The sequence below is a fragment of the Nomascus leucogenys genome, chromosome 10 (genome assembly GCF_006542625.1).
Source record: "Nomascus leucogenys isolate Asia chromosome 10, Asia_NLE_v1, whole genome shotgun sequence".
NCBI classification, from domain to species: Eukaryota; Metazoa; Chordata; class Mammalia; order Primates; family Hylobatidae; genus Nomascus; species Nomascus leucogenys.
In genome coordinates this window covers 14,605,417-14,749,595 of record NC_044390.1, presented here as the reverse complement: position 1 = coordinate 14,749,595, position 144,179 = coordinate 14,605,417, and the positions used below count along the sequence as shown (strand labels likewise).

Below are 144,179 nucleotides of genomic sequence, written 5' to 3'. Positions count from 1 at the left end.
AGATGGTAGATTGAAATGGCCCAAAATGTTGAAAGAATACTTTTGCCCAGATAACCAGATACCACAGTAAATTGAAGTAATTACAGCTCAGTAACAAAGCTGATTGGATAAAATTAGGCCATCTGCCTTCTAAATATAGAGAGGCAAGTTGTTATATTTATTTTATCTTATGTGGATGACTTTTGGCTGTATGGTTGAATAGGAGTTAAGTTTCTCTACTTTATTACCTAGGTTCCCAAATAACAACATTACTATATGTGGCATTTTAAGGACTATCTCTGGATAGAGTCTCTCAAAGCCTTTGAGCTGTAAGCTCTTAATCTAATTGTTTCAACTATCATAATTATTAATTGCAGGAAGTTTTGCATGAGGAACCCTTATCAGCAAGTGTATACTCAGAGGACTGTCTCCAATTTAGTGTTTCTCAAAATACTGAATTTTTATAATTATGATACGTGAAACAATGAGATTAAAATTAGTCTCTCTATATATATGTGTATATATATATATACACACACATACATATATATATAGACTTGAGATATATATATATATATATATCAAGACTTATGATTTATTGGCATATGTCCTGAATCTCCAACACAAATTCAATATTTCCAACACACAAAAAAATCACTTTCTCCAAAAACAACTTCCTTTCTGGACTTAATTCTGAGAGGCACCCTTAACTTATTCCATATCCTTAACCACTCACATTCATTTTTTAAACTAAGTTATATAAATCCTTGCTTCCTAATATTTTTCTCATTTCTAGCATCATGACACTGGTCTAGCATCATGACACTGGACCAAGTCTTAGCTTCTCCATGATCTTCCACACATATCTCCTACTGGTCTCTTATCTCCAGTGTCTTCCCTATTCAGCAAATTCTGCCTTTTGCAACCAGATTAATCTTTTTAAACCATAGTCCTCTTCTTGTCACTCAAATTTTCAGTGGTTTACCAATGTCTATGAAATGAATTATTAAGTTTGTCCTTAGGTATTGAAAGCTACTTTTTGTATTCTAATTATATTCCAAAGTTTCTCTTTATGTACTTTTTAATTCCAAAAATAAAAGTGCTATTTTGAATATGGCTTCCTAAAAGGTATGCCAACCTGGAACCTATTAATATGAAGTTATTTGGAAATGGGGTCTTCGCATATGTAATTAAGTTAAAGATCTTGAGATGAGGATATTCTGATTTATGGTGAACTCTAAATCCAATGACCAGTGTTCTTACAAGTGAAGAAAGGGGGAAAAGACACAGAGGAGACAGCCAGGTGAAGATAGAGAAAGAGATTGGAGTTACCCAAACCAAGGAATGCCAGGAGTCACCAGAAGCTGGAAGAGTCAAAGAAGGATCCTCCACTAAAGCCTTTGGAGGTAGTGTGGTCCTTCTGATGCCTTGATTTAGGACATCTAGTCTTCAGAAATGTGAGGGAATAAATGTCTCTTGTTTTAAATCATCCAATTTGTGGTAATGAGTTGTGACATTCCTAAGAAACCAATACAATAAGTCAACTTAGCCTTCATGAAGATATGTGTTCTTGCAGATATCCTTTGCTTGAGAGGGTTTCTTTTGCTGGAATTCTCACCATATCTTTACACCTACTGAAATGATAGTTAACATTTTGAAGCACATACAATATAAAAGACACTGTTCTGAGCTTTCCCATATATTAACTTTTTAAAGTATTTAATGAGATCTATAAAGTACATATTATTGTGTCTAAAGATACATAAGCACATTTTCCAAATAAGCTGACGTTTGGACAGAAGCAATATTATTCTAGAATTCATGCTCTTATTGACTTCAAAAGTATCAAGATCAAAGCTCAAAACACATCCACTCCATGAAGTCTTTCCTGATCACCTGATGGGAAGGGATCTTTATGATTTCCTACAGTTATTCTGGTAACTACCACTCACAAAAGAGAGAAACAGAGCATAGAATTCCTTGCATAGACTTTATTCACTCTTGAGATTGTAAAATGCCTAAAAGAAGTGACTATGCCATATATGTGTATACACACACACACACACACACACATATATACACACATACACATATATTTTAAATTTCTTCCACAGAAGTTGGCATAGCATTTTTCTAGGTTTGTAATAAATAAATCATTAAATGAGTACATCTGGTAGAAGACAAATCAAAATGGCCATGTTTAACAACAAGTTGAATGGAGGGTGAAACTATTTGTCTGAAGTTATTTTAAGAAAAAAAAAGAAAAAAGTTTGACCTTAGACCACAGACTCACCAATGTATCTATTCTCTCACCCTTGAGTTTCCTCCTACTTTAACAAACTTAAATATAGAAACGTGTTTGAAACTTTTGGTTTTAGTACCTTTGTTAACAATAGTCTCTCTGGGCCGGGCGCGGTGGCTCACGCTTCTAATCCCAGCACTTTGGGAGGCTGAGGCGGGCGGATCATGAGGTCAGGAGATCGAGACCACGGTGAAACCCCGTCTCTACTAAAAATACAAAAAAATTAGCCGGGCGTGGTGGCTGGCGCCTGTAGTCCCAGCTACTCGGAGAGGCTGAGGCAGGAGAATGGCATGAACCCGGGAGGCGGAGCTTGCAGTGAGCCGAGATCGTGCCACTGCACTCCAGCCTGGGCGACAGAGCCAGACTCTGTCTCAAAAAAAAAAAAAAAAAAAAATAGTCTCTCTGAAGAAGAAATATAAAATAGTTAAATCTGACAAAACTGGGAATATTTTAGGTTTTTTCCCAAATAATATAACAGATGAAGTGGATGTATTTTTATTGTAATTTGTTATTTAATTTTATTTCCAAATGTAAATATAAAAAAAAAACAAGAAAGTCAATGCTTTGGGAACGCCAAATCAAAGTGCTAAATTCAATTACTTATTTACTCTGTGTAGGGATGGAAAGGATGACTCATCTCCCTCTTTTCTTTCGAGACTCAGTCATCCTTCCTGAACAACAATTTGTAGGAAAATAGAATCATTTCAACAAAGATGGGAAACCCAATCGAAGGCATTATTTTGTGAATTCTAGAGAAAGGCTTTTCCAAACTCCAATTTTGAAAGATTATAAAGTTGTATGTATGAGTTCTAAAAGTTAGTCAATACTACACCTATAAAAAATAAAATAAGCTTGATGCTTATTATTTTCTTTGTAGAAATAACACAAAGGAACATTTTAACAAATACAATTTTAGAAACCATTCATAAAAAAAGCAGCACTAACAAATCTGAGCATGTAAGAGAAGCATAAAGTTAATTATTTTCCCCTAAAATTTAGTTCCTTGTCACTGAAGAATAAATTATTTGATTGAAGATAGGGTGTAACCAAGGAGGAATGAATAGAAGTCATAAGAAAATGTGTGCATGTCTGAATGCAGCCCATGCTTGTATCAATTAGAAATGTTCTCAGTTGCAAGCAATAGAACACTCAGGTAATAATAGTGTAAATACATTTTTATACATAATATGAAATCTGAAGGTCATCAACTACTGATGCTGGTTCTTCAACCCAGCAATACCCAGAATCAGTAGGATTCTCTTAGTTTTTTCCAATGCTTCTTGGAGCTTTAGTCATCTACCTAAAATAGAGCACAGTGCAAAGGAGAAAAAGCTCCTTAATCAAAAAAGCAAAAGGCTTCCAGGAAGCCATATCCAGTTTGCTTTTGTTAACATTTTATTGGTCAGAGCTGTGTCACATGGACAACTCTGAAAAAGAGACCATAGAGGGTAGAGGTTTGATCATCATCAAAATATCCAAAATAGTGTCTACTACAAAAGAACAATAGGAAATGAGAGCAACAGGTTTCACTGAGAATTTTGTAATCATATTCTAAGGATGAACTTTCTTGAAAAACACAATTAGGGGTAAATTTGACAGTATATTTACTTAATGTGAAAGTACTCTTGCAGTTAAAGTTTCCTCAAAGTGATGATATCTGTAAATGAATTCTGTATTTTTTGAAATCACTCTAAGATATTCATGTCACTGAATTATTTTCAACGAATAGACCCAAGTTCAAATATCACCTTCTTATACTAATTCTCTGACCACATTAACTAAAGTAGCACCCCTACCAATTCATTAATCTCCTAAACTGCTTGTTTATATATTTATTGTCTTTCATCCTGAATAGAGTAAAAGCTTTATGAAGGAATGGACTTTGTCTTGTTTACCACCGTACCCCTTTTACTTGGAGCAGCACCTGCTTATAGTCTAAGTACTCAATGAATCTTGATATAATGCACAAATACATATGTGTGTATATCTATGTAGATCACTTATATTTCTATCTGTATCAAGATGCATCTGTCAATCATCTATGTTCAGTTTGGGGAGTTTTGCTAAAAAGTTAATAACAACCAGCTACAGAATTTATATCTCATTTCAATAAGCTTGTTTGCAACAACTTCAAACTAGCATAATATATCTGATGATAAAACTAGTTTGTGCCGAGTGACTTTAATATGGAGTTGTATCCACTACTCCTGTATCTGGATAAGGTAGCACATATAAGCTTGACTTTATGTAAATAAAATTTAAAATAACATTACGATAAATTTTCCTCATACCTGCAACTTCTTTCAAAAATAATGTCATACAACTTCTTCAAAACATGTTTTGTCTTCTTGATAAGCTTACCAGTTAGTTATTCGATGACATATACTATGAATTAGTGAAAAAAACAAAAAAGTTTACTTTTTATAATATGTCTCTATTATATATCTATATATTATATGTATATCTCAATATATTATATATTTGTATGGTATATATCTCTCTCAAATGTGTGTGTATATATATGTATATATGCAAACACACATTTGAATATAGGACAGAGACTTTGATATGTTTTGTTTACTAACACGTGGACAGAGCCTGGCAACAAATAATAAATATTGTTGAATAAAGCATAAATGAATTAATAAAGGTAGGAATGGGAGAAAATCACTGTATTGTGAAGCCTGAGTTAATAGGAGCCAGGAGGAAAAGAAGCAATGAGTTGTAGGACTGCAGCAGAAAGGTTGATTGTAATGAAGAAGCAATGTGCCGGGAAGGCATGACGCAGAGGACTTTGGAGTTGGGCCACATAAAAGGAATATTAGGACTGAATAGAATGTTACATGTGTAGAAGCAAGAGTTTGAGAGAATACCTGAACAAAAGCACAGATGGACAGTTGAGTGGACATTTGGAGTTTTAATGTGTTTAAAGAGTGAGATGGAATTGTGCAGTAGGAAGGGCTAGAAAAGGTTCATGCATCCATCAGACTACTTTTGGCTGTGAGAAATGAAACCGTAAATGAAATGATATCCCAAAGAACACTGACCTAAGCAATTAGATATTTACTCTGTGTTACACTTATATACCCACAGTAGGGATGAGTACAGATCAGTCAGCAGCTCAGTGATATAATCAAGGATCCAAGCTCTTTCCACCTCTCCACTTTCTTTGGTCTTTGCATAGGTATCCTCCTAGGCCTGGTTCAGTCATGACTGCTGAAATCCTAGGTCTCATAATTTTAACATAACTGCATCTAGAGGAAAAAGGGATTTTTGTTTCGTCCCATGGGTCTACCTTAGGTATGGTGAAGCTTGTTCAGAAAAATCTTAAAACACTTCCTCCCACATATCATAGACCAGAGCTGTACCATGATTCCCGAGTGGCTTATCAATTTAACAAACATTGAGTGAGCCCATACAATGTGCAAAGCATAGCTCTGGGCACTTTTAATACTACAGCATAAAACTAAATAAAACCCTTGCAGTCATGCAGCTTATACTCCAATTGGATAAACTGAAAATACATAAATGAATAAAAACGTATAATGTCATATTATGACATGTTCTATTAACAAAATCAAAGTAGAGTACAAGATAAAAGAGAATAAATGTAACACCTGGAAGGGATTTTAAGTTGGGTGGATAGATACAGAAGTCAGAGAAGGACTCTTTGAGAGAGGGACTTTTAAGTAAAGACCTTAGTGAAATGAGGGAGGGAGCCATGTGAATATTTGAAGAAAGCTGTTTTTATACAAGGAGAATGACAAGTCCAAAGCCTTAGGACAGGAATGAGCTTGGTATGTCCCAGAAACATTGTGGAAGGCCAAGTGACTAAAAAATAATGAAAAAATAGAGTCTGTAAGGAGCTGAGGTCAGAAAGTCAGCAAGAAGAGATGGTGAAGGGTCTTACAGGTCTTGGTAAGGACGCTTTATTTTATTCTAAAGGAGATAGGAGGGCATTGCAGAGTAGATAGGCATGATCTGATTTACATTTTGAAAAAAAAATTCATTCTACCTGCCGAGAATAGACTGTAGGAGGAAAGTGCAGAAGCAAAGATAAGAGGCTACAGTAGAAGCACAGGTAAAAGAATACTGTGATCGAAGTAAGATGATACTGATGGAGGTCAGAAGTTCAGGACAGATCTATGGGTGGCCTTGGACCAATATAGTTCTTATCCCTTTCTCCCTGGTAGTTGTCAAGAAAAACTGTAGAATGTTCTGGAAATGCAATATCCTGAGGTAAGGGGGAACTAGCAGAATAGCCTAGGCTCTGTTCCGGTCCCTGAAATCCTTTATTATAATGTATCATGCTGCTCCAGTGTATAAAACCAAGAGCAGGATGTTTTCCCAAGTCTCTTAGCTGCATTGCAAGTGGAGCCCATGCAGATGAGATTCCATCTTTTCTATGCAGCTTTCCTGAACTTTGGGGAACCAGCTTCTAATGTAACTTGCTGGGTTTTTTTTTGTAATTAATAAACTTGTTTCACTTAACTTGCTGTATATGAGTGTTCTGTCTCATAAGACTCATGCAAGTGATAGAAATTGGTACAACTCAACGTGTACTGGATGAGGTGTTTACAATCCCTTTCCCCCTTAGCCCCCAGGATTTATGCCAGTGCGCAGTGAACTGCTTCACAGGAAGTTGTTGGGGCTGGGAATACATTGTGAGTAGTGAAAGGACTGACTCCAGCCAAGGGAGTGGACTAACTCTGATGGTCTAAATGAATCATTGGTATGGGAGGGATACAGAGTGGACTAACTCTGATGGTCTAACTGGATCATTGGTATGGGAGGGATGCATACTGGGAAGTCAGGCATAATGTTTGCTACAGAGTGTATTAGTATCAGATTATGAGAGAACTTTAGCTATGTGCGTTTCAACAAACATTGGTTGAGCAGCTAGTATTCGTGTTGTGGGTTGGTGTGTCGAAGAGGCACTGAAATGATGTTTAAGGTTCAGGATGATGATTAAGGCATCCCGTGGAATGTATACCTATGATAGCTGGACCTTCAGCTGTCCCTTTAATAGGAATTTCCAGTGTTCTATCAGGCTGCAGTATCTGGGTGGTTTGATATGTGATACGACTATAGTAGTTCTCATAGTAATGAGCCTACTCCTTCTTCTTCTTTGATGTAAAATCCACTGCCCTGATCTCCTAAAATGATACGTGGGAACTTGTGCTTGTACATCAAACACTCTATGAGCCTTAAACTGAGGCTCTGCAGGTGAGAAAGGAAAATCCGTATCCCAAATTAGTGCCCATTTCTGTTAGAATAAATTGCTGGGCCTTTCAGAGTAAAGGAGCAAAATGTTATTGATTTGCCACCATGTGGATAGTTGGTCTCCCTGAGAGATGGTTTTACATAAGAGATTTAGCATTAGTCTGTGTTGCTGGCAGGTTGGCATTTGGTGGCAGCATTTGCTAGATTGGAATCAGTGAATGGAAGCCCACGCTACTGGGCCCAGACATAGCTTCCATCACTAACACTACGGCCAGAAGTGGTTGATGGATGGTGTCAAAACTGGGCTGCTTAATGACCAAATCTGAGTAGCATCAGCTGGTTAGTTTATTTTATCTACTTTTTTTATTGTGCCATTTCAATGGAAGATACTGCTCTTACACTCTTTGGAAGGCATCAGCATGTAATAGAAAGACTTGAAAGACTTTTAAACATTTTGTTCACTATCATATATCCATCCACTCACCTTTAATCCTAGTCCACTTGTTTCTAATATTGCAGTCTTTCATCTTTCAGTTATGTCCAGCCAGCCGAGCCATTCACCATTGCTCATGGGTGTGACTATAACCTCAGTCGGTTCTCTTTCCACACAAAGTAGAGGGCCAGGTGCACCATTCAAAATTTTGCCAATTGGAATGTTTTTCTCTTGCTTTTTTCTATCAAAGCCACCCCTGAGTGCCAAACATTTTTAACTTGTAAACACATACTTGAACTATCAATCCATAATCCAAGCTAGATATTTTTCTTTCACCTTCATCTGATAATAAAAGATCCCTCATAAGGCCATATGGGTCACCTAGGGAAGTTCATTATTTCAACAGTAGTGAATAAAATGGTAGTCTGGGCTACCTGCTCATGCAGTTTGCTTATAATCTTTTCTTACTTATACTTTATCTTGGGTGTGTCACTTCCATTCTTCCAAAGTATGGACTATTTCTGGGTCTGCTAAATCTTATGACCTGGTAGATCTGACAAAATGCAGCTCATAATCACTTGTTATCCTATGGTAAGATTTTCCAGCTTTACTAGGGCTCAGTAGCACTTCAGGAATTGATTTTCAAATAGTATTTAATTGTCCACTATAGAAGGCATCGCCTTACCCCAGAATCCTAAAGGTCCATCTTGTGATTTTGTTGTTAGGACTTGCCATAAACTCTACTGAGTATTTTTTCCCATGTATAATACTATAAATACTCTGCTGGGTCAGGGTCGTGTGTCAATTCAAAACTGGTGGCCTACCAGACATTGTGCTTTCTTCTTTGTGAAATGCTTCAAACCACTGTACTCCTTAAAAATTTGACTTATTCGGCAGACCTCTGAATTTTCATACATTTTATCTTCCCTTCTCTGGAGTGGGTTTGTCTTATCAAGGCTCCTAATGAACTAGTCACTTTTTGCTCCATAGGTCTAGTTAACATGATGTCTGTCATCAATAAAATAAGTTTGATTTTCAGGATAACCAGATGTCAAGTTACCTTCATATCATATTATGACAGAGGATAGGGAGTTAACATAGCCCTGGGGCAGGACTCTAAATGTATCTTATTCTCTGTTTCATGCAAATGCCAACTTTTACTTCTTTACTTTTAGAGTCAGAAATCAATGTATTCACTAAATCAATAGTCTCACAGGATGTACCTAATATTCTTCTAATGTGCTCTAACAAAGATTCTTTAAGCACAGTACTATATGCAAATGGGACTACTTTTAGTTATGTTTGATAAATTAAATGGAGATATGACTGACAACCAATTTTGCATCTTTTAAATTTTTAAGACTAGTATTTATTTCCACCATCTGCCTGGAGACATAGTAATTTTTTATTTGCTATTTTGGAGGAAGAAAATTTTAGAGGCTTCTACTTGGCCTTCCCTGTTATGATAGCTCTTATCCCAATTATAGGAACCTGTAAATGAAGGTTATCCCAATTACCAAATATATCTATATCAATTATACATTGGGAGAGTTGCTAAATAACCACCATTCATACACTTGGACTCAATGAATCCACTGGATATGTTTATTGGCCAGAACTGCATTTAGTACTTGGCCGACCCTGTATGTGCATACTCTAACAGTAGGGCCATGATTGGTATGTTTAATAGTTCTTTGAAAGTATTAATATTGCATTTTTTGCAGTGCACATTTATCTGAGTAAATGATTATAGTTACCTTTGGAAACAGTTGGAGAAATTACTACTGTGTTTATTTGTCAAAGCAGTGCAAGATCTTTCCTCTTGGCAATCCTACCTCTTCTTCAGACAATAAGGTTTGGTTTGAAATCTGGCTCAGGTACAGAAAGTGGGCAATTGCTGTAGGCCACTGTCACACCTGATCTTAAAGAATTGTCACTGAACTTCTGAGAAACGCTGGTGACTTGTTCCTCAGAGGATTCCTTATGATCATCTTAAATTTTAAGTCCCCTGACCACTCATAATCATCTGGAGGGTCTTTTAGCTGGATATAGTATATATATATATACTATATATGCATATATATAGTATATATATATACTATATATGCATATATATAGTATATATATATATATGCATATATAGTATATATATATACTATATATGAATATATATAGTGTATATATATATTCATTCTTGCATGCCCACTTCCTCCAGCATTTTAATCCCATCTCCTATCACCTGCTGTAGCAATTCTAGCATTCAGCTTCACTTAATGTACTCCATCATTTTTTTGTCTAGGAGCCATTCTATTAATGAGTTTGCACCATCTCCTGGGATTCTCTCCAAAATAGTAAATCCTGTATCTTGGGCAAATATTCCCAAATCACAAACTCTCTCTTATCAAACTATGTTCCAGCCCCTTTGATTAAACACCTGGAAAATCTAGTCCCACATATACTCTCTGGCTCTTGCTAGGTCCTTAACCTTCTTTAGGATACAGTCTTCTTTATGCCTTATCAGCCCAAATAGGTCCTTGCTTGGTTATTCTGTGACTTAACACTAACAATAGACTTAGCGGCTAAGAAAGGATGTGGAGCCATATGGTGGTTGGTTGGGGGGACAGTGCAAATGTCTTCTGCGGAAGAGGATCTGTATTGCCTCCAGGGGAAGGGAGAGGCCTAGACTTTGATAAGGAGAGGTAACCGTTCCTGAGGCTCAGATACTTTTGGGGAAACTATGGATTCAAAATTCAGGCAGAGTGTCAACCCAAGTGTCCCTATGCCATATGTTAGAGCATGCGTTATGGCATCATTCCTCCCCAGCATGGGCCCTGACCTTTATAGCAGGCCTTTTCTGTTAGGGCACTTAAACTTTTTTCTAGCTCAGTTATTCTTAAGATTAAGTCTCTAATCCTTAGTTTCTGGTCCTCAGTATTGCTTACCCTCCTTCTACAGGAGATGAGAACTTCCCTGTATGCTACCAAAGAGGCCCTCCAATATTTATGTTAGCTTTCAGTTGGTGAATAATTGTTTTCCACTTGTTATTTTCTAAAGTGTCAATTTAGCCTAGCAAGAACCACTCAATTCCATTGACCTTATAATTAACTGTTTTTTTTCATGTTTATCAAACCATTGACATAACGCACCAGCCGTTGCATTCTTTTCCACTACTATGCACCATTCCAATACACACTAGTGGAAGTTTTAACAACTAGACTACCATTTTGTACCAGAGTCTCTCTGTACCCATCAAATTAAATATTAAGATCCTATTGCTAGCCGGATGGTGAATAAGCATATTTTCCAAATCCCTATGAATCTCCTGCTTCTTTGGATTGCTCCTAGTACCAGTTGTTACTTGTTGAGTCCTTCTGAGATGGAGTGTCTCATGCAGATCAGTAGGCAGTGTTTTGTTATCAACACCTGTACAAGAAAGAGTAAGGAAAAAAGATTAGTCACAGGGAAAATTAAAAAGCATTGCACACCCAGTGACAGCTTCAGATAATACCACAGGAAGCTCTAAAGCTAAGCCTGCCCTTAGAGTTCCCTCAAGTTGAAGCAAAATGATTAGGGATTTATACCCTTTTATTGAATATTCACTGGATGAGGAACCCATGAAAGGGACATGATCTTGGCCAAGGTGGCTTTCTACACCCAAGTCCATTCCTGAAAGTGCTGACAGCTGAACACTGTCTTTTCCTCTTTCATCAGAACAAGTCCTTCAGTGAGTCACAGTGTTCAGAATAATGTGCAAGGTACTCAACTGGAGATACAAAGATAAATAGGAAATGTTGGGCCCTTTGGGAGGAAGACATATATCATTTTGTGTCATAGTGATGAATAAAGAAAACACACATTGAAAGTAATGGCAAAAACTGCAATTACGTTTGCAGCAGCCTATACAGTGAAGATTTCTAGATGGCCCAGAGATATTTGCTTCTCTAAATTTAATTTCTTTCAAATTACTGGTCTCCTTTTAATTCATCTCTGACTTGAGATTTTACTTATCATGTGAGCTCTTCTTTATCTCGATACACGATACATTTTAGCATGGCACACTCTAGCAGTTAGTTACTCTACATCTCATACCACCGATGCTACACTGTAAAACTGAAAGAAATAAAAGAAGCCAAATACATAAAATATGGCTATATCCTAGTGTTCAGTGAAAAGAACTCTACAAAGCAAACATAATGTAATCGTGGGTCAATAAGCATAAAATTAAATGGTGAACTGCAATAGTATTTTAGTATAAGGCTTCTATGTGAATGAAGAATTGAACTTTATGCACTTGACCTCTAGGACAAAGGATATGGAGGACTCATGACCCATGTCTGGGTACCCTCTGTCTGTAATTTCTCTGTAGTGGACCACAAAGTGGTTTGAAATGCACAAGTGAAAAGTAAAGAGAACGCCTTAGATATTATTAATCCTGGGTTTACACCCTACTCCTGCAAGAATGGCCATAAACAAAAAATAAAAAATAAAAATAAGAGATGCTGGCATGGATGCAGTGAAAAGGGAACACTTTTATACTGCTGGTGGGAATGTAAACTAGCATAAACAGTATGGTGATTCCTTAACTAAAAGTAGTTCTACCATTTGATCCAGCAATCCCACTACTAGGTATCTACCCAGAGGAAAAGAAGTCATTCTATGAAAAAGACGTTTGCACATGCATGTTTTTAGCAGAACAATTTGCAATTACAAAAATATGGAACTAGCCTAAATGCTCATCAACCAACAAGCGGATAAAGAAAATGTGGTGTGTGTGAGTGTGTGTGTGTGTGTGTGTGTATGTATATATATAGTGTGTGTATATATGTATATATACACTATATATATAGACACACACTATACATATACACACACACACACACATACAAACACAAACACCATGGAATACTACTCAGCCATAAAATGGAATGAAATAATGGCATTTGCAGCAACCTGATTGGAGTTGGACACCATTATTCTAAGTGAAGTAAATTAGGAATGGAAAACTAAACATCGTATGTTCTCACTTATAAGTGGGAGCTAAGCTATAAGGATGCAAAGGCATAACAATGATATAATGTACTCTGGGGACTTGGGGGTAAAGGTGGGAGGACAGTGAGGGATAAAGGATGACATATTGGGTGCAGTGTACACTACTCAGTTAATGGATGCACCAAAATCTCAGAAATCACACCTGAAGAATGTATCCATGTAACCAAACACCACCTGTTCCCCAAAAACTATTGAAATATTAATAGTAATAATAACAAAAATCCTGGGTTTAGCTAACGTATTCAAAGTTAAGGATGTAGGGATGTGGTGTTAATCTTGAGCCTGCAGGAACCAGTGGCTAATTTCTCTTCCTGTGGAAAGAAGTGAAGTAAAATGTCTATAGTTCTTGGCAAGCTAATGAAAGACCTGCGAAGCAAGCATTAGATTGCTGATGAACTCCTCAGAGCAAACCAACCTTAAAGAGAAGACCATTGTAGGAGCCAGGAGCAGAGAACTCAGAAATTCCCAGCTAGGGAATAACCAGTTCAAGAGATCCTCTTAGGATAGGCCAATCTAATCCTTTAATTTCTGTGGTGTAAAGAAGTCATTCTAACTTCTGCAAAGAGGCCATTTGACAAAGGCCATCAGCAGAGTGTTGGGAAGGTGGTGCCATCACCAGCAATACAAGAAAGGTGTCTTCAAAATACGTTAATTCTAATCATTGAGGAAAAGCATTCGGCAGAATAAGAACATTGATAAATCTCCAAACACTGGAAGGAAAAAGAGGAAAGAGAAAACTTGTAGAGGATGTTTCAAGAAGGATTAAATAGTTCTTTAAAATATATTTTTTAAAACTTGAGGGTTTTTAAAAATCAAAATTGATTGAGAATGCATATGCTGCTGCATAAAGATCTGTACGTATTATAAGTGAAAAATTATAAATAGCTCATGGGGATCACTTGTTCTCCCTCAGGTCATGCCTGCTTTTCTCTGCACATCAGCTTTCTCATTATTTTCTCCTCTGTCATAATTTCAGTTTTTCTATGGCTTCTTTAGGCCTTTTCTCTAAGTCGTATCTTTTCACTGTAAACTCCTGATGTTAAGTAGAAGACATTTAATGTTTTTCTTATTCCAAATGCAATCTCATAGAAGCAAGAATCTGACAGGCCTGAGTCATTTTTTCAAGTCAGTTCACAGAGGTCACTGTTGCCTGGTCAGCCCATAGTGAAGGAACCATTTGTTACATAATTACAGTTTAGGCAGCCAGGGCTGTCACAGACTCACTTACTTTTAGAAGTGAGTGTGGTCAGAGATGGTGTTTCAGCCCATATCTATGTAGCACACTGGCCAAAATTTTATATAATGTTCTCAGAACCCTTTGATAGTATATATACACAGATAGTTAGATAGATACATATATACACTATCTATATGATATATAGTTTATTATATATATAATCTATATATAGAATATATATTTATATAATATATATAATATAAATATATATATATACACACACACACACACTCAGGCCTTCCATACCTTTATTTATTCATACACAGGACATTGCAGGTAGAAAAATCCATCGACTGTATTTTACAAATAAATTATTTCCCCAAATTGAGGAAGATTTATACTGCATCTGCTCCCTACTCCCTACCAGCCTCCACACCTTTTCTGAACCCCTTTCTAGATTAAGCCTCTGATTAAAGCGGCCTCAACGTTCCATGGCTATCCACATGGATACCAAGCAATTTTCTTTAGGAAGATTCAGGTTTCACTGCCCTCTAGTGGGAGTGGAAGATGCAGCAGTTTTGCTGCTAATAATTGGGGTTGAAGTTTGGATAAATGGGATCTACTTTATTGCTCACAAAGAACCACGTGAGAAAAAAGAAGAGGGCTTTCATATGGAAGCATAAAAAGGCAATGTGTATACAAAATCCACAACACTCTGGGAAGAAAGGAAGAACAAGGAGAAAAGCCCACACTCCAGGAGCCACAAGCTTAGAGAACAAACTTGAGTGAAGATGAGGTACAGAAGGTATCAGACAATGAAGAGTTATCTGGATGCCCAGGAGCTGTGTGGGAGCAAAGTTCTCATTAGATGACTGCCTTATCGTCACGTGAATAGGGATATCAAACTCAGCAGTCACTCATTTTCAGTATTTTCAGACTTCAAACCACCTGCATTCGGTTATGAGTCAGATATAATGTCAAATCCATGCCACCTTTGATTTTCCCTTGGGATACTTCCCTGCAGTATCGCCTCAGGTCTACCAATACCTGGGACATAATTAAATGCTTCTCAAAACCTGGCTTCATGAGCTGTAAGATCAACAGGGACCTCTAGACCTTAAGTAGATGGTTAAAAGGAACTTCCATACCAGTATTTAAGGGATGAAATAAAAGTACTATAACGTCTTACCTAAGACAATTGAAAATGGATACTTAGACTTAACAACAAACATTTTTCTTTGAGTAACTCAACTAAGTATTATTTGTAGCCTGATATGGTTTGGCTGTGTCCCCACCCAAATCTCACCTTGAATTGGAATAAACTCCGTGTGTCAAGGGTGGGGCGAAGTGGAGATAATTGAATCATGGGGGTGGATTCCCCATACTTTTCTTGTGGTAGTGAATAAATCTCATGAGACCTGATGGTTTTATAAATGGGAGTTCCCCTGTACAAATTACTTGCCTGCCACCATGTAAGACATGACTTTGCCCCTCATTCACCTTCCACCATGATTGTGAGACCTCCCCAGCCATGTGGAACTGTGAGTCAATTAAACCTCTTTCCTGTATAAATTACTCAGGCTCAGGTATGTCTTTATTAACAGTGTGAAAACAGACTAACACGCAGCCCAGACAGCTGAATGTAGGTAGATCTACAGGGACCCGACACAAACTTTAGGCTTATGCCTGTCATTTACACCAGAAATGTATAGAATGTTGAACAGCTTACAAGAGTAAATGCATGGTGAGGCATCACTTCAACTGTTATAAACAAGCTAACCCTACCTAAATAAAGCCTATCTGCCTACCACGGGGCTTTGTGATATATTGATTCTAAGCAGAACAAATTGTGTCAGTGGAAGAGTGTAAGCATATTATTATGGGTGATGATCCGGCTGGTTGGTGCAAACATATGACAGACCACATTATATCATCTACTAGGACATTTCTAGCCTGGGAGTTAATCAAACATTTATGAATAATATGCTGGAAACAGATTGTCAGAGAAAAGTGATAAGTAGTATCTTCATAGAGCATTCCTAAGAGTTTCCCTGAGGATTCAACAAAAATGATTCTTAATAATACATTTCAATATTTTGGTGTTCATATTTCACGTGAGTAGTAGGAGGAGGGACTGTGGGAGCTTCACCCAGTGAGAAATCAAACTGTAAAAAGAATCCTAGTGAATTTACAGACAAGCCACTGAAGCAGACCACAGTATTCCCCAAAGGGATGAACACCTTATACCATGAACAAAACATGGGGGAAATATCACTGATGTCAAATTAGAATGTCATTGGAAAAGACAAAATAGCTAAGTCATGAAATACTTTTCCATCTCTTTGTTGAAGACTCGGGGATACATTCTATGTTTAGGAAGAGAATCATATGGGATTGATTATGTTAAATAACTCCCATAAATTTCTGTCTAGAAACTAATTAGTAAAAAATGCAATCCTTTATTTTCTAGGCCATGTTAGGAGGTCCTACAAAAGATAGTGAGAAAGTCGTTATGCCAGTGGTTTTTAATGTCAGCGTGCATCAGCATCATGAGGAGGGCTTGTTAAAACACAGATGGCTGGACCCCACCTCTCATGTTTCAGATTCAGTAAGTCTGAGTTTGAGATCCAGAATTTGCATTTCCAAATTCACAGGTAATGCTGATGATGCTGATTTGGGAAAACACATTTTGCTAACCACTGCCTTATACATCATACACCATGTTGGACTTACTATTTTTTTAAACTTATGAGAATGAGGAAGTGATGTTCATATATATCAAGTTGGAAAATGAATAGAAAAGAAATGCTGATGTTGATACTTTAAAAAAAATTTTTTTTTGACATGGAGTTTCTCTTTTTCACCCAGGCTGGAGTGAAGTGGCCCAATCTTGGCTCACTGCAATCTCCAACCCATGGGTTCAAGTGATTCTCCTGCCTCAGCCTCCTGAGTAGCTGGGATTATAGGCGCCCGCCACGACGCCCAGCTAAATTTTGTATTTTTAGTAGAGATGGGGTTTATAGCCATCTCTAATCTTATAGAAAAGGAAAAGGACCCATATTGATTATGTTCTCGATTCTTTGCATACATTATCTCATTTAATAGCCATACGATTTCTGAGCAAACATAATTTAGTAAACTGTATGGTATATCAATAATATGTATAAAGCCAAACTGTTTTGTGGTCCTGTCTTTTTTATCAATTCTCATCTAAAGAAACATTTGTTTTAGAGAAAAAAATGTAACTCGTTACTAGATTTTTTTTTCAAAACACCAAAAGGTGAAAATACTTCATAAGACCTACTAATAATCTTTCTTTCCCATCTCTCTCCCCTTCAATATCTTTAAGGGCATGAACATCCTACTAAGATTTTTCCTTGAGATTTGAAAGATTGGAGGCCATAAGAACTTCTGGAACCAGACCTAAAGAGTTTGTGTCAGCTCAGTTAACTGAGAACCTAAGGGGCCTGGCTAAGTTTTCCTTCAGTTCTCAGATTTTGGGTTTGAATTACATTTATCAAGAAAAAAAATAAAAAGCCTAGTGACCTGGGCTTAGTTTGTTTCTCAAAGGCCTCAATTCTCATTTAGCCCAATCCAGATTATACTTCAAAGATTGCTATATTTAAAATTTGGCAATATCCTAATATTGATCATAAAATAGTTTTAGTGGGATCAATCATGGCTAAAGAGTTGCCACATCACTGAAACCCAGCCAATCACAATATCACTTTTTCCTTGACCACAGTAACCAAGCTGTACTGACTATATTCCCTCCTGAACCTCTTCACTGGGAGGTGAGAGGAAAGTCTGTCTTTCTGTGGGAATGCTGGTGGTTATCTTGTTAAAGTGAGGAGAGAGATAGTGTGTGAATCAAATGAAGAAGGGATACGCCAACCTGTGAGATGGGTAGAGGTTGAAGATTCTGATGAAAGGTGGAAGAAAGCAATGTTAAAAGCTAAAACATGGGCCGCACTGCTCAGATTCAAATGCCAAATTTTCTGCAAACCTTGGGCAATTTACTTAACCTCTGTGAGCCTCAAGTTATTCATTTCTAATATAGGTGTCTCATAGGGTTGTTGTGAAGATCAAATACATTGATTTATATTAAGTGATTTGGACAGTGTCTGACATACAATAAGTGCTATATACATGTTGGGTATTTTTATGACATTTTTTGGTCCCCTGTTCTACCTAGGAAAGTGATAAATAAGTTAAAATAGTTTATACCTGCTACCATAATATCCACGATATGCATCCATATTTCTCAGCTTAAACTTCAATATAACAATTAATAGTGTATTAAATGTCAGGTATATTGAACAAAAATAAAATATTGATAGAATGGTATTACACTATATATACTTACCCAACTATACTTAATTTTCTTGATAGTATCAGGTAATGATCCCTATTTGGTAATATACCTATTATATATTAATGTTATGGTTTGGAAAATTATAAATAACTGAGAAAAAACTATATTATTGCAGCACATAATAATATTTAAACATTAAATAAATATTTAAACAATAATTAATTTATTCTTTGTAAAATGGAGTTTAACCAAGCTATTATCGCTTATGTAATTTTCAGTTCTGAAAATTACCTACAATTATAACTCTGCAAAAAGTTTTATTTTAGAATTATAGAAATGTATTATAAGGTAGAACTTAGAGATTGTTAGCATAACTTTTTTATATTAAAAAGGGAGGACCAAATGTCATTATGCCTTCTTCAGGGTCATTCTGATGATGGCAGGTACTTGACTTAAAAACTACTAGGGAAACTCAAAGAAAGTAAAAAGGGAAACAGAGTCAAGTAAAAAAAATCGTTTAATTTTATAGAATGACAGAGAAAGAGGCAATTGAAGGCAGAAGAACAGAAACCCATTTGAGACTGCTCTAAAGATCACTGTGAGACCAAGGTTCTAGAAGAGAGTGTAAAGATGTTGCCTGTGGGTTTGTTGTATATTGCCTTTATTATATTGAGGTATTTTCCTTTTATGCCTACTTAGTTAAGGGTTTTTTATCATAAAGAGATGCTGGATTTTTATCAAATGCTTTTCTTGCATCATTTGAGATGATCATTGCCTTTTGTTCTTCATTCTGTGTATGTGATGAATCACGTTTATTGATGTGAATATGTTGAACCATTCTTGCATCCCTAGGATAAATCTCCTTTGCTCATGAAGTATTGTCTTTCTGATGTGTTGTTGGATTTGGTTTGCTAGTATTTTGTTGAGGATTTTTGTGCTACAGCCAATATCCTGAACAGGTAAAGGTTGAAACCATTTCCTCTATGAACTAGAATAAGACAAGGATACCTACATTCACCATTCCTATTCAACATGATACTGGAAGTCCTAGCCACAGCAATCAACCAAGAAAAAACATTAAAGACATACAAATTGGAAAACAGGAAGTCCAATCATCTCTTTTTGTTGATTATATGATCTTAAATCTAGAAAACCCTAAAGACTCCACCAAAAAACTCTTAGATTTGATAAATTAATAAAGTTTAAAGATACAAAATCATTGTATTAAAATCAATATATTGGTGTTCCTATAAACCAATAATGATTAAGCTGAGAACTGAATCAAGAAGGTCACCCCATTTACAACAGCTATGAAAAAAAAATACCTAGGGACATATCTAAGCAAGAACGGGAAAGATCTCTACAAGGAAAACTACTAAACACTAATGAAATAATTGTGGATGACATAAACACTTGAAGAAATATCCTATGCTAATGAATTAGAAGAATTCATGTCAGTAAGATGGCCGGGCACAATGGCTCATGCCTGTAATCCTATCACTTTGGGAGGCTGAGACAGGCAGATCACTTGAGGTCAGGGGCTCGTGACCAGCCTAGCTAACATGGTGAAACCCCGTCTCTACTAAAAGTACAAAAACTAACCAGGCATGGTGGCACATACGCCTGTAATCCCAGCTATTTGGGAGGCTGAGACAAGAGAATCGCTTGAACCCAGGAGGCAGAGGTTGCAGTGAGCCACGATCGTGCTGCTGCACTCCAGCCTGGGTGACAGAGACTCCATCTCAAAAAAAATTAAAAAGAAGAAAAAATAACATATATATACATATATATACACATATATATATATATTTAAGATGACCATACTGCCCAAAGCAATCTATAAATTCAATACAATCATTATCAAAGTACCAATTTTATTTATCACAGAACTAGAAAAAGCTATTTTCAAATTAACATGGAACCAAAAAAGAGCCCAAATAGCCAAAGCAATTCTTAGGAAAAAGAACAAAGCTGGAGACATCACATTATCTGAATTCAAATTATGCCACAAAGTTCTAGTAATCAAAACAACATAGTACTGATATAAAAATAGACACATAGATCAGTGGAACAGAATAGAGAACCCAGAAATAAAACCACATATGTGTTACCCACTGATCTTTGACAGAGTTGACAAAAACATGCACTGAAGAATGAACACCCTATTCAATTGGGAAAATTGGATTGACATATGCAGAGGAATAAAACTGGGCTTCTCTCACACACACCATATACAAAAATTAACCCAAGATGGATTAAAAACTTAAATGTAAGACTAAAACCTGTATAAGTACTAGAAGAAACTCTAGTTTCTATGAGAAACTCTTCTGCACATTGGTCTAGGCAAATAATTCACGACTAAGACCTCAAAAACACAAGCAACAAAAATAGACAAAAGGGACTTAATTAAACTAAAAAGCTTCTGCACAGCAAACAAAATAACAGAGGGAACAAACAACCTTCAGAAAGGGAGAAAATATTTGCAAACTATGCATTCAACAGAACACGAATATCCATAATTTATAAGGCAATCTACCCAATGACAACAAAAAACAACCGATAAAAAGCAGGCAAAGAACACGAGCAGACATTCAAAAGAAAACATACAAAGGTCCAACAAGCATATACAAAAAAATTCTCAACATTATTAATCATCAGATAAATGCAAATTAAAACCATAAGGAGATATCACATTATGGCAGTCAAAATGAAAAAAAATATATACTGGCGAGGATGCAGAGAAAAAGAAAATTGACTTACTGTTCATGAGAATGTAATTACTACAGCCTCCATGGAAAACAGTATGGAGATTTCACAAATGACTAAAAATAGAACTATCATTGGATCCAGCAATCTCACTACTCGATATCTTCCAGAGGAAAAAAACAAGTCAGCATATGAAAAAGATGTGTGTATGTTTATCATTTATTGTGGCACTATTCACAATCTGGCACTATTCACAATAGCAAAGATATGTAATCAACAAATCTAAGTGTCCATCGATAGATTAGATAAAGATTAGATAAAGAAAATGTGGCCTATGTACACAATAGAATACTACTCAACCACAAGAAAGAATGAAATCATGTCTTTTGAGCAACATGGATGGAACCAGAGGCCATTATCTTAGTGGAACAACTCAGAAACAGATAAAGACTGCATGTTTCACCTATGACTGGGAGCTAAATAATGTGTACACCAGACAGAGTGTGTAATAATAGACACTGGAGACTTGGAAGATTGTGGGAGTGAGAGGGGAGTGGATGATGAGAAACTTCTTAATGGATACAATATACATTATCTGAGTGGCTGATACACTAAAAGCTTAGACTTCACCACTATTCGGTATATCCATGTAACAAAGCTGCATGTGTACCCCTAAAATGTAGATAAATTTTTTAAAAAGTTTAAAGAAGTTTGTTTGGTTCACAATCTGGGTGGAATGGCTATCTATATTTTTCTTAATAGAATATTGTGGGTCATACAAATGAGGTTACTTATGTACTAGATGTTAAGCCTCAGTTGCTAGAGATGAAACATCACCTTACAATTTTGATCTTATTTTACTATTAATTATTTTCCAAAAAGCCTCTTAATTTCCTAAGTGGTTTTGAAATTCTAACCCAAGTGAATGGTGTGCAATATTGAAAATGAAACAAAACATGAAGATTATATAAAATCGCAGCAGTTCTCAGGATAAAAGCTATTAATGAATCTAAATTGAGACCATCCTCACTCATCCTAAGTCACTAACAACGACGATTTTATGAAGGCATGTTCTGCAAAATTGTGGTGGTCTTCTTCTTTGGAATCTGACACTTAAAATACCATATGTGGATAATTGAGATCATAATGAGTTTGTGCCAGTGTAAGACACAGCTCTTAAGCAGAGAAAATAAAAAATTTTTAAAAAACCTCCATGGACTCTTGAAGATCAAAGTTTGTGCTTGTATATAAAAGATAACATTAAACTGTTATCTCTAGAGAATATTTCTCTTGAGAATCTGAAGAAAATTTTGAAGAAGATACAAATATATGTTGGTGTGAAGACAAGCGGAAAAGAGGATAAAAGAATCCATGCCCAGATGCCATTTGGCTTCATATTCTTTATTGCTCCACTCTTACCATCTCTCCTACTAGCTCCCATCACAGGATTATTTCTATTCTTATAGTGGATCTAATTTGCTCCCTATCTCCTGGACTGGTTTAGCGCCAAGATTGTGTTCCCAAAAAACTTTATTTGGCATCAAGACTATTCTTGCTTCTGAGCCTTATATTTTGTTCAGTCTGTGCTTAATAATGCAGTCACTTTCTCCGGATATCAGTAATGAAACTTCCTTTCCTTGGTCCCCATCCCATGTTGTCAAGTCCCCATGCTATGGCTTTTAAGATTCTCATCAAGTCCCTGAAGGTGGATCTATTTTACCCTCCAAACCCATTTCACTGAACTGATGGCCTAGAATACTTTTACTGTCTTGGAGCCTGAGCTGAAAGCTCTCAAGGCCTTTATGAACTGCACTGGAGTCATGATCCTTGTTTCCCACACTATGATCACCAGTTAGAATCTTGTAGTGAGACATGCATTCTAGTCCCACAATCCTTTATTTTATAAAGTACCATCAAAAGTCTCAGTGTTGACTGCATGTGCCAAATAACCCCATCTCTATAAAACAGATCTAAATGTCAACTCTAAAGATCCAAGGAGTCATGAAAATGAGAACTTCCAATGGTGCTTTTGAAGACATGGAATGGAACGTATGGAAAATTCACTGGGGAATGAAGAAAACATGAATAGAAGAGAATCAGGCAGTGGCAATGACCAGTTGAAAATAGAGGGCACAAATATCTGATTGTTTAGATCTTCATTATTTTTTATTTTCCCTAAGGATTAGTGTGTGGGCTTGTATTGTGGTCTGTATGTGTCTCTCCAAAATTCATATGTTGAAACCGTGTATTAGTCTATTTTTATACTGCTATAAAGAACTACCTGAGACTGGCTAATTTATAAAGGAAAGAGGTAATTGATTCACAGGTCAGCATGGCTTGGGAGCCCTCGGGAAACTTATGATCATGGTGGAAGGTGAAAAGGAAGCAAGGCAATTTCTTCACAAGGTGGCAGGAAGGAGAAGTGCTGAGTGAAGGGGGGAGAACCCCTTATAAAACCATCAGATCTTATAATAACTCACTCACCATTATGAAAACATCATGGGGTAAACAGCCCCCATGATTCAAGTACCTCCAACTGGTCTCTCACTTGACATGTGGAGATTTTGGGGGTTACAATTCAAGATGAGATTTAGGTTGGGACACAAAATATAACCATATCATTCTATCCCTGGATCCTCCTAAATTTCATGTCCCTTTCACATTTCAAAACTAATCATGCTTTGCCAGCAGTTCCTCAAAGTATTAATTCATTCCAGCATTAACCCAAAAGTCTAAATCCATAGTTTTATCTGAAAAACAGGCAAGCTTCTTCTGTCTATGAGCCCATAAAATCAAAAGCAAGTTAGTTACTTCCTAGATACAATGGGGGTTTAGGCAATGGGCAAATACACCTGTTCCAAATGGGAGAAATTGGACAAAACCAAGGGATTACAGGCCCCATGCAAGTCCAAAATTTTAAAGTTCTAAAATGATCTCCTTGATTCCATGTCTCACATCCAGGACACGCTGATGCTAGAGATGGGTTCCCATGGTCTTGGGCAGCTCTGCTGCTGTGACTTTGAAGGGTACAGCCACCCCTCCTGGCTTCTTTCATTGGCTGGCATTGAGTTTCTGCAGCTTTTCCAGGTGCATGGTGCAAGCTGTCACTAAATCTACCATTCAGAGGTCTGGAGGATGGTGGCCTTTTTCCCACAGCTCCACTAGTCAGTGCTCCAGTGTGGATTCTGTGTGAAGGCTCCACTCTAATTGTACATTTCCCTTCCACATTGCCCTAGCAGAAGTTCTTGATGAGGACTCCACCCCTGCAGCAAACTTCTTCTTGACATCAAGGTGTTTCCACACATCCTCTGAAATCTAGGAGGAGATTCCCAAACTTCAATTCTTGACTTCTGGGTACCACAGTCCCAACACCACATGGAGGCCACCAAGGCTTGGGGATTGCACCCTCTGAAGCAATATCTTGTGCTGTACCTTGGCCCCTCAGGACCAGAGTTGGAGCAGCTGGGACACACAGCACCAAATCCTGAGACCACATAAAGCAACAAAGCCCTGGGCCACGTCCATGAAACCATTTTTTCCTCTAGGTCTCTGGGCCTGTGATGGGAGAGGCTGCCATGAAGACCTCTGACATGCCCTGAAGACATTTTCCCCGTTGTCTTGGTGATTAACATTTGGCTGCTTGTTATTTATGCAAATTTCTGCAGTTGGCTTGAATTTCTCCTCAGAAAATGGATTTTGTTTTTCTATCACATTGTCAGCCTGCAAATTTTCCAAACTTTTATGCTCAGCTTCATTTTTAAACCTGTTTCAACTCCAAACCATCTCTTTGTGAATGCATAAAACTGAATGCTTTTAAGAGCACGCAAGTCACCTCTTAAATGCTTTGCTGCTTAGAAATTTATTCTGCCAGATACCCTACATCATTTCTCTCAAGTTCAAAGTTCTGCAGATTTCTAAGGCAGGGGCAAAATGCCACCAGTCTCTTTGCTAAAGCATAGCAAGAGTCACTTTTATTCCAGTTCCCAATGAGTTCCTCATCTCCATCTGAGACCATCTCAGCCTGGACTTCGTTGTCCATATCACTGTCAGCATTATAGTCAAACTCATTCAACAAGTCTCTAGGAAGTTCCAAACTTTCCCACATTTTCCTGTCTTCTTCTGAGCCCTCCAAACTGTTCCACCTCTGCCTGTTACCCAGTTCCAAAGTTGCTTCCGCATTTTTGGGTATCTTTATAGCAGCACTCCTCTCTATGTGGTACCAATTTACTGTATTAGTTCACTTTCATACTGCTATTAAGAACTTCCTGAGACTGGGTAATTTCTAAAGGAAAGAGATTTAATTGACTCACAGTTCAGCATGGCTGGGGAGGCTTCAGGAAACTTACAATCATGGCAGAAGGTAAAGCAGAAGCAAGGCACCTTCTTTACAAGGCAGAAGGAAGGAGAAGTGCTAAGCGAAATGGGGAAGAGCCCCTTATAAAACTATTAAATCTCATGAGAACTCACTTGCTATCATGATAACAGCATGGGGGAAACTGTCCCCATGATTCAATTACCTCCAGCAGGTCTCTCCTTTGACATGTGGGAACTGTGGGGATTACAATTCAAGATGAGATTTTGGTGGGGGACACAAAGCCTAACCATATCATACCCCAGCTCCAAATGGCATGATATTAAGTGGTGGCATCGTTGAGAGGTAATTTGCTTATGGGAGTGGAAACTTCATGATGCAATAAGTGCCCTTATAAGAAGAGACAGGACATAATTTGCTTTCTGTCTTGGTTCTCTTTCATGTGAAAATAAAGCAAGAAGACAGCTATCTCCAAACCAGAAAGAGGAACCTCAGCAGACAAAGAATCTTTTGGCACCTTGCTGTTCGACCTCCTGGCCTCCAGAACTGAGTAACAAATGTTTTTTGTTTAAGCCACCAAGTCTATGATAATTTGCTACAGCTACCCTGACTAAGATAGCTTGTTAGGAGAGCTGAGGCAGTGGTTAGAAGGAAGGAATTCTGGTTTGAAATTGAAATAGATGGCTTAGAAAGGTTCAGGAAGGTAAGGATATTGACTGTGCAAGTCCTGAAGTAACTGAGCCAAAAGGTAGAAAAGTTAAGAGGTTACTGCTGCAGAGATCTCTAACTGCTATCTATGATTCAATATGTTTTCATTATATATTTTTTCTTATTTAATTATAAAACAGCTGAGTGGGAGTATTAAATTGAAAGTAATCTGTGGTTGAACAGACAAGATGCTGAGCTGGAGATCTCAGAGAAGACACAACACCTCGATTGGCTACTTCTAGCATCATGTGCCATGAGAACGAAGTCCTGTGAGGGTTAAGCAGGCTTATCAAAATTGGAGGCTAGAATATATAAAACTGATGCAATGAACAGGCTGAGGAGAAACATGTGAGGAGGTAGTGCCAATAGTGGTTCTAAAAGAATGATCCAAAAGAAAACATAGGCTTTATCATATATAGACAAACATATATCTATATATGGCATTTCTAATGTCCTGAAAAACAGTAATAGGAATTGAAGAGAAAGTTGAGAATAGATTTGAGAGGTTTTTTTTTTCAACCTGCAATGGAACAGAGACAGTAGAAATAAGGTGAGGTGAATCAATGCAGATGTTATTTAAGTAGCAAAGTTATAATTGGGGTTGCTTATTTTCATAATAGAAATGACAAAAGAATTGAGGTGGACAAGCAATGTGAGACAAAAGCAATAGTTATTTTGGGGCTTACTGGAAATGCTTTTTATACAGAGCCAACGGGCGGGGATGTTTGAATATTGGAAGAACAAAAGATAGAGTAGATTCTATTAATGTCTGAAGTTGTGACCTTTTTCTAATGCAGAACTTGTGCTTATAAAAATTTCTTCAGTGTTCACCAATGTTTTAATTGTTTCTGGAAAGTGTATTTCCCCAAATCATCAATTCTATTTAATTTTGCCCAGTTCTGTAACAACAACAACAACAACAATCTACTTCATCTTTTGTTCTTGCCTATCTTGGAAAAATTCCTAGAAAGTGCAACATACAAATTGTCTTCAGTAGTTTAACTATTTTTATACAATTTTGCATTAGAATCTGTCTATATCATAAAATTATTGCTTTGTAGGAGAGCCTGGAAAGTCATTTTTACTCTGATTGAGATAGTATATGCTGGATCTCATATAAATATTTTAAAAGGACAAAAATTAAATGCAATTGAACAGCTGGTAACTCTAACAATTTTTGTGGCACGTATTGTGTTTTCATTAATATAGAATTCTTTTCATCAATTTAGATAATTCAATTGGTCGGCAGTTAACCAACTTGCTCAGGGTTCATACTTATTGAGTAATAATAAAAAGTTCAATCAATGAAACTGAAATTGCATATTAAGTCTTGTCACAAAAGAATCAAACAACACTACTATTATTCTAAAACATAATATTGATACAGTTGCTTCAATTAAGAAATAACCTTATGGACTGTATTCGTAATCTGACTGTGTGAATAAGCAACAAAGAGGATCTAATTAAATGACCATACTTTACAATCTTTTCCATAATAAATTGAGATTAAAGCAGACTTTTGTTTGCAGGAAATTTGTGCTGATGCTAACATTCTTCATGATTTTCTTCATGTCTGAACAGGTTTATGTTGTGCAGAATGCAAAAATAGTGGTTGCATTTTGATAGGTTTCATACATATCCGAGCAATTTTCAATAAAATCTACTCTGATGGTATTAACATAGACACGACTTCAAATTTCAAATATCCTAATGTTACTGGGAAGTATGGAAATCCTGGGTCCTTTGTCTTTCTTGGGAGAAAGAATTTGGCCAAGAGACAATTTAGCCATTAAAGAGAATTTATTGAAGGAAAATAGAGAGCAGAGTTTATTTAAAGATACAGTACACTTTGAAGGATGAGGCACAGCTGGCTGCTGAAAGAGAGTGAGCCAGCAGCCCTCCAGAGAGTTCTGCATTGGGGTTTTTATGACGTCAGAATCTTTTTTTAAGTTCCTACCCCTGTCTGGCCTTCTTTTGTCTAGTATTTTTCCATTTCTGCCTTTCTCCACATAGTTCCCATCCCAGGTTTGTGGGACTCTCCCTTACTGTTGGTTAATGAGCATGCTTCAGCTTGTGTTGACTACAAATTTTAGGTAATGATTGCCTTGCTAATTACTGCTACCCAAGGAAGGTTATATAGCTGTTAAATCTATACTTGCTGCACATGTGCATTTCTTAGGAAATTCTCCTTTGCCCTTTCTCCTCCATATCAGTATGTAGCTAGCTACAGTGTGACGGTTTGACTGCAGAGTGAGCTGTTACTGGGCATCTTAACAGGCGTTCCTTTTTGCATAGGTTTTTCTCTTTTCCTTGCTTACACTTGACTAATTGCCCGCCCACTTCATCATTAGAGATACTATCAACATGTAGATTTTGGGTGGTCCCTGGGCGTGAGTGAGGCTTCCCAGACCTTCTTTTCTCAGGGCTTCCTCTCCTGCCCATTTATATCTATCCGCCTACTCTAACAATAATACTTTAGCTAAAAACAAACAAATTGAAACAGTTATTTCATTCATGTTATGCAATATCCTCAAAAGAATCACACTTGATAGGCTCCCATGAACACCAATATTCAACTACATTTTTAATCCAACATCTTCCTGGGCTGGCTACTTGGGCAACACAGGACTGAACATCTACTTAGAGGATGGAGATGAGCAAAGGGTCTCAGGGAGTAGCATTTGATCTGGAAGTTGTAGATTTCAGTAAGATTTTGTTAGGAGTGTTTGGTAGGAGGTAGGCTCTTGGACAGACAGCAGAAAATTTCCACAGGTCTAAACATACTTTGGTAAGCATGGGAAATGCCAAGTGCTCTGAAGTGAGTTTGGAGTCCAAGTTGGTGAGAATGAAATTAGATGAGAATTTAAATATTTTTATAAGAAAGGATGGACCAACAGAGGTGTTTAAACAGAAGGGAAAAAGGTTATATCTAAAGTTATAAAAGATCAGACTGGCCTCTGAATGGAGCATCAGTGAGCTGGAAAACAGGAAAGCCAGTTAGAATCCTATACTATCAATCCAGGTAAAAATTAATAGACACCTGAATTTAGGCAAAAGTCAGGAAAATATTCTTTCGAATTTAATAGCCATTTCCACCACCCTCCAGGCCCATTTTCATCCTTCACACTCATATATTTTAGAGGGAGAGTATATACTTCATTATTATTCTTTCCTTTCCAACTTCTAAGTAAAATAGTTATGGTCTTCTTTTAAATTCTATGGCTCCTGACCCACAGTATCGCACTGAGAATCCAATGAAAGAGCACATTTGAACATATATACTAACATGTATAAACTCTCTATTTTATATATGTATAGCTACATATATAACATACAGTTCAGTTGCTTTCTTTTTTAGGATTTAGTATTATTTTTAAGAAGATGTCTTCAAAATAATCCCATTCCAACCACTCTCATGATACATATTTACCAACTGTCCATTTAAATGTTTTCACTTTAATGTCTCTTGGCCCTTGAAACTTAAGTTGTATAACATGAAACTCAGTCAGTTGCTTCTGAATTTCCTATGACCATGAATGGTGCATCCATCCTTCTAGTAACTCAGACTGGAAGGTCTAGCTGACTATGTATGCAACCTCTGCAAAGCTTCATGCCTGTCCTCTTTTTCATTTTTAAATCCACCACAATTACATAGGCCACAAAATCTCTCTTAGGAACTACATCCAGAACCATTTACCTGTTCAATATGCTTCCTCCTGCACTCTATCTAATAAGACGAAACTTCCTAAAGTAAAGTTCTCCTCATAATTAGTCCCCTGCTCAAGAACCTCCAATTGCATTTAAAAGTGCAACCTGCTTTTCTAGTCACAATTCCTGCTTCTTGCCTTTAAAAAGTTTATAATAAAGCCAAACTGGGTGCTTTCTTCACTGAATTTAATGCGTTGGGTTTTCCTGACTTTGGATATGTTCTTTCTAAAGTATGGTGGAATATTATCTCCATATGAAGATTTTTTTGCGATATTCTTCTTCCCACTACCAAATAGGGTTTCAGTCACCATTAAAAGTTCATAGAACTTTAATTCATTCTCTTTAAGTTTTCTACTTCAATTTACATCTTTATAAGTAATTGTCTTAACATAAAAAATTCACTATATTGTAAACTCTGTGTGGGAAGAGATTGTTGTCCATAATTAATACTAGCACAGAGACATGCATGCAGAAGCAGTTCAATAAACATCATATTTATATTTACTTAATTTTACTGGACATGCCCTCAAAGCACATATTTTCCCAGCCTAGCTGCATTTGCTCTATTTCGGTTGAACATGCAACATTCGCTCATGCACCTTTTTGTCTTTCATTGTCAACATCACCACCATTATGTTCATCATCAATAAAAATTCATTGAATTAATACAAATGCAAGACATTCCTATTTTAGTAGAGTTGTATGTAATCAGCAGAGATTCAATGCAAATAATAACTTGCACTCCAGAACTTCATTGATTGTGATGGTCAAAGTTAAGTATGGTTTGGTAATACTGGCAATGCATTTAAATCATGAAATATCTTCAGGTACCCCTCATATTGATGGAATTTAGAAGTTTAGGCGCTGCAATGCTTTTGTTTGGAGATGCAGCTCAGTTCTTGTTAGTTTAGCCTTTCTACTTGTTTTGTTGTTGTTGTTGTTGTTACCAGCTGGTATATTGCACAATATGCAGTTGATTCTCCTTATTCGTGATAGTTATATTCTATCACATTGCTGAAAACACTGAATTAGCAAATGCTGAACTATTGCTCCTAGGGGAAATATAAAATTATGTTCTGCAAACTCTGGTCACAATATTTTTGGCAACTGATCAGTACGTAACTTTGTTTTACATATGTTTCTGTTCAAAGGCAACTAAATTTAATGTATATTGTTGATTTATTAAAATTAAAGTCACACCCAACAGTGTTTTAACTCAGGCCCAAAGGAAGCTTGTCTAACATACACATTTTCTCCATAAAGCACATTGCTACCTTCTTGTGCTTATGAATGCTAAACAGCACTTCCACACTATACTTTGGGGTGATTTTGAGCAAATAAATACATACATAAATAAATAACCAAAAAAAGTACAAAAATGCAAAATGTATGGCACAAAAAAGGCCTTGAAAAGGATACTTGTTTACAGTCTGAGAGCTGGAATAAGAAGATGGAGCATTGCCTTGTCTAACGTCCAATGGGAACGTGTAAGTTGGGCAATAAGATTTTTCACCACTATGCGCCATGTACACTAATTCCCACAGAAGTGCCGGCAGTATTGATTGGGGAATTACAAATAAATTTTAGTATGTAGGTGAACTTACAAATACGGAATGTAAGATAATGAGGATTGACTGCACTAAAGACAATTCAACCATGAGACACCAAAGATTACATGTTATTAGGTTGGTGCAAAAGTAATTGTAGTCTCTGCTAGCACTGGTTTTTGTTTTCTTCTGTTGTTTTTATGCATATCCTCTGAGGCCTCTCTCCTTTGCTTGTATGTATTTATTTAGAGACAGTCTCACTCTATCACCCAGGCTGGGGTACAGTGGCATGATCTCAGTTCACTGCAACCTTGCATCCCAGGTTCAAGCAATTATCGTGCCTCAGCCTCCCGGTAGCTGGGACTACAGTCACACAGTCACGTGCCACCACTCCCAACTAATTTTTGTATCTTTTTTTAGTAGAAATGGGTTTTTCCCATGTTGACCAGGCTGGTACTGAACTCTTGACCTCAAGTAATCTGCCTGCCTCCACCTCCCAAAGTGCTGGGATTACAGGCATGAGCCACCGTGCCCAGCCCTGCCATTACTTTGAATGGCAAAAATTGCAATTACTTTGGCACCAACCTAATATTAGTTCTTTAGTGAGGTTGAAATAATGTTTTTAACTTTTTCACCATTTTTCAGCTTGCATTTAACACTAGTGGTAAGAAGCTGTTTACAGTTTCCAGATACATTTATTCTTACAAGCCTCTAAATTTTTGATGGCATGGCTCCCTCTGCCTGGAAAGCTGCAGTCCTATTTTCTTTCAATACTTAATTTTCATGCAATCTTTAAAGCTCAATTCAGCATAATCTCCTCCAGGAAGCCTACTTCCAAGCTGACCAAGGGAACTCTGAATTTTTGCATTCATCTATTTTCACATTTGGAATTTAACAGATTTTCTGTCACCTCTATATTGAGAACTTCTTAATAAGGCCTGTATTTACCACTTTGTAGCCTTAATATCTAGCACAATGCCTGGCTGATAATAGGTAACAAATATTGACTTGAACTGAGCTGAATGAGGAAAAGCTTTGGAAAAAAACTGCTAATTTAAAAAAGGATGATAATTCAACTTAAATATGTTTGAAAAAAACCTACGACTGAATTAAATAAATTTAAATTAAAGATTACAGTGAGGAGCAAAGTATAAATTTGATTGATTTAAGAAAGGAAAGATTTTGTGTGCTCAAGTACAGAAGAAAAAAATGACTTACACTCATCGTATAATACAAATCAGATGAGTCAGCTGCATAAAGCAATTATTTATAAAGGAAACATTATGCTGGAATATATTAATAGCAGTATGACTAGCTTATCATGAGTGAGTAGTAATCTTTCTTCCATATTTGGCAATAATCAAGCCTTTCCTAAAGTATTTATGAAAGTTGTAGAGAAATTGGAGCACATTCAAAGAAGATCAACAAAAATGAAAATAAGACTATTAGAAAAGATGAAAGGGACTCCAGGACTCCAAGCAGGGCAGAGTACAGCAAGAAAGATCATGAATTAAAACTTGTCATCAAGCCCAGCCCAATACTTGGCACAAAGCTCAATAAGAAACTATTTGATTAGTTAAAGTACTTAAATTGAGGCTCAAAGGACAAAGATCAGTAGTCCTACATTAGCATAGTGGCCAAAACTGTATGAAATATATTAAAATTCAAGAAATAGATTAAAAGTTATTTGAAGGATGGTACCTGATGGTACCAAGTAATTAAACACTGGAACAAAAACTTCAGTGGGAATCATGAAATATTTCTGCATCCATATCAATTAGAATCATTTAGATGATAAACTGCTTTGAATGGTGTAAGTTTAGCCTAGAAACAGAGAGCTGGGCTAGTTGCCCTTTTAACCACTCTCTCAGAATGATAAGGTTGATTGGTATACCTAAAAATCTGTTACTATAGTTTTATTTAATCAATTTAACCTGTATGTTAAAGAAAGAAACAAACAAGAAAGAAAGAAATCTTGATTGGGAGAGTAGACTGTATCTCTTGTATAAATAGAAAAAATAATTATTTTTATAGTGTCTATTAAGAACATAATTTCTAGGCCCTATGATTCTGGCTTTATATGCTTCATCTCCTTTAATCCTAAAATAATCTGAGAAAGGTACTATTGTAATCTCTTCCATGGATAATTTTAAGTAAATTAGTCTAAGTCGCAGGAATTAAGAGAAAGAGTGAAGATTGCAATATAGATTTTTTTGACTCCAGAACACAAATTCTTAACATTTTCTATTCTAGGCCATTCTTTCTATTCTATTTTATTCTCTATTCACCCATTTATTCAAAAAGTATTTATTGAAGCATCAACTGCACATCATGCTTTTTACAGGTGCAAGGGTATAGATTGGGTTCCCCAGGAAACAAAGTCTGAGATGGTTTGCCTGCAGGAAGTTTATTGCGGAATTCTCTCAGGAACAACATTTGGAGGGAAATGAAAGAAGCAGATGTTGGCAGAGGGAGAGTTGAATCATAGCACAGTTGGAAAAAAGACCTCCACCTTTGAGCTGAGCTCATGAGCTCAAGCTCCATGCACCTTGAACGTTGTCCTTAAATGTGGCAAGGAGCCTTGGCCTTCATACTCTCATCTACCAGTCATGGAATGGTGGCTTCTCCCAGGGGAAGCACTTACCTTGCTGAGGTATATCCTATTTGGCCAAGGGCATTTACAGGGAAGAGATTCAACTGTGGGCCCACTCCCAAGTGGACACCACAATGCACCAAAACAGAAGAGTACCTACCCTCATGATGCTTACTTACCAGTGGGGAATGGGATAAACTATCAATTAATCAGTGTGTTGTTTTGTATTTTTCCTATGGCAGATTATGATATGTTGTAAGGAGAAAAAGATGAGAAGAGGTAGTTTAAAGGGAGAGGGCTGAGTGTGATAATATTTAAGTAAAGTTTCATTGAAAAGGTGACATTTGAGCAGATTTGAAAGAGATGAAGAGGAGATACATGAGTACATATTGGGGAAGATCATCGTTGGTGGGGAGAAGAGCTCCATGCACACACTCCAAGAGGAAGCATGCCTAGAATGGTTGAAGCACTGCAAGGAGGTCAGCTGGCCATTGTGGATAACAGCCTGTAAATAACAGAATTATAAGAGATAAAAGTCAAAGAAATAATAAGAGACAGAAGCCTAAATAATTCAGGGACTCTATGACACATTAAGGACTTTGCTATTTATTCTGAATGAAGGAAGTCCTTTGAGAGTTTTGAGGAGGGGTGTGAATGATCTGACAAATTTTAGAGGGCTCCCTCTTATGTGTTAAGAACAGACTCCAGGGAGATGGCAAAAATAAAGTATGAGTTGAACTGCTGCAATAGTTGAGGCAATAATTGGTGGTAGCTTATGCCAAAGTGGTAATCGTGAAGATGGTGAGAAGTAGTTAGATTCTGGACACATTTAGAAGTTGGAATCAGCAGAATTTGATAATCACAGCTCCACAATTTACTGTTTAGCCTTAAGCAAACTAGTTAATTTCTTAGAGCCTTAAAATCTTCTCCTTTAAATAGGGATAATATGTCCATACTACAGAGCAGATTGTGAGGCTTAAATGGAAACTATATGTGATGTGCTTGGCATTGTGCCTGAAATACAGCAGATGTCCAATAAGCACAACTTTCTCTCCTATCTTGTGGCTCCTATATTTTTCACTGTGCTTTTTCTTTCATCACTACATGTGGTCTTAAAAAAATACTCTAAGGTACCAGAGTATCTCAATAATACCTTAAAAATAAAATACTCTAAAGTGCAATACTCTAAAATACCAAATCAACCTTGATTTATAAATAAGGCAATCAATACAATTAATTTAAATGATTTATATAAAATTGCATCAAAAGTTAATGAAAACATCTCTGGACTTAACTCCCCATGCAGTGTACATTCGAGTGTGGAGTGAGATTTCTTACATGTTGATGTTTGAATCTTTTCAGATATCTCAGAAGAAATTAAACTCACCCTGGTGGATTTTAAAAGAGTGCTCTCCAAATTTTAAATTTTAAAGGTTTCTTTTAAAGAAACATATGCTATCCCAGCTGTCTACATCTAATAAAGCAACCACTGACATAAGGGGGAGAAAAATGGAATATAACATTTCAGAGGTTTTTCAGATACACTGGGGACTTTTGAATAATATGAATGCCATTAAATCAAGTTAAAATGTATGTATAGGAATTATGGAAGGGTGAAATTCTCTGCAAGGCAAGTAGTATCTAAGACTTTCAAAGGCAATACTGTCTACAGTGCATATATTATTAATGAACTAGAAATATCACAGGTTATTAAAAACAAAATCTCAGTTGTTTCAGCTATTGACATATTTAAAATAATGTGTTTTTTAAAAAGATTCTTATATAAGATTTTATTATAACAAGATTTATAATCTTGTTCATCTAACTTTTATTCACTATGTGAATAATTATGCAGAGTACCAGTGCATATCTCTGTGTGTTATACTTGCTCCTGGTTAGAACTAGAAGTATTGCAGCATTCTGTTGGTAATATTGCTCACCAAAAAAAAATTTATTGAAGGTCACAATAGTCAAAATCTGTGGTAGCACTCCTCACACCAGGCACCAGCTGTGGTAGCACTCTTACGTAGGCCTAAGACTAACCTTTTTCCTACCACAGATGCTTAACTGCCCCCTACTGGGGGGGTCGGCAGAAGTTTATTACCCACAAATGGTGTTTGCTTTAGGCCTTGGGACCTGGCCTTTAATCTTTACCCTCTAGTGGTGTTTACTCACGACCTTTTAATCTTTACTAAATAAACGCAAGTCTCACCAATGGAGGCTGAGTCGCAACTGTTTACAGGACTCTGCTGGAGTCTGTAAGTGGCTCGGACACACTCAGTTGGACTGGTAAAGCAGAATATCTGTGTGTCTGTGTACTTGATTCATCGGTCTCTGGGTCAAGAGTCTGCAAGGGACAGAAACCCCGCAGCTGTTGCCCCCGTGAGAGGAGCGCTACCAGAAAAGTCAGTTAAAAAAAAAAATTAACAGTATTATTAGACTTGCTAATAACTAATGCTATGCTTTCAAGTTGAGTCAATAACTTAAGTAAAACAATTTTTCATATAACTGATTGATCATGAGAGCTAATATTTTCTGTTATTCATTGTATGACTTAGTTTTCAAAGTCAACTTAGTTTCGGGCACAAATAATTCTAATCTTAATTTGCTCATAAAGGGCAAAATTAATGAGCCAGGGCCAAAAAGAAAGAACAAGGGCTCCCCAAGCTGTCTACACCCTCTTGATAGTCTTTCTTCTGCTGGGCAAGTCCAAATAAAGACCTAATAAAAGGAGAGTTATGAAAGGCCCAAGTGAGCCTCACTATCAGAATCATCTAGAGGTTTATTAAACATACAAATTCTTATACCACACCCACCCCTCCAAAATCAGAATCTCTAGGGTGGGACCTAGAAATCTTACTTAAGATTTTAGATGGTATTGGCCTACAGAACTCTCCACCCCAAATCAACAGAATATACATTCTTCTCAGCACCACATTGCACTTATTATAAAATTGACCACATAATTGGAAGTAAAACACTCCTCAGCAAATGAAAGAGAACAGAAATCATAACAGTCTCTCAGACCACAGTGCAATCAAGTTAGAACTCGGGATTAAGAACTCACTCAAAGGTGCACAACTACATGGAAACTGAACAACCTGCTCCTGAATGACTACTGGGTAAATAACGAAATTAAGGCAGAAATAAAGAAGTTCTTTGAAACCAATGAGAACAAAGTCGCAATGTACCAGAATCTCTGGGACACAGATATAATAGTGTTTAGAGGAAAATTTATAGCACTAAATGCCCACAGGAGAAAGTAGAAAAGCTCTAAAATCGACACCCTAACATCACAATTTAAATAACTAGAGAAGGAAGTGTAAACAAATTCAAGAGCTAGCAGAACACAAAAAATAACTAAGATTAGAGCAGAAGTGAAGGAGATAGAGACACGAAAAGGCCGTCAAAAAATCAATGAACCCAGGAGCTGTTTTTCTGAAAAGATTAACAAAATAGATAGACTGCTAGCCAGACTAATAAAGAAGAGAGAAGAATCAAATAGATACAATAAAAAATGATAAAGGGAAAATAACCACTTATTCCACAGAAATACAAACCATCATCAGAGAATACTTCTATGCAAATAAACTAGAAAATCTAGAAGAAGTGGATAAATTCCTGGACAGATACACCCTCCCAAGACCAAACCAGGAAGAAGTTGAATCCCTGAATAAACGAATAATAAGTTCTGAAACTGAGGCAGTAATTAGTAGCCTCCCAACCAAAAAAGGCCCAGGACCAGACAGATTCATGGCCCAATTCTACCAGAATTACAAGAAGGAGCTAATAACATTCCTTCTGTAACTATTCCAAACAACAGAAAAAGATGGAATCCTCCCTAACTCATTTTATGAGGCCAGCATCATCCTGATACCAAAACCTGGCAGAGACACAGGAACAACAACAAAAATTTCAGGCCAATATCCCTGATGAACATCGATGCGAAAATCCTCAATAAATACTGGCAAACTGAATCTAGCAACACATCAAAAAGCTTATCCACACAGCCAAGTTGGCTTCATCCCTGGGATGGAAGGCTGGTTCAACATATGCAAATCAATAAACATAATCCATCACATAATCAGAACCAATCACAAAAACTACATTATTATCTCAATAGATGCATAAAAGGCCTTCCAACATCCCTTCATGCTAAAAACTCTCAATAAACTAGGTATTGATGGAACGTATCTCAAAACATTAAGAGCTATTTATGACAAACTCACAGCCAATATCATACTGTATGGGCAAAAGCTGGAAGCATTCTGTTTGAAAACTGTCACAAGACAAGGATGCCCTTTCTCACCACTCCTATTCAACATAGTATTGGAAGTTCTGGCCAGGGCAATCAGGCCAGAAATAAAGGGTATTCAAATAGGAAGAGAGAAAGTTAAATTGTCTCTGTTTGCAGATGACATGATTGTATAATTAGAAAACCCCATTGTCTCAGCACAAAATCTCCTTAAGGTGATAAGCAACTTCAGCAATGTCTCAGCATACAAAATGGATGTGCAAAAATCACAAGCATTCCTATACACCAATAACAGACAAACAAAGAGCCAAATCATGAGTGAACTCTCATTCACAATTGTTGCAAAGAGAATAAAATACCTAGGAATACAACTTACAAGGGAAGTGTAGGACCTCTTCAAGGAGAACTGCATACCACTCCTCAAGGAAATAAGAGAGGACACATACAAATGGACAAACATTCTGTGCTCATGGATAGGAAGAATCAATATGTGAAAATGGGCATACTGCCTTAAGTAATTTATAGATTCAGTGCTACCCCCATCAAGCTACCATTGACTTTCTTCACAGAATTAGAAAAAACTACTTTAAATTTCATATGGTACCAAAAAAATCACATGCATATCCAAGACAATCCTAAGCAAAAAAACAAAGCAGGAGGCATCACACTACCTGATTTCAAGCTATACTGCAAGGCTACAGTAACAAAAACAACATGGTACTGGTACCAAAATAGATATATAGACCAATGGAGCAGAACAGAGGCTTCATCCCTGGGATGCAAGGCTCGTTCAACATATGCAAATCAATAAATATAATCCATCACATAAAGAGAACCAATCACAAAAAACACATGATTATCTCAATAGATGCATAAAAGGCCTTCAAACGGAATGCTTCCAGCTTTTGCCGTTCATATTGGCCGTGAGTTTGTCATAAATAGCTCTTACTGTTTTGAGATACATTCCATCAATACCTAGTTTATTGAGAGTTTTATCACATGAAGGGATGTTGAATTAACACCACACATTACAACCATCTGATCTTTGACAAAGCTGACAAAAACAAGCAATGGAGAAAGGATTCCCTATTTAATAAATGGTGTTGGGAAAAATGGGTAGCAATATGCAGAAAACTAAAACTGGACCCCTTCCTTACACCTTATACAAAAATTAACTCAGGATGGATTAAAGATTTAAACATAAGACCTAAAACCATAAAAGCCCTAGAAGAAAACCTAGGCAATAATACCATTTAGGACATGGGCATAGTCAAAGACTACATGACTAAAACACCAAAAGCAATGGCAACAAAAGCCAAAATTGACAAATGGGATCTAATTAAACTAAAGAGCTTGTGCACAGCAAAACAAACTATCATCAGAGTGGATATCCAGAATCTACAAGGAACTTAAACAAATTTACAAGAAAAAACAAATGACCCCATCAAAAAGTGGGTGAAGGATATTATTGGAGGAACCTGCCCCCGATATTTCAATGTAAGTTCTTTCTATTTTCCATAAGTGTTGGCCAGCTGAGAAATAAAGAGAGACAGTACAAAGAGAGGAATTTTACAGCTGGGCAGCCAGGGGTGACATCACATATCGATAGGACCGTGATGCCCACCTGAGTCTCAGACCGGCAAGTTTTTATTAAAGGTTTCAAAAGGGGAGGGGGTGTAAGAACAGAGAGTAGGTACAAAGATCACATGCTTCAAAGAGCAAAAAGCAGAACCACTAATAAGGGTCTAACAAAGATCACATGCTTCTGAGGGAACAGGACAAAGGGCAAAAGCAGAACCACTGATAAGGGTCTATGTTCAGTGGTGCACGTATTGCCTTGATAAACATCTGAGACAACAGAAAGCAGAGTTTGAGAGCAGAGAACCAGTCTTGACCACAAATTTACCAGGGCAGAGTTTTTCCCCACCCTAGTAAGCCTAAGGGTTAGGCAGGAGACCAGGGCATATCTCAGTCCTTATCTCAACTGCATAAGACAGACATTACCAGAGTGGCCGTTTATAGACCTCCCCCTAGGAATGCATTCCTTTCCCAGCATATTAATCTTAATATTTCTTGCTAGGAAAAGAATTTAGTGATATCTTTCCTACTTGCACGTCCATTTATAAGCTCTCTGCAAGAATAAAAATATGGCTCTTTTTGCCCAACTCCGCAGGCAAACAGACGTTATGGTTGTCTTCCCTTGTTCCATAAAAATCGCTATTATTCTGTTCTTTTTCAAGGTGCACTGATTTCACATTGTTCAAACACACATCTTTTACAATCAATTTGTACAATTAACACAATTATCACAGTGGTCCTGAGGTGACGTACATCCTCAGCTTATGAAGATAACAGGATTAAGAGATTAAAGACAGGCATAAGTAATTATAAAAGTATTATTTGGGGACTGATAAATATCCATATTAATATGGAATCTTCACAATTTATGTCCTTTGCTTTGCCGTGGCTCCAGCTGGTCCCTCCGTTCAGGGTCCCTGACTTCCCACAACAGGATATGAACAGACACTTCTCAAAAGAAGACATTTATGCAACCAACAAACATATGAAAAAAGACACATTATCACTGGTCATTAGAGAAAGGCAAACCAAAACCGCAATGAGATTCCATCTCACGCCAGTTAGAATGGCGATCATTAAAAAGTTAGGAAACAACAGATGCTGGAGAGGATGTGGAGAAATAGAAAACTTTTACACTGCTGGTGGGAGGATAAATTAATTCAACCATTGTGGAAGACAGTGTGGCGATTCCTCAAGGATCTAGAACCAGAAATACCATTTAACCCAGCAATCCAACTACTGGGTATATATCCAAAGGATTATAAATCATTCTACTATAAAGACACATGCACACGTATGTTTATTGCAGCACTATCCACAATAGCAAAGACTTGGAACCAACCCAAATGCCCATCAATGATAGACTGGATAAAGAAAATGTGGCCCGTATACACCATGGAATACTATGCAGCCATAAAGAAGGGTGAATTCCTGTCCTTTGCAGGGACATGGATGAGGCCGGAAACCATCATTCTCAGCAAACTAACATAGGAACAGAAAACCAAACATCACATGTTCTCACTCATAAGTAGGAGTTGAACAATTAGAATGCATGGACCCAGGGAGGGGAACATCACACACTGGGGCCTGTTGGTGGGTATGGGGCTAGGAGAGGGATAGCATTAGGAGAAATACTTAATGTAGATGATGGGTTGATGGGTGCAGCAAACCACCATGGCACTTGTATACCTATGTAACAAACCTGCATGTTTTGCACATGTATCCCAGAACTTAAGTATTAAAAAAAAATTCAGATGGTATTTTCTTTTTATAATATAATATAATATATTTATTATTTTTCCATAAGTTATTGGGGTACAGGTGGTATTTAGTTACATGAGTAAGTTATTTAATGGTTATTTGTGAGGTTTTGGTGCACTCATTACCAGAGCAGTATACAATGAACCATATTTGTAGTGTCTTATCCCTGAATTGTGCCCCTATAAACATGCATGTCCAAGCATTCTTTTTGAATAATGACTTATTTTCCTCTGGGTAGATACACAGTAGTGGGGTTGCTGGATCAAATGGTAGTTCTAATTTTAGTTCTTTAAGGAATCTCCACTGTTTTACACAGTGGCTGTACTAGTTTACATTCCCATCAGCAGTGTAGAAGTGTTCCCTGTTCACTGCATCCATGCCAACATCTACTGTTTTTTTATTTTTTTTATTATGTCCATTCTTGCAGGGGTAAGATGGTATCTCATTATGATTTTGATTTGAATTTCCCTCATCATTAGTGATGTTGAGCATTTTTTCATATGTTTGCCATTTGTATATCTTCTTTTGAGAATTGTCTGTTCATGTCTTTAGACCGCTTTTTGATGCGATTGTTTGTTTTTTTCTTACTGATTTGTCTGAGTTCACTGTAGATTCTGGACATTAGTCCTTTGTCAGATGTATAGATTGTGAAGATTTTCTCCCTCTCTGTGGGTTGTCTGTTTACTCTGCTGACTGTTCATTTTGCCATGCAAAAGCTCTTTAGTTTAATTAGGTCCCAGCTACTTATCTTTGTTTTTATTGCATTTGCTTTTGGGTTCTTGGTCATGAATTCCTTGCCTAAGTCAATGTCTAAAAGGTTTTTTCCAATGTTATCTTTCAGAATTTTATAGTTTCAGGTCTTAGGTATAACATCTTAATCCATCTTGAGTTGATTTTTGTATAAGGTGAGAGATGAGGATCCAGTTTAATTCTCCTACATGTGGCTAGCGTACTATCCCAGCACCATTTGTTGAAAAGGGTGTCCTTTCCCCACTCTATGTTTTTGTTTGCTTTGTCGAAGATCAGTTGGCTGTAAGTATGTGGGTTTATTTCTGGGTTCTCTATTCTGTTCCATTGGTTTATATGCCTATTTTTATACCAGTACCATGCTGATTTGATTACTATGGCCTTACAGTATATTTTGAAATCAAGTAGTGTGATGCCTCCAGATTTGTTCTGTTTCCTTACTCTTACTTTGGCTATATAGGTTCTTTTTTGGTTCCATATGAATTTTAGAATTGTTTTTTTCTAGTTCTATGAAGAATAATGGTGATATTTTGATGGGGATTGCATTGAATTTGTAGATTGCTTTTGGCAGTATGGTCATTTTCACAGTATTGATTCTATCCATCCATGAGCATGGGATGTGTTTACATTTGTTTGTGTTGTCTATGATTTCTTTCAGCAGTGTTTTGTAGTTTTCCTTGTAGAGGTCTTTCGACTCCTTCATTAGGCATATTCCTAAATATTTTATTTTTTCTGCAGCTATTGTAAAAAGGGTTGGGTTCTTGATTTGATTCTCTTTTTGGTCACTGTTGGTGTATAGAAGAGCTACTGGTTTCTTTACACTAATCTTGTATCCAGAAATTTTGCTGAATTCTTTTTTCAGTTCTAGGAGATTTCTGGAGAAGTCCTTAGGGTTTTCAAGGTAAATGATCATATCATCAGCAAACAATGATAGTTTGACTTCCTCCTTGCTGATTTGGATGCCCTTTATTTCTTTCTCTTGTCTGATTGCTCTGGCTAGGACTTCCAGTAGTATGTTGAAGAGGACTAGTGAGAGTGGGCACCCTTGACTTGTTCCAGTTCTCAGAGGGAATGCTTTCAAGTTTTCCCCATTCAGTATTATGTTGACTGTGGGTTTGTCATAGATGGTTTTTATTACAATAAGGTATGTCCCTTGTTTGTTGATTTTGCTAAGAGTTTTAATCATAAAGGGATGCTGGGCTTTTAGAATGCTTTTTCTGCATCTATTGAGATGATTATGTGATTTTTGTTTTTAATTCTCTTTACATGGTATATCACATTTATTGACTTGCATATGTTAAACCATCCCTGCATCACTGGTATGAAACCCATTTGATTATGGTAGATTACATTTTTGACATATTGTTGGATTTGGTTAGCTAGTATTTTGTTAAGGATTTTAGCATCAATGTTCATCAAGGATATCGGTCTGTAGTTTTATTTTTTAGTTATGTCCTTTCCTGGTTTTTGTATTAGGGTGATGCTGGCTTCATACAATGAATTAAGGCAGGTTCCTTCTTTCTCTATCCTGTGGAATACTGTCAAAAGGATTGGTACAAATTCTTCTTTGAATGTCTGCTAGAATTCTGCTGTGAGTCCATCTGGTCCTGGACTTTATTTTGTTGGTAATTTTAAAAATTACCATTTCAATCTCGCTGCTTATTATTGATGTCTTGAGGGTATCTAATTCTTTCTGATTTAAGCTAGGAGGGTTATATTTTTCCAGGAATCTATTCATCCCTTCTAGATTTTCTAGTTTATGTGCATAAAGATGTTTATGGTAACACTGAGTGATCTTTTATATTTCAGTGGTGTCAGTTGCAATATCTCCTGTTTTGTTTCTTAGTGAGGTTATTTGGATTTTCTCTCCTCTTTTGTCAGTTAATCTTACAATGGTCTATCAATTTTATTTATCTTTTCATTTATATTTTTGTATTTTCATTGTCGTTGCTGTTTCAGTTTCATTGAATTCTGCTCTGATCTTGGTAATTTCCTTTCTTCTGCTGGGTTTGAGATTGGTTTGTTCTTGTTTCTCTAATTCCTTGAGGTGTGACCTTAGAATGTCAGTTTACGCCCTTTAAGTCTTTTTGATGTGGGCACTTAGGACTATGAAACTTTCCTCTTAGCAGTGCCTTTGCTGTATCCCAGAGGTTTTGATAGGTTGTGTCATTATTGTCATTCAGTTCGAAGAATTTTTTAATTGTTATCTTGATTTCGTTTTTGACCTAATGCTCATTTGGGAACAGGTTATTTAATTTCCATGTGTTTGTGTGTTTCCGAAGGTTCCTTTTTGAGTTGATTTCCAGCTTTATTCCACTGTGGTATGAGAGAGTGCTTGATATAATTTCAATTTTATTAAATTTATTGAGGCTCGTTTTATGGCCTATCATATGGGCTATCTTGGAGAAAGTTCCATGTGCTGTTGAACAGAATGTGTACTCTGCAGTTGTTGGGTGAAATGTTCTGTATATATCTGTTAAGTCCATTTCTTTCAAGGTATAGTTTAAATCCATTGTTTCTTTGTTGACTTTCTGTCTTGATGACCTGTCTAGTGTTGTCATTGGAGTACTGAAGTCCCCCACTATTATTGTGTTGCTGCCTATCTCATTTCTTAGGTTTACTAGTAATTGTTTTATAAATTTGGGAACTCCAGTGTTAGGTGTGCATATGTTTAGGATTGTGATATTTTTCTATTGGACAAGGGCTTTTACCATTATATACTGTCCCTCTGTCTCTTTTAATTGTTGTTGCTTTAAAATTTGTTTTGTCTGATATAAGAATAGCTACCCCTGCTAACTTTTGGCACCCATTTGCATGAAATGCCTTTTTCCTCCCATTTACTTTATGTGAGTCCTTATGTGTTAGGTGAGTATCCTGAAGGCAACAGATAGTGGGTGGGTGAGTTCCTATCCATTCTGCAGTTCTGCGTCTTTTAACTGAAGCATTTAGACCATTTACATTCAATATTAATATTGAAACATGAGGTACCATTGCATTCATTGTGCTTTTTGTTTCCTGTGTACTTTGGGATTTTCGTTTTATGTTTTTGCTTTTTAATATTTATTTTTGTTTTATATGTCCTGTGTAATTTATGCTTTAAAGAGGTTCTGTTTTGATGTGTTTCCAGGATTTGTTGCAAGATTTAGAGCTCCTTTTGGCAGTTCTCGTAGTAGTGGCTTGGTAACGGCAAATTCTCTCAGCATTTGTTTGTCTGAAAGCAACTGCATGTTTCTTTCTTATATGATGCTTAGTTTTGCAGGATACAAAATTCTTGGCTAATTGTTTGGAGGCTGAAGATAGGGCTCCAAATCTCTTCTAGCTTGTAGAGTTTCTCCTGAGAAATCTGCTATTAATCTAATAGGTTTTTTTTTTATAAGTTACCTGGTGCTTCCGTCTGACAGTTCTTAAGATTCTTTCCTTCGTTTTAACTTTGGATAATCTGATGACAATGTGCCTAGGCAAAGATCTTTCTGCAATGAATTTTTCAGGTCTTCTTTGTGCTTCTTGTATTTGGATGTCTAGGCCTCTAGCAAGGCCATGGAAGTTTTCCTCGATTATTCCCCTGAATATGTTTCCCAAGCTTTTAGAATTATCTTCTTCCTCAGGAACACTGATTATTCTTAAGCTGTTTGTTTAACATAATCCGAGACTTATTGGAGACTTTGTTCATATTTTCTCATTATTTTTTCTTTTTCTTTGTTGGATTGGGTTGATTTGAAGACTTTGTCTTTGAGCTCTAAATTTCTTTCTTCTACTTGTTCAATTCTATTGCTGAGACTTTCCAGAGCATTTCACATTTCTAAGAGTGTGTCCAAAGTTTCCTGAGTTTTTAATTGTTTTTTCTTTAAGCTATCTATTTCCTTGAATATCTCTCCCTTCACTTCTTGTATCATTTTTTTTTTATTTCCTTGCATTGGGCTGTATCTTTCTCTCATCCCTCCCTGATGAGGTTAATAACTAACCTCCTAAATTCTTTTTCAGGTAAATCAGGGATTTCTTCTTGGTTTGGATCCATTGCTGGTGAACTAGTGTGATTTTTGGGGGTTATTAAGAAGCTTTGTTTTGTCATATTACCAGGGTTGGTTTTCTGGTTCCTTTTCATTTGGGTAGGCTCTGTTGGAGGGAAGGTCTAGGGCTGAAGGCTGTTGTTCAGATCCTTTTGTCCCATGGGGTGTTCCCTTGATGTAGTACTCTCCCCTTTATCCTGTGGATGTGGCCTCCTGTGAGCCAAACTGCAGTGATTGTTGTGTCTTTTCTGGGTCTAGCCACCCAGAGAGTCCTGGCTCTGGGCTGGTACTGGGGGCCGTCTGCACAGAGTCCTGTGATGTGAACCATCTATGGGTCTCTCAGCTGTGGATACCAGTGCCGGCTCCAGTGGAGGTGGCGGTGGGGTGCAATGAACTCTGAGTGTTCTTAGCTTTGGTGGTTGAATTCTGTTTTTTTGTGTTGGTTGGCCTCCTGCCAGGGGGTGGCGCTTTCCAGAAAGCATCAGCTGTAGTAGTGTGCAGAGGTACCAGCAGTGGGTGGGTCCCTATAACTCCTGAGATTATATACTCTTTTTCTTCTGCTACCAAGATGGATAGGGAAGGACCATCAGGTGGGGGCAGGGCTAGGTGTGTCTGAGCTCAGACTCTCCTTGGGCAGGTCTTGCTGCAGCTGCTGTTGGGGAAGGGGGTGAGATTCCCAGGTCACTGAAGTTGTGTACCTAGAAGGATTATGGCAGCCTCTGCTGAGTCATGCAGGTTGTCAGGGAAGTGGGGAAAAGCCAGCAGTTGCAGGCCTCACCCAGCTCCCACACAAACCAAAGGGCCTGTCTCACTCCCATTGTGCCCCCACGCAACGGCCCCAAGTCTGTTTCCAGGCGGAGAGCAAGTTGGGCTTGAAAACTTGCCTGATGCTACCTGCCTCCCAGCTGGGAAAGAAAAGGGCTTGGTTCTTCCCATGTCTGTGGAGTCTGCACACCACATATGTGCCCTCCTCCAAGTTCTGGCCAGGAGGCTTCTCACTCTGTTCAAATTGTTACAAATTTCAGCTAGAGAATTCTTTCTCTCTGTGGAGTTTTACCCCCTGCTCCTCTGGTCACCCTCCCTATGGATCCCTGTGGTGCCAGGCAGGAATGGCCTGCTAGGGGATGCAGCAAGCTCCCAGGGCCTTTCTGCTGCTTCCTGTACCCCTGTATTTCACTCAGCTCTCTAAATTGACTCAGCTGCAGGTAAGGTCAGAAACTTGTCCTGCAAATAGACCTTCAGCTTCTCCAGTGGGAGTGTGTGTTTGGGAGAGAAGGGTCTCCCTTTCTCACTTCTGCAGTTGAGGCCCTCACAATATTTGGGGTGTTTCACAGGTCCTGCAGTAGCAGTCTGCTTCATTCAGAGGGTCTGTGGGTCCTCTCGGGATTGCTGGTTTGTTCTCGCAGTCGATCTGGAGCCAAAATTCATAAAGTGAGTTTCCACAAGCTGCTCTGTACTGAGCTATAATCTAGTCCTTCCTCCTGTCTGCCATGATCACTTCTCGATCACTTTTAATTTCTTAGATGGTATTTTCACATACTAAAGTTTGAGAGTCACAAATCCTAACTTCAAAAATAACACAAACAAGTCACTGAAATTTGTTAATGCACAATTCTCTTATATATAAATTGGGGATAATTGTATTCACCTCATAAGATCACTGTGAAGATTAAATCAGATAAAACCAAGTTAAAACATATGAAACATGCAATGTTTGGTACTATTTTTTGTCATTTTTATTGACTTCAAGTTTATGGTTTCCTGGGCCAGTTCAATGGAAAGAGAAGAGATAAGATATTTTGAAAGACAAGAGATAGTATATTTTTAAGAAAGCAATTCAAGTAAGATTGTGAAATGTATACATTACTGATTACAGTGAAGCCAGAAAAATTTGGCAGAGTGAAATAAAAATGAGTTCTGGAGGGTCTGAGACTCTTAACAATTTCAAAGAAAATTTGTAATGAACTTATCTGGAGAGTTAGCAGGATGGAGAATGGAAAGAAAGCCTGTGCTCCTTCACCTTAAATTTCCAGAATCGAAGTGCGTGTGCAAGTGTGTGTGTGAGTAGTATGCATATAAAATTGTTGGAAATGTGATAATACTATCAAACATACATGAAATCTACTACAAAGATACAAAACATATGACATTGGGCATTTGATATGTGATGATTTAAAATCTTTGAGAGAAAATAAAATCCTATCTCTATTGCATCCAAATAATCTTTTTCTCTCCCCTAAAAAGTTGGGTCAGTCTTTACAAGAGTAAAGGGTTAGAGAACACAACAGTGGAAAATTGTCAAAGAACAGGAGGTTAAAATGTAAGATTTCCTAGTTCTAGTGCCTCTTGGCTATGTCAAGGTGCAAGATATAACCTCAAAATTATTAAAGTGGAGTTGAAGAGCAATGGGGCTGAGGTCAAATGCCTGTGACAGAGATTGTTGCATGGATTTTCAACATAGCTGGAGGATGGCAAGGTTTGAGGGTGAGAAGAAGATTGTACTCTAGAGGCAAAGAAATAATCAGTGAAAGAGGGAATAGAATACAGGAGGCTGACTGATGAAAAGTTGTAGAGTGTAGTGGAACCACAGTCAGGATATGCACCTCGTTGACATTAGGTTGAAAGAGTAATCCTTTATAAGTGAGTCAGCATTGTGAAGTTGAAAATTCTTCCTGCTTCCCTTTCCTCCAGGTCCCATAAGCATGAGAGAATAAGCAATGCATGCTCAGGCAGATTCCAAGGAACCAAATACCTCTGAGGAGCACCAGATTTCAGTAAGACAGAGATCTGATCTGTAAAAAGGTTGAGAATGTGGGGAAAGCCATTTATTTTGGAGGGGGCAGGCACAATTTCGTGACTGCTCTCAGTGCCCTCAAATAGAGCCTCACTCTAAAAAAAGAACCCTGCTCTTTGGGCTTAATGCTCTGTGGACATATCTTGAAATTCTTAACAAGATTATCTTGGAATTTGTGTTCTGTAAATGGAATCTGATGGAATATTAGTAGATGTGCCAGAGCTTGGAATCTTGTCCCACCTGTGATACTGCCTTTCCACTGCTTTCCCGCCTCCTCACCTTCTCAGGACAGAATCACAGCTATCTGCTCCCCCTGACCTGCCCAGTGACCACTGCTACCCATAGTGGAGGCCTAAGCATGGGTCTGGGAAGGGACAAGGTCAGGTGTATGAGCCCCACAGTTTGAGTTGTGGGCAGGACCCAGGTACCTGTGAGGGTTTGCACTTGCCTCGCATGTATTTCCATGCCCCAAAGAGCATCAGATTAAATAACAAAACAAAAGAACAAAAATGCCACATAACTGGTTTAGAGATAAATCACAGGAGGAATGTGATTTTTTTTTTTTTTGCCTACTTTTTGTACAAAGAGCCTTGCATTGACATTTTGCGCTGGGCTCCACAAATTTTACAGCTGGTTCTGATTGGAGGTTTCCAAAGGTCACAGTGGAAAGAGTAGAGAAGGAAGGCAATGGTGAGGAGTTGGGAAAAAGGAACATCAACAAGACTTTATGGGAGGATGGATTCATACATTGAGATAATGGAGCTGATGAACTTAACATTTTGAAAAGTGGCCAAGGGTAAGTTTGCAAGATACAGAAAGTTAGTCTGTCAAAGATCCAAATGGAACTCGGGCCAAAATTTTAGTAAGTACACGGAACTCCAGTGCTTAATTTTATTGCCCATGGCCTCTGCTCAGGGTACCAAACATAGAGTTGAGAGGTTCTTATAAGTTACTTCAATAAATCCTTTCCCAGGGGCTATTTAGACACTTCACTTTAAATTTGAAACCACTCTTCATAGTGAATACAGGAGTAAACTCATGTTATTTGTGAGCAGGACGAAGCCAAGGGAAGGCAGTGGAGACATAGTATGAGTCTCATTATGAAGAGCTGGTTACAGCCAAAACATTAGTGAACTTACAAAGGAATCAGAAAATTCTTTGAATCTTGGGTTTCCGGTGGCGAACTTTTTAACTCTAATGAAAGACCTTAATTCTTCTCAGGTTTATCTGTAAAATGGGGATGATGATGATTCCTGCTTTTTGACTGCTCAGGGCTGTTGCAAATGTCAAAGTACATAATTAATACAAAGTTTCTTTGCAAATAGCAAATACCGTTATTTTAATTCTATACCCCCCCCTTTTTTTTTTTTGAAGGCTTATGGGATGCTTTGATTGCTCTGTGGCTGCATTTAGGAGAAGGAAGCTGCAGTCATGCGTCATCACTGCCAGCCTCACATCTCTTGATGGTTAAAGCCTTAGGGTGCAGCAAGGGAAAATTTAAAATAACAAACAAAGCAAAAGCAGGAGGTGATGTTCCAAAGCAGAGGAAGGCTAAGTTTATATATACAAATGTCAAGTGTGTATGGGTGAGTGTCTCAGAAGGTTTATATGTTCTATATGAATATAGAAGTAAGGAGACTGTCTGAATAGGAAGAAAGGTCTTTTTCTTCTGAATTTTAGAATATTTTCTGCTCCATATCATTTATCTACATCTAAGTAGTCTGTTTTTCTATTTTAATGTCTCCTCCTGCCTTTCAATATATTACAGAACGGGCTAAGATGTAAGCGGGCTTAGCCTTGCCTAGTCACCTGTTTCATTCACCAGTGGGATATACCACCTAAAGGAGCTGTCACAAAAGAGCAGCTATGAACAGCATGAAAAACAGCAACAACAATTATAACTCTAAAGAGATGGATGAAACCCATTGTTATTTCATTAAACACCAATGTTGGGGTTTTAGGAAAAAAAGCTGTAAGCAATGAGTCCAGAAACTAAAATTTGAGTATGATTTATCATGCTACATCCACAATTAACCAATATCCCAGAACTAATGTTTTTGAAATATCTTTTCTCCAACAGGTATTTAAGTTCTTAAAGTAGATAATATCTATATTATTTTTAAGGTTTTTGAGAGGAGCCTTTAAATTTATATTGTGTCCCCACCAAAAAATTGTATTTTCCCTTCTGTGTAGATGAAGGTAGTATTATTAATAGCTAGAGTGGGGTATATATACATTTATATTAACTCAATTTTCTTAGATGGAAGTGCCTGTACAGCTTCTTTGAAAAGATCGCCACCTAGGGGAAATTAACACGAGTTAATGCAACATCTGCAATGCACCACATATGCTGCGTAATATCTAATGGCGTATGTATTTAAGGAAAAAAATTATGCAAAACTGTGTCATATTTCAGCAAATGTGGTGGGCCACCTAGGAAAAATAGACTACCTTGTAGACCTAGAAAGTGTGCTTGTGCACAATTTTATTGTTTTTTCTAACACAGAACTGCATGTAGCTTTTGTTTATTCATTAGGGCTTGATTTTAATGACTTTCTCCATATCCAGAGAGATTTTAGAATATAGAATTTTTTACAAAATAGATATCCATTTGATTATGAGTATAAAACTTATATTTTTGGCAATTTTTACAATTAAAAAATAGTTTTAATTAGTACAATTGTTAAGATTCTTACATGTAAAAGAATTTCTATCTGAATTAAGCCTCAGAAATTAACAAAGATGTTTCTCCTTAAACTCATTTATTAGTTTCTGAGAATTTATAACTAGATCTCCAAATGAGAGCAAGTAAAGTGGGAAATAATTTAGTTGGTTCATTCAAGTAAAAATGGGTTATTTTTCTGTACTTGAATTTCTGATGTTTTTGATAAATGTCTTAGAGAATCACTGCATTTTCTGAAAGCACATTTAACATAAAATATGAGCCATGTTATAATCTTTACATGCCACGTTGCAGATATGGGAACTTGAAAGAATGCAACATATCTTTAAGTTGAAATGGATGCTTTAGCAACCATGAAAAATTTGTTTTGTTTCATAAAAACAAGCTACTAATTTCAAAATCAACTTTCTAAAAAGTCAAAATATAATTTTAAATTAAATCACATGCTCTGAAGATAATTTTTGGTTAATTAGATACTTTTGGATCATAAATTTTAATTCATCAAGATTATAAAGTAGGCAAGAGTCTAATAGGGAAAAAACTTAAGGGATTATTTGAAAAAGTTTTATGTATGCTGTGTTTACAATTATTAGAACAGTCGTCAAACTGTCTAGTGACTGCCTGTTAACTCAATCTTCCCCATTAAGTGGAAAACCTCTTGGTAACAGTGAATATTTTTATATACAATTATTCCTGAGGTGCTATTTGAGCAGTGTCTGTTCTGATTACTTGGTGCCCATAGAACCAGTGGTTAAACAATTTGAATATAACTCCTAGATGTATCAATAGCATTTAGAAGAATGCGTGGCATTTAGAAGGAACATGAGACACAATGGGTGAATGAGTGAATAAATAGCCCCTCAAATTAGGCCTGTCCCCTGCTTTAAGTATATGTTTATGGAATCTATAACCCTCTAACAAAAAAATGAGTCTACTGTAGAAGGCATAGTTAATCTTTGTAAGGTAAAGGTAAATATGAATTATTCTATCACTTTTGAGATTATCCCTGCCATAATCATCTTGATAGATAATCAAGAGCTGGTGGTACACCAAAGGAAACTGTTTTGTCATATGAAATTATATGTATGTAATTATTTATTTTGTGTATATATATATACACAATATATATACATATTGTGTGTATACCTATATATAGATATAAAATTTTAGAAATCAGTAGTATATTTGATCATGGGATAGAAAAGATTCTTTGATGAACTAAGATGAATTTATATACCTGGATAAGTAAACTTGATATTTTATCCCTGCTTATTAAAATCATTTAAATTATTTGGCAATCCACCTGTAACATTCCTTAGCTATGCTAAATTCAAGAAGCACTAATTATCTTCAGTTTACAAGGTGAATATGTTTTAAGGTATACCAACATTTAAACTCTCTGTCTTTTCCTTTACTTCTGGCTGAATCTGATGGTACTCTTAGTGAAATAGGAGTTATAATATCTTACCTATAAGAGTGTTCTTAGACAAGTTCTTATTTCTTACTAAATCTAATCCATAGTGTCTATTTAGATTTTTGCCTGCCCTGAAATTTCTGATACTTTCATGGCAAATCTTTTCAACCTTTAACTTTCATTCTTCATTATATCCATTTTCTTTCAACTGACCTTCAGATAGTGCTATTACTTTGCTTTTATACTGTATTTTATTTTTTTCCTAATTGTGACTGCCATATAGCAGCTCTTGGGCTCTTCTCCTGCCAGTAGCTAGCAGTTTTCCATTTCTACCTACTTCCATTAGTAAAGGCTGATTCCTAATTTAGAGAATTAAGAATTCTGCAGTCAGAGTGAACTTCATACTTTCACCTTAGAAGAAAGGGAAAAGGGGCCAGGGAACCGTTTTAATGATGTGAATATTCTAGCACAGTTTTGCACTCTGCTTCTTCACTCTCTTTAAAACGTCTCATCACATAAATAATTTATCACAGAACTTTTGGACATCAATTACTGAGACTCAGCACTTTTTCCAGGACAGCATTACAATATGCAGTATGACTGCAAAAGTTTGGCTTTGGCTATTGACTCAAAGTTATGTCCTTGAATAATGTGAACTGAATCTAAGATTTCATCACACTCCCCTCCATTTCAAAATGGACTTAATGATATAAGGAAACAGACTATGTGGTTTCCAACCTCTGTCACCTGTTAGCTGTGGGATCCTGGATAACTTGGTCAAGAGCTCTTAGCATTGGCTTTCTCACTGCTAAACTAAGCATATGTTCTTAGCACAGGTCCTACACAAGGTAAGCACTCAGCAAAGTGAAACAGAATAAAGTAAGTGTTGGCTACGTTAAGCTTCACCAGGTACTCTAAACTGTAAAATTATAATAATCTAAAAATGTATTTTCCTGTGCCTTTTAGAAACAGGAACATTGCCATGAGCATTTTTAAGATGGTTTATACTCATGGTGATTCTATGGCCCAGCAAGTTGGAACCAAGAGCTTCTTGTTACATTAAAAAATTTTGTGTTCGGTTCCTGTGCAAATCTATGCATGAGGACAGGGCTATTATACCACACAGTTTAGAGTACAAGAGATGTGGTTGAGTCTCTACTTACTCCTTCTTCTGCTTTACTAATGAAGTAGGTTTTAGTACACACATGGATAAGTCATTATGCTTCTCTGTTGGAACTACCTAAGAATCATAGATCATTTCATAGATTTATTTTTATTTTATTCTTTTTTTAAATATTGAAATTACATATTAAGGGCTTCTTATGTGCAAGATTGTGCACTGGAAGTAGAAAGATGATCAATTCCTTGCCCTATAGCCTTTTCTAGACAGAAGAGAACCACAGGTAATTAACGAGAATTTAGAAAGGATAATGGAAATACCAATAAAGTGAAGTGTTAACGAAGTACAAAGCAAGAAGTACAGAGCACCTCTTTCTAGAAGCACTGTGGAGGAACTGATGAATGCCTCACTAAGGCAGTTGTAAATGCAGAAACTCTCTCTCAGGCTAAGGCAGAGCCCACTCGTAGCATTGATTTGTGCTCCCACTAGACCTAGACAGCAGCTGGAAAGAGCTGGGAATCAGGCAGCAATAAAAATATTAATTATCTTCTGGGTGCCAGACCAACAAGCAAGCAAGTTTGTTTCTTTCCCTAACAAGATGTACTCTAATTAGTGGCCATGATCATTAACAGATTACACCGTGTTTGAGTCCCAGGAGGTGATTGACTATCACAAGTCCTGCTTTCACTACCAGGCCAATGGATACATACTCTCATTTTTATTTCTCGAGATTAAAGTGTTAAGCATTATTTAGTTTAGCAATTTCAAATTTGATAATTGTCTTGTTTATTGTCAGTATTTAAAGGAAAACAAATACACTGTCAGTGTAGATTGTGAATGTTAATTAGTGGTGTTACTGTCAAAAGGAATTCGAATAGACAGATAAAATATGATTCATGGAATAAAATTATTATAACTTTATCAAAATAATAATCCACAGGCCTCGAGCACTCTTGTGGGCCAATGTTTTCCCCCTTTCCTTCACACACTTTGGTAGTTTATGTTTATGGCTTAGCCTTATAGGTCAAAAAGATACTAACTTTTAAACACCAAGCCATATAGCAGCATATTCAAATAAATAATTCAAGTATCTATCTTAATACGGTGCTTTGTCACAATACCATTACAGTACTCTTTTTGCATTTGTATTAATGTATTATGTGTTCTAAAAAATGCATCTGTGAATATAGTACAACAGCTCATCATTAGCTTACATTTAAATGTTTTGCCTTTGCCACTAGGTGGCACCTATATATTAATAGTTGTAGAGCATAAGTTCTACGTAAGAAGGCAATATAGACAGTGGAGAGAAAAGTAAGCTATTTTGTTAAATTTGTTTTGTATTTAAATATTTGTTCAGGAAATAATGTAGAATTCACAAAATTTTTTAAGACTAAGGGAAAACATTAAATACTCATTATTCTTTTTTAAAAAAAGATGAACATTGATTTTGGAAAAATCCACTGGGGGCTGCCAGGGGAACATACAGAGCCACTTAGTTTTGACCTCAGCTTGCCATCCTATATTATAATCTCCCAGTTCAAGGAAATTCTGCAATCAATAAAAATTAATAAAAAATAAGAACTGTAATTATATATGGCAGCATTAAAATTCTGCTTTTGGTGATACTATTTAATGATAAATGTCATATGAAATGTGCAGTCTAATAGAAATTTTTGTGATAAATGATAAATTAACACCAGTTAAGAGTCTTAAATTACTAGGACTAAAAGTGACATGCTAAAAATCTAAATATATTCATAGGAGAGGATACACAAATAATGCATGATAACAGAACTATCAATCATTATAAAAATTTCAAATGCCCTCTGAAACCATCAGAAGATGCCAATATTAATAGCTTAAATAACAGCTAAAAATGCCAGTTAATGTCAAATCTAAATTTTTAAAGAGAAATGTGGATTTCCAGTCTTAGGTGTTAAAAGTTTACTCAAAATAACCTTCCTGGGATAATAAAATATCACCAATAGAATTTGAAAGAAATCAAAATGTAAGAGAACATGCAGTAATCATTAAAATTTTATTACAACTCTTGGTACTGTCTATGCTTCACTAAATATTGCATTGCATTTATTTATTGAAATCACAGTATTGAATTTAGGCAGCACAAGCTTAATAGCTGAATAGAAAGAGTGTCCAGCTCATGAGAAGAGTGCATGGATAGTATGTGATTAGTGTCTTAAGTTGAGAATAACCATTCTAAAAGCAACATCCAAAATAGAAAAAGAAAAAGATTTAGAATGAAGCAAGCAGCCTAGAAGGAAGGTAAGTCAAAACCTATGTAACATGAACAATGGCGTAAATAAGTAGGGGAGCTTCTTCAAAAGATAGTCCAAATACAGCCAAATATAATACCTTTGTTTATTTTCCTATAGTGCAAAACTAGGACCAGTTGGTGGAATTGGTGGTCAAAAGCAAAAGCCTTCCTTTTTTTTTTTTTTTTAAGGTAAGCGTCTTGCTCTGTCACCCAGGCTGGAGTGCAGTGGCTTCATCTCTGCTCACTGCAACTTCCACCATCTCCTGGGCTCAAGCCATCCTTCCACCTCAGCCTTCCGAGTAGCTGAGACCACAGCCATGGGCCACCATACCTCAGATAACAAACATTACTTTTTTTGATAGGGATGGGGTTTCTCCATGTTGCCCCCGCTGGTCTCGAACTCCTGGGCTCATACAATCTCAAAGTGCTGGGATTACAGGCATGAGCCATTGCACTGGGCAGGACAATTTTTTTTTTAATTAAAACTAGAACTTCTTATTGCGGGAAATAGGACCATGTATTTTAAATTGTAAAAAAACAGTTCTGCATGTGATTTTCATATAGAAAACATTAATATATTTTCTGTATAAAAAGAAGGGAGGAATAAAAGATTTGAGCTGATGACCTTTCAACATACAAAGTCTATAAGCTTTTTATTTAAAGCCATTGTTTGTATGTTAAATTTTACAATAATTGAGATAATTATAGATACTCTAGTAGTTGGAAATGAGTTAGAAATACATGCATGGTCTACATGTTGGAAATAATTTTGTTATACTAAGGTAGACCGACTAGGGTACTATAGCATCTGCAGTGGAGAAATGACCCTAGCAAGCTGTCAAAAGTCACCAGGGGCTCAAAGTTGTAGGGCATTAGGACCTAGTGTTCATAGTTACAGAGAATATTTTAGCTCTATTATGTAGTATCCTATAGCTGCCCATTATCCAAGGAGGGCAATTGTCAGTCACTCCCCTTGGGAATCCTTCTGAATACAGGATTTTTCTGTTAGAGAAACTCTGCTATGTACCTCTATTTATACAAGTATTTATATGTAAGCGGATTTCTAAAATGGTTGACATCTAAAAGTTAAATTCTGCACTTGTTATACCCATCTTGACTGGATTTATCTTGAAATGAAAGTATACTTGATTTGAGGCAATGCCAGAGAAGTATTTAAATGTAGTTTGTTCCAGGAATACATTTGTCTCAAACACTCCCTCCCTGCCTCCCACCTGCCCCTTGTAGTAGAACTACTAGATCATATTACCATGCAGCAATATATAGGTAGAGCAGTAAAAGATTCTCCCTGGGGCCTGAAAGCTTAAGGGAATGAATAACTTCCCCCTTCTGAGGCCCAGTCCCAAGATGCAAGACCACTTGCACCAGCAGCGTGCATCAGCAAGACAGCAAAAGCAGTAAGAGAGCTGCCTGGAAGACATCTACCCTGGCCAGAAGACACCTACGCTTGCCGGAAAACATGCACCCCTGAAGATACAGAAAGAGGCCATCCGGGTACTACGCAGCACTCACGTCAGACTGGGACACTTCCTGTTTACAGAGGACTGTAAAACCCCTGTCCTGTCCTCACTTGGGGCTGACGCCATCTTAGGCCTCAGCCCGCCTGAGCCCAGGCGTTCATTAAAACAGCATGTTACTCCACACCACCTTGTATTGTTTGTTGGTCCCACTCTCTGGGCTCCAAGCAATACAAGCACCTTTCAAACAGTATATTCTTCAGTGTCTTGATCCTCCAAATAACTCTCTTCTAATTCCTCCTGACCACAAAAAGCACTTAGACTCTAGGATGACTGATTCCAGCGCAGTGGCCTGGCAAGGGTGAATTATACCTTGCATATCACATTCTTGACATTTGTGTGTGCTAGCATAAGAATTATAATTGAAACAGGGATTTAAGTATCTCCTCTCTAGGTGCCTACCCTCCTTGGATTCAGGTCAAATTTATTAAAGGAAGTTTTTTTTCTAGATAGGTTGTTTGAAATAAAACAACAGCAAGTTCAAGTAACACAGTGTACCTACAGCTTTTAACTAAAATAGAGGACTTGGGTCCTGAAACAATTTCCTTTGATTTTCAGGTATTTTATCTATAAAAAGGGAGATAAAACATTAGTTCATAGGATAGTTATATGTTTAAATGTGATAATGTATGTTAACCACCTTGCATGTACTCAAATGTGTTTTGAAATCTAACATCTACATTTTGATAGTTTAACTGTTCTACATAAGTGACTTACAACAGGCATTAAATATAGTTTGGCGTTTTCATATACCTGTATCTGTATCTTAATCTACAATGAGCTTAACTTTAAGTGCAGCATAAAACAGAACCTTCAATAAAGTGGTAATATTAGGAATGATATCCAGTTATACACCTATAAAGTTACCTATAAATTCTTACGAATATTTTTCTAAAGTAAAATTTTGATTTTACTTTAATTATAGATGAGAAGCAACAAAGCAACATTTATAACAATTTATCCCACTCAGGCATTTTTTCCCACCAAATGTGTATATTGATATATATACACATAAAATATTCCTGTGTTAGATCGTCATCACATCACTTATATAAACTATTAACCCACTACAAACAAATTTTTTTCAAGTATTACAGTTGCATTGATTTTGATTTTGAAAATATGCATTCAACTATCCATTACTTCTATGGAAAAGGACAGGTAATTCTTAGCACCAACCATTAGAGCATTAGTGTCAACCATAAAAGGAAACATCATTGACCTGGGGCAAGGACAAGGACAGAGGGGAGATAAAGGACAGAGAATATTATCTTGGGAAAGAGTTCAACTCTAGAGATTTAACTGGTTCTCATATAGTCTGCATAATGATATCTGCAGCTCAAAGGTAATGTATCTGATTAGAGTTATACTAGGGGAAATAAGATAGAGTTAATGAATCATTTTGTTATTTTGGGAGATTTTACACTTATAGTTGCTTGCATCACTAACAAGTAACTTTTAGACACCACATAATATGTCTATGACCTCATTTGTGTATTTACTGAATACTAGGAAGTATTGAATGCCACTGTTTGGAGTGCTTGGTAACTATTATCTCACTTAGTCTTTACACTCTCATTTCATCCATGAGATAGGTACTATAGATGAGGAAAATGAGATGTCAAAATTTCAGTAACAACCCTGAGGTCACACAAGTAAAAAAAATGATAGTTTTGAATGCATAAACCACAGTCTTAATCATTAAATTCCCATGAGGCTTCTGCAATGGATCTAACACCTGGGTGTCAGTGCTGTTGGTTCATAGAACACACTTTAAATATCATGGCAGTAGACCATGTGAAGTGTCCATTTACACACTATTTTACCAGAAGCCAAAACTCCATTTGAAGGACAAGCTGGTTCATACTTAGTTCTGTGGCATTAATAACAACTGAAATATCTGATATGTCAGCCCAATAGAATTGCTATGAGATTTTCTGGGCCTTGCTAATAAATTTAGACTGAACTAATGTTCAGAAATTATGTGAGATGACTTTGTAAAATGTAGTTTAACATTGATCAACAGCGTTTTGTAGTTATAATACAATTCTTTTTAAATATTGAGTATTTTGTCTTCACAATATACCTAAGTGATAAAGTATAATCACTAACACTGAGGAAACAGAAACCCAAGGCCAGTGGCCACCACCACAGGTCACTTAGGCAGCATGAACACACATCCAGGCCTTCCCATGCCACATCCAAATCTTTTCTTCTCTTCCATTAGCCGACCTTGACATTGGACTGTATTCCACTAATTAACTAAAACTAAATAAAGAAAAATCCTACTTAGCTACTGAAACAGCTAAGATAGCCACATTCTGATTTTCATTTTAATATATAGATAATCAAGGCCAAAGTGATTTGACAACATTGAGTAATTTTCAGTTGTTTTACATTAACATAAACCTTATTGAATACAAAACATGGCTGCATGTATCATTTTATTATGCTGCTAAAAAAAAAACTATAATTTAAGGACTTTTTTTTAGTCTTATCGACTCCCTTAACCCAAGGTCACCTATGGGAGATGTATCATTTATTTCCCAGATCTGTAGGTTTGGTGTTAGCTGGAGGAGATTGGTCATTTCACCTCTTACATTTATTTTAATGGAACTAAATATGTTACAAATACTGTCTTCCTCATATACGGATGTTCTAAAACTTTATAAAATCATACTCAGAATTCAGAGTTGATCTCTAGATGTAAAGTGTATTTACCATCTTTAGAGGGCTAATATTTTCACGGAAAATAAAATTCCTCTAAGTTACTGTGGAGAGAAAGTAATGAAGACAAATGAAGAAATGCTGTCAGTCTCTAGAGGATGAAAATGCTAGAACCTCTACGTGAGAAGAAAAACCTCAGAATAGACAGCAACGATGCTTATCAAGTCCAGGCCCTATAATCATGTTTTATGATTTATAATGTTCTTTTTCTGACAACTGGCAAAATAGCTCCATTCTTGAAAGAAATGCCTAACTAGCACCTCATCCTCACTGTGTTCACCCAATAAAGTTTGAAATGATTTTAATAATAATGAATTTATTTTGGAAAATTGTATTTTCCCTTCAAGTGTACACATACCTCTAAAACTAAAGACTGGGTTATTCAGAGCCATACTAGCACTGTAAAGGGCACGGGATCATCAAGTTGTACTGAATAAACTGTGCAAGAGGCTCTCCATGGGAGTTGAGAACTATGGTGCTCCAATCATGCTGAGCAGGAAACCCTAAGATCCCCCTCATTACATGATAGTGGGTGGTTAGAATGGTGGGTGTCCTGGGATGACCAATCCCTTCAACCCCTGACATGGGTTGATTATTTCATATTAGCCATCTGGATTAGTAAAGCAAGCATCACAATATCTGGCTAGTTAAAAAAAAAAAGGTCAGCTATTATTTTGAATGATGTATTCTCTATAGGTAATTGCTGTTTAGGCATCAGAAACTAGCTCACAGAGACTCACACTTACACATCTTTGTTTTACTCTTTATAACAAAGACAAATTCAAAAACAAAATAAGATATTCCACCCCCAAAAGGTAGATAATCTTTTTATCTAAAAAAAATCCATTCTGGAAAACTATTTTTATGGCTGCTCAGAACTTAGGATAAAGACTATATCCAATAACGAGGCTTCAAAACCTAAGCTATGTTCCATTGTTTGCAGTTACCTTGGACTTTAACTAGATGTGCAAGTTGACTTCTGACCATGGGGAATCCTCTCCATGACTGGATTATGGATTGTTGAGGCCATGGCTGATAACCAGTTCCACAGAAGCAACTTCATGTTCTTCTGAGGAAGATCCATAGCACTGTGGAACAAGGAATATCAATAAGCGATGCCACAAGAGACTGCAAATGGGGTTAACAAAATACAACCCTCAAAAATGCACTCTGATGGTGGAAAAATCTATGAGGAAAAATATTGTTGAAAAAATACAGGGATTGAAAATGGCTTCAGTTATGTTAAGAGCATTGGTGAACATTTAGTAGCGTTAGAATGTGCTTCTTACACATGTAACAAACTATCTCTTGATTCCAAACTCATTAAGTGGCCAAGTTGTATAAATTTGTTTCAAAAACAAATGCTTTTTCAGTATTGCCAGATTTAAAAAAACAACAGCAACTCTGTTTCCTAGAGGGGAAAACACCAAATGAAAATATTCAAATGATAGTAATAAAATATTTGGCCTTTAATAAGTTCCAGTAGAATTATATTTGAAAGCTCCCCCACCACCCACCCACAGTCATACACATACGCATCAAATTTTAAACATTTTATAATGGCCAAAGAAGGTGTTTACATAGATCTGTTTATTAATGGAACTCACTTTTTAATCAGTTTTTAATAAATTGCTAATCCAGTTTAGCCTCAAATCAGTTCCATCCCTTTTCTCAATCCCTTTTCTGATGTCTAACAGTTAAAGTCCTGTGCCATGAACAGGGATTCCTGTGGCACTTTGGGAATTATCTGCTCTGGGTTTAAAAAAGTGCAGCTTATAAAGTTCTCTCTCTTTTCTTCAGCCCCTACGAAGATTGATAAAGGCATTTCCAGAGGCAAGTGAAATTCTTCCCCTCTCTGCTCGTTCTCCTCCAGGACCTCCTCTTCCTCTTCCAGCTCCTCCTCTTCCTCCTCCTCCCCCTCCTCCACATATTCAGCCTCTTCGACCTCTTCCTCCTCATCTTCGACCTCTTCTTCCTCATCTTCAACCTCTTCTTCTTCCTCCTCGCTCGCCTCCTTTGCATCACACACCTCCTGGTCATACTCCTCCTCATCATCATTTTTCTTCTCCTCCTCTTCCTCCACCAGCAGCGGGGCAAGAGACTGGTTTTCCTCTGGGTTGGGACTGAATGCAAGAGAGGGATTCTGCACAAAGCCATACAGAGTTTCCTGCAGTCCCCAGGCTTCCTCGCCGCCGCCAGGGGGCGCGTCGTTTCCGGAGGATCTGGCCGGGGAGGCCTCGCGGCTCACCGTGGCTTTCTGCGACCGCAGCGCCTCCTGCTGCCGCTTCAGCTTCTCCTGCTGCCGCATGTCCTCGTAGATCTGGTTCATGATGAATTGGGTGGTGTTGGGCGGCGCTCGCATGCCAGGCTCTCTCCACTCACACAGCTTGACCGGCTGCGGCAGCGTGCTCACATCCGCTGGCGGGCTCCGCGGGGAAGAGCGGCGAGGGTGGTGGCGCAGGCCGCGGCCTCTGCGGCCCCAGCGCTTCTTCCTGCCTGGGGGCCTCACCCAGCCAGGGTTCCAGGACCTGCTCCAGCAGGAGCAGCAGCAAAAGCAGAGAGGGTGCAGGCCATATACCCGAAACACTTGCACCGGGCAGGGGAAATTCCGGAATCTTGGAGGTGGGCGCCAGGGCCCTCCCCAGCACCCCCAGTTAAAGCACACGGGTGGTTGGAACCAAAAGCCCGGGCCGTGCTGTTGCTTCGGCTGCCTCCTTGGCGGCCCATACTCGGTCTTGGGGCTATAGCGGTGCGGCCTATTGTACACTGGAGCACCCGGGCGCCTTCGATGGCAGGACGACCAGGAGCTCAAGGAGGCCGAGTGTGCCCAGCCACAGCCGCCGCTGCCGCCGCCGCCGCTGCCGCCGCCCAAGTTCAGAGGGTCTTCCCTTGTGTCGAGGGTCTGAGTCATGGTTCAGGGAGCTCCGAGAGGTCTAGATGGTAGCGACCTGAAGCTGTCGTCAAGTTTTGCCAGATGGGACGGTCAGAAGAGCCTCGTCTCGTCAACCTGTCTCTCCACGCAGCGCCACGTATCTACCCCTGGGATCACGTTTTCCTCTCCAGTAGGCCGCTCTCTTCCTGGTTTGCACGCTCTTCGGTAATAATCGCTTGTCCTTCGCACCTGGGTTGTCTCGCCCAGGTGTGCTGGGTGGGAATGGGGCTGGGTAAGGATGGTGGGGGAGGAAGGTGTTGGCAGGCGACACGCGCAGTGAGACCCACTCCCGGGTCCTCCCCAACACCCGGCTCTGCTGAGGCACGGGCTGGGACCGGGGGAGGCAGGGGTTGCGCAGTTACCTGCTGCTCCCTCTCAACCCAGGTGCTTCACTGTCGCCGTCCTGGCAGGACTGTGGTGGCGAGGGCAGCGGCAGCCCTTAAATACTGGCTGTGGTGTCCCTCGTGCCCACCGCGTTCTTGGGCACCCAGGGCAACAGCCAATTGGGGTCGAAATCGTCCTCCCTGTGCGCAAGGCCGGGTTCTGTCTGGAACTAGGCTTCAGGTGAACATTCGCAGGGGGCTTGTGACGCAGCGTTTGGGGGAGGTGAAGAGGGACCCCGATTGGGTTTCTGCTGCTCAATTCAAGCAAGTCTGGAGGCAGTTTATCCGAAAGCTTTTTATCACCTTGAGGCGGGGGTTTAGAAGATGGGCCTTCATCTGAACCCGGTGGGGGCGGGAGAACTTGAGTTTTGAAAACCCCACATTCTACACCTTTGGAGGGCCGAAGGGATAATGGAAAATTACTGGAGAAAGACAACTTGGCCCAACCTCTTACCTTCTGACCGGTGCCAACTCTTCTTACTCCTGAGAATTGGGATTCATAATACATAAAACAAGACCACAAACATTTATTATTGCATGTGCTCACTGACAAATAATCCTGTCATCTACCCTGAGAGGTAGGCGTATCTTATCACCTGTCACAGATGAGGGAACTGAGAGGTTAATTTCCCCATGGTCGTGGGGCTAATAAATTTCTGGGCTACGATTTAAGCCTAAACCTGTTTGACCCAAAAGTTAGGTTCTTAATGACATTGCTATATGTTCTACCAAACCACCAGTAGGACCCTTGTGATAACTAAATGACATACATTTGGGAAGGTACTTTGCTATTGGTAATATACCATACGTATGTACCTCAATTAAACAAATATTATTATTACCAGGATGAATACCACAGGGTTGTCCTTGGAAACAGGAATATTCCGATTGTCTTTCCTTTTGTCCTTTCACTGACCATACAGCATATACACAGGAAGCCTTTAAAGCATTGTGGTTAAGCATATGGGTTTTAATTTAAATAAATGGGATTCAACTTCAACTCACCAATTATTAATCTCTGTAAGCCTCAGTTTCCTTACCCATCCCATGACTATACTACATTTTCCATACAGTTGTGTAAATAATTAAATGCGTATAGTAGGTCCTCTAATATGAACGTCTTGCTCAATGTCATTTCCTTATAACGTTGCTGAGGCAAAGCAACAACAATAACAAAACCACGTTTCATTATATATCTTCTCATTTAAAAGTAGCAGTTTCCAACAACCTATGATGCTAAGTGAGGATTTACTGTAATTGCTTAAAGTACTTAGTGCAGGTACCCTGTAAGTACTCAGTAAGCTGTTAACTATCATCCTTATATTTAAATACTTCATGACTTCTAAAAGAGGTGATATAGTACATGTAAAGGCACTTGCGCTTGATGCAAAAATAGGCATCCCCACCCTGGCTTCTGTCCTTTTCTTGTCCTTCTTTGTAAAACGTCAAGGAAGGTGCTACCATACTTGGTCCTGGAGAAAACTGTCTCAGTGTATATCCCTTTATTACTTTTCTGTGCTGAGTGGAATTGCACAAAATGGAAAACTGCCTGCTGGGAACTTCAGTCTATATAAGGCTCCATTAAATGCCAGAAAAGCAAAATGTGTGAAAGCCCTGAAGCCGGCAAAGGTCATTTATGCATTCCTGGCTGAAAATTGAGAACATTATAGGGGATCTTGGATCAGGACTCCAACATTTGCCCTGAGACCTGTAGAATCCACAGGCTTCATTTAATTTCATTTCCTCTGTGGTTTGCTGAGGACATGCCTGCTTGACTCAAAGTACAGAATGCTGACATGTTTAGCCTGCAATATCCCTTTCTAGATATGGACTCACCTTTGGCAGTTGTTCTGACCCTGCTCTGCTTACTCAAAATGGAATGGTGAGAGCCCAGATTTATTTTTTCTAAGGACATGTGTGTTATGCAAAAATGGGTTTTAATTGAGAGCATTACAGATGGACCATGTTGCTGTATTGGAATTCCAATCAGTTTCTTTTTGTTTTAAAAGAGATGGTTAACTCATTTTACAGGTAATTAAGGACATCATTTTTTGATCAGTTGATGTGATCTTTATACGGTTAATCTTGGCATTGTATACTTTTTGCATGGTGAGAATATTTATTCTCCCTACTAAACAACGTTGACACGTTATTGGCTTGCCCAGATTTTCTTAAGAGAAGCAGCAATTTATTATTTTGATTATGATTTTAGTTTTACAGAGATTGGAATTATAATACAAGTTTTGAATATACTGGTAAATCGTCCAAGAAAATTTACCACTAAAGCATGTTAAACAAAAAGACAGACATTTAATTAATTTTTAAAAACACACTTTATAGTTCTTTTTTTAGTGACAAATGATTATATATATATATATATGGCACCATGTGATGTTTCCATACATATATACTTTATGGAATGATCAAATTAGGCTAATTAGTATATTACTTCAAGTATTTGTCATTTAATTGTGGTGAGAATTTAAAATCCTCTCTTATAGCTATTTTGAAATACACAATACATTAGTGTTCGTTGTAGTCACCTTGATGTGCATTAGAACACCAAAACTTACTCCTTCTCCCTACCTGTAACTTTGTACTTGTTGACCAATGTAAGGACACATTTTTAATTGACTCATATTCTTTCAATACCATGAAATATTCTGATTCAATATTGAAATATAACACATTCATCCTGTTGTTGAATATTGTATTAGCTTTCTGTTGCTGTTTAACAAATGCTCACAACCTTGGTTACTTAAAACAATATACGTTTATTATCTCAAGGTTTTCGGGAGTCAGGGTTCCAGGAATATCTTAATGGGCCCTCTGTCCAGGGGCTCAACAGGGGCTGTGTCCCTACCCAAATCTCCTCTTGAATTATAGCTCCCATAATTTCCGCATGTTGTGGGAAGGAGCTGGTGGGAGATAACTGAATCATGGGGGTGGTTTCCCTATACTGTTCTCCTGGTAGTGAATAAGTCTCACGAGATCTGATGGTTTTCTAAGAGGAAACACCTTTTGCTTGCTTCACAGTCTCTCTTGCCTGCTGCCTTCTAAGAGGTGATTTTGTTCCTCCTTTACCTTCTGCCATGAGTATGAGGCCTCCCCAGCCAAGTAGAACTGTGAGTCCATTAAACCTCTTTTCCTTTATAAATTATGCAGTTTCGGGTATGTCTTTATTAGCAGCGTAAGAACAGACTGCTACAGGCTGTAATTAAGATTTTGAATGGTTTGAGTTCTCATTGATGTGCTCAATTCAGAAAAATTCACTCCTAAGATCATTTATGGCATTGGCAGAATTTATTCCCTGTGGCTCTAAGACTGATGGCCCTGCCTTTTAGCTTTCTGTTGGCTGGAGGCCAGCTTTAGGACTTGAGGCTACCCACTAGTCCTAGGGGCTAAAGGCAGTTCTTAGACACTGCCCACAGCAAGAACTGTGGGCTTCCTCAACGGGGCTGCTCACATCATCAAATTGGCAAAGAGAATCTCCATAGTTTCTCCTAGTAAGATGGAAAGTTACAGATGTAAATACAGACATATACACATGCGTGTGTGTGAAAGTCTGTGGCTGTTTATCATAATCCTGGCCTTGACATTCTTGCCTTAACATAATCCTGGGCTTTCCATCACCTTTGCCATAGTCTGTGGGTTAGAAGCAAGGCCCAGGTCCCCGCGGACACGCAATGTGGAGGGGTTGGGGGAGTGGGTGTTACACAAAGGTGTGAACAGGGGACCAGGAGGCAGACAATCTTACCATCTGTTTCCCACATATATAAAGTAAATTGACTCAAATATGTCGTTCATACTCACTTGTTACTACTTTATTTGGAAGATTTTAATGACACTGTTGGCCTTTTTGAAATTGTAATAAGTGCCGTATGATGGAGTAGGCTCTGCTATGTTTTATGCTGTGCAGAGCATTATGTTTTTAAGTTGAAAACATATTGCAATTTTGGTGTTGGTTTTTGTGCATTTTTGTGACTTGTAAAGAAGAATTCTAACACTTGATGGCAGTAGTAGCTCATTCAAAATACAGTCAGCAACAGTTCCTATACAAAACAAACTGAGAAGTAAACAACTCATTTTTGTGTTTTATCATGAATTCCATTTTTAAACAATTCCAGGTTGCAGTATTAATCACCTTTTATTCTTGTGCGTAGAATTGGGTGTTTTTATTATACTTCAGCATTTTTCAATTGGCTTTGAAAAAGCAAACCTCTGCCAATTAAACTTGTAAATAAAATTCTTCAGAGAGAAGTTGGATATGCCCGATCCAGTCAGATAAATTAAATTCAACAGATTTTTTTAGATCCATCTATGTCACTAATACAGTACTATGTGATACAAAAATAAATAGAATGCATGCTTGCTTATAAGTAGTTTTAAAGTATAATGTATTCTGGGGCAGTAGGATGCAGTGCTCATTTTTTTCTTGGCAAATAGCCTGTAATATTTAGAGAAAAATAAACATATATAGCTATTAAATAGAAAAAAAAGCAATTCGATGCTTAAAAATATATGTTCTGTCAGGCTTGCCTTTTCCTACTGCAGACATCCACGCAACAGGATTTTAAAACCAAAGGGTCAACGCCATCTTGTGGTCACAAAGGCTAAGTACAAAGTATTAAGCCTTTCTGGCTTTTCAAAGGTGAGATAAAAAGATTCAAAGGGACATATTGCTTTCTCTTAATAATTTGGGATGTTTTGGTGTTAGTTTGCAGATTTTTGAGGTGTATTGTGCATCAGGGAACACCATTGTGGTTTTTGTCCTCGAGTCATTTTAAGCAAATTTTGAAGAGGGAGTTAACTTTGTGATGACAATGTTTCTATAGATTCAGAGAAATAGGAAATGCCAGTTTTACAAATCATAGTACTATGTGTAGATATTATTTGCTACCACCTTTTGAAATTATTATTGATCCTATAACAATTGAAGATTTGCAGAGGATTAACACAACATATTGTAGTTATCACATCTGAAAAACCTGGACACTCAGAAATACTTAGATAGGAATTGTTAGCCTGGTCATGTTTGCTTATAAGTAGGTTTAAAGTATAATGTATTCTGGGGCAGTAGGATGCAGTATTCATTTTTTTTCTTGGCAAATAACCTGTAATATTTAGAGAAAAATAAACATATATAACAACTGAATAGGAAAAAAAAACAGTTTGATGCTTAAAAATATATGTTGTGTTTTAATCAGAAGTCAGTTTTAAATTTAGAGTTTTCAAATAAGACTGAGGTATTTGAAATGGCCACTTAAATATGATACATTTAGCAGGATCACTAAAATATTATCATCACATTTTAAGAGTTATATAAACACTTTGTCCTTCTAGAGTTCATGTCAAACTACATCTGCAAAGCAACCTTGTCAGTAGGCTGTCATAATGCCTGTGAGAATGTCGGTTAGCACCATAACATTTGCCCTTTTTGTCCCAGTATTTTATTTATTTTATTTTATTTCATTTTATTTCTTGCTAAAGTCTCTTCTTCCCCCAGATTCTGTAATAATTGTATGCTAAGTAGGCTCTGAGGACAGAAAGTTATTCTATGCCATTTGTGGGGGAAACCTGTTATCAATAATGTTCTCGTAGGCAGGACCTCATTAAGACTTCCATGGACCCCTTTCTTCATAAAAATTAATTAAACTCTATTTTATGGCTTGTCGCTACAGAAAAGAATATAATCCAGGTTTGACTGATTATTGCACATATATTATATTACCACGTTCTCTTTATTTTAAAAGAAACTAAATATTTTCGTATGATCCGAAGACTCTTGCAAGCTGTGGGCACTGTGCCGACTGTACCCAATGAATAAGTCAGTACTGTCTGCTGGGAGTCTTCTCTTACCCTGATGGCACTAAGTATCTCAGTCCGTCTTTTTGCTGATTTTCCAGAGGTCAGTTATCTGGAGGACTACTCTGGCCTCGGGAAATGGTCCCTCCATGGTACTTGAAATAAGGCACTAGACCAGTGGGAAGTCACTGTTGCATACAAAAAGCCGGCGCTGATCTTTGCATCTTTGTCCAGCCTGTACACCATTTTCTTTATTTTATAAAACTGGAAAAAGGCATGTCTGTGGTACTTTAGGTGCAACAATGGAGTCAAATAGCACAGGATTTAGGAGTCGGCTATGGATCCAGGCCAAGTTATTTAAGCTCTCTTCTCTGATTTGTGACTTGGAATAGTGATTATCTCCAGCTCCTAGGATATTGTGAATTAATACATGCTGAACACCTTCGTAGATGCCTGGCACGTGGTTTGTATCCAATAGTTGGTTGCTATTATAACAATGTGTATACGTGAATTAACTTTAAAACAACATTTAATATGCTTCAAAGTTAAACGCCAGGCCTAAAAATGATTTTCTGACACTATCCTCTAAAGTACACTGTTATATGGCTTCTTCTATTTTATAGCAGTGATGTTGTGTAGCTCTTATTTCTATTTTAATAAGAGTTGTGCAAAGTTGTCCTGTGGCTGTATGGACACTCTGGGAGCTACAAGTTTGTCCACTGACAGTGTTAATCATTGAACCTCATTCAAATGCATACACAATAAGATATAGCAAATGATTTTTCTTTCTCCCTTATTACTTTCATTTATATTTACCACAAATGCAAGCAAAAGTAACATTAGAAGATAGTTTTGGCTAAAAATATGTCTACATGTTTAAAATAACTTAATTTTTCAAAGAATCATTGCAATTCTTTTTCTTAAACTATAACAAGAGAATCAAAACCAAGTCATCCACTTGTCTACCTCATTGGCACAGCAGAAATTGAAAAGTCAGTGACATTGTATATTTCTTTGTCCACATAGAGACATCATCAAAGGATAACTATTCCATCCCAGAGAAACAATAATAAAAGGCTTTCATTAAATGTTACTGTTTCCTTATTATTCCCACTGCTATCATCGCTATTTTTTATGTGTTTCTAGGAGGATTTAAGAGTAGAGAAAGAAGGTCATTATCTATGGTGAATCACCACTTGCTTATACTACTAGGATTTGGAGATTGTGTTAGGTAGAATTTTAAAGATAGGTCTCTGAGATTCCTGCCTTCCAGTTATTCAAACATTCTTCTAGGTACTGTTAAAAAACAATTACAGGTCCGGGCGCAGTGGCTTATGCCTTTAATCCCAACACTTTGGGAGGCCAAGTCGTGCAGATCATGACTTCAGGAGATTGAGACCATCCTGGCCAACACAGTGAAACTCCGTTTCTACTAAAAATACAAAAAGATAGCTGGGTGTGGTGGCATGCACTTGTAGTCCCAGCTACTTGAGAGGCAGAGGCAGGAGAATCGCCTGAACCCAGGAGGCAGAAGTTGCAGTGAGCCAAAATCATGCTACTGCACTCCAGCCTGGCCACAGAGCGAGAGTCCCTCTCAAAAAAAAAAAAAAAAAAAAAAAAAAAAAAATGCAGATGTAATTAAAGCACCAAACCAGTTGGCCTTTTTAAAGATCATATGGAGGTTACCTGGGTTAAAATTAGACAGATGGTTGCAAAGCTCTGTTAATACACTACAAAACAATTAATTGTCTCATTTTTTAATATGTTAATTCAGAAATAGACTATGAAGTGATGAAAAGATTTGATACTAAACCATCTTAGTGAAGTTCTAGAGAATTATGTACTTTCCCACACTGTTGGTGAAAGTGTAAGTGGTTGCACTGTCTTTGAAGGGCAATTTAGTAATATTTATTAAAATTTAAAATAATAATCTGTAACCCAGAATTCTACTTTCATGATTTTATCAATACATGTACTCTCACATGTATACAAACTCATTCATGTTCCAGCAAGGGTATTCTTTGAAGTTTGGTGTAAATGAAAAACATGTACATCCATGTGATGGACTGATATGTGGTTTTCAGAATCAGTGCAGCTATATGTGCTGATATGGAATAATCATCCAGCAATAATTTTAAATTAAACAAGCAAAGTTCAGAATAGTGTTTATTTTCTGAACTTCAAAATGCATATTTTATGTATAAATACACACATTCTGGTGAAATGCACATGTAGCATGTGCACATATGTATTTATGTAAAAAAGAAAAAGTTACTTATATGCAAGCTTTTGTTTCTTGTGGAAATCTTTATGAAATCATGCAGGAAAACATTATTTCCGGGGAGTAGACCTGGAGGTGTTGCAGCTGGAAGGAAACTTACCTTTCATTGGATACTCTTTTATTGTCTTTCAGTTTTGAACCATGTATGTGCCTGTATTATGATTATACATCTTAGAAAGATGAACTCTCCTAAGAAAGTATTACTTCTTCCCTAATATGATTATCATACCGTCTTCTATATTTTCAATTTTCTATATTTTATTTTCCTTACAGGCATAGAAATACACTATATAACTAACCAGTTTATCAAAGATCTAAAATGAGTTGTCAGCTCTTTAAGATGATAAAAAGTTATCATTCAAAAACTGGAAGTTATGTGTATTATTGTTGGATATGATTATTTGCGTGGTGTGATTATAATGAATACTTCACAATGCCATTATAATTTTCAAATACTTTTATTCTTTTCTTCATGGTCTTTAATGGATTAGGGGAATAAACATGCATTAGTGGAAAAAAAAAGGAAGAGAAAAGTTTAATTAAAAATATCTAAATCTTGGCAAAAATATCTAAAGTGTTCATTTCAAAATTTTACTTTATTATGTACTTAATTTGAAATTACATAGTATATGAACTCCTAAAACTTGCAAGTGATACATGATCTATAAGAACATATGTGAAATATTTTCTATCACTTAGTTTTGCTCTTTTTGTAAATGTTATAGCTTTATTCCTAACTCATCTGGTGTTTTCTTAAATTACTACATTTTCATTATAACATTTTTAATTGTATTTTATGTAGTCATATCATCTCTCAGAACACAATCTCAAAGTATCATGCTGAGTTTTGTTTTGGAAGAGAGCAGTAAGAATGGTTTATTTATAGTAGCCATCATAATGCTAACCATTATCTGAAATTAGACAAGGCTCCCAACAGGCAGACGAGGTAGACACGTGTATGCTTGAGGAGTTTTGCTGAGATTAATAGGGTTTCCATCCAATCGAATGTCCTCTAGTGCCTTACGAATATAAGTCAAATTTTTAACATTGCAGAACGTATCTTCATGCATCTCCAGAATGTTGTTATTCTAAAAAAGATGAAAATAAATTATGACAAGATATAACACATCCTTAGTATTGATTGATAGCGCAGTCCACTGTGCTTCACCCTTGTTTTTATTCTTTTGTTATTTTCCTCAATCAGTTACTTAATGTATATGCCAAGCACTTTCTAAGCAATGGGGATAAATTAGGAAATAGACATGCTCCTGTCTTTAAGGAACTTATACTTCAGTAAGAGAAATACAATTTGAGGTGAAAAAACTACTGAAAGAAAAACAAGTTATTTCCAGAAATGTTGAGTATTGTGAAGAAAATAGGATGACTATGAAAAGTTATCTTTAGAGGTAACAATTGAACTGAGAATGGATTGACAAGAAGAAAAAGGCATGAAAAAAACCAAGGGAAGAACATTCTAGGCACAGAGAACATCGAGTTTAGACTCCTAAGGAATCAACATGGAATGCTCCTCCCTCAACATTCAACATTCAAGTCAATGTGGCTGAAGTGAGGGGAAAGAAGGAGGGAGCAAATATCCGGAAGGTAAGCAGGGCCCAGGATTGGATTTTTATTATTTATTTATTATTTATTTTTATTATTATTATAGGACTGGATTTTTAAACCTAGGTTTATTTACTGTATCTCACATACCATAAAATTCACCCACTTAAATGGTACAGTTCAGTGTTTTATAGTGTATTAACAGAGCTTTGCAACCATCTGTCTAATTTTTAAGCATTTTCAACACCCCCAAAAGAAAGCCACACATTCCCCTCCTCCCACCCTAGCAACTGCTAATCTATTTTCTTTTTCTATAGATTTTCCTGTCTGGACATTTCACATAAGTAGAATTATGTATATATGTTTTGGTACTGAGTTCTTTCGCTTAGTATTGTGTTTTCAAATTTCATACATGTTGTAGGATGTATTGGTACTTCATTCTTTTTTGTTGTCCAATAGTATTTCATTGTATTCATATACCACATTTTTGTTTATTCATTAATTAATGGAAATTTGAATTATTTCCAAATCCAAATTATGCCTCTTATGAGTATGCTTCTGTTAACATTTGTGTAAAAGTTTTGTATGTACATATGCTTTCAGTTCTTTTGGGTATATACTTAGACATTGAATTGCTGAGTCATAGAGTAACTTCATGTTTTATTTTGAGGAACTGTCAGACTGTTTTCCAAAGTAGGTGCACCATTTTACACTTCTACCAACAATGTATGAGGGTTACAATTTTGTCTGCATCTTAACCAACGCTTCTAATTGTCTCTTTTATTTTAGCCAAATAAGTGAGTATGAGTTAGTATCTCACTGTGTTTTTGTTCATTGTTAATGTATTGAAACATAATTGATAGTTTATATTGATTTTATAACCTATAACATTGCTGAACTTATTTATTAGTTCAAATACTTTAGTGGATTCCTTAGGATTTTCTATACCTAAGATTTATAAATTAATTTGGGGACCATTTCCACCTTAGTCGTTAAGTCTTCTGATTCATGAATATGGAATTATGTTTTCTTTATTTAGGTCTTAATTTCAACAATGTGTTGTAGCTTTAAGTATACAGAGCTTGTACTGCCTTTGTTAAATTTATTTTAGGTACCTTTAAAATTTTGCGACTATTGTAAACAGGATTGTTTTCTTAATTTTTTTTCAGATTGTTCATTGCTAGTGTATAGATATCCTGTATGCAATTGGTATTTGTATATTTATTTTGTAACCTGCCACATTGCTGAACTCATTTATTAGTTCGACTAGTTTTTAGTGGATTCCTTAAGATTTTTTATATGCAAGGTTATGTCATCTGAAAATAGAAAAATGACCTTATTTCCAATTTGGAAACCATTTACTTACTATATTTTATGTATTTATTTGTCCTAATAGTCCTAGCTATAACTGCCAGGCTCAATACTGAATAGAAGTGGTGAGACAAACAATTTTAGTCTTGTTTCTGTTCTTAGGAAGAAAGCGTTCAGTCTTTCTCCATTGAAGATGATGTTAGCCTGAGTTTGGATTGAAGAAGTTCCTTCTATTCCTGGTTTTATTTTTAGTAATATTGTAATAAAATGGTGCTGGATTTTGTCAAATGCTTTTTTTGACATCTATTGAAATAATCATATAGTTTTAAACCCTTTATTCTATTAATATATTACATTGGTTGATTTTTAAATGTTAAACTATTCTTATATTTCTGCAATCCCATTTGGTCGTGATGTGTTATCTTTTCTATATGTTGGTGAATTCAGTTTGTTGTGTTTTGTTGAGGCGATTTGCATCAATATTTATAAAGGATGTTGGCCTGTAGTTTCATTTTCTGGTGATATATTTGTCGAGTATTGTTATTGGGTAATATTGGCTTCACAGAATGGGTTAGGAAGGAAATGTTCTCTTTTTTTGTTGTTATTTGAAATAGTTTGTGAAAGATTGTTATGAATTCTTCTTTAAATGTTTGATAAAGTTAACCAGTAACGTGGGAGTGGGTTGTCTTTTATGGAAGATATTAAATTGCTAAGTTAATATATTTGCTTATTATAGCGCTATTCAGATTATCCATTCTTTAATCAATTTCAATAGCTTGCATTTTTCTGGAAATTTGTTCGTTTAATTTGTTGGTTTACAGTTGTTATAGTAATCCTTATGATCCTTATTCCTGTAAGGTTGGTGGTAATGTCCCCTTTCTTATTCCTGATTTTAGTAATTTGTGACTTTTTTCCTAAGTCACTTCAGCTAACAATATGTCAATTTGTTGATCTTTTAAAGAACCAAATGTTAGTTTTGTTTCTCTATTATTTTTCTATTATATATTTTACTTATTCTGCTTTAATTTTTATTATTTCTATCCTGCTTGCTTTGGGTTAGTTTCCTCTACTTTTTCTATTATCTTAAGGTAGAAGGCTAGGCTATAGATTTGAGATCTTCTTTTTTAATATACATATTTACAGCTGAAAATTTCCCTTTAAGTGCTGCTTTAGCTCCATCCCATACATTTCAATATGTTTTATTTTTGTTTTTATTTATCTCTGATTTTTTTAACTTTCTTGAGATTTCTATTTTGGCCCATTAGTGATTAAGAAAAATTTTGTTTCATATCCACATATTTGTGAATTTCTTAAATTTTATTTTTTGTTGATTTCTAATGCAATTTCATTGGAATCAGAAAACATACTTTGTATAATTTTAATTATTTTCAATTTACTAATACTTGTTTTGTGGCCTAGTATGTGGTCTACCTGGGAAATGTTTCTTGTGCACTTGAGAAAAATGTGTATTTTGAAATTGTTGGGTGGAATGTTCTGTCGATGACTGTTATGCCGAATTGGTTTTCAGTGTTGTCCAAGTTTTCTATTTACTTAGTGATCTTGTAGATAGTTGTTCTATCCATTATTGAAGCAGGGCCAGGTGAGGTGGCACATGCCAGTAATCCCAGCACTTTGGGAGGCCGATTCAGGAGGATCACTTGAGGCCAGGAGTTCAAGACCAGCCTGGGCAACATGGTGAGACCTGGTCTCTATAAAAAATTTAAAAGGCAGCCAGGCATGATGGTTCACACCTAAAGTTCTAGCTACTTGGGAGACTAGGGTAGGAAAATTGCTTGAGCCCAGGTGTTTGAGGCTGTGGTAAGCTATGATCATACTACTGCATTCTAGCCTGGGTGACGGAGCAAGACCCTTTCTGTAAAAAAAAAAAAAAAAGAAAAAATTAAATTAAAAAATAAAAATAAGAAGATGGAATACTTCATTACTATTGAACTGCCTATTTCTCCTTTCATTTCTGATAGTTTTTGCCTCGTGTATTTTGGGCCTCTGTTGTTAGATGCATATATGTTTATAATCATGTATGTATGGACCCTGATGTATTAACCCTCTTATCATTATAAAGTGTCAATGAGGAATAATACATATTTTGTGCCTATTAACTCTGCTATTCCCTTTGATATGTGATAGATATGTGTTGTTAATAACTATGACTTACATTTAAGTATTTGTCATATATCAGTAGCTATATTAAATGCTTTATAAACATTGTTTCATTCATCCTCCCAGCCATCCTGTATAGATCACCTTTTAATCCACACAAGAAATCAGAAATGCAGGGAGTTTCAGATAGTTTTGGGTCTAGAATTTCAGCCCAAGGCATATGCTTTTGCAAGAGCCTTCAGTTCTAACTGCTATACTACATGTTGGCAAACATTTTTCAAATGAATAAAAAAGGGGATTTATTTATGTATTAAAAATATAGAAATTGAAGACAATGTAAGCTAAAAACAGACATATATATATTGGATGTTGTGAGGTGACAGTGACGGAGAAAAAATTTTTAAGTTGCACTTATTGACTTTCAAAGCTTAGAATGGGAATGTAAAAGCTGTTACTTTAAAAAATTCCCTCATATATACAAACAATGTTTAAATATAACATCAAAGACTTGTTTTATTGGTAGGATCAATATAATCCCAGATAATGGTAATAAAATTTAATTCATAATTGGAAAACACATTCCAAAATCTCTTTAAGTATTCCCTTGGAAATCTTTCCTTCAGTCATAAACAAGGAAAGACATCTTTATATGCATAGAAATTCACTCCCAGAGAAAAAGAGAGAGCCATCCAGAAATCAAACCAAATGGCTAGAAAATACATATACAATAGGCAAGTAAACAAATCAGACAAACCCACAAAAAGAGACAGATATCTAAGACACAGACATACATATATATATATATAGTGTGTGTGTATATACATATATTTATAGAGATATATATTTATATATATGTAGACACCAAAAATATGAAAATATTTATATTAATAGGAAAAAAAGAAAAGGCACAAAGGTAAATATTCACAAAATCCACAAGGGGAAACAGAGGAATTCATGTCCAGCTCTTAAATAGTAAAATCACTTTTTGTACGTTTTCTGCCATAAAAGATAATGTTAAACTATAACATTGTTTCTTTGTTTCCTTGTTTCTTTGAGCATGAAATGGGTGTTTTCTCTATACATTTATTCCATAGAACAGATCAATTTATTAGAGAATGTTTATTATAGCTACAAACTAAAATTTACAACTGAAATAAGAAATAATTTATATTTAACAACCAAAAATATTCACTATGATTGAACAATTTTTTAATCACATAGGTGAAAATAAAATATTATTCATTCATTAAACTAATCAAACTGAATACTTCAAAGATAACAGGTAGCTTAATGGGATTTAAAATAACCAAAACTTTCAAATATGGTGTGTTTTTTTGTAAAAAAAAAAAAAAAAAAAAAAAAAAACCTGCACTTTGTTCATCCAGAGAGATGGAGCTTGCCATCTCTCAGCACATAGGAATGCCTTAGGACTGAATTTAATTCAATACATAAAACCTAAAATCACAGGCTGAAATTGATGTTTTTTCCCCCTGACAGCTAAACGTCAAGTTAGATTTTTATTTCTCCCTTTTCTTTTCCACTTCTAATCTTTTCATTTTCTTCAACAGATGAAACTTTCAATGTTTTTTTTTTTTTCCTAAAGAAGATTTATGTACCAAAAGCATGCATTTTGCCTTGGAAAATAAGGAAAAGAGTAAAGTTATCGGAATTCAATTAGAATAGATAGAGCTATGAATGTATAAAGATAGCTTTGTACTCAGATAGAGAGAATAAATGAGAAAAGGGAAAAAGAAGAAAAGTTATCACAGTGTGTCAACATGCCATTTCAGACAAATTCTTGTGTCCTGATGTCCTTCTTGGCTCTGCTTTCTCTGAAGCTCTTGGGCACACCTTACTGGTAGACTCCTACCTGGAGGTGAAGGGCTTGTAGATTTTCTGGGAGTGGCAGAGGGATGTGGTCCAAGTTGTTATCAGTGAGGTACAGATGATGGAGATCATACATGTCCTGTAAACATTCCAAATGTGGGAACTCAATAAAAACTAGTGGTGCCACAGTTGTATTTCCCATTCCCTCTACATGCAGATATTTGTAAAATAGCATGTTCCAGTTCAGCTCTTGTTTTGTAAAGTTGAGGCAGCTTAGTTTTCTGAGTTACTAGACAATTCAGATGAGTTTAGGAAAAATTGGCTACAAGCAAATATTTCTTCATGAAAATACAATGTGTTTCTCAGTCTCTAGGAAGAACCATGTTTTGTTCAGTCTGACTTTCTCAATTTAAGCAAGGCTGCTTCTTCCTATGAAAGACATTCTGCAGTGGGATTTTGAGGATTTTGATGAGGCATAGCAAGCATTTCCTTTATTTTATAGGCATGGAAACAAAGAGTTCCTCCCCAGCAATGGCCTGGTAGCCCAAGTACCAGGAAAGGGGCAGCCTAGCAAGACAGAAAACATTTAGACAACAGCTGTTCTACTCTAGCCAAACACCCTAGAATAAACTGTGACTCATCGCCACCTGTGCCAACAGAGGCACAGTGGGCACAATAGACTATGACCCTTGCCTGGCTATAGTGAGATGTCCTAACTCCCGTAGCTACCATTGATGGTATCACAGGAGGCCTAGCGGAGAGACAGGGCATTCACCACCATCCAGTGGTAATGAGGCCACACTATCCCCTATGCCATCCCTGAGAATAATGTGATGTCTCTCTAAAGAGTATTTTAAAATTATGTGTTCAGTGTACACTGAGAGGGGCTGCTTTAATGCTGTAAGAGGGGGCAAGAAAGCCAGTTGGTTACTGTTCTCAGAGCCTATGCTGTTTTTCCAAGCAAGTCCTCTAGCTCCAAGCCTGTTTGCTTCACTTAGAAAACAAAATCTCTAAGGTTAACTGAATCCATCCTCTTTATAAGGTCATTTAGTAGACTTCTGTCTTCAAGACACTGCCCATTCCCTGCCAAGTAGCTATCCTTTTAACCAGATAATCTTTCTGAGTGGAGGGTCTGATCAATACAGATTCTCTGGCTTGCACCACTTCCAGGTGCTCCTGTAGATGGTGCTTCAGGTAGCCACCAACTTCTTATTCTAGCCCTGCTTTGTGTTCTTGGTGCTTGATTACCCTCACAATGTACCAGAACATGGTATTTCTCAAAAGCATGATAGATGCAGTTGGGAAGTTTATTTCAAAAGTTAAAAGTCTCACTAAATTAAATCCCCTTATAGAAGTTGGCCATAGTGGCTCACACCTATAATGCCAGTACTTTGGTAGGCCGAAGCAGGAGGATCACTGGAGCTCAGGAGTTTGAGACCAGCGTGGGAAATATGGTGAAACCATGTCTCTACAAAAATATACAAAATTTAGCCAGGCATGGTGACACATGTCTTGTAGTCCCAGCTACTTGGGAGGCTGAGGCAGGAGGATCATCTGAGCCCAAGGAGGTTGAAACTGCAGTGGGCCGTGATGGCACCACTGCACTCAAGCCTGGGTGACAGAATGAGACCCTATCTCAATAAATAAATAAATAAATAAATAAATAAATAAATAAATAAATTTCCCCTATACAAATAAAAAGGCTAGTCAATGACAGCAAATAAGATTGGAAGATAAAAGTCTGCATATCAAACTTAAAACTTACTTTAAATGCTTCTTGCTTTATCCCTTTCCTTCCAAGTCTATTGTTGCTAATATCAATAAATGTCAAAGTGATTGGCAATTCTGGGAGCTGCCTTATTTTGTTGTCACGCAGGACAAGCTCTCGAAGTTGAGGCAGTTTTCGGAATGCATCTTCATCAATCTCAGATATTAAATTTGATGTCAGATCAATCCTTCTTAAATCACCTAGAAGAAAAAAATAAAGGAAGTAGTTAAATATTCTTGTTTTGCTCACATAAAAATATAAATGTAATTTTCCTTTATTTTGCAAATATAAATATAAATTTAGCAATGCACAGTTAATGAAATGATTATCTTTCTTTTTATAAAAATTATTTCCTCCAAATACTATTCATATGTGTGTACTTAGGAGTATAACTTTAGCAAAGAAATTGGTACACCACATTTAAAATAACTAGTCTTCTCTCCATAATCTTCATAAAGTTTGTCTGGATTTTGTCATTTAAAATGTTCCCCTCAATGATAAAGAGTGTTGTGTTTTCTAATAGTCAGATACAGGCATTAGAAAGAAATCTTCAAATGATTGAAACACTTTATGAAGACACATACCAAAATTCTTCTAAGTTGGCAACAACTATAAAGTCAGAATTTAGGCTTGCATTCATCCATCATAAAGCAACTATGCTTTAGTGGAAGTTTATTTTTAAAAAGCCAACTCCTCATAAATATGACCATAATATTTTACTCATAATGTCATAATATGATAAAACGTTCCAGCATGTAAAATATAATTATTTATCATGCATATTTAGTTTAAATTGCTCATTTGAAAACATCACCTATGTGGTTTTGAAATGACCATTGTTTATTTGTTGTTTTTCTTATAATTATTAAAGCAAACTCTCAAATTTTTAAATAACAAAAAACTATCGATTCATGAACCAGGCTTTGGCATTCAAGTTTCATTCTCAGTGCTAACATTTAACAATGTAAAAATTTTAGGGAAGTCTATAAAGCGGTGAAGGCTGTTAATGCTGTCATCCATACTTAGGCTTGCAAAGTCATTTTTGTTGATCTTTTTAATTCTGTTAAAGCGGGAATAGAAATAAGCGGTGTTCTTGGGCAGCGGAGGAATAGCATCAAGTTCATGGTCATCACAGTACACGGTGGTACTTATACAAGTACACAGAAGACAGGTTGGAAATTCTAAAAGATAAAGGAAAATAAAATTATATGTAAGTACCAAATCCATTTCTAAGAAATAATGTGGAATGTTTGATAAACAAGATTAGTCTCCCACTAACCAAGTAGATTTTATATTTTCTCATAATGCTTTCTGTAAATAGAATATTCAAGTCAAACATACCAATTAAAATTGTCTCAACAATTAATATATTCAATGTAACATTTTAAAAGTAATTTAAAATTAGTACTTTTCTATTTATTAGAAGTTCTATATTCAAAATTTAAACATTATTGTGCTTTTCATAAAGTTAAAATATCACATGTAATATTTTTATTAAGTCTGGTTTACTAATGAAACATTTCACTGAAAACACTTGCTTCAAGAAAAATAAAAGATAGTTATATTTTATTATATTAATAATAATATATTATTATATTATTATATTTATATTATATTATTTATTATAATATATATTATATAAAATAATATAATAATATATAAAATAATAATATAATTAATTATATTTTATTTATATTATTATTTATATTATTAATAAATAATATAATATATTATATAATAATAATAATATAATATATTATATTATTAATATTCAGTTGCTCACTACATATTATTGAATCCTTTCTATGTAAATGGCACCATGCTAGCTGGTGAAACAGTGGTAAGCACAAAGAACGCAGTTGTGTTTTATGATCTGCTATGTGAAGTGAATGTTAATCACACAAAATTATGAATGTGGTAAATGTCATGAAGTGTCATCTGAACATAACATAGGGGGATTTGACCTAGTCTGGAAGTCATGGAAGGCATCTCTGAAGTGAAAGCTGAGCTGAGATCAGCAGAAGAGGAATAATTGACTATGCAGGTAGGAAGGGAATAGTATGCCAGGCAGAGGAAGCAGCATGTGCCTTCACTTTGGAGGGACTGAAAGATAGTCCATATGGTTAAAACTCAGAGAGCATTGGAATGTATGGGACATAACATGCAGGGGCCTTGTAGGCTGTGCTGCAGCTTTTATTCCTTCCCATAAGGATGGGCAGAGGTATCATACGATGCAGTTTGCATGGTAAGAGTTAAGTCTGCTGGAAGGTGTAATGGAAGACTGAAGCAGGGCAACTGGAAAAAGTGGAAGAGAATCATAGTGTAGACAAAATATGATAACTTGGCTAGGGTAATGGTGATAGAGGAGGCAATGGAGCCAAAAATGTTTCTGAGGCTGAGTTATATCTTGACATACTGATTTTTCTTTTCTGTCTTACATACACACGCACACACACACACACACACACCCCTACCTCTCCACCCCTTCTTCATTTTCTGTTTAGTGATCATGGAGAGGACAGTAAACTTCTATAGGAGATGGAGAATTAACGACCAGAGGAAAGGAGGAGAATCAGGATAGGGCAATGTCATGGAGGCCACTTGGGGAGAGAGTTTTAGGGGAAAGGAAATAATCAACAACCTAAGCCTCCTGAGATGTCAGGTAAGTTAAGGACTGAAAAGTGTTCTTGGATTAGTTATTGTAGTGGTTATCAGAGTGTTTACAAGATTTGCAAAGTGAGGGAGCTGAAAGCCAGATTACAGTCCATTAAGGGAGAAGTTGGAAGTAAGGGAAAAGTTGCCACAAATGTCGAAAATGCTGAGGGGTTTGTGAAGAGCAAGGGATGAGACATAGTGATATCTATAATAAAATATGCTTGGGGTTTGTTTGATGAAGGGGGTGATTAACGTGGAAGGAATTTGGAGAAAAAGATCCAGAGGAGGTGAAGTTGAATATAAAAATGATCATGAGAGGACAGTAGGAAATAGAACTCAAAGAACATGGAAGGATTTTCATCCCACGTGTGGAAGGACAGAGTGTCTTTGTTGTGCTAGAAGGAGAGGGAGATAGAAGAGCACATTGATATAGATGTAGGTAGATTATTTGTCTGGAAACACGAAGACCAAGGAGCTGCTGACTGAGAAATTGCATTTTCTTTGTGAAGTAGGAAGTTACCTGACAGGCTTGAGGGGTCTAGGGATGAGGTAAATAAGCATTGTAAGCTGTGAAATGAATGGAGAAAGTGAAATCTCTATGACATAAACTAGAAGAGAAAAGTGGTGGAAGAAATGTCCTGAAATTTCTCAGTGATCAATTTGTCTTAGTTTACCTGAGACTTTCCTGTTTATAACATTGAAAGACACTTGTTTCGGGAACTCATCACACCCAGACAAACCAGGATATTTGATCAACCTAGTTGAAAGGTCTGTTTGTGGTTTGTAATCAAGAACTAATAATATACCCATTAAGGTCTTATTACTATCATTAAATACAAAAGTCATTTCCATTTTAAGAATGGAAAGCCAGGAAAAAATGTTTAAGCAGGAGCTGTAAAATATTTAATATGTGCTAATTTCTCCAATCATTATAAATTATTATTTTCTACTCATAAAATTTTAAGAGTTAAGGCATTTGATTCTTCTATATATCACCTTGATAATTAAGAAATGATTGCTTAGGGTAATTTATATATATTCGCAGTAGTTACAGTTTAATTCTAAGTTTTTCTACACTTAAGGCTACATTATACGGTTTTAGAATGTTATTTTTAGAAATTTGTTTTAGTAGTAAAAATATGGTATTTTTATTCTTAATATTCTAAATATTTCTAAATGAATTTTGATGAATATGCCTCTTCTTTGAAAATTAAAATGTGAGTTTGAGTTTTTAACTTTTTTATCCTTAAGTACTTTAGAAACAAAAATTTTCTTTAAAAGTCTTAGTTTTTGTTATGTTTCTAAATTGACATTAGTGAAGCATTGCTTGACTCAAGCTTTTGAAAGGATTGGGCACTCTGCTTCTCTGTTGTTTCTGGCTCAGCTGAGAGATCCAAAGTATAGGTACTGATACCAGGTTGGTCAACTTTTGAAGGATCTGAAATCATTTAAACATAAGTAATGTTCTGGGGATATTTAATTTTCCTATTTTGGGTGCTTTATGCTGGATATTTACATTTCCTTCTCATTGTGTCTCTTCCTTTTTCTACTTATAGAGTGTTTTACTACACAGAAATTTAACTACACAGAAAGAATATAATATATTCATTAATGACACTGACAGGATTTATTGGTCTATGTTGCATTCCACATATCACCTCTGTGATACTGGACACATTTTATAGTATGTTGGAGTTTTAGTTTTCTTATTTTTAAAAATGGGTAATCAGTGCCTAGTACGTAGTATTATGACTCTTCAAAAAGTTAATGTAGATAAAACAATTCAACTGTCTGGCATATAGAAGGCATGGGATGAAAGGGCAACTTTTCGTATTACTTATTGAAGAACAGTTAACTAAAAACAGTTGAAGAGGCAAAGAGTAAAATGGTGGTTATCAGAGCCTCGGGAAATGGGGAGTTGTTCAAGGGGTATAAAATTTCAGTTATACGTGACGAATAAGTTCTAGAGGTCTGCTATATCATACTATTCATAGTTAACAATACTGTATTGTACACGAAAAATTTTAAGAGAGAAAAAAATGCATGAACTCCTTTATCAATAGTAGAATTTTCATAACTAACACTTACTATGTTTACTATGGGCCAGTAACTACATGTATTCATTTAATCCTGACAACACCTCTATAAGGTAATTTCTATTATTTATTATCCCATTTTTTTAGATGAGAAAACTAAGACACAAAAATATTGAATGCCTTGCTCAAGACTATAAAAACCCCACAAGTCACAGTGCTGGGATTTGAATCTATGTGTTTTGGCTCCTCTGTCTCTCCAAGAAACTCTCAGTTTTGATTCCTGTACTTTGCTCTTAGTTGTGCCTTAGGTAATATTGCTCCTCCCTCTCTTTTTGTCTCCCAGTGTGTTCTGGACAGACTTTTCTCATAACACATGTAATACAGTGACATGATTTGGCTGTGTCCCCACGCACATCTCGACTTGTAGCTCCCGTAATTCCCACATGTTGTGTGAGAGACCTGGTGGGAGATAACTGAATCACGGGGGCGGCTTCCCTCATACTGTTCTTATGGTAGTGAATAAGTCTCATGAGATCTGATGGTTTTATAAGGCATTTCCCCTTTCACTTGGCTCTCTTTCTCTCTTTCCTGCTGCCATGTAAGATATGCCTTTTGCCTTTCACCATGATTTTGAGGCCTCCCCAGCCATGTGGAACTGTGAATCCATTAAACCTCTTTTTTCTCTATAAATTACCCAATCTTGGGTATGTCTTTATCAGCAGTGTGAAAATGGATTAATACATACAGTATTGCCTCTAAATTTGTTTCTATGTCTATCTTCCTGTGCTAGGCAGAAATATTCATGAGAACAGTAGTTATTTAAAACTAAGTTTTGTGTCTACAGAACTTGGAATACAGAGACACTGTATATTCACTCAACCTTTGCAGTGGGAACTCTCCTTATTTTTTTCTGTACTCCCTAACTATGCCATTCTCTCTGTATATAAAAGTATTCCAGTGTGAGTCCGCTCGAATACCCCCAAGGTTGACAGTGACACATTCGAACAAGAAATATAGACATATTATAGAATTACATGTAGCACCAAGAATTCCTTCTCATTAACTAAAAGGCTCTGGTTTCATCTGCAGGCCATGCAACATGGTGTCTGATGTTGTGCAATATTTTCCTCTCTCTGTTGCTTCTTAGGATTGAGTGAGAAGAAGCCTGTTTTTGAATAAATAAACAGCCAAGAATCTGAACAGGCTGACTTCAAACCCGCTATGTAACAGCTTTGTGATGTCTGGCAAGTTACTATCCCCTTTGAAGTATAGTTTTCTCGGTGATAATGAGAAGAGTAATATTAACACTCTCACAGGGAGGTTTTAATAATCCAATGAGATAATGTGAACTGCTGAGCATATGGGCCACAGATAGTATATGCTCAATTAGTGCAAAATATTATTACTATTACCATTATCTTCATCCTCATCATCTCTTATCCCCTTGAACTGCTATGGCCTAATCTCAGAGGCAAAGATTTTATCCTGCTCATCATATGCTCTCTGTTCTACAAATACATTCCACCACCAGGTTTTGAGTAATGATGCACAATATTTTCATCCCAAATCTTTGGTTATTTGTTCATTTTAATGAGACCAAAGCTGAATGATTAAAACTGTTTTATATTTGAATATAAAATGTATGTATAAATATACTTCAAACCTAGCCTATTCCAAAACTTTTTTCTTGGGTCATGTCATGTGATTTCCCTGTAGAGTTGAAGCTTTGCAGTTTTGAGGATAACAAAGTGGACTCAAATGTAATTCTGCTTTGATGTACCTGACCTTCATTTGTGTGTGGCCCCAGAACCCCTGTGAATTCAGGCTCCTGGGGGGAAGAGCCATCAATCAGCCTGGGAGTGGATTCCTCCTCCTCTTCCTCTTCCTGGGCCTCCTCAGGCTGTGGGGGTGGAGTGAGGAGCTCTCTGTTCCCTGAAGGCATCACAGTGGCTATTTCAATCTGAAAAAAAAAAAAGAGAGAGAGAATTTCTTCAGGCAAACTTCTCAGTCACTCTGTGTGGCAGTGACACAAATTTAAAATGTACCCATATTTGCCACAAGAGGACACTCATGTTCTAAAGTTCAACAGTTTGACCATCCTGCTTCCTTGGAGAAACACACATGGTTCTAGTAACTGTTGTTGTTTTTAATTAGTTTTGTTTCTCAAATCTTAGAAGTTGTTTCCAATGCTTTTTTTTTTTTTTTTTTTTTTGGTCTTCTTGTTCTTTAACATCTTGTATGTTTGTTCATTTCATAGGTTTTAAAAAAAGCTCATTTATTGTTTTCTAATAATAAGTAGCATTATAAGAATGCATCAGTGTTGTGAAAGCTTCACATTAATTCAGAAGTGTACAGAGTAAAATTCAAAACTCCCCTTCACCATCCAGCTCTCATTCTACTCCCCTTGAAGGTAATAACTGAGCAGAAATTGATACTATTATCTTGTCTTTTCAATCCTTGATTTCTTAGGTTCAAATATTCTATTCCTTACCAATGACTTATACTGTCTCCAATGGCATTTTACTGAAAAGTATCCTTTATACTAAAATAAAATATATAGTGACATAAAAACTGTGATTTGATTGTGATATGCCATTTCTCATGTGTTTTCACTATTATTAAAATAACAAATATTGTAACGATATCTAGGTATGTTAAAATGGACTTCTTTGAGAACTTTGACACTAGGAGGCAGTTATAAAATTACAAAATTATTCAAAGGTTATTTTTTAGATGTTGTATTTTAGATTATAACTGCTTTGTTCTTATCTAACTTGTACATTTTAAGTAATAGAGTCATTGCTTTTAAGAATACTGTTTGGATTTAGAAGAAATCTTCTCTTTCAGATTTCTTCCCTTGTCTGAATGTCTATTTCTTTGTGGTACTTAGTAAATATCTACTTTTCTGACGGTCTTGTAAGCTTGGGCTGAAAATTTGCTCCAGGCAATTGGGATGGCAACATCCAGGACCCACCTTTTGTGGCCCCATGTCCTTGTGGTATCCCCAGAAATCCCAGAGTTTCCCTTAACCACACCAATATGGGCTTTTGCTTTTTTCCACCCTTCTTTATTTGCTTTCATTAAGAAAGTAAAGAAACACATAAATTATTTCTGGATTACTTTATACCAAATGATGTGCAAACTATTCCTTTCATCTATAACACAGGTATATTTTCAGACCAGATACTTTCTAGGTGTTTGAGTAACCAAAAAATTTTAAGGATACACTTATGATTTAATGTCACTTTTAATAGATTTAAAAGCATTGCAAATCACAAATGAAAATTATCCTTTTTAAGGAACACTAAACTTTCTTTTATCAGTTTATATTTCTGAATTGTGCATCCTTCTGTGCTTCCATAGAGTCTATCTATTTCAGCTTTTTCTGTGCTGTATTACATTGGTTCCATTTGTTTTCTGCATATCCAAGCCTGCTGGATGGTAAAGTATGTCATGTCTTTTATCTGTGTACCTCTAGGCTGTAAGCATAATAGGCAATCAGCAAGTACTTCTTGAAGTGTAATTTTTTCAAACTTTGCTTGTCCAAAATATATCTAATTCACAGCTCTATGTTTAGAGATTTTCTGAGACAAATCAGTGAATGTGCTAATACTTACTTTAAATTATTTAAAGCATGAAATCAAAACAAAATCAGATTATACTGTCTTTGATACTTTAGGAGCAATACATGAAGATACAATAAAGCTTGACCAGAAAGCTCCAGCTGAGAAGTTTGGGCACATTTTCTTAAACAGAAAGACATACGGTTTCCATCTGTAGGTCAGAATGAGGCAGATTCAGAAGGAATGGATTTGTAGAGAGACCGAAAGGAGGCTCCAGGAAGAGCGGAAATTGAGACAGATGTTTCATGGAATGGAGGCAGCCTAAAGGGAGAAACAAATTCCAGACACGTTGCCTTGAATCTTAGCTTTGTAAGAAAAATGTTTGCACATACTTTTTACAGATAATTGTTTTTCCACTGATTTGATGTGAAGCTGTAAGATCTCACTTGTCATCCAATATAATGAGGCAAAACAGCTTTTTGTGTTTATCAAAAATTGTTTTGTTCATGCTTCCTTGCAAATAAAACATAAATGCAATACAACTTTGAAAACCAAGAAAAAGGAATGCCTTTTCACATCAGCAAAATTGAAGAACCTCAAAATACTATGCCTGGAGAGACTTTTGTTTTGTAGACACATTTATTTTCACTATTAAATAGAAGTGATTTAGGCATCTTTTCCCCCTCTTCAACAATCTTCATACTGTGGTATGAAGTTATGAGGCAATGCACACACACACACACACACACACACACACACACAAATAGTCCAGGGAAACAAGACCACCTGGCCTTCCGTGTGGCAGACTTGTATGCTTATGTTGCAGAAAACCATATTTGAACATAAACACAAATGACCAGAAAAAAATCCCTGCCCTTTTTCTCAAGCTACAATTGGTAACACTTGGATGCAAACATAATTGAGCCTCTTCTACAAATATTCATAAATTCTTTCAGCTTTATCCTCTATTCTTTTTTATTTGGCTGCTTGTTTTACGCTGACTTGCTTCTTCCTGAATTAACTTTTAAATCTGTTCATTATCTTTCCCTAAAGTTTAAAAATATAATACAAATGGTCATTACTACGTATGACTTTGATTTCAGTCAAAGCCACTGCACTTGTGTGTCTTCTTAACCTAGTACCAGCAGGGTACATCTTTGAGTTGACTGGTTTGCAGTAAGTTACCTATTTTTATTCTCTTGTGTACCTGGTCTTAGAACTGTAGATAACTTATATCATGGTAGCCTTTGCTTAGGGAGTACATTCTGTGTCCACGAAACAGTATATCTATTCCAGAGATGACAAATGGATAGCTCACAGTGACCTAGGCTGAGTGAGAGATCAGCAGATGTCAGTATGAAGAGATAACTACCAAGAGAAGAAGTACTTAGGCCTGTCCCAGTCTCTGCACCCTGCACAGCGCTGACTCCATGTAAGCAACATATCACCTCAACCCATTCTCAGGGTAAAAGCGGTTGAAGTGACCCTGAAGTGTCTCAGACTAAGTTTCTGCTCCCTGGAGAAATAAAGAGACTCTCTGTAGAAAATCATCCAATTACATTTATTGTATCAGATTGAACTGGGACTTTTACTAGCAATATTTATGTTATTATTAAAAATATGACAAAAGATTTAAAACTTTTATTTTCTAATAATCACCATTGTTGTCCACAGAAGATTATCTCTATAAAAACACTCAGAACCATTTTAAGTGACAATAAGATTTGGTTAACAATAATTTTGATGAAATTCATTTGCCCCTTAGCAAAAAGTGCATTTAAATGATCTATATAATTATATTGCTGCCACTAAGCCTACTTTTTTGTCTTAATTTCAGGGTAAAAATATGAAAAACTAGTGTGTTCAGAAACAGCAATCACACTTCTTCCTGATTGCTTCATTATCCACTGAGTCCTTTTAGTACAGATTTCTTGTTGAACATGTTAATTATACCTGTTTATAAGGATCATAAACCATTTTCTGCCATTCAACATTGTGTTTGAATTAATAAAACTCTTTTTTTAATATTTTAATTTTAGTTAATCTACAGCTAAGTTTCTAATAAGGAAATCAATGATAATGTCATATATATGTTATGAAAAAAATGCTGTTAAGAAATTCAAATAAACCAGATTTGATTCCTGCCTTTACGAATGAATAAAAGGATCACCAGGTGAATGTGTGAATTTGTAAATGATGGAAGGTTTGCCAGTCTTTATAATTATCTAAAATGTCTGTGTCAAACATTATGCTTAAGTTATGATCAACTCTTCATTTTATTTGTCAATATTGTTTTCTAAACATCTATCAATATCATTACTTTCGCTCCCTATCTGCCATCATCACCATTATCTAAATTACTATCCTCTCTTAGCTGGAATACAGCAATAGACTACTTATATAAAGTTAGGATGTCCTCTAGTGTAGATGTAGTAAGAATGGACTCTTTTAAAAACAGCTTTATGGAGATATAATTCATATATTATACAGTTCATCCATTTAGAGTATACAGTCCAATGTTTTTTAGTATGTTGACAGTTATGCAACTATCACCCAATTTTATAGCATTTTCATCACCCAAGAAAAAAACTCTACAACCATTAACAGCCATTTCCAACTTCTCTCTTCTCATCCTCTCTCCTTCCCCCCTCCAACCTCCTGGCCCCAGGCAATCACTTACCAACTTTTTGTGGTTGTACTTTTGCCTAATCTGTTTCTGTATTTGCCTATTCTGGACTTTTCTCTCCTCTTTAACTGTAATTATGTATCTTTCAACCAACATTTCCCCATTTCCCTCTTCTGCCTAACTACCTAAGCCTCTGGTAACCACCATTCCACTCTGTCCTGTGCAATTAACTATTTTAGATTCCACATACACTGAGATCATATGGTATTTATCTTTCTATGCCTGGCTTATTTCACCTAACATAATACTCTCCAAGTTCATCCATGCTATCTCAAATGACAGGAGTTCATTCTTTTTTATGTCTGAATAGTATTCCATTGTGTGTATATACCACATTGTATTTATCCATCCATCCATCCATTGATGGACACCTAGGTTGATTCCTTGTCTTGGCCTTTGTGAATAGTGCTGCAATAAACCTGAGAGTATGGATATATCTTTAACATACTGATACATTTCTTTTGAATCTATACCCAGTAGTGGGCTTGCTGCATCTTATGGTAGTTCTATTTGTAATTTTTTAAGGAATCTTCACACTGTTTTTCATAGTGATTGTACTGATTTACATTTCCAACAACAGTATGCAAGGGTTCCCTTTTCTCCACAAACTCACCAACACTTACATTTTATCTTTTAGTAGCCATGTAATCAATGTGAGGTATGCATTTGTCACCTCCAGAATAGAGATACTGTTTCATGGACACAAAATGTACTCCCTAAGCAAAGGCTACCATGAGATAAGTTATCTACAGTTCTAACTACTAACAGTTCTAACTACTAACAGTTCTGATATCACCAAGCGGTGAGTACCATTGGACCCCTTTAAGCTTGCTATTCTGTCCTATTTTTACTTAGAATTTGGAGGCTAAACACTGGGCACCTGTTGGCCAGTTAAAAGCAACTAGCGCAGCTGCCAGACTAAAAACATGGGTGTCAGGCTTTCTGGGAAAGGGCTTTTTAACAACCCCCAACTCTTTGGAGTTGGGAGCGTTGGTTTGCTTGAAACCAGCTTCCACTTTTCTTGTACTTCCGCTCTGAGCTGAGGGTCGACAGAGAGGAAAGCCATTCAGCTCTGGGGTCCCAACAAAAAGTTGGTTGACCCTGCAGCCATGAGAGGAACTCTCAAAGTCACATCACCCAAGTGAGACTTGCCCATCTATCCTATCTATTCTGACCCTTGACTCCTGGGTCCTAATGCCTGTCAGACAAACTTCCTCCCACATCTCTTCTCTGAGGCTAGTTCTGCTTCTAAAAACCACTCCGTCTCTGGTGCTTTTCTGTTTTTTTCATATAAGAATGATTTCTAGCATAAATTTCGTGATGCTGTTCCTTTCTTTAGGCACCCAGGCTCACCAATCAGAAAAACATAATTTTTGCCCAAAGCCCCACTGGGGGTGTTACTATCTGGAATTTTAGGATCCCTCCTCAGACAAGCAGGCCTAACAAAAGCTATTCCTAAAGCTAGGATATGGGGAGCCTCAGAAATGATATCCTTCCTATTCATATGATGAGAAGTAAGGACAAAAGGCATCACTCTTCCAACCCTGGAGATCCCGTCCCTCCCTCAGGGTATGGCCTTCCAGTTCATTTTGGGGGCATAACATCTTCATAGGACAGGGGTAAGGTCCCAATACTAACAGGAAAACAGGACTCTAACAGGTTTTTGAGAATGCATTGGTAAGGACCACAAAATCTGCCTTTCCTTGGTCCTCTTTGTGGTCTAAGAGGAAAAGTGGTGTTTCTGCTGCTGCATTGGTGAGTGCAACTATTCTGATCAGCAGGGTCCAGGGACCACTGCAGGTTCTTGGGTTGGCGGCAGGGGGAACAAACAAACCAAAACTGCAGGCGGTTTTTTCTTTCAAATGGGAAACACTCAGGCATCAACGGGCTCACCCTTAAAATGCATCCTAAGCCATTGAGACCAATTTGACCCACGAACTCTGAAAAAGACGTGGCTCATTTATTTTCCTGCACTATGGCCTGTCCCCAATATTCTCTCTCTGATGGGGAAAAATGGCCACCTGAGGGAAGTATAAATTATAATACTATCCTGCAGCTTGATCTTTTCTATAAGAGGGAAGGCAAATGGAGTGAAATACCTTATGTTCAAGCTTTCTTTTCATTGAAGGAGAATCTACAACTATGCAAAGCTTGCAATTTACATCTCACAGGAGGACCTCTCAGCTTACCTCCATATCCTAACCTTCCTACAGCTCCCCTTCCTATTAATAAGCCTCCTCTAATCTCCCCCACCCAGAAGGAAACAAGCAAAGAAATCTCCAAGGGACCACAAAAACCCCCGGGCTATCGGTTATGTCCCCTTCAAGCTGTAGGGAGAGGGGAATTTAGTCCAACCTGGGTACATATCCCCTTCTCCCTCTCTGATTTAAAGCAGATCAAAGTAGACCTGGGGAAGTGTTCAGATGATCCTGATAGGAATATAGATGTCCTACAGGCTCTAGGGCAAACCTTCAACCTCACTTGGAGAGAAGTCATGCTATTGTTAGAGCAAACCCTGGTCTTTAATGAAAAGAATGTGGCTTTAGCTGCAGCCTGAGAATTTGGAGATAACTGGAAAGGGACAAATTCCTTACTGGTCAGCAAGCCATCTCCAGTATGGACCCCCACTGGGACCTCAACCCAGATCATGGGGACTGGAGTCATAAACATCTGCTGACCTGTGTTCTAGAAGGACTAAGGAGAATTAGGAAAAAGCCCATGAATTATTCAATGATGTCCACCATAACTCAAGGAAAGGAAGAAAATCCTTCTGCCTTCCTTAAGTGACTATGGGAGGCCTTAAGAAAATATACTCCCCTGTCATCCAACTCCCTCAAGGGTCAATTGATCCTGAAAGATAAATTTATTACCCAATCAGCCACAGATATCAGGAGAAAGCTCCAAAAGCGAGCCCGGGGCCCTGAACAAAATCTGGAAGCATTATTGAACCTGGAAACGTTGGTGTTCTATAATAAGGACCAAGAGGAGCAGGCTGAAAAGGAAAAATGATATCAGAGAAAAGCCACAGCCTTAGTCATGGCTGTCAGACAAACAAAACTTGGTGGTTCAGAGGACAGAAAATGGAGCAGGCCAATCACCCAGTAGGGCTTGTTATTTGTGTGATTTGCAAGGATTTTTTTATAAAAGATTGTCCAATGAGAAACAAGCTGCCCCCTTGCCCATGTCCATTATGCCAAGGCAATCACTGGAAGGTGCACTGCCACGGAGGACAAAGGTTCTCTGGGCCAGAAGCCCCTAACTAGATGATCCAACAACAGGACTGAGGATGTCTGGGGCAAGCACCAGCTCATGTCATCACCCTCACTGAGCCCCAAGTAAGTTTAACCATTGAAGGCCAGGAAATTGATGTCCTCCTGGACATTGGCATGGCCTTCTCAGTGTTAATCTCCTGTCCCAGACAGCTGTCCTCAAGGTCCATTACCATCTGAGGAATCCTGAGACAGCCTGTAACCAGGTATTTCTCCCACCTCCTCAATTGTAACTGGGAGACTTTGCTCTTTTCACACGCCTTTCTTGTTATGCCTGAAAGTCCCACACCATTATTAGGGAGGGACATATTAGCCAAAGCTGGAGCTATTACCTCTATGAATATGGGGAACAAGTTACCCATTTGTTGTCCCCTGCTTGAGGAGGGAATCAACTGTGAAGTCTGGGTATTGGAAGGACAATTCAGAAGGACAAAAAATGCCTGCCCAGTGCAAATCAGGCTGAAAGACCCCACCACTCTTCTTATCAAAGGCAATATCTCTTAAGGCCTGAAGCTCATAAAGGATTACAGGATATTTTTAGACATTTAAAAGCTCAAGTCTTAGTAAGAAAATGCGGCAGTCCCTGCAACACCCCAATTCTAGGAGTACAAAAACCAAATGGTCAGTGGAGACTAGTGCAAAATCTTAGACTCATCAATGAGGCAGTAATTCCTCTATATCCAGTTGTACCCAACCCCTATACTCTGCTCTCTCAAATACCAGAGGAAGCAGAATGTTAGGAAGCAGGATAGTTGTCCAGAAACATTGCAAACTTTCATTTGTCCTCTATGAACCCTATTTAATAACCATATAAACAAGCTGGGGCCAGCCTGTTGGAAGATGAGAGAGCACATGGTGGAGGGGAGAGGAAAGTCACTTCAGCTGAGGCCAAGCTAGTCCAGCCAGCACTGTACCAACCTAGCATATACCTGAGTCAACCCAGTGCAAACCAGCAGCACATCAGAACCCATATATCTGAACTACAGAGCTGTGAGCTGAATAAATGGTTGTTTTAAGTAACCAAAATTTGGGATTGCTTGTAACACAGCAAAAGCTAACTGATACAGATTTTTATATTGTATCTGTGAGTATTTGATTAATCTCTCTCTCCCCATGAGGATAAATACTACATATTTCTTTTTTTTCCCCATTATAGTCCCAGCTGCTACTCCAGTATGCCTAGCAATTATTAGCCCTCCTGAAAAATACAGTTGAACCAGTACAGGTAAATCATGGCAATTTTTGATACATTAAATGATTGTTCTGTGTATAAGACTAAGAAAATATTATAACAAGGTTAAAGTTGCATGAGAGTGACAGAGCAGGAGTATCACCATCTTGGACAAGCACTGTCATTTTAAAGTTTATGTTGATCAAAAACTGCCTAAATTCAAAGGGCATCAACCTAATGGCTAAGGTCAGCATAACCATAAACCACAAATAACATCTCCAACCAGAAACATTCCAAACCCCTCCCCGACCACAGACATGCTAGCCCCGAGATAACCTCCCCTCTGCCCAGATACATTCCAACCTCACCATAAAATTTCCCCCACGCAGAAACATTCCAAGCTTGTGATGGGCCCTGTCGCCCTAAAACCAATATATACTCTTAGTCTGTAAGGGAGAATGCTCCTGACCAAAATTGGCCATAAGCCCCTTTCAGGTTTATTTCTCTAAAATAAACCTGTCTTTGATTGTTAAACTACATTTCATGTGTCTTTCTTATTTATCTCATAGGGAAAGCAGGTATGAAAATACATTAGTTATGGCTCAGACATCTCCATGTCTGCCTATGGACCTTCATTATATGTGCTAACATATTATGAAAGGAAACTAAAGAAGATGTGCTTCAACTTCTTTAGATGAAACTAGCTTTGAATCTATTGCTGAGCCAGGAATTTTAGCTAGATATGCTCTGTATTTGAGGGAAAGATGGAAAAATTATACACCTAGTGGTAGAACCACTCCATTGCACAACTCTAAGAAGCACTATCTATGTGGTATTCTATGTGAATGGTGCTTCCTAGATGTGTACAATGTAATAGCCTTACCTGAGTACATATTAACTCTAAGTGATCAGTTAACCAGTCTTCACACCTAGGTTTCTCTTTTATTTCTCTATATCCTCTTTATCTCAGTCACACTCCTTACAATTTAGACTTAAAACCTCAATTTAGTCAGGGAAGCATAATTTTTTATTAACCTTTCCTTTGCCTGTATGTGCAAATGGGAAATAAGGATAGTCCAGGAAATCCCTGAAGAAAGAGAAAGCAAAAACATGTATACACTGAGATCCTTATTGATTCATTGATATTTATGAGGATACCGTTTTTCCTATTAGAATAGGAAAAACAAGGAATATTTTAGTGTAGATACACCTAAGGCCAGAGATAGTCACATTAAGGTACCCATGCCAAGCAATTGAAGTTACTTTCAGTTGTTCTCATCATAGAAAAGTGATATTTAAAATGCCCAATGAGAAAAAATGATTCTTCTGAAGCCATTAGGAGCAGCCTCTTTATTCTTGACTCTAGCTGATTAGTGATGATGATATAGCTAAAGAAAAGAAAGCAAGCTAAGGAGGTAGCCTAGAAAAACTGAGTTCAGAGAAGAATGGTTTGTTATTATGGTCAGCACTGTTTGGAGGAGGGAAATACTAAATTTGTTGAAAATGAACAATTTAGTCCACTAAAGAGATTATATCTGACATGGAGAAGAAAGGTTTCATTGGATCTCATCATGGGCTAGATGAAATATTCTCCAATTATGAAAATAACTAGCATGAATTCTGTACTCAGCCAAGTATATTTCTGCTTAAATCATCTATAAAAATGTTAAAAATTGCTCCCTTTATACAACTGGGAAATGGATAATAAAGAAAAAGTTGAAAATGTCTATATTATGGCAAGTCACATTAGTAGCTGTAACAAACAAGTCCAAAATCCCAGTGGTTTAACACAGTAAAAGATTCTATCTTGCTGACATGCTATCTAATGCAGGTAAACAAGTTTATGACTTTCCTCTATGTAGTTACTCAGAGATACAAGTTTCTTTCTTGCTAGGACTTCACCATTTTCAGCTTGAGACTTCAAGTTTCACTGGTATTGTCTGTCCATTGACAGATTAAGGGAAGAGAACTAGCCACATGAACCAACTTAGAAAAAGTAAACAATGTGTTTTAGCTAAATGCCCAGAAGGGAAATGAAACAGGTGAATACATGGAATTGTCTTACCCATCATGTAGATATAGCTTAAAATTTCATTCTGACACAATACTTATTTCTCATAAAAGTAAGAAAAATTATAACAAACACTGATTGTAGTTTGCAAATCTCCTATATCAATGTTAAATAAAAGTTTTCAGCCGGGCATGGTGGTTCACACCTGTAATCCCAGCACTTTGGGAGGCCGAGGCGGGCGGATCATGAGGTCAGGAGATCGAGACCATCCTGGCTAACACGGTGAAACCCTGTCTCTACTAAAAAAATAAAAAAAATTAGCCAGGCGTGGTGGCAGGCGCCAGTAGTCCCAGCTACTCGGGAGGCTGAGGCAGGAGAATAGCATGAACCCGGGAGGCGCAGCTTGCAGTGAGCCGAGATCACGCCACTGCATTCCAGCCTGGGTGACAGAGCGAGACCCCATCTCAAAAAAAAAAACAAAAAAGTTTTCATACTTGTCAATTTTAAGGGATGACTAATTATAGGTTGATTTATCTAGTACATATCATTGACATTAGAAAAAATAAAAGTATATTTTTGTCACTTTATCCTCTGATTTCCTTTTTATAAACAACTGTTCTTAGATCTTATTTGTTGTAATACTTACTGAAATATAATATCACCAAATTTGTGTAAATTCACCATTATTTCCATTTATTTATTGTTAAATCTCAGTTTTTACTAACTGAAGTCAAAATTGATAAAGTTATATAATGAATGAATATTTGTAAGTCAAATATCAAAATAGTTAATGGCATTTCGATTACACCAAATATCATAAAATCATTATATTTTGTATTGACTTGCTAGGATATCAAGTTTAGAACATGTACATGCTTTATTTTTTTAACCTATCCCAATGTATAGTTATTTTTCATAGATTCATAACTCTAAAAGATAATGCTTATTCATACACAATGCAATGTTTAAGTGAAAAATTCCATGCCAAAGAAACAAGAGCTGATTTTAAAGTTTCATTTAATCATATCCTCTAGTCTTTGTCTCTTTAGGGACTTTAGTATTTTTTCTTTGCTCACATACTTCTCTTCTTACTTCCTTTTCTTATTGTCAGAAAATGGCAATATTCCATTTTTAGTCACCAGAAAGAGTTTCTACTTCAGCTTTATCCCAGTTTATTCAAGACTCCATTCACCATCGTCTCCTTAGGCTCCAGAAACTTAATAAGTTTCTTAAAATGTGTCATCTAGTTCTAATTAAATGTCTCCAAATAATATTGGTAGAGAACTTTGGCAAACGCTTTAGACACATTATCTAATAGCAAAGTCAGTTCATATTCCCTTCCCCCTTATTGCCCTTGTTCCCCATGTAAGGATGCCAGAAAGACAATTTAGGCAATTTAATGTAGGCTGAAATCAGTAATCTCATGAGGACGAGAGGAGGGGAGCGAGTCAGTCACAGTAATTGAAAACAAAGAAGTTGGACTGAAAACGAAGATATTTGGAACCTTCAAAACTCTAGCTCTTTATTTCTGATGGAGTAATTTAGTATTTTTTATTCAGTTTCAATCTTTCTCAGTGTAACACAAAGCAAATTGTTTCTTCTAACACAGCCTTTATTGAGGCATAAATCCATGCCTTTTAATTTGTAGAACTTTTTTGGATAAAACTACTATTTATACATAATGACAATGATAATGATGATGCATATATTATCACAGGGTAACTATACACATTTTGTATAAGAAAAAAATGTGTATTTACAGAGGATATCCCAGAGAGGACCAGCTAACTGCCAATTGCCTTTGAAAAGGATAATCATTACATGTTGATTTTTTATTGCTGTCCAGTATCACTGGCAAATTCTTGCAAATTTTACTAACTTAGAAACCTGACTTTATCTCTTGGGGCAATATTATCTTAAACAAGTTCAAAGACCACATTAAAGCTGAAGGCTAACCTTCATCCTCTTAGTGCCACCACATTCTCTGTAGGTAGTCCCACTTGGGAAGCTAATTATAGTCAAAAGATTGTTGATGATCATAGAACCAGTACAAAGGATAAATCAGCTCCATAATAGCATAAAGCAAAAGAAGGACTCTTTTCCAAGGGATCAAACTCTTTAAATGTGTTAACTCTCATAAATTTTTGCAGTCATTAGCATGATAAAAAAACACCCTGCCAAAAGACGACTGCTGAATAGTGATTTATTGGCCTTGACAACATTAGCCTCTGGGATCTTCTTTTTTTCTCTCTACTTCCAAAATTTACTGATTCTCTTCAATGTCCATTCTATCCTTTTACACATTACAGATTCAGTGTAGTGATAGTAGAATAAATTATTTTATCTTAAATGGCCTAGATTTAATTTCTTTCAATTTTATGTCTTTAATCAGAGTTATGATATTACAACTCTAGAGAGAACACACTGACAAAAAGATTTTATCCAGTCTCAATATTTTTTAGATATATTTCTTTGTTTTTCTTAAACGTCTCAAGGAATGGAGCATATAATATATATTTGCATACATGTTATTTAACTATTTAAAGCCCACATTGAATATTAGAAAGGAGATTTTCATGCCTACATGTGTACACATTAACCAACAAAGGGTAAGTTTCTCTATCCCTGGAAAATTCAAGACAGGGTTTACTAGAATTTGCCCTAGGAGTGAGAATGAGAAATGCGGAATTAGGGAAGATCCAGTGAAAATTAGGCGTATTAATGGAGGGCTAGGCAGGACAATAACAAGTGAAGTCCCAATTCTGGCTTAGAAATTAGTCCGATGGGACAACAAATCCAGTTAAAAATATCCAACTCAGAAATGTGAAGATTTCCAAAATGTTTTGGACAGTGTTACTTTTAGCAGATTCATAAGTTACTGATTTACAGAATGTAGAGAACTATGCCAGAAAATGAAGGTGTGGAACAGAAAGAAAATAAAAAATAACTTTAAAAGAAAGTTATTTTTCTAGAGGACACAGTACTAGAGAAGTAAAGAGGTAAAATTAAGAAGCATATTAATTTTTTTAAAACAACTGCATGTGACACTGAAAGTATAGATGAGGAAAGTCAAACACCAAACCTGGGTCTCATCCACAAATCATTCCAATTTCAGTAGTCCAGGATATGGCTTAGGCACTGGGATTTTAAAAAGCTCTAGAGCTGATTCAAATATGTGACGGAGGTTGAGAATCACTGCACCAGAGAAGTGACTTATGATGCAGACTAGGATGTAGGAGACAGAAACACTAATTAAGTCTGGAACATTGAACTATTGAACAAAGTCTTGAGGAGAATGTGGTACGTTTTTTACTAGGCTCCTTGGGGCACAGACTTCAAAAATATCAACAGCAACTTCAGCTCGAAAATATGCGGAGGTTGATTCTTCAGATCAGTAGCCCCCAACCTTTCTGGCACCAGGGACTGGTTTTGTGGAAGACAGTTTATCCACTGGGGATGGTTTCAGGATGAAACTGTTCTGCCTCAGATCATCAGGCATTAGATTCTCATAAGAAGCAGGCAACTCAGATCCCCTGAATGCACAGTTCACAACAGTGTTTGCATTCCTATGAGAATCTAATGCTGCTGCTGATCTGACAGGAGGTCAAGCTCAGGCAGTAATGCTGGCTGGCCTGCCGCTCACCTCCTGCTGTGTGGCCTGGTTCCTGACAGGCCTCAAAGCTTGTTAAGAACTGCACAGCCAGGGGATTAGAAATTCCTTTTTTTTTTTTCTTTTTCTTTTTTTTTAATTATACTTTAGGTTTTAGGGTACATGTGCACAATGTGCAGGTTTGTTACATATGTATCCATGTGCCATGTTGATTTCCTGCACCCATTAACTCGTCATTTAGCATTAGGTATATCTCCTAATGCTGTCCCTCCCCCTCCCCCCACCCCACAACAGTCCCTGGAATGTGATGTTCCCCTTCCTGTGTCCATGAGTTCTCATTGTTCAATTCCCACCTATGAGTGAGAACATGCGGTGTTTGGTTTTTTGTCCTTGCGATAGTTTACTGAGAATGATGTTTTCCAGTTTCATCCATGTCCCTATGGTGACAAAAGCATGGGGAATGGAGAAAACTCTCTGAGAGGTAGACTTCTTGAAATCCATAGCAGGAGGAAAGGGAGAAGCCACTGGGCATATAACATCCAGGCTGGAGAATCCTCTGGCTGAAAATACTTGCTCACTAGAGAGTCTGTCATATGATAGAACACATATGCCATGCAGCATCAAGTGCCAGAAAGACAGGTCTTAGCACAAAAATGGGAATTCAAAGCCTTCAAGTATTCAGAAAGAAAGAAAAACTTCAGGTAAGACTGGATGACTGATTCTGCCAACATTGCATATTTACAAACTGTGCCAGAAAACAGAAAGATCTCAAATGTTACTCTGAGAGAAGGAACATTATATTGGGGAGAATTTTCCTAGTTCAATTCTTCTTAAATCATAGGCTCATCGAATGATCTGGCTTGTTCACTGAGCTCCTTCCATAGAGTTTGTGATTCCCTAGGTCTGGAGTGGCATCTGAGTATTTGTAGTCATGACTAGCTCCCAGGTGATGCTGATGCTGCCAGTTCAGGGACCACACTTAGAGAAGAACAGCTCTAATATTCGTCAAATGTGGCTTCATAATTTAACTCTTAGTGGGGCATTTCTCCAAATTGTGTTTGAGTACACAGGTTACAGACCAGAGTCAAGGGACATAAACTGACCAACATCTGGATGAGGCTAAACCAAGTTGGTTTCCATCTTATGACTTTCCTCTGGAACAATCAAATCTCTTCTTAGATCCTCTGTTGATCTCTTTTCTCGCTCCTAAGCTAATTGATGATTGAGAGAAGGAACTGGCCCCAGGTGGTTCCCCTTCCCTTTTGGGGAGATTTGACTGTCTTATCAATTGCATACATTTCATTTTGCCCCTGCATGAACAAAGATTTATGGGGGTAGACTCTGTCCTGAAGCTTGTGGCTGGCCAGCATTGCCTGTGACTGATGGCATAGTTTATTTCTGAAGTTTTGTGTTAGGAAGCTCTTACTTGCTTCACACTGAAGTCATGCATTAAATTCAGGAGGTACACCTCGCGTTTATCAGCATAAAATAGAACATTTTGAGCTCTATTTCTGTGTGAATCCCATTTCTCCTTCTCACCTGATCCTGAATTTAGATAGGACATAGTGGGAGCAAGTATAGGGGTCCCCTAAAACTTAGCATTACTGCCCAGAAAAACTTTACTATTTTTATGCATCTGTATGAGTTACAAAATGGTTTCAATTTTGATATATCTATCTGACTCCTGGCTTTGTATTATGTTCCCAACTGTTATTTTTTCTTTGTCTCACTTTCTTAGTTTGTATTTGTCACCTCATAACACATGATCAGTAATATATATAAGATATGATGGCCGGGCGCGGTGGCTCACGCTTGTAATCCCAGCACTTTGGGAGGCCGAGGCGGGCGGATCACGAGGTCAGGAGATCGAGACCACGGTGAAACCCCGTCTCTACTAAAAATACAAAAAATTAGCCGGGCGTGGTGGCGGGCGCCTGTAGTCCCAGCTACTCGGGAGGCTGAGGCAGGAGAATGGCGTGAACCCGGGAGGCGGAGCTTGCAGTGAGCCGAGATTGCGCCATTGCACTCCAGCCTGGGCGACAGAGCAAGACTCCGTCTCAAAAAAAAAAAAAAAAAAAAAAGATATGATATAGCAGATAATATAATAGAAAATAATATATAATACATTTATTATATATAATATTTTGAGATAAAATTATTGTACTAAGATTTATATTTTCATCTTTTTTGTGTTAATTTGTGTGCACATTATAGCATTTATTCATGTAAGTAACCTTAAATACTGTTAAGAAAAGGTGATGGATAAACATGTAAATACTTTATATCTCAGATTAGCTGCCAGGTTTAAAGCTAATGACAGATTCAAGAACATCATTTCTCAGCATATGCATTTTGTGAGTGAACTCATAAAAACTTACATTCCAATAGATAGCTATAGATCTTGTATACATATACCTTATATGTGTCTTTTTAAACTTCCTCTATTGTGCTGAAAATACTTATAAGACTACTAGACTGAAAATGCCAAGGCACAGGAAGAGATTTGGTTTAATTTGCCTTCCCGAATTCTTGGCTCTCAGCAAAAATTGGTAAGTGGATCTAGTGTGAATCCAAGCACCATGGGGGTTAGCCTTCATCATAGCCCAAATCCCATCCCTTCCTTTAAGGCATCTGTGATCATTAGCACATAAGCTTCAGTGGCTTTTAATTGAGTGAGTGATTCAATGGTAAAGTTACTTGCATTTATTAAACATTTGCTATGTACCAGGCTCTATATTAAACAGCTAACATGTTTATCTTACTTAATCCTCAAAAGATATCTTCTAAATATAAAACTGAGGCCCAGAGAGGTTGTATGACTTGCCCAAGGTTATACAGTTGGTGTGACAGACCTGGCACTTACATCTGGAAGTCTGACTTTAGGCCCTGTGTTATTCAGCATTATGACAAGACTGTCTCCCAATGAGGAGGAAATGGGTGTAGAAATGAGCAACACCCAAAGCCAATGGTTTCTCCCGTTATTCTTTAGTATTTGTGTTAATGGTTATGTGCTCAAGCAGAGCCAAATTGGAAAGGAAGTATCTGTACCTATTTATTCACTTAATTTAGGATACCCATTGCACCAGTCAATTCCTAATGAGAAAGCCCAGACCTAGAGCAGATAATATTCAGCTGATAATATTTAAATTACTGGTCTTCCTTGTTTTGTTTAAAAAAAAAAAAACGCATTTGAAATCCAGAATATTTGGACTTTTACTCAGGCACAGAATTAAGGTTTTCATTAAACAAAATGAAATTTTGAATTTATCTATCTCTCAATTTGTTCTACACAGTTGAATAAATTAATCTTGAAGCTACTCCTCTGTATTACCACTACGGCAACAATTGACTTCTAAAGGCGTTAAAAGGCTCTGCACTGTTTGGCCTGAGTTACTAAAGATGTATTTTTATGGGTTTAACATACTGATATATAGATATGTTAAGCACAGTGAAATTCTGCTTTAAACATGAGCCTGGTGCTCACATTTGTTTCCGTGATCTACATTAATTATCTGAAAGACCGTAACCATGAATACCTGGCAATGAAGCTATATCTTACTTTCTATTTTATCTTGAAAATAGATTAAGAAGAAATGTATTTGGCACAGCTTGCTCAATCCTCATATTCCTGACAAAGCAGCTTTCAGTTCAGAAGGATCATATTACCTCTTGCCCCTTTAAACACTTTGACAGCTAACAGAGATGTTTGAATATTGTGTTAATCGTAATCACTTGGAAATGGTTGTTTTTCTGATTCTTAATAATCAAATCACTTAATTTCAGAGAAAAGAAACCTCAGTATTGGACACAGCTCAAAGAAGTAAAGATTAAACAGAAGCAGCAGAAAAAGAATGGGGGCTTTCAGGGCCAAAGTCTCTCTCCTTTAGCATTAAAAGACTGGATTAAATTTTACTCAGAAACTTACTAGATGAAAACTCTGGGCAAAATTCTGTTCTGCAGTTATCTTTATTAAATGGTTACAATATTACCTTATTTCCAGGGTTAGTTATTTGAGTTATCTTATGTTTGTGGTCTCATAAATAATATATAATACAAATATGAAGAAGTCACTGGCAAAGATTATCAGTATTTGTTTTCCCAATGAGCCTACATGATTGTATATTTTTTGTTGCTTAAGTTTTTAAGGTTCTTAAATACTATAGCTTAGGATGAGAATTAAATAGTTCAACACTGTTTTTAAAAGAATCTGATGGAAAGTCAATGAGACAACCATCTTAAAATCTCATCAGCAAAATTCTTTCCTCCCTTCCTGTAGATCATCTTTAGTAAAGAGAGAGATTAGCTTTTATTTTTCACATACTCTGGAAAAAGATATTTAATTCAGGCTGATTGTGTTAAAGTTTCTTCTTCCAACGTAAAGTGTTGAGTATGCAAACCATATGTATGAAACTTGAAACTATACTGTATAAATTAGCCAAAGTACGATATATTTTTAAATATAAAGATAAGTGTTGCGTATCTTTTGCCACCAGAATAGTATAAATATTACTAATATAAGTACTTTGTGTTCACGAAATACAGAGACAATTTCCTAGACTGATTACCCTTTAACATCGATGCAGTCCTATACCAATTTATTTTATTTAGAAAAATTAATGTTAAGATGCTTTTTATATATCATTGTCTAAAATGTACTTTGATTTCTGGAAGTTGTCCGGAATTAGCTTGATTCTCCTTAAGCAATTTCTGGTGTTACAGAGCATCAACATATATTCCAAAGTTATTATCTATTTATTTTTTTAAAATTTTATTTTTACCTTAAGTTCAGGGGATACATGCACAGGTTTATTATAGGAGTATATTGCTTGGTGCTGAGGCTTGGTTAGTTTGCACTGTACCATATTATAATAAAGACAAATAAAAAGAAACCATTCCTCAAAATTTAATTGATACAACTGCCTTTATTGAGTTCTCTACCATTCCTACAACTTTGCTAAATATAATTTTCATTCCTTTCAAAAATCTTCTAGAGTTTTAAAAAATTCATCATCTGTAACTGCTGTATTTTATGGCGCTTTTCTTTACAAGGATGATTTTAAACAATCTAGCCACTTTATCTGTCCATGGAAGAGAATTTGCCTCAATTTTAAGATCATTGGAGGGTAATATCAAGGAAAGCATCTCTCATGCAAGAAATTTTCTATGACCTGTTTTTACTGATATTCCTTTATTCATTGTTACCGTTATTTACTGATGAACGCATATACCATATCATTCCAGAAAGGATACGGACAGTTTTAAAACAACATATGGTAATGCTTTTTAAAAATCTACGTAAGTAGTTGAGGTGGCAAGAAAATAAAGGTAGGCGAAGTTATATGAAACCAGGGAAGACTGAGACAAAAATTGGGCTCCAGGCTGCTGAGCAGGCAAGCCATAATGACAAGCACACTCAGTTACCAATACAGAACCCAGAGAGGAAGCAACTGTTTTTAGAAGTTGTAACCCATCTGACACTGAGACCTGAGAGAAATTTTTCTTAGACATCCCCACAAAGACCATTGCTTAGTGTCATTATAAATGCCCTCCATGTCATCATACAGCAAATACAATTAACAGCTCTATAGCACTTTGTAGTATAACATTTCTTGGTGTTTATTGAATACACAGGGGTAGTACAGGAAAAGTAAAAGTAATTATATAAGGCTACGTTAATTAATGTAGTAGAGGTGAGGAGGAGTTTATTAATCTGGATGAAGCCAAGAAAATTTTACTGGATGAATGGATGTTGACATCCTTCCATAGAGCCTCTATACATCTTAAAATTGCTACCAAGCACTTTGCTGGAAAAATGCATTACTCATAGATAGGGCTAATGTTGTTCTTAGAAAACAAGTTGAAGCCCCCTCCAACCTAAGCAAAATGAAATATAAATAACTTAAAACTATAACATGAAAATGGAGACATCAAATAACCAAACTTCATCAAAAAGACTATCTCAATTTAAACCACTCAAAGAATATCAACTTTTGAACAATGCAGTTTTCTGATGAACCCTTTAAGGCAAATGGAAAAATGTTTTCCTAGACTAGTAAATACGTGATAAATATAAAATTATAGTCCAGAAATTAGATATATGTTGAGGAATGCATATTTACAATTAGAAGTAGTCTTATGCCATTCTTTCTTACAATAATTAGATAACAGAGTCGGTTATCTATAAAGGTTACCTCTAGTTCACATTATCTACCCACAGAAAAAGGCTTTTCTTTTCCTTTTAGGAGTCATCGAGTACTTGGCATTCAGTTCAACTAAAACAAATATCAAGTTAAAAGAACGATTTAGAGCTTGACAGAAAATGGGGGCAGAATAATAGTCTTTTATTACCCTTTTGGAAATTATTTTGTGATATGAGAAGACAGCATCACTATTGGGATATATAATTACTAACTTTAATCTTAGTCAAGTTACTTACCTAACTGCTCTTTGTCTGAAAATCCTCATCTATTCCCTAGGAATAACAATAGCAATTTATAATTTTGTTGTGAGAAATAAATGAGGTAATATATGTAATATGACTAGAACAGTACCTAGCACATAATAAATGCTCACTTAAGGTTAGCTATAGTTTATCAGAAAGCAAAAAGTCTACATTTTGATCATATAGCCTACAATCAATTCCTATTCACAGCACTAGAGTAAAACGAAAGTGCAGTAAAAGCTGCAACCATTTTATGTCACACCAATAAATGTATGTACTGGGTAATATATAGCACTCTGATGGCATTGTTGGGTCTAAAAGTTGCTTCTAATATAGAAAACAATGGATGATAGATATTCTAGATCATGATAAATCACACAAATCATCAGTTTGAAATTATATTACTGAATATAATTTTCAAACACAAATAATTTAATAACCCTTTCTCAACAACTCAGGAGGCAATAAATCTACCACTATCAGTAGAAATCAACAAAGTTCAACTGGGATTCTTCCCCTGGGTTTTGGGTATGGTTTGACTTATTGACCACCTGAATCCCTAGACTCACAAATGCAACACTTACAGTGGAATAATTCAAATTTGATTTTCAGATAAAAAACTTTTAAGTTGTTCTATCTTGTTTTAATTTTTTCACTGCTGCATAACAAATTGCCGTAAACTTAGTAAACCTACACCCATTTTTTAGCCCACAGTTTCTGTAGGTCAGAAGTTCAGGCCTGACCTGACTGGCTTCTCTCCCAAGGGTCTCACAAGGTCAAAGTCAAGGTGATGACCAGGGCTGTCGTCTCATGCAGAGCTCAGAGTTCCTTGTGTCTATAGGCCTGAGGACCGCATATGCTTACTGGCCATCAGTTTCTCTCACCATTTACAGGCTTTCTACATTCCCTACCAAATTGATCCTTCTATCTTTTAAGTCATCAACACACAGTTCACTTTGCTTTGAATCTCTGTCATGCTTCAAATTTTGACTCTGACATCAAGATGCTGATTTAAAGAGCTCATGAGTTTAGGTCAGGCCCTTTTACATGGTCTCCCTTTCTTAAATTCAACTGTGCCATATAGCATAGCCCAATTATAGAAGTGATATCCCCAAATACCCATGATATTAAGGATTATAGAGGGCATGGGTATACTAGGAATGGGCCTTTTAGGGAACATCTTAGAATTCTGCCTACAACATACATCAAAGGCCTTAAGAATTAATCTGCCAAAGCCTAAACCAAGGGTCTATTACACTAGTCCAAAATGCCAAGTCTTATAACTTATAAGAAACTGGCATATATTTTAAAGGTATTGTTCAGTTATCCTATAAATTTATAATTTTAGAATAAAAGTTTTCTATTCTACAGATGAGATAAATTCTAGGCTGAAAAAGGCAGAAACATATACCGTTGCCATTGGAGATTTAAAAAAAATATGAAGAATCTCATCCTACCATTTTCCATGTGCTTTACTTACCATGGATTTTTTTCTTTAATTGTACCCTATATTGGTTATGTTAGTAGTATTTAGTCAGATTGTTTCATATGAAATCAAGAATATTTGAAACAACTCACCTTAATATATAAAAATGAGATAAATATGCTTACCACGAGTCACTGAAATCCAGACTTCCAGGACTGCATGAAGAAATTCATGTCATGAATAACTCTATTAATCTATTCACATGACTGGATCTATCATCTTTACTTCACATCACCCCATAAGAAATTGTGTACTGTTTTTTTGCTTGTTTGAAAAGCAATTCATTTTAATTTGTTAATATCTGAGCTAAAGTTCTTCTAAATTTTGTTCCTCATGTCATCTTACTTACTTTATCATATATTTTTGTTTTTGTATTTCTTTTTTTCTTAGGTAATGGATGAGTGAGTTGGTTGATTTCTTGTTACTAGATCTACCCTATACATATTTTTTAAAATGATTTACAGGTTTTATTTTGTGCATTAGAGTTATAATAGCATATGTATATGCCTATTGATATCTATATCTATACCGTCTACCTACAAAATGGTTTTTCTGATGATGAGTTCATCACCAAGGAATGTTAAGTAAGGGATAACTAATATATTTCAGTCAACCACAAGGGATTGTTAGTGGCTCTCTGGATCCCTCAGTCAGTGAGGATTCTAAGTTTAGTTTGAAGTAAAATTGCTCAGAAAGGACTCTGTGTAAAATTAGAGTTGTTTGTATGTGGTAAAGGCTGAAGTATGTAAAGATGCAATGTTTTATATGTGGTATTTCACATTGTATTTGGCATCCCACAGGAAGCTGTTGTTCCAGAAAACACAGATACTAAGATAATGTTGTATATTAAATAATCTTTATATCGATATGTTTGTTAGCTTAAATTTCTTGATGTCATGAAAAATGTCCGAACCTCATGAGAATGCCTACAGCTTTATGGGCAGTGAAAATGATCCTGATGGTAAGGGATGGGTTAAAAGAGCTCTGCAGATACAGTCATTTTTTTCTTTTTTGCCTAGAGAAGCCATGATCCCAAACAGCATTTTTTTTTCTATTGTGTGTTTGGTCTTGTGAAAGGAATAAACAGCACCCTTGAAACCATTCCCAAAACCTACTCAAAATAGAAGATTCAGTTACAGTGATCATCAAATCTCTTTGATCCTCTGGAATAGTTTGGGGGGAAATGACAAATAAGTTTGAACTAAAATGTTTAATTTGATAGATAAATTCATAAATGCACTAAAATTTTTTCTTAAAATGTGTTTTTATGCAAGATGAAAGAAGAAGCAAGGCAGATGAGTTAACCACTGAAAAACTTTCATCTTATATTCTACATTGATGCATCACATTGGAGATGTAGAAGTCACACAGGGCAAGACTGTTGTTATCAACCATAAATTCTCAACAGAAAATCCTGTTAACAGACAGAATGCATACAGTGAAATAAATCAAACAGCGAATATTAATAAAGACTTAGAAAATGAGTCACAATCAAACGTGCAGAAGAAAAATAATCTGCTATTGAGCCTAAACTTTACTAAAGAGAGGAAAAATGGGAGGGAAAGATGAAATGAGGGTCAAAAGAGGGTGAGGGTGAAAGTAAGAGAGAGAAACAGAGAGAAGGGGGAGAGGGGAGTAGATTTTTAAAAACTATCACATTGTGAAAATCTGACTCTTGTATTCATAAGGCAACATAAACAATATTGAAAAATTTTAGTATCTTCTTAGTAAAGATATATCTAAGTTCAATACAAGTTAAATATACAATTTCATCTAAATATTTTCTATGCTTGGTTATCAAAAGTAGTTATTCTAAGAAGATTTACACTTTAAAGATTGCCCAAAATATGTTATGATCCTTTAAAGGTGATATAATTTCTCTTTTTGTTTATTTATAGTTAATTAGTCTTTGTCAGTGTTGCACATTAGTTACACTCCTGCATTTCAAGGTCTGTTTGCTTTCTGATTCATAAAAATTAGCCTGTATCCTTTAGTTATATTAAAAGCCTTGTATTTAATAAGGAACATGTCATATCAGATTTATGGAGCGGGCTACAACCTTGCCAGTTTCTACATTACTGCCAGAGAGACAATCAGTTATTTAGGGAAGCACATTCACTCTTGAGCTACAGTGGAGTTCCGAACTATTGTTCTTTCTCTGTATTTTTATTTTCTTCTGGTTTATTTCAATCTCACATCTTTCTCCTTTACCCCAAATTTTCCTCATCATTGCATGCATACCATTTTAACTTTTCCTTGCTGATTGACTTTTTCTAATTTTCTCTGTTCTAACTTCACAGAAATACATTTTTATGTTCAATTTGGCAATAAAATTTGAAGTAAATAACATGAACTTTAAAAAAACAAAAGGCTGGCCAGGCACAGTGACTCACTCCTGTAATCCCAGCACTTCCGGAGGCTGAGGGGGGTGGATCACGAGGTCAAGAGATCAAGACCATCCTGGCCAACATGGTGAAACCCCGTCTCTACTAAAAATACAAAAATTAGCTGCATGTGTCCTAGCTATGTGCCTGTAGTCCTAGCTACTCAGGAGGCTGAGGCAGGAGAATTGCTTGAACCCAGGAGACGGAGGTTGCAGTGAGTTGAGACTGCAACACTGCATTCCAGCCTGGGAGACAGAGCAAGACTCTATCTCAAAAAAAAAAAAGAAAAAAGACTGTTCTGGTATTAACCTCCAAAAGATTGAACATGTTTTGGAGACAAGGTTAATATGAAATTATTATCATAAAATCTTTCCACTTATAAAAAAAAACCAAACATCTATTTGAAGAGAACAGACCCCAGTCATTCCTCATCCCATGCTTTTAAAAGTTTCAAGAGTAGGAGGATCAATTACCTCAACTTGATCAACAGGTATGTTTTCATAGTTGTACAAATTATCCAGGTCTTCTAAGGTGGCATCATAGGTTTCTGAGTCATAGTTGATAGACTCCAGAGTTGGGGCAGTCACAGCAGCATCAAAGATGACAAGTCCCAGAACAATTCTTGCTAATGTCTTCATTTTTCAAGCTTTCCTAATTATAAAATATTAAAATGCATAAATATTTAATTGATAACTTATGAATAGTTTGCACTAAATAGAAATGATAAATTAGTGTCAATATCAAAGAACTCAAGCTGGTAGCTTTCCTTCCATGGATAATTTATAAACATAACACACAAAGTCATCTGATTTCCTAGGACCATTGCTGCCAGATGTTCAAATTAATTCACAAACCTGTCTCTAATTTTACAGTGGATATTTTAATTACAGTAAAATTTTATTTTATTTTATAGAGAAAAACAGAGCTTATTCACAAAAGCTTTTTCATCATCTAATAATTTTACCATTTAATAAACATTAAGATCCTTCATCAACTCTGGGATATGAAGTTGAAGAGGATGAGCATAATGATGATGATGGTGATGATGACTGCAGCTGTCATACCATTTTATAGGTGAAGAAACTGAGACAGAGTTGACTGGTAATACAACTAGGATATCCACAAATAATTCCAATTTCAGTGATCCACAGTGTGACTTAGGCATTGGGGTTTTAAAAATAATTAAACAAAATAGGGCTCATAACTGTTTCTTGTACATTTAAGCCTAAGGCCTTCTTCAGAACAAAGTAACAAAGTTTTGTTTGTTTTTTCTGTTACTTCTTTGTAGCCTCTAGATATATAAATACATACATTGTTTAATATGTACATTAGTATTTCATGCAATATTGTTCAAAATGTTCCCAATGAAATAGAATAGAAAAAAAATTTCCTTTAGACCTCAGTATTTTATTTAATTCTTAATAGCTATCTAAGATTTGAACTCAGAACCAACAGGAATACATGTTTAAAAGGCACTATTTGGCAAGATTCCCTTGTATGCCTATGGGATTATAGCCATCTTTGTTTTTTAATTCCTTAATAAGCACAATTCTTATTTTCCATTATAACATTATGCTTTTTGAGGATTCAATCAAGATCCTATAATTTTAATTATTTTTTTAGTTCTGTATATACTCATTTGAATACATTTTGGTTTAGAAAAAAAACTTCATGTTTAATTTGAAACATTTAAGTTAGTCTTACCAAAATGTTACCTAGTGATCCCTTATTGAGTAGGCAAAGTATCGTAAAATTCTTTATCAAGCATGTCTAATTTTAGAAGCTTTTACATTTTGGACACACTTCTTGTGTTTACTTTAAGAACAGTACCTGTGGTGTTAGTACCTATGCATACATATAAAAGGGAATTCATGATCAATATTACTTTTAAACTTGAATGCACTGGCAGACAAAATGACCTTCAGTTACTTGAAAGAAAGTCTTTATGAAGCAGGTTTAGGCAGAAGGATATGAAATACCTCTGAGAATAAGAAGCAGTACAAGGAGCTCCTTCTTAACTCTCCTATGCTTTCTTCAAATAAATTTCTTGTTCACACTGGATAAACTAAGCCTCTATTTCAGTTGCCTTTGCAGAAGTCTTTGCAGGATTGCAGATTTGGAACTGTTGTAGGCAATTACCAATGAAGTCCTACTTAATAAGGCAGTGGGTTTGCAAATCTTCCAGGAACAATTCTCCCATAATCAAGTTGGAAATATTAACAGAAGCCACTACCAACTTAAAAAAAATATTTTCCTTATATGTTTCTGGCAACTTCCATTGTTCAAAGAAATTATACACTTGCTGGCCTTTTTTCTCATGTCATACTATATTTGATTACATATGGCTACATCTCAGAATTTACTTGCATTTTGCATCACTCCTAGAGCTATCAACTATAAGGCAGTCTGTGTGAATCTTAAAAATATAAAGAGCACCTATCTATGTTTAGTTAAACAATTTATATTCCTTTCTTCAAGTAATTATGTTAGCATTTAATGCAGTTTCTTAATTAAAACTTTAATTTTGTGTTCACTTTATACCATTTCTTAATATTTTAAAATTTGTCTACTTAAAACTTTCGATATATAGCTCAAAAAAAAATTAAATGCATAATGTCATGTAATCATTACAATACTTTTAATCTCCTGAAATTTCACTATTTCCTCCCTTTTCATAAAATTTCAATTAATATCAATCAATAGTGCCTGTCTATACTGGCAAAGAATGTGGTCTGTGTCAGGAAACTTTACTTAAGGCATATAATGGAAACTACTATAATTTTATTGGCATCTGTCATGACTGCTGAGATTAACTATTTGCTGTACGTTATTAATTCCTAAGCTAATTCAAAATTTTGGATTTTCCAAGAATAATATAAATACAAAGTCAATAACAAAAATAAACCAAATCCATTGAATCAAAGTTCACCAGACGATATTAAGGCAAGTTAAATTATTTTTTAAAGGTTGTTATAGTAGGGAAAAAAGTCTGACCCAAGAAGAAAGCAAGTATAAAAACTTACCTTTGGCTCTGACTTGATGAAATGGCACAAAGTGACTGAGGATGCAGAGCTAGTGGTATTTGCCCCTGACCAATGGATGTGAATTCTGGTCTGTGGGAGGTGGAATTTATAACACTCAACTTTCTGTTTGCAAAACCTAACATTGAGAAATACTTCTCAGTCTTTAAAAAACCCCAAATTATTTTATAGTCACCCAAACTAAGCAGTAGGATACAAATTACATACTGTATAAAGTTCTTGAAATTATGTTAATGGAGTTATAATTGCCAAAGTATCACCTTAAAATTTTTTAATGGAAAAAGTTGGATTTAACATACCTCACCTATAACAGATTCATCAATTAAGAAATGAAGTTCATGTATACAGTGATACTATAGATGGATATTTTAGTTCTAATAAGAAATAATTTTCCCAAAACTTGAAGTCTTGAATTGCTTTCTTCACTTTTCATTAATGTTAAGTGAAATTTGGTATATGTTGCAGAAACCTTACCTGTTTAATATTGGGTAACTAAAAAAAGATATCCCAATTATTTTGATTGCATGGAATGCTTTGATAGCAAAGCAGGGAAAAATGAACCTTTTGCATAACTTTAAAAAAATTATGTCCAGAAGTAATGCATAAATATGATCTGCGTGTTTTGGGGAGAAAAGGGGCTCTTTTTAAAAAAAGTTATTTTATCTATCATAGACAAATAAATCAAATTACACATTTTTTCCTTAGAATAGAAGCTTTATTTTAAGCTCTTGTTAACTTCCATGGTTTGTAAAATTGAACTTTAATACAAATATGAAAAGAAAAAGATATGCTTTAAATTTCCATACCTCAATTTTACATTACATAAGTCCTAGAGAAAGGTGAAAGTTGCATCTTGTATTCTGGTATGCTTTAGATAAATCTAGGAATTTTGTTCTCATTTATGCTTCAGGAATCTTTTTTTCATGTCTGCAAGTGAATAGATGTATTGAATTTTGAAAGCGGGATTACTCCTGGGCCAAGTGATGGGAGAGAAGAAGGTTTGTCTTTAGGATTCTCTCACTCCCCTTCCTGCCTCTGCTCCCATCTTCCCTGCCCTCAAAATGTCTTTACCCATCTATTCAGGGCATTCTCATTCGTCATCCCCATCGTCCAACCCTGTTTCCTAATGATTTGTTCTTAGCATGCATTGTTTTTCTCAAAAACAATTTTATTTGGAGCAGAAGCAGTGATAATGGGTCATGTATGAAGTCTACCAAGACCTCTCAAAAAAGAGAGAGGCCATCTTGGAGACAGGGACTTATTTCTGGTATCTGTTGGATATCTCACCCCACCATATAAAGGCCACTTTTAGAAGCAGTGCTGGAAAGATGCCTGAATCCAAGTTTTTAGGCTTGTCCTCTTTAGCAGCAAGGTCCACGTAGGGTGTCAGGGGACTTCATATATGATTGTTAATCACCTCAACACATTCTTAAGCAGAGTGCTTACCACTATCCACCGATGGGACTACTGAGACTCAGATGTTAAATGATACAGCACTATGTGTGACACAAAGAAAGAGGAAATCAAATTGGCTTTTCTCTGTGTCAGGTCCCTAGACATGATTGAGTCTGTCTGAGGGATAGGAGTATACACAGAAAGGCAGTGTTAGCTCTCAGTTCCACAGATTTCGGATTCAAAGCCTATTTATCTGTCACTAGCTGTAGGCTCTGCTGAATGTTTTAGAAGAAACAACAGAATTCTCAAGTATCTATGAAAATACCTAACTTTCTTCCTTTTCCCTCAATATTTGATCTAGTACTCTGTGCACCTTGTTAGGTGACAGAGAGGTGAGAGTTACCTAGTTTCTGGCTTTCTGGAGGGCTCTGGTTAAACTTACAAGACTATTTCCAGAAATATTGTTTCGACACTATCCTTTGTTGAACTGTTGGTGTTTAAACTGTCTCTTCCTTAGGTTTCAGAACACTGTGCAGTTGAAGTTCGATTTTCATGACAATTTAAAGGGCAAACTACTTGTCTTTGTATAGCATTGCAAGCAGAAATGATCATTCTTGAACCTTTTCTTCCTCCAAATAAATACGATTTTTACATTTCCTTATAACAATTAATTTCTTAAATCATTTCTCTTTATCTTATTGGGAGCCTCTCCAATATTTCAAAATCTATTTTGAAATATTGGTTACAATCACTCGCAGACCTAATCAAGACTGAGCAGTGAGGAAGGATAAGTTACCATCTCCAGCCTTTCTTATCCTTGGCGAATATCTTCTAGTCTCATGATAGTTTTCTTAACAGTGCCCATGCTTGGTTATTAGAAACCCTCGGGTGATCGGTTATTATGACTCCTGGCGTTATCTAGAAACAGAGGCTTTGCAGCTTTATCCCTTTAAGCCCCAAAACACTTTACAAAACCTTTTGACTGTAACTCTTTACAAAATTAACTAAAGACCATCCTGCTTGCTTAAACAGAATTAATTTTAAACCAAACACAGTCTTCTCCCAGTGATTACTTTCTCTCTGTTCTACAGCAAAGGTGAGCAGACACTGTGAGGACAGCCCCCTGCTGCCTGCCCTTGCCCCTGGCTTCAAAAGGTGACATTATTAAGAGCTATGGGAGGGTGTAGATATCCCACCTCACTGATTATAAGGGAAAACAAAAACAACAACAACAAAAATTCACTGCAATGATTACCTATCTTCCAAAAAAGAACTATTAAGCCTCATGGTGTCTCAGAGGCCTCCTACTCAGCAGAAATCCAAAGCCCTAGGCCTTCATATCACCATAAACCCATATGTACCATGCTGATTTTATCCAATCTTTTCCTCCCAGTATCTTTTAAGGCTTCTCTGCAATGTTTGTCTCAGCTTCTTTCAGAAAATGTTCCCTTATTTCCATTACCTTAAAAGAATCTGGCTGTCTCCTGACAAAGGTTTTCCTCTGCAGTCCTTCCAAAGTGGCGGTTGGTTGGCTGTTCTTCCTGCCTCTCATAATTCAAGAATGCAAAGTTTTTTTGTGCTCTACATTTTCTCTCCCAAATGATCTCTTAACTTTTTCAAAAACATTATTCATTCTGAAACTCATAACATGTGGTTTAGTTACCCACAACATCCTCCCTGTTATCAGCTGCTAGACATCCTTGTCCAGCTCTTTTATGGTTGATGACTTTTGTGACTGGTTCATTCATTCCCTCCACACATGTCCATCATCATTCACAATTACATGAACCTCCGTGTCTGATCCATCTATCATGGTGGCCTGGTGGTTGCTTTGTCTTCTCACGTATCGAAGTTGCCACATTCCTACCCAGCCTCTTACCATCATTGTTGAACCCATCAGCTTGTTACCACCAGGCATTATATAACCTACCAGTAGGGTACTCTTACAATTTGTCTTTTTGCCTCATGAGACTTTGATTCGGTAGACCTCATCACTTTTTTACCATCCATTAAAACTTCTGTCTTCACTTTCTCCTTACCCTTGGATTCCATGGGCCATTATCATAATTACTCCCTTTCAAACACTTTTGCTCTTTCTCTTTTCCCTTCTATCATACTTACCAGGGAAAACCTCAACTTTGGTTTAGCACAACTCCCAAGGGTCTCCCATTCTGCATCTGAGAAGCTGTATATTACTAGTGAAGATCACATACAATGATAATTGGTTTCACTTCAAGTTCTTTCAGATAAGCTTCAACCTTGGCTGGCAGATCCAGTGTGTTTCTGACGTTGATTCCCTTTCCAACATTAAGATGAATATTTTATAACATAACTTCTGTCCTCTAAGAGCCTATCTTCCATTTCTCTGCACTGAAAAGATAGAAGTCACCAGAGAAATAGTTAACTTTCCACCATCAAATTCACCTGCACTTCCGCATATCTTCTTTGACTTCCCTGTTACAACAGTGCAAGAAGTTAAAAATACATTCGCATTCCTAGGCTCCTATTCCCTTTTCTCTTCTCAAGGGTTGTGTTTATTCAGTTGTCTCCTCCTTCTAAGTAAAGTATCCCATGCTTCTACTAGATCGATTCCATGTAAATGCACACATTCTCTGAGCACAGGGTCAGGCAGTTATTCTATATAAACCAAATGAACTGAATTAAAGTCAATCGAAAGTGGTAGATACAACAGCAAGTTAGAGAGAACATGCTAAGTCTAAAGGAATTCAAAATCAAATGATTTAAAATTACTATAGAATCCAAAAATGTATCTGCAGATTTATTTCAGTCTATAAATCCTTCAAATTTGGTTTCTGCAATTATGCTTTTTTTTTTTTACAATATAATGCCCTTGAAGTCTACATTTTCATCTGCTACAGTCCTATTTTTATGTGCCCTTTTTCAGAAAAATAAAATTCCCAAATAAACAGTATGCATTGGCTGTTTCTGCTTGCTCTGTTCCCATTCACTCATCATTTCACTGCAGTCTTGGTTCTGTATGAATAGTTTTCTGGCTTTGTCTTAATTAATGTCCCAGCAGCCTACCTTGGCCTTGATGTGGTTTTTCTCTGACCACATTAGCTATGCTTTCTCAGTTTCTTTGTTTGCCTTCTTTTTCTTGACCCAGCCTCTAACTTTTAGAGTGCCTCAGGTTTTAATCATATGATTCATCTTTTCTCTAGTTATCCTCTCTCTGTGGGTGACCTCATCTGCTTCCATTCTATAATTACAACAAAAACAATAATATGTTAACAATAACTAGTTTTGAATACATACTATGAGCCTGACATTGCTTATTATCCTCATCTATGGAAGAGGAAACCAAGGTCCAGGGAGGTTAAGTGACTTCAACAAATAAGAAGCAGAGCCAAAATCAAAGCTGAAGCAGTCTGGCAGCAAAGCCCAAGCTCTTAACCACAACAGTGAGCTAACATTTTATGTGTAAATTGTCCAGCTTTACATCCTCAGCCCCCATGTTTTATTCTGAGCCAAAGATCCATATATGCTGTTTACTACTTAGAACTTGACATCTTCACTTGGATGTCTAGTTAGAAAATCACAATACACCTGATATGATGGCTTTTAGACCCACTCTAAGTTTGATCATCTCCTCTTCCCAGTGATTAGGTGGTATCACATTACCCTAGTTGGCTCCAGCCCAAAGCCATAAAATTGCTATTGATTTCTTCCATTTCCTAATGTTTCCCCTCCATCCAATCTATCAAAAGAAATTAATTCTACTGCAGATGAATCTCATTTCACAATCATCTCTCTCCTGTACTACCAGAGAAGCATATTACCAAGTCTTCCTGCTTCCTTTTTTTTTTCTGTTTCTATGATTCATTCATCAAACATGAGCCAGAGAGATAATGAAAAAAAAATACATAAAACTCCACATTTTTGTCTGTATGTTTAATCTACTTTATTTTATTTTTAAATTATATTGCTTGATTTTTTTCATTATAAAGTTCTGGGATACATGTGCAGAATGTGCAGGTTTGTTACATAGGTATTCACATGCCATGGTGGTTTGCTGCACCCATCAACCCATCATCTACATTAGGTATTTCTCCTAATGCTATCCCTCCCCTAGCCCGCCACCCACAGACAGGCCCCAGTGTATGATGTTCCTCTCCCTGTGTTCTTGGACATGTGTTCTTGTTGTTCAATTCCCACTTATGAGTGAGAACATGTAGTGTTTGGTCTTCTGTTCCTATGTTAGTTTGCTGAGAATGATGGTTTCCAGCTTCATCCATGTCCCTACAAAGGACATGAACTTTTTTATGGCTGCATGGTATTCCATGGTGTATATGTGCTACATTTTCTTTATCCAGACTATCATTGATGGGCATTTGGGTTGGTTCCAAGTCTTTGTTATTGTAAACACTGCTGCAATAAACATACATGTGCATGTGTCTTTATAGTAGTATGATTTATAATTCTTTGGGTTTATACCCACTAATGGGATTGCTGGGTCGAATGGTATTTCTGGTTCTAGATCCTTGAGGAATCACCACACTGTCTTCCACAATGGTTGAACTAATTTACACTCCCACCAACAGTGTAAAAGTATTCTTATTTCTTCACATCCTCTCCAGCATTTGTTGTTTCCTGACTTTTCAGTGATCGCCATTCTAACTGGCATGAGATGGTATCACATTGTGGTTTTGATTTGCATTTCTCTAATGACCAGTGATGATGAGCTTTTTTTCACAGGTTTATTGGCCACATAGATGTCTTATTTTGAGAAGTGTCTGTTCATATCCTTCGCCCACATTTTTTTTTCTTTGCAAACATTGAATAGCTTCACATTTCTCTTTGAGTGAAATCAAAACTCTTAAGCCGTGGCCTGCAAAGCTCCCCATCAGCTAGATTCTCCCTACTTTTCCAAGGTTAGGTCAAGCACCTCTTCCTCAGTCACTCTACTTCAGTCATATGGATGACCTTTCTATTCTGGAATCAAGCCAAATCAGCGTATACTCAAGATACTGCACTTAATATTTGTATCCACACTTTAGAATGGCTGCCTCACTTTTTAAACTTCTGCATAAATATCCCCTCAAAAGGGGCTTTCCCTGACCCCCTCCCCATCAAGGTAGACCGTCTTCCTTCCCATTATAGTCTACACACCCTCCACATTTGTTTCTTTATAGCCTCTGCCATATTCTGTTATGCTTTTCTGTTCTTACATATGTCTGTCCAAGGTGAATAAATATACTTTACTGGTCAGATTTACAGTTATATTCTCAGTGTCTCAAATAGTTCTTGGCTCAAAGTTTATGCTCAGTATTTTTGAATGAATTAATCAATTAATGAAATCATGAATTAGTAAATAATCAATGAATAACCATCATGATTTGCTTGAGATATTCTAATATATAGGAGGTTGTTTGTATTTATGATAATGATAACAGGTTCTTGACCAACATGCTAAATTAATTCCTTTTCCTGTTTTTTTTTCTAGTTTTTCTAGCCAAACTACCAAGCTGTTCAGTGACACTTTTCAAGCTGCTATCCATGGGCCTCTTGAAGTGAGGCTTTACTTTTATTTGCTGCTAAGACTTTCTTATGTCACCTACAGAGATACATGGCATGGACTTTTGATGAGAATCTGAAAGAGTTTCTGTACCACTTAAGACTCTGTCTGGCTAAAGGTTAAGAAAACCAAAAATCAAACTGGCTTAGGAAAAGATAATTGATTTGCCCAAGTAACAGAAAAGTGCAAGTTTCTTTTTCAAGAAAGCTTCCTTTGGTAAGCATCATTCTCAGATGGGTTTCCAAATGGAGGAGATGACTACACCTGCTCTGTATCTTACAAATTTTTTCAGGTTGAAATCCAGAATTGAGGAATTATTTATTCTAGAAAGCCCTCCAAAATATTTTCTTTGTGTAGTTGATTCTGATCAAACTACATACTCATCACAAAAAAGCGGGGGGTTTGGGGGAATTAAAAGTCCTTATTCACTGAATCCTCACGTCATTCAAAGCTCTACTCAAATGCCAAATGTTACTTCTTCAGTTGCTTCTTCCTTGACCATTTAAAATAGATCCAACTTCATTATAACACTTAATACTATATGACATGATTACCTAAATTATTAGTTTATGTATATCCGCCACCAGAATGTTACCTCCATGAAAACGCGGTTTATCATTTTTGTCTACTGCTGTATTCCTAGCCTATAATACATAGCAGGCATTCAGCAAATATTTGTCAATTAAATACATGAACTGACTTAGACCTTAGGACAAATGCTTTCATCCCTTAGTTCTCAAAGAACTAAAAAAAGGGTGGAGTGGTTCTCAGCAGGGACTAGTAAAAGAATAGCAAATGGATCATGAGTAGTAGTAGTCTTTGAACCTTAGCACATGGCCTTTCTGACACCTGTTTTGGCTAAGCTAAAGCCTTCTTTTGCTGCATTTCTAGTCTTACCTGTGTTCTAAATGAATTGGATGCAAGATACTCATAGTTCAATTGATAAACAATATGTTATAGTAATATTATTAAATCTCTGCTTCATGAATAGCATGTGGTACACTATATCATATCACTTTTCACAATACACATGCTATATCAATAATAAAATAATAGTTATAGTCAACCACTATGAATACTCATTTTATCATTATAATTTGGGCTTCAGATTCTTCTCTTTTACTTGCCTTTTTATATTGCATTTTTTTAAAAAAGCTTATTGTTTTGGTATGCATCACATCTTTTATCATTATAAAAAGAGTAAGAACTAGATATGTTGTTCTCTTTTGGTTATTTTGAATAGGATTGCATTTTTTGATTTAGCTCTCAGCTTGGATGTTGTTGGTGTATAGAAGTGCTACCGATTTCTATGTATTGATTTGGTATCCTGAAACTTTGCTGAAATTTTTTATCAGATCTAGGAGCTTTTGGGCACAGCACAGAGACTATGTGTTTTTCTAGGTATAGAATCATATCACCTGAAAAGAGAGAGAGTTTAATGTCCTTTGTTTCTATTTGGATGTCTTTTCTTACATTTCTCCTCTCTGATTGCTCTGGCTAGGACTTCCAGAACTATGTTGAATGGAGTGGGGAAAGTTGGCATCCTTGTGTTGTTTCAGTCCTTAAGGGGAATGCATCCAGCTTTTGCCTGTTCAGTATGATGTTGGCTGTGGGTTTTTTCATAGATAGCTCTTATTACTTTGAGATATGTTCCTTTAATGCCTAGTTTGTTAAGAGTTATTAACATGGAGGGATGTTGAATTTTATTAAAAGCCTTTTCTGCATCTATTGGAATGGTCATGTGGTTTTTGTTTTTCAGTTTTATGTGATGAAACACATTTATTGATTTACATATGTTGAACCAACCTTGCATCCCACGGATAAGGCATTCTTGATTGTGGTGGATTAGACTTTTGGTGTGCTGCTACATTCGGTTTGCTAGTAGTTTGCTAAGGATTTTTGCATCTATGTTGGTCAGCAATGTTGGCCTGAAGTTTGCTTTTGTTGTTGTTGTGTCTCTGCCAGGTTTTGGTATCAGAAGGATGCTAGCCTCATAGAATGACTTAGCAAGTAGTTCCTCCTCCTTGATTTTTTGGAATAGTTTCAGTAGGATTGATACCAGCTCTTCTTTATAAATCTTGTGGAATTTGGCAGTGAATCCATCTTGTCCAGGACTTTTTCTGTTTTTTTTTTAAATTAATGATTCAATTTAGGAATTTATTATTGGTCTGTGTGCAGTTTTAATTTCTTCTTGGTTCCATCCTGGGAAGTTATTTGTTTCCAGGAATCTATCCATTTATTCTGAATTTTCTAGTTTGTGTGCATAGTGGTGATTATAGTTGTCTCTGAGTGGTTTTTGTTTGTTTGTTTTGTATTTCTATGGGGTCAGTGATAATGTACACTTTGCCATTTCTGATTGTGTTGTTTGAATCTTCTCTCTTTTTTATTAGTCTAGCTAGCATTCTATCCATCATATTTATTCTTTCAAATATCCAGCTTTGAGTTTTGTTGATGTTTTGTATGGGTTTTCACATCTCCATTTCATTCAGTTCAGTTCTTTGTTTTTTTTTACTGCTAGCTTTGGTATCAGTTTTCTCTTGATTTTCTAGTTCCTCTAGGTATGATGTTAGGTTGATCATTTTAATTCTTTCTAATTGTTTGATGTGTGATGTAGAATATCTCTACTATGAGAATTACAAAACGCTGCTGAAAGAAATCAGAGATAATGTAAACAAATGGAAAAAACATTCTATGCTCATGGATAGGAAGAATCAATATTGTTAAATGGCTATATTGCCCAGAGGAATTTACATGTTTAATTATATTCCCACAAACTACCAACAACATTTTTTTCACAAAATTAGAAAAAACTATTCTAAAATTCATATGGAACCAAGAAAGTGCCTGAATACCTAAAGCAATTCTAAGCAAAAATAGCAAAGCTGGAAATAGCACAATACGCAACTTCAAACTATAATAAAAGGCTACAATAATCAAAACAGCATGATACTGGTACAAAAACAGACACATAGACCAATGGAACAGGTTAGAGAACCGAGAAATAAAGGTGCACACCTACAACCATCTGATCTTCAAAAAACTGAAAAAACAAGTAATGAGGAAAGGGCTTCGTATTTAATAAGTGGTGCTGAGATAACTGGCTAACCATATGCATAAGATTGAAACTGAACCCCTTTCTTTCATCATATACAAAAATCAACTCAAGATGGATTAAAGACTTAAATGTAAAACCTGAAACTACAAAAACCCTAGAAGAAAACCTGGTAAATACCATTCTTGACACAGACCCTGGCCAACATTTCATGATGAAAACTCCAAAAGCAATTGCAACAACACCAAAATTGACAATTAGACCTAATTAAATTGAAGAACTTCTGTACAGCAAAATAAACTATCAACAGAGTAAACAGACAAACTACAGAATGGGAGAAAATATTTGGAAACTATGCATCTGACAAAAAAGCTAATCTGGAATCTATAAGGAATTTAAACAAATTAAACAGCAAAAAGAAACAACCCCATTAAATGGGCAAAGTACATGAACAGACATTTCTGAAAAGAAGACATACACGTGGTCAACAAGCTTATGATAAAATGCACCACGACACTAATCATTAGAGAAATTCCAATTAAAACCACAATGAGATACCATCTTATATCAGTCAGAATGATTATTATTAAGGTCAGAAAATAACAGATGTTAGCAAGGCTGTAGAGAAAAAAGAATGCTTATACAATGCTGGTGGGAATCTAAATATTTCAGCCTCTGTGAACAGCAGTTTGGAAACTCCCAAAGAACTTAGAACTATCAGTTGACTAACAATCCCATTAGTGGGTATACAACAAATTAAATATAAATTGTTCTACCAAAAAGGCATTCTCTCATATGTTCATTGCCACAATATTCACAATAGCAAAAACATGGAATCCACCTAGAAGCCCATAAACAGTGTACTGGATAATGGATAATGAAAATGTGGTACATGTAAATGATGGAATACTATGCAGCCATAAAAAAGAATGAGATCATGTCCTTTACAGGAACATGGTTAGTGCTAGAGGCCATTATTTTAAATGAATTAAAGAAGGAATAGAAAAACAAATACCACATGTTATCACTGATAAATGGGAGCTAAACAATGAGTGCACATGAACATAAAGAAGGAAATAATAGACACTGGGGCCTACTTGAGGGTGGAGCTTGGGAGGGGGGTGAGGATTGAAAAACTACCTATTGGGTACTCTGCTCACTAGCTGGGTGATGAAATTTGTATACCAAACCCCAGCAATATGCAACTTACTCATGTAACAAACCTGCACATGTACCTCTTCTCAATCCTAAAATAAAAGTTGTAAGTAAAAGTAAAAATTCAAGAACTATAATTATTTTGAGAAAAAGGAAAAATAATCCACCTTAAGTATTATTTACCACCTTATTATTGTCTCTGCATATCTACAGATAAAAGAGAGGTGATATATATAGCTACATGTAAATAATATTACAAAATATAAGATATCTGATTTAAAATATTTAATTCTACTTATATTTCATATTAGAAAAATACTGTAATTGAAGGAATAGATAAGAGTCATATAGATGTTTCATTACAATAAATATTATTTCAAAAATTATCCATTCAAAGATTACTATTAAGAGTAAAATTATTTTTAAAATATTTCCGAGTTAAATGCACCTATTTACATTTACATTTTACTCTACTTTACAATGTTTGTTATGTTTTTACTTTACAGAGATTGACAAAAATTTTCCTATATCTCAAAGCACACTGCTTGCTTCAGCTAGTATATTTTGAAGAGTTATGTCTCCTGCACTTTTATTTATATACTATAGCACATTTAATCTTCACAAAAACCTATGAAATAGTTCTATTATTAACCTGCCCAAGATGATGCAGCTAAAACGCTTTACAGCTGAAATTATAATACAAAATTGTGGATCCAGGCTATTCTCTGTCCAATTATACAACACGATATGTTTGTTTTACCTTTGATACACACATACTGATGTTTGACCTTAGATAAATAAAACAATGGTTTATTTAAATTATTTAATACTGATAATACATTTTTTGTCTCTGCCTCATTTTTGAAATGCACAATTTTGATATAATTTTCCTTTTCAGCTATATTCATTTCCAGACAATTTTTTTCCAAAAAGTCTTATACGTACTATGTTCTTTGAGTCCTTGCATGTTCGAAAATATCTGTGAACTTTTTATTCTGGGGACAAATTGTTCAATGGAATACTATTGGGTAACATTTTTCTTAGGACACTGAGACATTGCTTCATTTTCTTCTGGCACTAACAGTTACAGTGGAAAAGTCTGAAGCCAGACTGATTATTTTTCACTGTTTAGGTCACTTGCTGTTTCTCTCTGGAGGCTAGTAAGATGTTTAGTAGACCTTGAACCTTAGTAACATCACCAAGTGATGACTGGGACTTTATGTTTCCAATCTCTTCCGGAGAATTTGCAGTTTGTTATGCTTAATATCTTTTGTTTTTAATTTGCAGTTTGTTGTGCTTAATTTCAACACAAACCTCTTCTACTTTGCTTTTGAATTTTTATTTCTGCTGAATTCATTGTGATCTATTTTCTGAGATAATAATTATATTATGTTGAAATTCACAACATAATTATGGCAAAAAATTATTTTGCTTTTTTCCCATAACTATCATTTTTCTCTCTAGTCAGTTTTGTTTTAGCATTTTATGAATTCTGCCTTTCTTCTACTGATTTTAGCAAATATTTTGAAATATGCCCAAAGAAAGCATAAAAAAGGCCTGCCCTTCATGGAAACCTACTCTAACAGGGCCGTATCTGGTGTGAACTAGGAGCAACCAGCCAACTCTAGCCCCGTCTAAACTTCCTATCTCATATAAGGAAAAGAAAAAAGGGGGCTAAGGATTGCTTCTGAATGTCATAGCCCAGGAACTCATATCTATTGAAATCATAGATTTAATCGTAAGATGATAGAATGGTTACCCTCCCAACATCTTACCACTATATCAACAGGGCTTCTGTATAAAAGCAATAGCTCACAACTGAGAGAGGTTCAAGACACAGACTCTGGCCGGGCGCGGTGGCTCACGCTTGTAATCCCAGCACTTTGGGAGGCCGAGGCGGGCAGATCACGAGGTCAGGAGATCGAGACCACGGTGAAACCCCGTCTCTACTAAAAATACAAAAAATTAGCCGGGCATGGTGGCGGGCGCCTGTAGTCCCAGCTACTCGGAGAGGCTGAGGCAGGAGAATGGCGTGAACCCGGGAGGCGGAGCTTGCAGTGAGCCGAGATTGTGCCACTGCACTCCAGCCTGGGCGACAGAGCGAGACTCCGTCTCAAAAAAAAAAAAAAAAAAAAGACACAGACTCTGTTTAATAAGGAGTTTTTAGAAAAACCCAGACAAGAGGAAGAAAAAGTTCAACAAGGAAATTACTGGAAACAGAAGGTCGTGGCACCTGTAGCTACTGCAGACATTCAACACAGCCCAACCCTGCCAGATTAGCATAAAACTTTACACCAAATGCCTGTTTACTTTAGTGCCTATTACATAATACATCATGTCAAGTTTTTAACAAAAAAATTACATGACATTTTAAAAGGCAAGATAAAAAAGTTTGAAGAGACAAAGCAAGCATCAGAACATGACTCAGGTATGACACATATTTTGGAATTATCACATAGAGAATTTAAAACAACTACAACTAATTTGCTAGTAATTAATGAAATGTAGACAAAATGCAAAAACAGGTAAGTAATTGAAGCAGAAAGATGGAAATTCTAAGACAGAATCAACAGGAAATTCTAGAAATCAAAGACACTGCAATATAAATAAAAAATGCTTTTGTTGGGCTCTGTAGTAAACAGATGGCCAAGGGAAGAACCAGCGAGCTTGATGATATGTCAATGGAAACTTCCAAAAGTGAGATATAAAGAGAAAACTCTTTTTTAAAGGAATAGAATATCTGAGAAGTGTAAGACAATTACAAAAGATGTAACATATGCATAGTGGAAATACCAGAAGTATAAGAAAGATAGAAAGGAAGAGAAGAAATACTTGAAGTAATAATACAGTATTTTTCAAAATTAATAACAGACACCAAACTACATATTCACGAAAGTCAGAACACTAAGTAGAATAAATAACAAAAACTGATACCTAAGAATATTGTATGCAAACTTCAGGAAACCAAAGACAAAGGGAAAAGCCTGAAATAATCCAGGCCAGGGGGTGGGGGCCTTATCTTTAGAGGAATAAATGTAAGAATTGCACTGAATTTCTCATCAGAAACCATGCAAGTGAGAAGACAGTAAAGTGAAATATTGAGTTTTGGAAAAAAGAAACCCAAATTCTAGAATTGTGTATTCATTCAGATTAGCTTTCAAAAATGAAGGAGAAATAAAGACTCATTCAGTCAAACATAAATGGAGGAAATTTGTCACCAGCAGGTCTGCTTGCAAGAAACCCTAAAAGTTCTTTTGAGGGAAGGAGAATGATATAAGTCAGAAATGTGGATCCACAAAAAAGTGGAAGAGCAGAAGAGAAGCAATAAATTGAGAGAAATTAAAATGTCTTATTTCTCTTATTCTTAATTCATCTAATAATAGTTTTTCAAAATAGTAATAGCCACAATGTATTGGGAGATTATTGTATGTAGACAAATGAAATAAATGGCAATGCCATAACGAATGGGGGAGAGAAATCAGGAATACTTTGTTTATAGCAGTTTTATTCATAATTGTCCAAAACTGGAAACAATAAAGATATTCTTCAATGGATGAAGGATAAACACATAGTAGTATATCGATACAATAGAGCATTTTTCAGAAATTTAAGATAACTGAGCTATCAAGTCATGAAAAGACAAAGGAAAATTTAATGCTTATTGCTAAATGAAAGAAACCAATCTGAAAAGCCAACATGTGGAATGATTTCAAACATATGACATTCTGAAAAAGGCAAAAATCTAGAGACAGTAAAGAGATCACCGGTTGCCAGTAGTTGGGAAGGGCTGGGTAGGGATGAATAGCGAAGCATTGTGCATTTTTAGGGCCATGAAACTGTAGTGTTTGATACTACAGTGGTGGACGCATAACATTATGCATTTGCCAAAGCCCATATAACTGTACAACGAAAGTAGTGAACTTTAATATAAACCATGGACTTTCATTAATAATAATGTATTAATATTGGTTCATTAGTTGTAACCAATGTCTCAAACTAATGCAAGATACTAACAATAAGGGAAGTCCATGCAGGAAGGGGGAGGGTATTTTGAGAATCTCTGTACTTCCATTTCTATTTTTCTACAAATATAAAACTGTTCTGAAACACTTCACTATTTGTATTTAATATCAATAACAAAGATCAATATATTCATTTATTCAGTAATTTGCCTTAATTGTTAAGTACCTGCTATATCTCAGACACCATACTTGGGGCACAAGCCCTTATGAAATAATGTAATGAAAACATAGACTAATATAATATCATACTGGATTAAAGAGAGCCCACATCTTAACATGAAGTGATTATTCTTAGGTGTACTATCAGTCCCACTGTTACTACATCTAGTTATGGATGGGTTGCCACATTCATCTGCAAGGGTAACCACACACTATGTACATTTTACATAGACTCAATAAATTTTGTGTCCTTTAGCAAATATTTTTTTTTTAAGGAAAACATTTGAAATCAAAAGAGGCTTTTACTAGAGCAGGAAACTGTATCACAGTGCATTAGTGGTGTTCTTACTACAGAATATTCTCTGGCTTCCAACTTTTGAGGTCTACACATGCAAATAAACGTCAGCAGTCTTAACACTTTTCTCTCAAGTTTTCCAAGTCTGACATTTGTTGGCTCTATTATGATTAGTATCTAGTCTTTCTTGGGCTGAAGTTTCTTTGTGTTGTCTAACATAGTTAAATCACTCATTCTAAATTAAATAGGCTATTTCATGTACTTGTTTACAAAATGATATGTTTTTCATCTTTGTTTTCACAGCTGGTGTAGGTGAATAGGGTTTTTGCTTTAAACTTGATTCTGATTCCAAAACATCATCCAGCTTTCACTCTTTCTACACCTCAACTGTGAATTTTACTCTGGCGTTTGCAGCTTGAGATAGCATTCAGTACGGTTTTTACAAGCTGCTACTAAGTTTTTCCTCTCTCAAGCTTTAGTTTTTAAAAAATATTATTGTCGTTATTAACGAAATGAATAGTTAGATAATATAAATACATATACCTAAGAATTAAAAGTAGGATTTTAGTGGGTTTATTAATACTTATCTAAATATTTGAAAAAAGTGACTATGTCATGGCTCAGGTAACTTAGAACCAAATAAACACATCAAAAAAATCAGAAATGCTTTTCTTTTATAAAGGAAAATTTCGATGTTTTGTTTGTGACAACCAGGGAATTTTTCCAAGTAAAGACTATAGAATTTTATTTTTACTTAATGCATTAGGTCTAGTCTGAGCTTCTTTAAATTGTCTACAGTGCATCGTTTTATACTGCTGCTATTTTTAAAAAGTTCTCTATTGATATTGTTGGTCATTTACGACAAAGCAATAACTCTTTCTTGTGCTTAGAATTCAATAATGAATCCTTTAGGTAGCCTAAAATATATTTTGTAACATGGCCTCCTGCCTTTCCAACCTCATGCTACCCTGTCACTTGCCTCACTTTCCATGTATTGAATCACACTAGTCTTTCACCTCCTCCAATAAGCCAAATTATTCCTCGCTACAGATTCCTTATCTATGTTGTTCCCTTTGTTTTCTATGCGCTTTTCCTCCTTGCAAAATACCACCACTGATCATTAATGCCTCAGAGAGGCCTTCATAGCTGCTCCTCACTCAAATATGTTTCCTGTTGTTATTTTCCTCCATAGTATCCTGCTTTATTTTCCATATCACTTGTTGAATATTTTGTATTTATTGTCTAATTTAATTTCCCCAAAGTGGAATTCTATGGTGACGACAGTCATGTTTTACTTTCCCATCTCTGTCCCTGGAGCAAGGAAAGGTTCCATTCAATGTTTGTTGAAAGAAGAATGATTAGCTTCAACTTAATTTTATTGAGTGGAATTAGTGCAGAAGTACATCAGATCCAAGTAAAGACCACCGAAATCACCTGTTTCCTCCAACATTCACAGCTTCTGTGGCTAGAAACAGTACTTGGTACTGGTGACTATTTGGTACACCTCTTGTCCTCTTGTGAACACTTCTGGTACCGCTTACTGAATGCTTGCTTTTATGAAGTACCATTTTAGCCACTCAGTGAGAAATACTTTGAGTTTTCCTAATTTTTCTCCCATTCATCATTTTATAATAGCCTTTCCTTTATTCCTTTAAGAAGTGTTTATATATATATCAAATTTGGTGAAAATGTACATACATACACACATGCACACGCGCACACACACACACACACAAAGACTGGAGGCAAATACACCCAGAGGTTAATAATGTTTATCTATATGTGCTAAAATTACAATGAAAATGATACATGTTAAAAGTTCTTTTTTATACAATTTCCACTTTTCAAAGATTTTAATTCCTAAATTTAAAAAAAATGTTATCTGCCTTCAACCCTTTCTAGATCTGAGCAAATTATCTATTGAACTATGCTGCCTGGAAAATCCAAAGCTCTTAAAGTTTTCATGGCTATAATTTATTATAGTATTCAGATCAGTATTAAAGTCAGAAATCTCTGGAACGTATTAATTATTTTATAAATATTTTTCATGATGACGATTATTATTATTTGGAAACAGGGACTCACTTTGTCGCCCAGGCTGGAGTGCAGTGGTGCAATTATGGCTCACTGCAGCCTCAACTTCCCAGGCCCAGCTGATCCTCCGGCCTCAGCCTCCCAAGTAGCTGGGACAACAAGCCTGCACCACCATGCCCAGCTAATTTTTGTATTTTTAGTAGAGATGGGGTTTTGCCATGTTGCCCAGGTTTGTCTTGAACTTCTGGGCTCAATCAGTCTACCCACCTCAGCCTCCCAAAATGCTAGGATTACAGGTGTGAGCCACCGTGCCCAGCTATTGATTCTTGTATCAATAGCAAATGTAATATTTTGCTCTCATGCCTAATTTACCCTGTAATTGTATCTCTCAGTTACTATTGAGTATTACCAGGCTTAGCAAATAAAAATACAGTATACCCAGTGAAATGTGAATTTCAAATAAATGACCATTTTTTATTATAAGTATGTTCTGTGATATATTTGGAATGTATTTATACTAAAAAAATTACACATTGCTTACCTAAAATTCAAATTAACTGAACATGCTTCATTTTGCTATAAATTCTAATTAGTTCAGGACTTGAATAGGAAAGAGAAAAAATAAATTTTTTCACACCCTAACAAATCACTACAAAGATCGCTCATAGAAGCTTGCAAATCTTGGAATCTCTAGAATGGCATGGAATATAAAGTTCATCAACAAACGTTAAGTGTACAATACTTAATACCTCTCATGGGAAATTCAAATGAAGTTTCATTGAAGGTAACTGAATCTAACTTAATCAAGGAGAATTTGGGAGCATATGTGTAGAGGCTTGGGGTAGTGGGAGTGGGTCAAGGGACCCACTCCCTTGACCTTTGAAGTCTCCCTTTTAATCCTTTGAAATCTCCCTTTTAATCCTTTGAAATCTAAGGTGATATCCTTGAAGTAGCCTGAAATCTTAAAGGCATGTGTTTTAGGGCATAGCAGAGGCTAGGATTTCTGTAAAGTGTGCATAAAGAATTCTCTGTGGTTTATAGTGGCTAGCATGAGTCAGTATGTAACATAAGAAGGTATTTGTGGGTTCTGTTATAGCAAAGTCTATTTTAAGCAGGTTTGTGACCAACATCCTCCTGTAAGAGTTAGCTAGGTATGTGATATAACTCAGGGTAAGTGTCAATGTCCCTTATGTCGGGGTTCTCCTAAGAAACAGAACCATCAGAATATATGTATATATCTCATAGAGATTTATTTTAAGAAATTGGCTCACAGAATTATGGGGGCTGGCAAGTTCCAAATTTCTAGGGCAGGTCAATAAACTGGAAACAGGCAGGAGTTGATGTAGCTTTGAGTCTGAAGTTTGTAGGGCAGGATGTCATGCTGGAAGCTCAGGCAGAATTTCTATATTACAGTCTTAAGGCAGAGTTCCTTCTCTTCCAAACCTCCGTTTTCCCATTTAAGGCCTTCAACTGATTGGATAAACCTAACCCATTATGGAGACTAATCTCCTTTATGTCAAGTCAACAGATTGTAGATGTTAATTACATTTACAAAATACCTTAGCAACATCTAGACTAGTGTTTGCCCAAACTACTGAACATTTATAACCTAGTTAATTTAACACATAAAATTAACCATTACACCAAGTTATATGCTGACATTCTGCCTTGACCACTATTCCTCTTCCTGGCAGATTTTCCCAGGGAGTTCCACATATGAGGAATATCAAGAAGAAGGAAGTTAAATACGGCATTATTATTAGCCTATATACTTCCCGATATCTTTGGTAAGCTTTTTGGGTAATCTCAGTCATCATCCTAAAATTTGACCATTCAGAAGAATAATTTACCCTTTGGGGGTGGAAGGGCTGGAAGAAGATGTGGAAGAAAGTGTGGGAGAAGCTTCAGATGCATGCCTTTAGCAGAGATGTTTGTGAGCAGCCTTATGAGAAGACAACCTGTGCCTGAAGGGGTTGCAGAATATAAGTAAAATTAGAATGTATTCAAAGTCCAACTGATCATTGCCTTTCTCAAACCGGCCACTCCTTTTGAGAGAACCTAAATCCAATTAAAACAAGCTAAGACATAGAATCCTTATCTTTTCCCTCCTGCAGACCCTCTTTTAAGTCAGCAGTGTGGGGCTGCCTTGCTGAGGGCCTGAGTTCCCATTTTCTTGGTTGAAGATAGTAGGTAAACAGTGGCAGGGATAGGGGTCTTACAGGATATTTGGGGAGAGAAGCCATGGGAAAAGGCTGTCTGGGAAGGTAAGAGATTGGGGTAGTTGCAATCTGAATAATAAAGAAAGGTAATCTCATTTTATAGTTACAGGCTAGTGTGGCTTAGTAATGCCTTGTTTAAATATATGAATCAATGCAACATTTTCCAAAATTCACTATTTCTGGATCACTTTAGTGATTTTCATCATATCCATATAAATCAATTCTATCAGTTAATCTTTTATAAAATAAAATGCAATTTGATTCCTTTAAAAATGTAGCCTCATGTTGTCTAACAATTTATGTGAAATCATGGGTGATGTTTTGAGTGTATGTATGACATTAAAGAATAAATTTTTAACTCATAAATGTAAACTACCTAAATCTGTATCTCATACAACGAATTGGGAGTATACCATACTTTTAATAAAACATTAGTTTTATGTAAGTGAAAACTTAGGTTTTAAACAGATATTTCCTAAACTCTAACTGTCTCAATAAATATGTCAATTATGTTATTAGTTTTCCTATGCACCATGATTGCAGAATAACTGAGGCAGTCAAAATTCCTGTTTTAATTGAGTTTACTTTTCAAGTTGGGGTAACACACGCAAAAGAATATTTTAAATAATGATATAGTCTATAAAAAATAAAACAGGTTAAAAGAAAAGTAAGTTACTGAGAGGGTGAATTTTTATATTTAATGTGGCTGGGTAAAATCAATATTCCCTTCTTGAAAATCATTCAGAGGCAACATGAGGGATAAAAAATAGAAACATCAAGTCTCTTCTATAAAAATAAATGAACAAAAGCACAGATGTATTAGCAAGAACTCTAACATATTAAAGAGAAGAAAGGATTGTCCAAATAGTGCATACCAATAGGGGTATAGAGAAAGTATCCTTGTGGTTGCAGAACTTAATTAAAAAGCCATAAGCATGGCTTATTGTTAAGTAAGTGGCACAATCCTAAGATTCAAAAGCAACAGTTTCTTGTTTGCAAAATTGGCAATAGGGTGCCTGGACTGATGGGAGTGGGGATGCTTCTCCAGGGCTGGCTTAGTTTTAAGAATGAAAAGATGCAGAATGGTGAGTGGGAAATCATACAGACAACACACAGGCAGGTTAGTCCAAGGGGGGATGAGAGATTCTTCACATCATCGTAAGCTGTTTGCCCCTTGTTAACCTCAATATTTTTTGATAAGTAAAAGCTAATAAATGTTTAACAAACACCAGCCTAGGGAATAAAATACATTTCCAGCCAGCCTGGAATATAACACTGGTACATCCTTTGGAAAAATCTCCTTCAAATAATAAGGATAGCAGAAAAATATGTTATTCACACATGAGTTATCATAATGGACCCAGCAACAATATAAACTCTAAAAATTCCAGGCTGCCCATTCTAATCCCTAGAGCAACCCCTAATAATACCACAGAAAAGGTTGGATGACTAAAAAGTAAATAGATTCATTAAAATAGAATTTTAAAACACATTCAAATAATCAAAAAGAAAAAAATGAATAAGGAATAGAGAATAACAAAAAAACAAAAACAGAATACAAGCAGATCATAAAGAGCAAAAAAGTCATAGACCTAAAATTAAGCACATCAATTCCTTTAAATGTGAATCGACTAAACAAAAAGCAAAGGCAGAGGTTATCAACATAGATTTTTTCAAAAAAAGGAGAAAATACTACATAATAACGAAAAAGAATGGACTATTGGCAAACTCACATTGAAGTTGAATTTTTTAAAAAAGCATTATACTGATTTAAAGAAGCCTTATTTTTATTAGTCTGTTTTACATTGCTCTAAATAAATACCTAAGACTAGGTAGTTTATATAGAAAAGAGATTTCTTTGGCTTACGGTTCTGCAGGCTGTACAAGCATGGCACCGGCATCTGCTTAGCTTCTGGTGAGGCCTCAGGAAGATTTTATTCATGGCAAAAGAGAAGGGGAAATGGTGTGTCACATGGGAAAAGAGGGAGCGAGAGAGAGAGACAAGGGAGAGTCGTCACACTCTTTTAAACAATTAGATCTCACATGAACTCATTACCACTTGTTACTGCAGGGAGGGCACCAAGCCATTCTATGAGGGATCCATCCCCATGACCCAATATCTCCCACTGGGCCCCACTTCCAACATTGGAGGTCACATATCGACATGAGATTTGGAGGGGACACACATCTAAGTCATGTCACTTATACAAAGGGTATGTATTCTATGATTATATTCATATCAAATTCTAGAACAGGCAAATTATCTTAGTCTGTTTGAGTTACTATAGAAAATACTTGAGATTGGGTAATTTATAAACAACAGAAACTTATTTCTCATAGATCTGGAGGCTGAAAGTCCAAGATTAAGGTGTCTAGTGAGGGCCTTGTCTCTGTTTCCAAGATAGTGCTTTGTTGCTTCATCCTCTAGAGGAGACAATTGCTGTGTCCTCACATGGCAGAAGAAATGGAAGGAGGTGAACTCACCCCCTCAAGCCCTTTTGTAAGGGTCTCATCTCAACCATAAGGACTCCACTCTCATGATTTAATCACTTCCTAAAGCCCCACCTCTTAATATTACAGGTTGAGTATCCCTCAGCAAAAACTGTTAGGACCAGGAGTGTTTTGGATTTGGGATATTTTTTCAATTTCAGAATATTCGCATATACATAATTGAGGATGGTACCGAATCTAAACACAAAATTTATGTTTCATATATACCTTATACATATAAACTGAAGGCAATTTATATCATTTGGATATTTGTCCCTTCCAAATCTCATGTTGAAATGTGATCCCCAGTGTGGAGGTGGGGCCTAGTGGCTGGTGTTTGGGTCATGGGGGCTGATCCTTCATGATCATCTTGGTGCTGCCCTCATGGTAGTGAGTGAATTCTCATTCTATTAGTTCTCGCCAGATCTGACTGTTAAAAAGAGCCTGGCACCGCCTCTCCTCTGTCTTCCTCCTCTCACCATCGTAAGTGGAAGCGTCCTGAGGCCTCCACCAGAAACAGATGCTGGTGTCATCCTTCTTGTACAACCTGCAGAACTGGGAGCCAAATAAACCCTTTTTTTCATAAATTATTCGGTCTCAACTATTCATTTATAGAAATGCAAATGAACTAAGACAGTAATTTTATATAACACTTTTAATAATTTTGTGTATGAAACAGTGTTGACTGTGATCCATCACTTGAGGTTAGGCATCAAATTTTTTACTAGTGGCAATGTGTCAGCACTCAAAAAGTTTCAGATTTTGGAGAATTTCAAATTTCAAATTTTCACATTAAGGATGCTCAGCCTGTATCACATTGACAATTGAGTTTTAACATACAAATTTTGGAGGATACTTTTGGACTATATCACAAATAAATATATAATAGAAAAAATTAGAAGAGTGGGTGTTTATAGGAAATCGAGGGCAAGAGACTGGGAAGGCTAATGAAGGAAATTTCTGGGCTGTTGTTAATATTCTATATCCTAGTAAGAATTTGATACACAGATGTATATGTGTGTTAAAATTCAGCAAATTCACACTAAAGGTTTACATATTTCATTGTATGCAGACTTTATAACAAAAGGAAAAATACCCTAAACTATAGATAATACCATAATATAAAACATATATCAATATATAGTTATTATATATGCTGATATAATAATATCAGTATACCCATATCTGGGATTTATTTTGAGAAGTGACAAAAAATGAAGTGGTTGATGGATGGCTAAAATAATTTACATATGATAAATATAAAAACAAGTAGGTTAGAATGTTAATTCTGAAATCGTGGTGAATATATGAGTATTCAATGTAAAATTCTTTCAAATCTCTACTATATCTGGAAACTTTTGAAATAAAATGTCATAACACAGGCCAACATGAAATCTATAGGAGGATAATGTTTTGAAACAATATTGACAAACTCAATGTCCAAATGCATTTTTGGTGAATTACATTGATATGGAAAACAGAAATAAATATTAGTTAGGATTTAGAAAATCTGAAGAACAAAATTGCAACAGCTAGCTATTATCACAATAATGTTACATAACAACTCACTGAAAATTTCATAGCTTAAAATATCAGTTATTTATTGTCACGGATCTGAGGTTGCCTAGGACTCCTTCGGGTTGCTTTCGGTGTAATGGCTTTGCCCTACCTTGGACAGATAAGTTAGATGGAATATGCTTATTTCATGAAAATGGAAAAAGTACAACAAAACAATTGGAAATGTATGAGATTTCTTAAGGCCTAGCTCCAAACTGGCAGACTATTACTTCTGCCCACATGACACTCACCAAAGCAAATTATATGACCAAGGCCAAAATCACCTGACAAAGACATATACTCTATTCATGAGGAGGCCATGAAAAAGATGAAGGCAAAGAGAGGGAAAGAGGATTGGGGCTAATTGTGGAGTCTACTACAAATACAACATAACAAACATAGAACATTGCACCCCAAATAGCAGAATATAGATTATTTTTAGTTTCATACATAATATTTACAAAAAGTGATTATTTGTTGAGCTATAAGGCATGTCTGAAGACATTTTAAAGCACCAAAATCATGTGGAATATAGTCTCTGACTAGCCAAAGTAAGCTACAAATCAACAACAAAACAATAACTAAGGCAATGAGAAATTAGGAAATACATTTCTAAATGACTCATGGCTCAAATGAAAATATTTTGAACTCAATTATAACAAAATACCATATATCAAAGCCCATGGAACATAGCTAGTCATTAGTAGGAGGAAATTAGTAGCCTAAAGTGCATATATTTAACCTGAAGAAAAGACAAAATATCAAGGATGTAAATATTTATGTAAAGTGTTTAGATACAAGGCAGAAAAGTTCACCAAATGAAAGAAGGAAGAAAATAATGAGAATATAAAATTAAATAATAAAATAGAAAACAAAAATAGAAAAAAATCAAGAGCACTTAATTTGGTATTTGAAAAACTGATCAAATTGATAAATTTCTTATGAATTTGATCAAGAAAAAATGTGGGAAAGGAGACACAATATGAAGGATGAAATGGAAAAAAATTACAGTTCCCATAGATGTTCAAAAACTAAATGAGGATTTTTTAGCACATTTATGTCAATAAATTTTGTTCACATCTTTCATCATTTAGCTAAATAATTTTCTATGTATGGTTATACTTCTATAAAAATTTTTAAAAATAAATGAAATAACAACCTTGATAAAGTAATAATTAGTGACATTTAATGAATGCTGATTTTGTGTCAAAAATATTTCTAAAGTTGTGATTGACACATATCTCATTTAATTCTCACGAGACTCCTGTGAGGTAGGTAATTTTGTTATTTCTACATTAAAAATAAGAAACCTGAGGCACAGAGAGTTTAAGTAACTTGAGATTAATTTGACCTAAGTCACAGAACTAAGCAGAATATAAGCAATCAAAGAAAAAACAGCAAGACCACAGAAAAGCAGAGCTAAGGAAAGTGAAAACATAAAATCAGTATCTAAATGAAGACAAAGCAAAAGCAACACAAAGCAAAGCAAAATAAGTGTGACAAATAACAATAAGAGACAGAGAGGAATGAGGAAAACAGATGCATTAATCTGTCACAAACAAAGGGAAGATCGTGATTCCATAAAAAAGGCATTGTGAATTAAGCAAAGAGGTTGCATCAGTTAAGGATTCTAATATACTATATGTAAAATATGGCTTTTCTGTGAAGCTGTAGTAACAAAATGCTTCACCGTCTCTAACTTTCTGTTCATTTTGCAAGCAGAAAAAAGATGGAAGCAACAAAACAACGGATATGGTGCCTAAATCTGTAAATCTTAACATACTCTGAATGTTGTCTTCAATTTCCATTTCATCAGGCGGACATCACGCGAGGAAACACTACTGCATTGAAAACCAGGAAATGTAGCAGGTGGCGGGTATTGGATAGAACATTGTCACACCAAAGAAAATTGCAATTCTCTTTGTACAGAAGGAGAGAATAGATATTGGAAAGAGTATTAAAAGCCAAACTTCAAGTTAAAGATAGAAGTTAGCAACATGGATGTCCCTGGTGATAAACAGTTCCAGTAATACGGTAGGATTAGCAGCCAAATTAGAGTTACTGGGGTTAAAGGAAGGGTAAAGAGAAGTGGAGAAGTGAAGAAGTGTTAAAAGCATGGAAGGACAAAATTTTCATGAAATTTTACTCTAAAGGAAAGAGTAACTAAAGAAAATCTGAAGTACTGGATGAGGTTTAAGCACCACACAATTATATAGACATACAATATTTCACTTTTATTCGTTTTAAGTTTATAATGTTTTGAATTAAAATTTGTTCCAAAATCTCAAAATATGTTTATATATTCTCAAATACGAACATTAATATGAACACAAATGCATATATGCATAGACATTTCTGACTTCAGTTGCAAAATTTTCTATTTAATTGCAAAATTAGGGAAAGTATCTCATGAAATGAAATAGAGATCATGACTTATACAAAAAACAATTTACCAAAAATGTTACCTTTGAGAATATTAATAGAGCAGTGGCCTCTGGGCTGCTTGTTGACTTGGAACCATGCGGTGTATCGGGGAATCACTTTTTATTTCTCATTTGTAGAAGGGAATATGTGATCCCTACATGAGTATTTTGTAAATATTATGCCTAAGAAATGAAATGATGATGTGGCACTGCTGCTGTTTTAAAAGATTTGTATTGAAAGTGGCAAATTTTTAAACACTGGGGGAAGTTGATAGTGACAGTTGGAGTCTTCTGTTGCTGTTTCCCACAGAAGGTAAGGGCTGTGGAACATTTCAAACATGTGGACTAGAATTGGGAAGTAGGGTGAACTTTTTATGAACTTTCTGAAAAAACTGTGTTTAGACAAGTGTTTATGATTAGTAGGTAAATCCAACCATATCTTTTATTGTAAGGAATGCATGAAGAATATTTAGTTGAGGAAAAATAATTTCCTTTTAATTTTACTGAGAAATTCAGAATTATTGAATATTTAATTTATAACTTAGATTTCCAAGTTAAGCCTTTTCTAGATTTAAAGACAGAAAAGAAGGAAACATTTGTTTTGTTTTGTGTTTTGTTTTTTGAATGTAATACTTTTTCTATGACTTGGCATTCAAATCATGATGCCCCAATTGTTTTGCTGAAAATACTTAAAGATAAGAAGGATAATTTTACCCAGTTGGTATCCTATTTTGTATTAAAACCAACTAATTAAATATTTTGTGTTTTACTCTTTATTTTTCTATGCATTATTCTTCTCCTGTGCAACAATACTCAGCATTATGCTCAAGATGTTTATGAGTCCAATAAATATTAGCTTATTTAATTTAAATATTGACATATCTTTATCGAACACTAACATTTGAAGTTATAAGGTCATTCAGAAGTTTAATGCACATTGGAGTTTAGTAAAAAATAGTAATATAGTTATTCTGTATGAAATTTATTCTATCTCTTCCTGTGTTTTAGTGGTCATTTTTGCATAAGGGTTACCTTTGTTTCAATAAAAATTTATAATTCTGGAATTGTTTAATTTTATGGAATGAATCACAGTCAATCCAGGAGTCCAAAATGTTCATTTTAAAGAGACAATTTGTTGGATACAATTATCTTACCTCTCCAGTCCACCTAATTATTAACCCTAATCAAGTAGAGCTACATGCCATATTATCGTATTTATAAAATGTCAATATGTTATAGCTGTAGTTGTAATAAGTATTAAGACACTGATGTATAAACATATTAAACAGAAATTTGAAAAGAGTAATGATACATTTGGCATTTGTGATAGAAATATAACCAACTGACTTTATCTAAAATAATATTTATTCAACTAGATATGACAATAATGATATTGGCCAAGCCCAGAACCACTTGTAAGGGAAGCAGGTTCACTCAGGGCTTTTATGACAGTGAAAGCCTATGCCAAGTTTTATACTGTGGGACACCACTCATAAGCAATGCCTAGTTTTGTACAGTGTGACACCACTCACAAGCACTTACTACCAGACTATGACTGAATGTTGCAGCCAAGAAAAGTATATCCATGAGAGACTATGAGGGTGCTCTGTGGAAAATACTCTGAACAGCAATATAATCATTGTCAGAATCTGAGTTAGGTACTACAGTGTATGGCTGCTTTCTTTTCTTTTTGTTAATGTCTAATAATTATTTCCAGATTTTTTTCTAGATATAGAACAATCTTACTTATGAGAAACCTGTTGAATATGGTTCAGGAGGGCCTGAAACTGGTCCTGTCCCCACTGCTACAGGTATGACACAAAGATTGGTTCAGAGATGGGCTCATAATGTTATGTCAATTAGAGTCCATCAAAATCCTCCTTGAGGATATTATGTTGAAGCAATTGGAATATACATTCCCTTCCATCTAGGTCACTATATGAAATGCAATTCTAGAACTGGTAGTGTCAATCTAGTCCATTACGTGGAACAAGTTTGTTTGAGACAGAGAAAGAGATTATTTAAGCCCCTGTTACAACTATTCCAGACTTCAATAATAAACTTTTACATATCAGTTCTGTACACCAATAAATTGTGGTTTCTGATAATGCTAATTTGCTCTGGGTTTCTATTAACTGTAACTGCATGTATCTCAATTAATGCAGAACCTTTATTCATAGGCAAAGTGATCTGAAGCTTAAAAGGCACAGAAACATGAGAAATCATAAGAAGTGCAAAGTTAGGAGGAAGCAGAAGCAATTCAGGAAATAAGTTGGTTTTGGGGAAAGAATGAAGAACAGATGTTTAGAGATAGTAGCAATAAATTAAAGGCTAACCAGTACTGAATTATCTAGGTCTTCTTAGAATCTAGCTTCCGTCTTTGTGATGCCTTGTACAACTATGATTTTTCGTATTCTAAGGTTGCGTGCCTTAGTTTCGTATTTCCTCACAATATATTCCCCACTGGATCCTTGTAATAAGCTACCCCTGACCCTACTGTTTGCAGCTAACTTGAAAAATTATATTTTACTTGCATCTACAAGGGATAAATT

The 144,179-nt window shown here is 36.2% G+C and overlaps 2 protein-coding genes and 1 long non-coding RNA gene across 4 annotated transcripts; 1 reads left to right on the top strand and 2 right to left on the bottom strand.

Moving 5' to 3' along the window:
• The first annotated feature begins 28,471 nt into the window (after positions 1–28,471).
• LOC105738349 lies at positions 28,472–59,059 on the top strand. The gene is made up of 5 exons (XR_001114135.1): positions 28,472–28,499; positions 49,092–49,174; positions 50,569–50,780; positions 56,808–56,878; positions 58,042–59,059. It is a non-coding gene; the product is annotated as an uncharacterized LOC105738349 (long non-coding RNA).
• Positions 59,060–61,615: 2,556 nt separating this feature from the next.
• CCER1 (coiled-coil glutamate rich protein 1) lies at positions 61,616–64,334 on the bottom strand. Of its 2 annotated transcripts, XR_004032112.1 has the most exons (2): positions 62,559–64,334; positions 61,616–62,039 (listed from the first exon to the last, which is right to left on the bottom strand). XR_004032112.1 is itself a non-coding variant. In XM_030821832.1 (1 exon), exon 1 carries the CDS (start codon positions 63,860–63,862, stop codon positions 62,642–62,644), a length of 1,221 nt encoding a protein of 406 aa, XP_030677692.1. In that variant the 5' UTR covers positions 63,863–64,334; the 3' UTR covers positions 62,528–62,641. The 2 variants fall into 2 exon arrangements, 1 of the variants encoding a protein (XP_030677692.1); XM_030821832.1 differs by lacking the exon at positions 61,616–62,039 and having other exon boundaries at positions 62,528–64,334.
• Positions 64,335–72,794: 8,460 nt separating this feature from the next.
• On the bottom strand, positions 72,795–115,352 carry EPYC (epiphycan). The gene is made up of 7 exons (XM_030821831.1): positions 115,273–115,352; positions 112,723–112,900; positions 87,413–87,587; positions 81,959–82,117; positions 80,934–81,136; positions 79,212–79,307; positions 72,795–73,440 (listed from the first exon to the last, which is right to left on the bottom strand). The coding sequence occupies exons 2-7, from the start codon at positions 112,885–112,887 to the stop codon at positions 73,270–73,272; spliced, it is 969 nt and encodes a 322-aa protein (XP_030677691.1). The 5' UTR covers positions 112,888–112,900; positions 115,273–115,352; the 3' UTR covers positions 72,795–73,269.
• Between the last annotated feature and the right edge of the window lie 28,827 nt (positions 115,353–144,179).

What these genes read in the sequence shown, in the direction of transcription:
- CCER1 (XM_030821832.1), bottom strand. Translation starts at nt 63,862, where the DNA reads ATGACTCAGACCCTCGACACAAGGGAAGACCCTCTGAACTTGGGCGGC.
- EPYC (XM_030821831.1), bottom strand. Translation starts at nt 112,887, where the DNA reads ATGAAGACATTAGCAAGAATTGTTCTGGGACTTGTCATCTTTGATGCT. An exon ending in TACCTGTTGATCAAGTTGAG is followed by an intron (nt 87,588 to 112,722) that starts GTAATTGATCCT and finishes TTTTTTTTTCAG; the next exon opens with ATTGAAATAGCCACTGTGAT. An exon ending in TAAAGCAAGAAGCATTTAAA is followed by an intron (nt 79,308 to 80,933) that starts GTAAGTTTTAAG and finishes GAATGTTTACAG; the next exon opens with GACATGTATGATCTCCATCA.